We start from the raw sequence: 144,179 nt of genomic DNA, 5'->3' as shown, positions 1-144,179 counted from the left end.
TCTTCTGTGAGGTCAGTAGGTACGATGACACTAAGATGTTTCTTTGTCTTTACTGCAGCTTAAGAGTAATCAAATTTTTTAAAGTCTCAATTTTTATATCAAAGAAAATCCTTATGTGAGAGATGGAATATAAATTAACATAGTAGAAAGCCAGACAATATATATATCCCAGGTGTGACTGTGTTCAGAACTGTTCTTGTGTGTGTATTAACAGTGCAGTATGTGTTTCCCATTAGCAATGTACAGTATAGCAAGGGGCCGATGCACAGATGCCCTGAGTGGTGCCATACGGCCGATGGCTCATTAGAGCTCAGATGGAAGACATGAATCAAAGGAGGAGAGGAGAGGAAACAATCAATCTGCCTAATGGGAATCCCCTGTGAGGAGGCTGGACCAGCGGTCCCAGTGCAGCTGTAGCCGATTTTATATGTGACCTCCCAACTTAAACGACCCACCAAAATGTCCCCACTGCTGTCGTTGCCACCACCACTGAAGAGCACGGGACACACACCAAAAGGCACAAGGCCCCACAACAAGCTATTAGCAAAAGGGCCTCCCACAGAGTATGTGTGCGGTGATGTGGTTTTCCTAGACTTGATGTTTTCATTCATCTCCAATAGCCTCCTGCATGTGTTGTCCATATCCTTTCTAGCAGCGTATGACACCCAGCTTGATGTGGGGGAGGGAGTAATCAAAGAAGCAACAGGGACTGGATTTATAGCACGGAGGTTGCTTGTGTCCTAGGAGATACACAAATAGAATGTTTACTGTCAACGTGTGAGGTTGTGGCCAAGATTAAGACATCATTGTTGTGGTACAATATAACTAGCACTTCATGGGGTCAAGGTTAGGTTTGGTGCCGTAGTTTACCTGAACTTTCCCCCTTTGCTCTTAAGTCTTCAGGCAGCTTTCAGAAGCTTTGATCTGCCACACCACATGCTCTGCCTGCAGAAGACTACTTATCTATTCAGTGTAGAGTTGCCAGAAGCCCTTTAAGAATCGAGTTATGCTAAATAGAGGTTGATTTAAACCAGAGGTTGACCTCTGACCTTAGCTTAGAGGATAATGTCCCAGGCAAGGAGAGCAAAGTCCTGTTACCGTCCATGAATCAGGCCCCCACCGACATTATTTCAAAATTGCTTAGTTGCATGGAACTCCCTTTAGTGCTGAACGGACTTTCATAAAATTGATTTTCTGAGTACACCCTTTTAGCAGCTATAAGCTTGAAATATGAACCCTTCATTGCTGAAAGCATTTCATTTTTTTGCCCCTGTGACTAATGATCCAGGGAAGAAGTGTGTTTGAAATTCTCCTCAGCAGCCATTTCCATAATTAAACACTGCTAATTATAGAGCTTTGGCAGACTTTAAACAAACAGGCACAGTTGCCGAGCATGCTTTCACATCTTCCATTTGGAAATTTATGCAAATTGTAGCCATATCATGTGTTTTCCTAGAAGAAACTGACAACATAAAGACACATTGCTCATGCTCGCAAAGATCAGACAGAGAGTAATGGTGAGAAGAAACTGACAAGCAAGCCAGCAGCGGTTTGAAGGAAATACCCTGCACAGGTATGATGTTCTGCACAATGAGGATCAAAGCTTCCAAAGTATCAGATGACTGAATATATTCGCGTACATGTGTGCATACATGAATATGCATTCATTCATTACTATGACCACCCTATGGTAGTAAAACGCCCCTGTCTTTGGCAACAAACATTTCTGCATTGTTGATTCTAGTGCTATGATACTGCTTGTCAATTTATCAGCCTTTGACAGCAAGCCACTAGAAGCCATTATATCAAACAAATGAAAATTATATATGAAGATTAACATCAAGTCATTTGTTAGGGAGAAAATAATACCGCTGGAAATAAACAGGGCACAGAATTGAGAGCTACGCTGCCAGTAATTCACACATCAACAGCATTTAAATTATTAAAAAGATTGGAAATCATAATTGGCCATATATTTTTCGCATTCTTCTCCACACAAATGACTCGCCTGGGGTACTTGACATTCAACAGTGGTTTGTAATGTAAATGACAGAACGTATTTTCTCCATATCTTAACAGCGGATGGAATGATTGACTACTGAATATAAGCAAGCTACAGGTGTGGGTCAATTATCATTTGAATAATCGAGCACCAGTGGCTGCCTGGCTTGACTGTGAAGTGTGACACATTTTTATCTCTATGCATTTCAATGAAGTCAGACTGGTACATAAAAGGTTATCACCTAGGAAACATATTTGCCTAGGCGCAAGTTAAACAGGCAAGTGAGATCAGCATAGATATTCAATTTAACCAGTCAACCCTGACCTATAAATATTTCAACAAAACCCAATGAGGACCCCTCCCTCCTCCCAACCCCCTACTTTCCTTCTTTGATCCAATTCCATTTCAGCAGCGGGAGATACGAGGGGAGAGAAAGAGGAAGGACGTGGGGGAAAGAGGAGAGAAATGAGAAAAGAAAGTCAAACATATTGTAGCTTATCTATTAAGTGAATTGTTTAATGCATCTGCCATCTTCTCACCCTAGGGAAGAGTGCAGAGTGAAAGGGGAGAGAGGGGACAGATTTACACTACAGGGCACTAGTGGCTCTAAAGCTGAGGAGGAGGCATAGACAAATCTATAGTTGTGAGCTGACAAATCTGGCCTGACACGGTGCTCTGTAGCGGGTAGACTCAGGAGATGGGCATTAATCACAGCGTGTGCTCTGCTGAGAGCACAGGCACACTGGGGACACCTCAAAGTGAGCTGGAGGTTATACAGGCGAGGGGATTAATCAATACAGCCCGAGCACTTAAAGCCCCAATGGTACCAAGGTACAACACAGTCACCCTGGCCGGCTTGTTCATACACTCGCTCACAGATACATGGAAGCAGAAGCACTCACGCACACCTGTGCATTTCCCATCCTATAATGTGTAAAATGCATTCAAAGTTAGAGCTCATGTGCATTCAAGAACATTTAGACAACTCAACACCATTTCTGACCACTTGTCAGGAAGTGTGCGATATATATGTCCATACAGAGAACAAAAGTTAACGTAACTGACTTAACTATTACATACACCACCTTAACATCTTTTCTGTAACTAAACTAAAACCGTTTGAGCGATAAGAAAATTGTTAATAGACTGGTTCTTATATAGTGATTTTCCACTCTCCCTGAGCACTCTATAAAACTTTATTAGCCTTATTCACACGTGCACTTTTATTTATGTTTTTTCTGCTTAAGTGTTTTCTATCTCACATTCTCACACATTCATTCTCCGATGGATGCATTGGAGAGCAACTTGGGGTTAGTATCTTGCCCAAGGACATTTGGCATGCAAAGTGGAGCAGCTAGAGAGCAAACCACCAATCTTCCAATTAGTCGATGACCTGCTCTACCTCCTGAGCTACAGCCACCCCTAAATGAAAACTGAAAATTCTTCATTGGAGCAGAAGCTACTTCACATACAGAATTTCATTTCATAACCTTACCTCATCTGTGGGCACAAGACCTAGAATGCCACACTGTGCTGTAATTACACCATTTCCTTGCCACACCAAGCTGGAATAGTGGGGTATGTTGCTAGATAACTGCAGTTACCAATGTGCAACGAACCCCTAAAACCGTCTCAAATGCTGTGTCGATGGCTAGTGCCACCCCAATCCTCACTCTTTGTAGGAGTCTGCCACCCAAAGAGAACTTGATCAGCAGCTTTGGCCTGACAGCAGATCTGTTAGACCCCCCCTCCCCACTTCATACAGCTAGTAAGCAGACAGTGTAGCAGGAGGTGAAAACTCCAGCTATTTGTCAACGTGGCGCCTGTGTCAAAATGTCAGGCCCGGGGACATTCCCTGTGCAGCTGGGCTGTTAGCTAAGGAGACAGGCCGTATGGTCGGATCAGGAGCATGCTGTCAACGACCAGTCAAACTGCCTGAGACCAGCAATCAAGAAGCTTTTTCCCTTTCTCACTCCCCCTCTTTATCTATCTATCACAACTCTCCTCCATGTGCTCAGTGTGACTCTTATCTATCTGCATTTTTTTTCTGGCTCTCTCTCTGTCTTTTGTTGACTCTCAGCCATCATCCTCAGCCTCTCCATTTTTCAAATTTGAATATTTTGGTCCTCCACATTTTCATAACAACCCATTTCTCTATAAAAAGATACATAAAGGCGATAAAGCCAACCTTTTCTAGCTGTTGGTAGAATGCATTGATGTCAGTCATTTCATCTATCTGTCAGTGGTACACCCTTTGCAGAGACTTGGTCTTTTGTGATAGTTCCTTAACCCGTTCCTCATCACCGACTATCTTTGTCTGCTTCAGGCACTCTTGGAGCTGCTCATCTCAAGTGGAATCTTCCTGATGTATTCATGGATGTTCTGTATTTCTTCCTGACTCACTAATTCTTGCCCTGCGTCTTTCAGTTGCTTCAGGGTGTTGGACTTTGGGTGACCTCCATGAACTGTGAGGAGTTTTCATGTCTTGACAGCAATGGGATCTATCACCTCCTGTGGCCAGCTGGGTATCCGATGACCAGTAGAATGTATGTATTGATAGCTCAGATTTTATTCCTAATGCTGAAATCTTCTCATCGGCTGGCTTACCTTCTGGAGGTATTTTCCTTGGCTGTCCAAGGGCCTTCCATCATCATCAGGGTTTACATTTTCCTCTTGGATACTCAGATCCAAGCTATCCTGTATGCCAGCTATCTTGCTTCTGACCTTCCTTCCTTTGTAACCATTTGTCTACACTTATTTGTCTAAATCACAAATTCTGTTGATGTGGATCAGTAACTCATTATCTTGCTCACTTCTGGCATACTGCTTGATGTTATCGATGTACAGGAGGAGAATGATGGTCAATACACTCCTGAAATATATACACATCAGCTCTTAGTGATAGTTGGCTTGTGGCTTGAGGTCTATGCAGAACAGCATAGACTGTAATTGATTGTGACATGGAGTTGGCCCCTAGTGTTGTCCATCATAGTCCCACTGAGTTCCTGATGAATGTTATTCGTATGCTATTAGCTTTGTATAGTGCCTAATACTCGAGTATCCATTTATGGGGGACTGAGTCGCCCGGCTTACTTATAGTCAATTCAGGTGGTGCCCAGGTTTATCTGACTGGTCTCAGAGTCTCGGTATACTGCTCTGTCAACCAAAAACTAGTGCTTCCACCATCTGCCATTATTTTCAGTTGCAATTTGAACTGCTGTCATCTGTTTACACATATGTCTAATCAGGCTGGTTGGTAGGTTATTATGTTTGCTAAGACAAGTTTCTGTATTTCTGAGAGGAAGATAATTGGCCAGTAGTAAGATGATGTCATACCCTTGTGGAGATCCCTCATGATCAGAATTATTTTGCCCTATGTTAGTCAGTCCACATGAGTCCCTGCTGTTAGCAGGTACTGTTAGCTTCTTTAGCCAGTAAGCATGGATTATATCAGGTGCTAGTGCTGTCCAGCTCTTCATTCTTGAGACTTATGTTATTATGATGTCTGCCTTTGTGATGTTAATGGGTTCTTGTTCTAGGAGGTTTCTGTAATCTGCTTTTGGGTCCACCAGGCAGTTGGTGTTGGTGTTGTGCAACACCTCTTTCTCCCAGATGTTTTCCGAGTATTGCCCAGTCTCACCTTTATGTGGGTCTGCTCTCGTACTATTGTTCCCTAGCATCTGAGAGTACACTATGTATGGGCCATCGGAGAACAGGCCATTAGTTCTCTTCGCCTCCACTTCTCTGGTATATCACTTAAGCCTAATACTGTGAGCCTTTGTTTTGTAGTTTCTAGAGCCTCAATTATGGACATTATGTTGTACTTCTTATCCACCCAGGACTTATCTCCTTCTCTGACATCATTTTGCACCTGTTAGCCAACAGTTTTTTGTTGCAGTGGCAGTGTCATTTATGGGCTCGTTGGTTTCAGTGATACTGAGGATTTTAGTGGTAGTGGTCTGATTATCAGCGAACTCCAGTTGTGTGACTATCTTGAGTCTGGCTGCAATCTTTATCCTCAGCTGAGTAGAGGGACCTGTTCTATGTAGTTCAGTTACACTGCTCACGTCTAATACGGTCAGCTCATTATGTCAGTATTGCTCACTATTGTCTTGATGCATGCTCAGTCATCCGGGTAAGGAAATCCCCAAAAGTTGATGCTGTTCATCTGAACAGCATCAACTTTTTTGGGCTTGCTCACTATTGCTCTGGATCTCCCTGGATCCCCAGCTATTGAGCTCGCTCATCTACGTAATGTTTTTTTAAAAAAAAAGAAATGGAGGTTTAGTAAATTGTCGAGTAGCTTTTCATTCAAGTTTCAAAATATTATTCTTAGATAGTGAATTCTGTTTTGTCTTTTGGACGTTCATATGTTTTCGAAAACAACTAGAAGGGTGAAAATCTCACATAGCAAAATAGTAAACATATTTGTATTTGCTCAAAGAGACAAGTCTAGGGGTGATTTCATTGTCTATCAGCCTGGATGAGATGCACTCTCCCTGGAGAGTACCAATCTCAAAAGATTAAGTGCTGAAATAACAACAACAGAAAATCAAATCAAGTAACATATGAAACGTGAAAAAACAACATTAACTGTATTCATGAGCGACAAATTCATTACTCTATCTTTTCTTAAGCTTCTTTGACTTGGCTTTTACAAGGAGAGGGTGGAGGATTTACTGTGGCAAAATGCAAACAGGGTATTTATGGGTCAAACACAGCCTAGCTGGCTTTATGGCAGATTATACCCTTTTTTTTCTTAAAAGGGAGCACAAATTTGGTTCGATAGTTGTTTGATAACACTTTACCGCATTTAATTCGTAATTATTTTAGGTCATATGGTCCAAATGCTTCAGGAGTCAGAATGGTGCAAGTCTGGGGGAGGTTGGGGATGACAATAATGACATGGTAGTAATTGTTTGTGTGTGGGTGTGAATGTGTGTTGTTTCTCTTACTCAGGCTTGCCTACCTCTCCCCTTTTCTGTCCATTTTGTTTTTCTTATCTTAACACCCCTCCCACAGTCCATCTGGTACCTTTTGCTCCCCCTAAGAACATGGGCCGGTGGAATTCCCTGGCCTAATTAATGAGCAGACACTCACAGACGGCCAAAGGCTCACATGTCTGTCTCTGTGCACCTCCTTGCCTCAGGAGGCCCTTTATTGAAAAGGGAAATAAATTAGATCAACTGGACAGAATGTACCAGCCAGCAGCATGAAATGTCACACACAGTTTTTGAAAGGCAATTATGCCCTTTTACACTGAAGTTGCTGACTGTCAATGGTTTGTGATTGTTTTTAAAACCTGAACAGATGAAGCGTTTCTTTGTTTACTCTAGAATTGCTTTCAATATCTATAACATTTTAAAGATTTTTTTTCTATGTGCTTTGAAAGGCTAGAGTCTAGATCCTGGACAGAACATGTTTCTACCAAAGACTGATGGAAAATTATATAAATTCTAATTTCGAAATGCTACAGTAGCTATGAGGCCACCCACACAGTCGCACTGGGATCTTAAATTATGTCAATAATTTCATCACCCTCATCAACCCTTCCCCAGTGCCAAACAAGTAATCGAGAGCTCTCAAGAAAAGAAAGAGTTGCAGAAGAGTGACGGGCAGAGGGCTCTCTTGCAGTTTGTCTGGCAGAGTGAAAATGTACAAGAAAGTGTGTTTGAAAATATTTGCCTTTTTCTTGTCTCCTTTTGAGTTGTGACATTATTAGTCATGTGGTACATCAATCATGCAGTGAGTTAATGACACATCCAGCCCATGAATCTTTCAGCTCCTTTCCCCAACTTCAACAAGGCATGCTGGGGCTGTTCCTGCTCAGCAGCTGCTGGAGTGAGGCTGTGCCGGAGCCCGGGTGTATTTGCCAGCAACAACACTTTGATCTCAGCTTGTGGAACAGATAGCTGTGAGGCTGGGCCTGAATCTGGCTAGGCTAGAGTCTGGATGGTTTGCTGCACAGTGCATACACAGGAGGCCCTTTCCCATGGGCCCTCTTCCTCCCTTACTTACTACAACATGCACTCCATTTGACCAAAAACTGACCAAAAAAGTACAAATTAAAATACACAATATTTTCCTCAGTGTGGCACTTGTGATATCACATTTTCATATCTGTGCAAAAAGCTTGTGCTGGTGATTTTTATAACCTACACCTTAAGGTTGCTGCAATAATTAACTAATTGTAGAATCTGATATGTCCATGTCTTTTGCAATGAACCCTCAGGCCGTACTTCCTATCAGTTTTCTGAAGAAGCCAGAATCTGGGAACAGCCGGCTCCATTCACACTCTCTGGGCAGTTCCACTGACATACTTTCCCTGCTAATGGGGCCACCTGCAGGTCTGCACAGGGCCCAGTCCGGACAGTGTCAGAGGGGAATGCAGACAGAGCAGGCGGTGACGTGGGCGGGTGGTGGTGCAGGGCATCTGTGACTGGCACCAGCATAAGAGCTCTTTCATTTCCCCCTGTTCTGATGAGTGCCATGGGCACACACACAAAGCCAGGCGCTGCTACAGGCCAGGGCACCAACACATGTCAGGAAATACTTTCTCTGTGATCTGAGTGAGCAGGGCCCAAGTTAATGCTCCCCTGACGTTTGGACAGCAGAGTAAAAGCTGCAGAAAATGTAAAAAAAAAAAAAGGACCATGCAGAAAACACAATGGAAGACCAATAATTTTACTCTTTTAAAACACTAACAACCATTGTAAATAAGATGATTTTGAGTGCTAGATTCACTCAAGCATCAATTATTTGAATTAGTTGATTTGCACTTTATCTAAATCAAAGTTCCCTTTTCTGACATTAAAACACATTTTGAACTGCGTTTTAAGAAGCAAAATTAGTTTTTTCCACTGTGTTTTTTTTCCATTATTCCCATTATGTCGACATATATAATATGATTTGATGATACAGACAACCATGTTCTATACCCATACATGCACTATATCTATCACCATACAACACAATACATTCGAGTCATTTTTAGGTGGAAAACATGGTTAGGTTGACAACTACTGTGGACAGATGCAATTCAATTTTGCTGTTTACCCACAATCATTTCATTTTTAAGTTTCTTTTTTAACATATTGATTCGCCACAACCCTTTATTCCACTGCATCCCACCACCCTAACATCCCCACCTGTCTATACATCCTCCTTTTATCCCACACAATCACTGATGCTTTGTTACTGCATCATAAACATATCTTGCTGTTATTCTTCTTGGGAGATTTTGATGCTGTATCATTCATTATGATACAAAGAGAAGATATTGTGGTGTGCAGTAAATTAGTAAAACTATCAGCAGACATACTCTGATGATGCAATACATAATACAAAAGGAAATGGTATAACAAATTATCAATATCCAGTCAAATCTTGTCATCTAAATGTCTCCACATATCCTTTGCACTATAGTGACAGATCAGTGGATATTTGAGTCGTAGCGACATGAACATTATGCTCAGGTTCTGTGGCACCAAGGTGTGAATGTTTGAACCTAATCTAAGTTAAACTCTACTGAATCTAAGAGCTATAATTTAAAACACTGGGTTGATACTATTTATTTCAGTCTGCTTGATTACAGACTGCTGTTACAATAATTTAGTGCTAAGTTGAATATTTAAAGCAATAATTACTAAAATAAAGTTCACAGTAGAAACCTTGCACATGGCAGCAATGAGGGGCTCTCAATTAACAAAGCCTGGGAACGCCTGCTGCCTGGGGTGTAATTTCCCTAAACACCATCTTTAGGAGTTAAAGAGGGATTGTAGGGAGAAGACCCTGCCCTGAAGCAGCCGGGAAAATTTATAGGTTTACTTTCCCCATTACATCAGAAAATAATTAGGTTTTGAAAGTAACCTTATAATTTTATTGGCTGATGAAGTCCATATATCTGTTTTCACCCTTTTGTCATTTTAAACCTTGCAAATTTTAGAAAAGTAAACCTCTCTGTTTGTATATGTCCAATTAGATATTTACCTATAACATGGCATGCATTCTTCTATGCAATAATATTGCAGATGGTGAGTGAATATTCATGTTACAGCATATAAGAGTTATAATAGAATAATCATTTTATTCTGTGTATTAGGAATATGAATATGGATGCAGTCTTTTAACTTAACTAAAAATAGAAGCAGATTTTTTGCATGTGATGCATGCCTATGTTTTATCTTGCTGTCTGACATTTAGTCCCCCATCACGTTCATAACCAACTTGAAAGAATATCATGTGTACAGCAACAATTTAAAATGATTCAATCTCTGAACTATAATTCTTGTTGACAAAGTACTAAGCACATATATGGCGATACACAGTTCACAAAACAGTGCATCAGAGTGGAAACCTGACTCTCCATTCAGAACAAAGTGGAAAAACACAGGCAGAGTTAAAAGGGATTTGAAAGGAGAACGATTTAGAAATTCAAGGGGATCAAATGTTAGCTTTATTAAGAGCTCGAGCAGCAGGGCTGGGCGTCATGAAAGCTTGGTCTGTGTTGGGCCCAACTGGCCAGGTCAGGCAAGACACGCACTGAGAGAGAGCACTCAGGCTTGGAGGAGCCTTCACACCATCAACCGAATCCTCAGGGATCATCCCACCCTCCTCAGCCTCAGTATACAGCTGAAGTAATGTCTTTTTCAACAGGTACAGTGAGTGGGAGGCAGCCAGGTAACTCAATGCTGATGGGATCGCTCAGCCTCTCTGCAGGCAGGGCGGTCATTTTTTGTGATCATCGTGTTAGCACGGTCACTTATGAGATGGCAGGCTTTTAAGTAAATGGGCTAAATGAACGGGAAAAGCATTGCTCTGAGCAGCAAATGCAGGTAACGACAATTCAGGTCAAAGATTATTTTGCATCATGCAGGTGTGTGGGGAACAAATCCAATTTTGACAGCAAGGACAGAGAGTAAACCAGGCCAAAGAGGATATCATTTATTATTACAAGGCTTAGCCAAAGCAAATGCTCCCCCACAGAGAAAAGCAACAATGGCCTTAATTACATTTTTTCCTCCAACCCCACCTCAAAGTAAAAACATGGATGACAAATTTGGCATTGGGATTCTGGCTCATGGCTACTCTATGTGCCAATTTCACTTTTTTGCTTGTTGCCAAGACAAATCATATTAACACATTACTAAAGAACACTAAAACCTTTTGGCAAGCCACCAGCCTACCGATGCCAGTAAACTTCATTAAAGCGAAAAATGCTTTTAGGAAACCTTTTCTCAGTTGCAATTATAAATAAGTTCCTTGAAGGAGCTCCCGTCATGGGTGGGCTAGCAGCCCAGGGGCCATTGGCTTCCAGACAACTGATCACTAGTCTGAATAGAAAGCAAGCCCAGAGAGCCAGCTCAAGTAACTGCTTTGTTACTGAATAAATGTTGCTAATATCAAAGTTCACAAAGGACCATTTGTCAACATGTTTCTGCAATAAAGCTCTATAACTATGGTGATGACAGGCTAAAAGACTTAAAAAAAAAAAGTCAGCCCATCGGGGAGAGGAAGATAGTTGGCGTGACACTAAACAACCTTGGTGGAGACCGGTTGTGCTTGGATCGAGCAGCACAAAAGACTACTTGAGTGCTTAATTCAGTACCAATTTGTAAGGTAATATGACTATTTGGGGTTTTTTGAGTAAAACAATCCATGTGAATCTCACATATTCCTATGAAAGTCGGACATGTCTACCTGACACCAAAAGCAATGAAAAAGAAAATGTCCCAGAGTAGCTTTCTCTAATTAAATCTAACTAAAACACACTGAATATTCATTTAGGTGTCTGGCAATGCTTGTTTTTTTTCCATTGTTGCCTCCTTATACACCCAAGGGGCATGAGCAGGCACAAAATAATACATTAATTTAGCTTTAAACGGCATTATTTATTTTTTCATTTATTTGCCAAAGGAGCACTCCCAAACCCGGAAAACTTTCACATTTTACCTCCTAATAAGCACTCTCCTGAGAACAGGATTTAAAAAAGAAAAAAGAAATAAGCTTACAAATAAGTACATTTGACAAGATTACAGTGGCCTACAAAAGACGCATTATTACACTCCTAAATAAGGTAATAGTTTATGTTTCTAGTGTGACCTATCAGGAAGTTTAGAGTGTATACATCATGGATGAAAATACATGGAAGTATTTTCTTAAAATCTTTCAGATTTTTGTTAAAAAAAAGTGTTTTCTTCAATTAAAAAAGAACTTTTTTTCATATTCTCATTTGACAAAGAGAGCTACTGAGTGTTGAGACCCACAGATCCATCTACCAAGCTTTTTTCATCTGCAGCTGGCCTCTTGAGATGGCTATGAATGAGGGAGCTGTTGAAAGAGGCCAGCCAACGGGAGGTTGCCGTCCTTGCCACTCCATCACGATGTGACCCCTGCATTGGACACACCAAAGCAATCGGTGGAGCGCCCTTAAAAAAAATCACTCTACCTGTCCCAAACAATCACCTGTCAGTTAGCAGTCTTCCCCCTGATAGGGAGGACTGAAGCAACTGGAAGAAGGCCTTCATTTAAGAGAGGCCATTAATCTTTCTTCCCTTCTCTTTTTGACACCTGAACCAGATCTACCCAGCAGCCAGCCACTTCACAACAGTCTCTGATCAGAGCCATGTGGCAAGCTGCCTACAGAAAACCAGCACCTCTATGCTACCTCCAAACACACACACACACACACACACACACACACACACACACACACACACACACACACACACACACACACACACACACACACACACACACACACACACCAAGTAATACCATATATACTTGCACATAATTTTTTTTTCAGCTCACCTACAGTAAACCCTGTGTGACTGACACTGACAGCAAGCTGATCCCCTCAGCTTGTATACACACAAAAACATCTTTACCTGAAAATTTCAATCACTACAGTCAGATGCCAAACTGAGACGAGTTGCAGAGGTTTTAGGAATGACTTTGGATGCTCACTGCAATCGAGGCACCTTAAAATGCCTTTGAGGATAGGGTTTTACCTAAAAGCACATTTGTTTGAACACACACAGTTGCAGTAAAACCCAGATGTTATTCGTCTGTGACTGACACGAAAATGATGTTTCTCTCTAAAAACCCTGATACCAATGCTTCCTCACGAACAGGGTGGATGATGCGATGACAGTAAGTTCAGAGGATGCTGATGATGTGCAATGATACGACAGCTTACAGCTGTGATACCTGTTTAGACAAACCCTCTGACAACAAGATGTGTCACTAAGCAAGGCTTTAGCACAGCCTATTCCCATATGCTTGCTTTAGAAGTATAGGGACTGTTCTCGAAGCCTCTCTTATGATGTTTAGCACTAAGCTGTAGTGTTTACACAGCCCCAGTGGGCTATTTCACTTTCCAGAACCAAAATAGCAGTAATCGCGCAAATCTTCTCGTGAGGAGAGAAAGTCTCATGGATGAGCCCAAGAGGGGAAAGGGACAAGACAAGCTTGGGGATTAGTGGCCCTAAACTCCTTCACAGCATACTCCACCGTCTGGTACTGTGCATTGAGCTGTCTTGACAGGAGGGAGCCTTATGGCAATTGAGGAGGTTAGACAGGGTCATGCAGCGTTGCTCAGCGGGGATTAGGAGGCGTGTGGCCCCCTTCACTTTTAATCAAACCCTTCCAATCAGGTCAGATTACAATAGGATAAGCAGGTTCAGCACATTGTGTGGTTAATACTGCTCTCTTGAAGGGTCTCCTTGCAACAAGAGAAGGTCTGCATTATGTAAAGAGAATGCATATTGTTTTTATAATTACTTTTTACAAAGTAGGTTAACCACGATGAAGCAACATCTAGAAATTCTGTTTTGGGGACCATGATTTATGTGTAGAACTGCCTTAAATCCTTTTTTGTGTTACATCTTTTTTTTTCAAAGGGCTTACAGGAGCTTTCTCCAGTCTCTTTACAGCCTTGCTCTTTTTTTTTTTTTACACTACTGTCCCTCAGGGCAAATACTCTGCCCTTTTATGCTGGCCTTGTGCAGCATGTTTGATTCAATTTGAAGTAACTTCATATCATTCAGGTTAGTCATGGCTAATTCTTATTTACTGCTTATAAATAACATCTGGCTATCAGGCAGGATCCGTTCCTTACAGGCTTTATTAATAAAGAGGAGAAAATTGGTGAACTTCTTAGTTGTGCACAGCTGATGGTTTGATTCACTTGCACCTCTTTAAATCCTTGTCAAGCAGATCACAAAAGAGTTTTGTCACAACTGATTGTTTTACTAGTTGTTTCAACTTTGCACAGCTTTTCTGAAGAGTTAGGTAAACAGTGTTAACAAGGTAGAGGGTTTCATGGTCTGACTGAACAAAAGCCTGAGACGAGGCACTTTGCCTGTGCTACCATCCAGCACGATCATTATCCTTAATCTGGGAGTCAGGCTGCATACCTTCTGATTTCTCTGTTAGAACATGGATAGAAGAGCGGTCCACCAAACTTCAAAGGGGCAGGGGGAGGCACAAGGCTGCTAATTTTTCAGACTGGGCATATGTGGCGGTGAGCGTGGATTTGAGGCTCTCCTCTCACTTCAAAGCCAGGCGCCTTAAAAGGTCTGGCTGTGTTTTGACGTGGATCTGCAGAGGTGAATGAGAATCAAGCACCCGCTGCAGACCCTTCAGAAGTCAGGCTCACTCTGTTTAACCCCCCTCCCCATTTCTCCCTGTGCACACATTCTCTCCTCCCTGCCTTGACAAAGAGAAGAAGAAAAACAAGAAAATTCAATAATGCCTTTGAGAGGCAGGATTACCTGAGGAGACGCCTGCGCTGCTATGCCGCGAGTGAAATCTCATGTGCCCTCCTCTCCTTCTGCTCTCACCACATCCCTTCCTCTTTTCCCTCCTCTCTCACTTCTACTCCCTAGCTTGGCTAAAGACAGGCCTCAAAAAGCACATCAAAACTCTCCTTTGATGCCATGGCAGGCAATTAACCCCTGGAGTCCAAAATTACAGATTGCTTGGGATGTGACACATTTTGGATGGTTGGGGTGGCAAGTGTGCATGTGCCTAATTTTAGGGGCTGGGGCGGGCGGGTGTATTGTTTGTTTGTTTTAAATCAGGCTACTTCTTTAATGAAGTGATGCCATGGCAGATTTGAGACAACCCATTTCTGTCAGTTTGAAAAGTAAAGTAGGGTAAACCTCTAGAGAAAGGGCTAGCTTCACCGGAGGAAGTGTTTGCACTCGATTATTTGTACTCCTGCTAACTCCTGATGAACAATGCTGCAATACAGAGGGAACAAAGGAGCCAGGCTCCTTGCGAATTTTAATTAAGTCGTGGGCGCAGCCAAACAATGATGAGGTCTATCCCAATTTCAACTGTGTTTTTGTGTCACTCACTCCTCTTGTGTAGCTTTGCATATAAAATAATTAGGCTGGTTTGGAGCAGCGGTGTTAGATTGAGCTTGCAGATAAAGCCCAGCATTCCCTCGACTGATGTACTTGATGAAGTACATTATACGTCACTGGGTATTAACTCAGTATGAACGCCATGTTTGGTTTTGGCACAGCAAAACGATTTACAAAATGACTCTATTTTGGAAGCTTGTCAGTTGCAGGGCAGGTGTGTAACAAGTTCTTCTTGCCAAGCAGTGCAATGGCACTGTAGCAGAAGTGTGACAAACACTACACGATGTGACGAAAATGTCCCAGTGATAGACCAGTCATCCAGTGTGACTTGCTTGATGACCCCTGGCAACGGGGGCTGTCTGTCTGATAGAGTGCTATGGCTGTTACTCTCCTCACACCTGACGTTAGAAACGCCAAAACACCTGAAATCATCAGTAAAGCATTCTTGCCCAAACGCCTGTACTCGAGCGATAACGTGTGACACAGACAAAGTAACACCCTTAAAGCAGGAAAAGGGTTCTGACGGAGATGCAGACACCAACACAGCAAAAAAGCAAGAACCTACCACTGCTTTTTCTCGTGGTAAATATGATTTGTGGCATGCACAAGCTAGCACGAGATTTACTTGTGCTGCCAGTCTAAGTGGTCATCTTTATGTCTGTTCCATGCGTGAGGTGGGAGATCCTTTCTTTGCATTGCCAAGAACACTCGGTTGCAGGTGCACAAATGCTTACAGTGTTGCATAAATCTAAGACACCATGCAGAAGTGTGATCCAAACATTTAGAAAAGTGTATAGCAAAGTGGTTTTGCCATAAAGCGGAAGTTTTTCTCAGCTAAGGACAAGTGAGTCATCTTTTCTCCTTCACTGCAAACCCCTTGCCTCCACTGCCAGATACAAAAAAAAAAGACTTCTGATCTCCTCAAGATATTGTTTTATGGCAGGATTTTGCACCGCCCTCCCTTGGCAGACAGTGAGATTACACAGTGATTATAAGCAGCTCAATATTGTATGACAGCCTCTTCTACGTGAGGGACTTACAATCATGTTTCATTAATTCAGCTTGAATGAAGCCTCATTTCAAGCACAGAGAAGCTTAAGATTTATGTGAAATTAATAACATAACAGATGTCTTCAGAATATCATATCCCTTGTAAAATAAAAAAAAAGAATAATAACAATAATAATGATAATAATAATAATAATAATTAGGGAACATTATTTTTTTAGTCTTTTGCTATTAAATAAATAAATACAAACTTTAGATGTGGATACAGGCAGGATTACAAGGGTGGAATCTAAGTACTCAAGAACCCTTTACTTACATCATGCATTGTAAGGTACCAGAGGGGGTGTCAACTGACAGATTTATATCAAATGGCCTTATTCAATGCTGCCTTTTGGCTTTAATGCTGGCAAGCCAAAACGAGCATCGTGTTGTTTTTTTTCCATGAGAGTGTAATCACCTTGGGAGCTTGCTGTAACACGGTATGTATCAGAGCTCTCCCTTTTTTTAATTTTCATGACTTGCCATTACTTCTCATCTATTCTTTTCTTCTGTAACAAAATGCATCTGTGTTTCGAAAATGTCTCACGCACTTTGTTCACGCTCAGGGAGCCCAACACAAGATAGCCTCAGGCCAAAACTGCTGTACTCCCTTTCCCTTTTGGATGTACTTTCTGTGCATAGACTAAATATGGGGACAAGAACTTCACAGACTACTGTCTTGCATAGTGCTGCCCTCCCCAGGTACTCCACCAGCGCAACTCAAACAGAGGCAGTGGGGAGACAGCATTTCTCTGCTTCAAAGAGGGGGGAAAAGATAAATCATTCAGGTTGGGCTTTTGTTCCAATATGCCACGGAGCTGCGATCACAATCCCTTTTTCCACTCTCTTTGTTTCCCAAACTAAAGTGTCTGGATGTGACAGTGAATCTAACTTCCTCTGCAGGTTGTTTATGCAGCTCAATCACTATAATTCTTCATATTCGAAATGACACAATTGACATGTTTGCTTTGAGAAAAGTGGAGCTGTGAGATCTTCATGTGCAAAGATTACCCACTTGTCATTTTAAAAAAAACCAACAACAAGCATGCATACATACAGTGTGTATTGCAAAATACTTTTATATATATTTAAACTCTCTATTTTTCACAATGCAGAAAAAAGGCAATACGGAGTGACAGCTCTGAGATGGAATGGTATTAAATATGATTAACAGAAAGTAAACTGACTATAATCTTCAGAATTGTTGAATCCATTTGCGCCAAGACAGATAGTGATCATCTCTGTAATTAATTTAATCACATTTATTCTGTTCATCTAAGTCAGCTTAACCATGAATTCAACTTTTTGTTACCCTCACTGAAGAGAGCCAGCATTTATTAATGCTCTCAGTCAATGCTGTGAACTATGTGTATGTCTTTGGTAGGCAAAGCTGCACAGCTCCTGTCTGAGCCAGCCCGTCATCCAGTCTGGTTAAGTCACTTAAAGGGATACAATGCAAACAGAAAAAACAATAAAAGGAAATCAGAGTTATTAAATTGGATATCACAGTAATGCATAATCTAACTTCATCTCAATGGATCCGGTGGAAATTCTTTGTTTAGCCAGCGAGATGAGGCACTCCAATCACTGAAAAACTAATTCAAATTTATATGAGAGCCGGGTCTATGCAAAAATGGGCTAATGGAAGAATGAGGTGTAGAGGTGCATTAATCTTTATAACGTTATTATTTTTTCTTCATTTCTAGAATAACAATTGTCTGCAGTATAATAGGATCAAAGTGAATTTGCTAATAATGTCTGAAGACGCAGGGGCTTACTGTATGTCAGTCAAACACTTTCTAATGGTGTCTAATTCAGTGTGAACTCAACAACCCTTTGCACTGCTCATTCTGCTTTACACATCAATGGGCACAGTGCCCCTCCAGCTCCTGCCGAGAGCACAGTGGGGCAGAATAAAACACAGCATTGTGCTAAACTGTCTTTAATCAATTCACTGTTAGGGCTCGGCTTATGTTCGCTGTGTCCGTTTTATAATTACATCCAGACAACAACTAGTACAACTCCTAACATTCATTGGACATTCTTGCTACATTGCACCATCGCTCCACGAAAGCTGTAAAAAGAAATCTCTTAAAATAAGCCTTTATGCATGTTTGAATGCATTCGGATTTTAATTTGACTGACATCCAGATACTTCAGGTCAAGAAGGTGAGGTTGGATATTTGAGACATGTGGTGGTAAGTATGAAGGTGTCAGTGTGACATGGTGTTCATTTACTAATAAATAGGGAAAGGAAGGGTGACAGAAGGACCAGAAGAAGGAAATTCCTGATTATTGCCCCTGGGGTGATGAGTGGAGGGACATAGAGCCCAGAAGCTTTGGCCACTTGCCAGTGTTAACTGTACTTGTCCTGCTCCTCCCTACTGAGGGAACATCCATCTCCCTCCTCAGCCTGACACTCCGTTTATTCCCACATTCATTTGTCATGTCCCCAATCAGCTGGATGAATAGAAATGCTGTGACCATGATAGATGGCGAGTCTCATTAAGCACCCCTCACCCCATCCCAAAAAAGAGAAGTCTGCCTCAGCTTAAAATGCTTATTTCTTCTTTTTTGAACTATAATTCACAAAGTTTGTTTTTGGTTGCTTTTTTCCTTTATGGTTGGTCATCTGGAAACATAGAGAGAGAGATAAGGAGATAGGAAGAGAGAGAGAGGTGGGATGGCGAATGGGAGGGCAGTTGAAGTAACTCTGGAGCCAGGACGCTTTTGTTTGTTTGTTTGCTTTGTTTAAAACAAAGAGCGCATGGCATTGAGAATTCCATCTGAGGGAACTCCCCTCAGAGATTAGTTATTCAAAGACATGCAAATGACATTGCCATGTGCTGATTTACAAGGGGGTTGTGTTCATTTTGGATGTGCTTAATTGCTTCATTTCTAAAATAACTTTTCTGTTGTTTACCAACGCACTACAGATACAGGCTGTGTATAGCAGGGCTGTACCACATTTGATGTGTCTTTTTTTTTTGTTGTTGGTATATTATTATGTGTATATTATTCCAATATTTGGTCTGCAATGGGTTTATCTAAAAATCACAGACCACATCTGAATAGAGTGTAATGTGGATATACTGGCAGAACCACTGGAAACAAAAATAAACACACATAAATTATTGCACATTAAAACATATTTGGAACCTTTTTATCAAGTATTTCATGATTGCTATAGCCATAGACTATATGTTATTTCTGCTTTGTTATACATTTGAAACACTTTGTTTGTTTTATGCAGTCCACAGATTAAATTTGTATGTATGCATTTTGTAACTGCCTGTCCATATGTAAAATTGAATTGAATCAAGACAAGCCAAAGTATAAAATCACGTGAAACTAAAATAAACGATATAATCTTGAAAAATCTACTTTTCAGTTTTATATACAGACAAGAGTTACATGGATATAACAGTGAAGTGAGTGCAGTCAGTGTGTCTGGAGCTGCATACAGAGTCAGAATGCAGTCATTCTTTATCTCCAGTGATTTGTTTTATTCATAATTTTATTATCAAATTTTTTTTTTTAATATTTAAAATATATTGCAAAGGACTTTTCTAACTGTAGGACAAATGAACAAAAACAAAACCAAAAAAAAAAACTTCCATATTTCAAAAGGTGAGAACGAGTATGTAGGTGGAGAAAGGCTGGATTGAATTGCAAGAAAGCAGCATATCTGTGGAAGGAAGTCATGCGTGACATGCCTGCACCCCTTTTAAACATGCAATGCCAGTAGGCGCCACAGAATTTTAAAATCACTGAAAAGAATCAATTACCGAAAATGCAACATGGGCAGTCAGGCATGTAACACTTGACATATCTTTGGGGAGCCAGAAATAGCATTTGGACTATCTATTGTGAAATTCTGTAGGGGAGCCAACATTATTCTAAACTAATATCCATAATACATGGTACATACACCCCCTCAGCTATGTTGGATATTTCAAATACGCATTTTGACAAAGACTAATACCCACTAACCAAAGGTTGTTTCACATTTGTTATATCAGATATGATGATGTGTTCAGCTGTTGTTAAATCATAGCGGGTTATACTGAAATTCCAGATATCTTAAAATCATATTTATAAAGGCTAGCAGTTTATTTTCTTTGCATTTTTTATATATTGTAAGCAACAGTGATTATTTTCATTCTCCACCCTTGAATGCCAGACTGTTCAGAGTATGTCCACATCAAAGCTCCCAGTGAAAAGTAATGTGATTTCAGTGGCTTTTGGATTGCTGTTCTCAACTAAGCATTTCAAAATAACCCCAATATTGCCCAAATATTCTTGTTATGTACATCACATAACCTTCTTTGCTTCCAATCAGCGTTGAATCCTTCCTTCAGCTTTATTTCAGCAGTTACACGTCTAATCCCATGTTAAACGGGATGACACATAATAAACGGGAAAAAAAAAACATCAATCCATGGTCAAGCCCTAAATCTCTTTTCCATGTACGTCCTGAGTGAACAAGCAATGTTATTTAGTGTGAAACAAGGCAGGGACAAGGATCAGAGCTCTTCTTTGAGCACCCATCTGAAGACCGAACCACTGTTTTCGCATCATATCCGAGTGTATACAAGCTGTAAACCCACGTTGCAATGGCCTAGGCCCTTTGTTAACACTTGTATATTGGTCCTTCTCTTGATCAGACATACTAATATTGATCGCTACAAATTTCTGACAATGTCCTCATTGCCAGAACAGCAACCTTGAAAAAAATAAGAGCTAATGTGGAAGAGCATTGCCTATCTAGCTCTGTTTGTGTTGTGGAATGACACCCCTCAACCCCCTTTTTTTTTTGCTTAGTGCCTGTGGATACTTATAGTGGCTGTTCTTGTTTGAGGGGCATAGCTTGATCATTCATTATTAGCTCATGTCTGTCACACCAAACAATGAATAGACTGCTCAAAATTGATGACTATATAGAAGTGCATATGAGCAAAAAAAGACTTTCATTTAGTGCCCTACTCTCCATGTACGATGTGACAGCAGTGATGGATATGACACTATACACCAGATTTATCTTGGAAATGGAATAATTATGCACTTAATGCATGGCTGGTGGTCTGCATTTATACTGATAGTTAACAGGGCAGGCAGCACTATAAGCAGGGTGGAAAGGGGGGGTTGGACTGTAAAATCCCAGAGGCCTTATAGCCTCAGGCCTCATTGGAAATCTTTAAATACTAGAAAATACATTTTCTTTGGTCAAGGTTAAGATACGAGTCTGCATTTGCCAGGTAACACCCTGACAGTGTCACCTCCACAGGGATAGCCAGCCCATCGCAAGGTGACCTTAGAACAGTTTATGGCGACTAATTATCCAGTAGAGGGAAGCTGAGGGTCATAACACCCAACAACACTGACAGGAGAACGATACAGAAACACAGCTAACACTGATCAATATGCTGCATCACAAAGTCCTCCATCTTTGTTTTCTCTTCTCTACAGGACAGCCATCAAGATACCTAATGTAGAAATAATGTAGATTTCCATCCAATCTCCTGTAAAGGCAGTGCATAAACACCTGGCATGCAAAGGCTCAGTGTTTCAAGAGAATGACTTTCCATTACAAGTTTTCAGTTTGGCTGTTCTGCTCAGGGAACTGAGCAAACAGTTTTACATGCAGCGCTGCCTTTACAATTGAATGTGCATTTCGCAGACATCAAAAAGATCTCAATGGCGTGGTGGAAGGCTTTCTCTTCATTTTAACTCATTCTTGCTTCAGACAGTTTCTTGTCTTATACTGTAGGGGGAGGATGGAATCCTCAGTAGTGTCACTGAGTGTTTTGTAGAACTCTAGACAAATAATCCTCCCTTCTCCGAGACGTGAATGTATTTTACAGGTATCCGTCATCCAAGTGTCAATCTTGCCTGCAGATTTCACACGCCACTGGCACCACCGCACCTCTGCCTGCTTGCTTCTTGATTGCATAAATACTCCCGGTGACACAGTGGGCTGCATCCAATTCCACACCTGCTCAGACATCACAGGGAGAGTTTAAAGAGAAGCATTCGCTAATCAACACAAAGTGCACTACGAAGCTTTCGTACGCAAGACTGGCTTCTCAACTCCTGTGTGCTTCTTAAAAATATATCATCATGTGATGATGCACATCATCAGCATAGAAATGAGGGAAGCAAATTAATCATTTGGGAAAAAGGTCATCAGAGTACCTAATAGCTCATACTAGCTAAATAGTATCTGTATGCACACCTCAAAGACAGCAACTCTGTAATTAAAGTAATTGTCGTCATTAGCCTTGCATTTTTTTTTTTTAAATAATAAATTCCCTCAGGCTTAGTATGATTACATTGTTGTGCTGAGGCAATTTGAAAAGCCACAAATCCACCCTGGTGCTAAGCTATGTACAACAAATGTTACAATGCCAAATTCCAGGTACAGGATGATGAACAGCAGCTGAATGGGAAAGTGGTTCAAATCCATCTGGCAGCTTCCTATTCATTTCTGTTCCTGTGGTTTTAGAAGTGTGCGGTGGCGGTGCATTGCCATGCCTTTGATCAGCTGATGGAAACAATGAACTCTCCTCAGCTCTGTGGCACGGGGGTTTACCTGCCGCTAAGTCAGGTATCACACCCAGGGACCCAGCACCTTAAAGAGGCTTTAACCCTGCTCTGGATCAGGCTGACATGATTCATGTAGGTTGGGTGTGGATTTGAGTCCCTGCTGTGGCACAGCGTCTTTCATGTCAGGCTGTTTATGAGAATATGGAGATGGGTTTTGCGTGCTCGTGGGTGTTCCTTAAAGCAGCGATACGACCTCAGGCTGGGCTTGATCCCTGACGAGTCAGAATCTACCTCTCGATGAATCTCTTGTAGCACACTTAATACCCGTAAGAACATGGCGCATGAGGCCCCTCATCTTGGTAACAGAAAGGAATTTGAGAGAAGATTAATATTATGAACAGTAATATTCCCCTGGCGGCATCTGCATGCGCCAGGGATTACAGGGCTCCAGGGTGATTACCGGTAGGGGAAGTGGGGTTACAAGTCCAAAAAAAGTTTTCATCTTTACCCAGGGCACAAGAGCACACACACGCAGAAAGACATCTAAATATAATAATATAGCCTGTGTACATGTGTGGTTAAATCTGTGCCTTGAGATGCCTTGTTATGTGCATTGTGGTATGGCTTTTTTCAAGTGTGAATGTGATCGGCATACATAATGGGGAAAAAATAATCTTAACACTAAGGTGAACGGCTGAAAACTGGACTGTCAGTGCAACTACTACTGTAAACCAGAAGGTCAGTCAGTAACATGTAAACCATACTAATCTACATCTGACCTATTGTGCATTCTTTCCACTAACTTTGCACTACATGGACTCTTTGGTAACATTGGTTACTTATCATAACAGAGATGGTTACTGCATTGGTTTTACACGACAATTAAGTGCCAAACCACTATACAATTTTATTTCTTTTACTCAAAAAGGTGATATTTCAGTAAACATATCTATTATTTTATAAAATCTTAAACAACATTGGAAACAGTGACTAAACAGTTTTGTCCTGCTTCTACTTTTTTAGCTTCTATTTCAAGGTGAAAGCCAAAACTCTGCATTCCTGTAAGTGTGAATTACCCCACCACATGTAATCTTTACAGTAGCCAGTGTCTCAGACTGTAATCTTGTTTTTTTTTTCTTCTCTCTCTCTGTGTGAGAATATTATTAGTTTAGTGAATTAAGAAAGGAAGCCTACAAGGCAAAGCTAATCTCCCATAGGATGGCATCAGAGATCCCTTGGGGTTACATTTCTGGCCCAATGTAGATATCGGTTTTCTGTTCGGCATGTGGACCTGCTAGGCTTAAGATCCTGCTCAGTCTAAGCCCCATTATTCCCCACGCCACCGGTCTGACGCCAAGCCACGCGTACAAAGCAAGCCAAGGAAATCACCTTCAGGACCTGTCTCGTGACGGAAGACTCAGCAATTTCCTCAGCACCTCTTGCATGTGGATAACACACAGTCCACTTTGACCATGTGCAACCAATAAGGTGGCCTAATGAAGGCCAGGCTGCACAGGCAAAAGGGGGCAAAACAGAGGGCTGAAATGGGCCTCTCATGTCTGAAATTATCCAGAGGAAAGTGGTCTGACATGCTGTTTTGCTGCTAGATGGTGGCGTGAAAGAAAAGAAACAACACTGTTTCCATTTAGTGTTAAGACTGAATCACAGTGTGCCAGAGATTGCGCACATTTGTGAGGAAAAACAGCAGGATATTTCCTTTCGTTAGATTCCAGTGTTGACTTTGTGTATTCCACAAGGTCTTAGAGATTGGATAGAGGAAGGAAGGTGAGGGGCGCTGTGCTACGCTGCCTTGCCGAGTCTAAGTTTGTCAGCATCTCTCAAGCTTGAAGTTCAAAGAGCAATTTGATAGAAAATCTGTCTTGGCAGTGGTTTCCTCTTGTGTATTTTCCAGCACACTGTTTCCGTCAGACTGTACCCAGTGGTCATCAATTAGAAAACTGAAGGGTGCCATCCACACACTATAGTACAGCCACTGTTTGAGTGTTAGTAGAGTAGATAATTGTTCTGAAAATCCCAGGCCTCTAGTCACACAGGTCCAATAAAGAACAATATTCCATAATACCTTGTGCTGCATTATTCTCTTCTGTTTTGTTTGGAACCTCTGATAAAATAAAGTCGTTCTCTTTTAAAGAGAATTAATCTAATTTCCCCACCAGCAGTAAAGAGGATGAAATAAGCCTGACTTTAAGACATAAATGGTAAATGCTGTGCAACCTAAACTTTTCTATTGTTTGAAAGTTTTCGTTTTGTTTACACACATCTGTCATTTTTTAAATTAGTATTTAGTTGGAAAACTTTTGGAGGAGTTCCTAATAGCGATCAATTGTTACCCAACCCCATAACTGCTAAAGTGATTGAAGTTATTTGGCTGTTTTGGTTTTATGGCAAGTTAAAATATTTTTGATTTATTGTCTTTGCAGTACTTTCAGCCACAGCAGGGCTCTATCTATCGAGTGATTTGTGACTTGGTGGCCAAAAAGCTATACACATGATTATAAATGAACTACAGTGTTGCTGCATATCTGCTTGAGAGGCAAGCAAGCGTCCTTCTGCAAACAACTTTACCATATCAGACTAATGATAGTGATATTTATGGTAATATTCATGTTTTTTTTTTGTTGGTTTTAGAAGGATTTAATATTTTTTCATATCTTATTAGAAATATTTAAACCAGTTTTTAAAAGATTGTAAATTGCAATATGTAAACAAAAAACTCAAAGACCACATAAAAAACACAGCTGTTTAAGTTCACCATGTTTTATAAGAATGGCAGCTGCACTATACCTCTCTATGCCATGCAAAGCAAAGACTGAATTTCAAGTGTACAACAACAGCATGTGGTAAATTTTAAAAGGGAAAATTATCCTTTGGTCTTTTACCTAAATATCATTCAAAGTCTACTATGAGGAAACATCCCAATTCATAATTCTTGATATATATCATTAGTGGTATAATGTGTTGGATGAATTACTTTGCAAACACAAAGCGCCTGGAGCGTGACCTGTGAAAATTCCATACAATGCCTCTCCAGAGCTGAAGGAATTCATTTTCATTTCCCACCGGCTGTCTTAATCACCATGTCTCACTGTGACAGAGAGTTTACACAGGCTGATCACATATCAAGAATAGGACCTTAAATTGGTTTCAGTGCTGTCGAGCAGTAGTAACAGTGAAATGTAACCAAATTAAATTTTCTTGACCAAAACTGCATCATTAGCATTATTTGACTGTAATTGCATATTCTTTCTTTCTTTCTCATGATAAATTAGATATGTCAATGGATATTGTGATGGGACTGGCATATAGGACACATCATAGAAAAACCATCTGCTACAGCTCTGCATCCTCTTTAATCCCCTGATCTTCAATTGACATCTTTCAAATCTGCAATGAGACACACAGATTTAAAAGAAAAAAATCTGATTACGCACAAATGTTATATATTATAGAGATTGTTAGCTCATCATTCTTCCAGAATTAGAAAGCAAAAAAAAGCAAATGTCATCACATGCATTTAAAAAAAAAACCATTAGGATAACAAACTGCCTTCAATAATAACAAGAAATCAGAAACATGGAAAAGTCCATCTTTGGTGTTCCAGGTCGTTTTAATGACAGCAGTCCAGGGATTAGAGATGTGAATGGAAACTGAGTAGCAGTAAAAGGAGTGATATAAGCATGAGAATAGGGATGCTGTAGAAATCAATATAGCATTGCATTTGCATTGCTTTGATCATGTACAGCAGGACCGCAAGATTAAGTAATACAGATTCTCCCTGACAGGCCGATCATTAACACTAGTTTGCAATCTGTGTGTGTATCCGCCCGTCCTGTCTAACGCCTTGGGAAAGACAAGTGTTCTACATAAGTGAATTTAGGAGGGCACATGTAAGACAGTGGCTGTAACAAGCTGAATGGTGAGCTAGGTGTAAATCATTGCCTGACTTCAAGCTAGTTTGGTCAAAAGCATATGAGTTGAAAAAAAGAGGGTAAGTGAAATTAGCATCTTTGCCTATAAATCTAGAAGTTGCCTTAAACTTCCATCTTTCTGCTTTCAGTCATTACACTTAACTAATTTACAGTTTTTCTCAGTTGCTTTGATGCAGTTCTCACATCAGGAGCTTCATTCTCACCACTCTTAATGTAGTTAAGAGCACATTTCCCCATCCACATTAGCTCTTTTCAATTACCTTAATGCTGTCAAACACTGCATATGTGTTTTCAGTTAAATCATTTAAAACTGTTATCAAGTAGGTATGAAATAGTAAGGTCAGTCACACATGCTCCGTGGCAGTAGTGAAATGGCCACTTATTTGAAAGCAAATAGAAAAGTTCAGATGAAAGAAATAGAAACACATACTCCCAGCCTTGTATCGCAGGTACATGTCATGGCACTGCTAATTACACATAATCATATATTGTATCATGTTGTAAGTGTGCTGTACTATACAGGAGTCTAGGCTATGCTCTGAGGTTATATATATTTTTTGTTCTCCGTTTTTTGATACTACCAGGGGTCATTTGCAATACAAGGATAACAGGAAGAGTGAAAGTAGTGAGACCTGCTGTAATTTATGCTTTAGAGACAGTGGCATTCACAAAAAGACAAAAGGCCAAGCTGGAGAAGACAGAACTAAAACTGCTTAGATTTTCACTAAGAGTGACCAGGAGGGATAGCATCAGAAATTAGAAAAACATTAGAAATCATATCAAAGTGACAGCTCAGGTTGAGCAGTTTGAAGACAAAGTTAGCGAGACAAGGCTGAGATGGTTTGGATATGTGCAGAGGAGGGATGTTCTACAAAGGCTGTTGAAGATGGAGCTGCCAGGGGGAAAAGAGCACGACTACAGAAAAAGTTCACAGACGTAGTGATGGAAGACATGAAGAGTGTTGGTGTGACAGAAGAGTTAGGGATAGGGTGAGATGGAGGCTGACGCGCTGTAGCGACACCTAAAGGGAGCAGCTGAAAGAAAAAGGAGATAGTATCACATAGTTACACATGTATCATTTTGCTTTTCTGTATGAATTGTGGCCTCAGTTTCCTGTTCTTAGCTGACAGGAGCGATCCCCAGCGGGGTGGCTTTGTCTATTTTGTGCAGCAGTTTCACATGTATCATTGGCCTTTTCTGGATTCCAGCAATTTTGTATTGTTTCAATCTTCCATTTCTGCGTCTGTACATGTTTTACCCTACATTAGGCCTACATTTTTCAGTTCTCTCTCCAAATCAGAAAGGTTTTGATAAAACCTTATAACCACTTGGTGTCAAAGTCTTAAAACCGTGGTTAAAAGGTTTTTATTCATTGGTTCAGAGTTCAAGTGATTGACTGACTTTGAGTGTTTTGATATGTGAATAAAGACTTTTACACAAAGTCTTTTTTAGGAGCTTTTGTTAGGAAAAATATCTTAACTGTTTTGAGTATTCTGACTAGAATGACATTAATGTGAGAATTGCATCAAAGGAATCAAGGAAAACGAAGTATACTGATCCAGGAACAGAAAGTAATAATTCATATTGCACTGATATTGACATATCAACTTTCTGGTCACAGTCTATCCATTTTTGCGTTGTCTCAATGCTCATATTCACATGAACAAACGAAATACAGAGAAGTGAAATAAGGTCTCACTATGCCCAGATGTGAACATTACTGTCTCTAAGAAATTGCAAATATCAGAAATATAATGTGTAATATATAATGTTGTGGATTATGTTTTTATATATATATATATATATATATATATATATATATATATATATCAGCTCTTACTTACTATTGTGCATTAGGGAAAAAAGAAGAAAGAAAAAAACCCCACCTGCCCTCTATCACACTAGGATCAGCAGATTAATCTCGGTAAGATGTAACACACACAGATGGTCAGAAAGAAAAAATTAGAAAAATATGCCATATGAATACATTTGTCTTGTGTAATATCAAATAAGATTCATCTATCACAGAGATAATGGCTTGATGCATTGGTATACTTAGCATAGAGACAAAGTTAATTTCTTTATAGGCCAAATAATCCTACCAAGATTTCCTGTAATAAAAATCTTTTATGTGGGAGTATTATATAAATTGATTGCAAGCCATCTTTCTGGTTTGCATGATTAATTTGTACTTACATTTCATTGCCGCAAACACAATGCACTCAGGATATACTGAGGAATTACTGGATTTCTGGTGCTAATTTGTTGTTGTTGTTAAAAATAAATAAGTAAACTGCCTGTGGAGATTTTAGTTATTACACTACTGAGTTTGTTGTTTAAGAGGATGTAGACAGAAATATGATATGCCAGTTTAGAGAACCACGGTCACAGATCCCCAATGGTCAGTGGGGCTCCACTTCCTGTCAAAGGTCTTTTTCAATATCCTACAAACATGGTGCTTTGCATGCTATCCAGTAGTTAAAACACAGGGGGGCTCTGGGTTGCAGACGCAGTCCTAAAAGTGACTCAGATCACAGGTAGCAGCAATAGAAGGAGGCATGACTTCCACGGATGGGACACTGACTCATACATCCACCCAAGTCTACAGCTACATCTCAGAACAAAGCTGTTTTCATGCAATACATGCTACACTCTGGCCTGTACAGAATGCAGCGGCAAGACTTTTAACTGGTACAAACAAGAAGTCACACATTACTCCAGTTTTGGCTTCTCTTCATTGGTTGCCTGTAAATTTTAGGGTTCATTTTAAAATTTTAGTTGTAACTTTTAGAGCTCTGCACGGTGAAGCTCCCCAGTATATCTCTGACCTGTTGAAACCTCATGCTTCATCCCGAGCACTTAGGTCTGCAGGTCAGAGGCTACTGGTGGTCCCACGTACTAGGTTTAAAACACGTGGGGATCGGGCTTTTCAGGCACTGGCACCTAGGCTGTGGAACTCTCTGCCGTTGTCTTTACGCTGTCTAGACTCTACTGACTCCTTTAAAAAGCAGCTGAAGACATTTTTATACAAGCGGGCTTTTAATTAATTTTAATTTGTATGTCTGATCTTATTGTAAAGCACTTTGTGATTTTTATCGGTGAAATGTGCTATATAAATAAATTTTACTTACTTACTTACTTATGGTAAAACAAGCCATCCCTGTTGATAGATATGGAATCTAATGTCAGGATAGAAAAGCAAAGGCCTTTTGCAATACTCATAATAAATCCAAATTATGTCAAGGATAACATCAGAAACTGACTCACCTTATAACAGAAAACTGTGAGGCTTTCAACATCTTTTGCCTTTTAAAAATGAACGTATTGACCATCTACATCTACAAATATCTGTCAAAAGTGCACACACCTAAAACCTTTTTTAAAACCATACATTTAAAAAAAGCTGTGTTTGTTAAACTGTGTTCATACAGGATACTCAGCTTTTTTTGTACTTGCCAGAGGGGAAAAGAATACTTCAACCTTTTCTTCCTAACAAGGTGAGAGAGGTCAAACTGGAAAAGCACAAAAAAACCTTAATCAAATCACGCACCCCCCTGACTTCAGAGGTGACATTGGGTTTGTTATTGACACAGAAAAGGAAATTCAGTTTTGTCTGGAATTTGCGATGGTACAGCCAAACAATAATAACGTATGACCCATTGAGCTTTAAAGGAATTACGCTTATCTTCCAGGAAGCAGGTTTGGTGAGTTAACTGTTCGGATTTATTTCGGCTTTACATGTGACTGATGACTGAATTTGGAGAAACAAAAAGCAAACAAAAAAAAGTTAAATTAAGTCCAGTTGTTGAAGCATGCTGCAAGATACACATCAAATTAAATTTACACACTCTGTTTTTGTGTGTGCCATCTAATTAGATTAAAGCTGCTTACCAGAGCATACTGCACTTTCTTGAAATAAAGGCCTGTCAACTTCCTGTCAAATTTCCCCAATAAAACAAAATATTAAACTGAATCTGTTCTTGTTTGGCAATTAATGATACAGTGTGACAATTCAATACACTAAAAAGATGCTCAGAAACCAGGAAAGTTGTTGCCAGGCCTCGTGGCATTCTTTCTTTAATGAGTTAAAGGAAGTAATTGATTTCCCAAAGGGGCGATGTTGTTTTGGAAACACTATTTTCATTTTGTTCTAATGGACAATTACTTAACATAGGATTGTTTTTTCCCATTCCTAATTATACTCCAAGGGAAAGAAAAAAATCACCATTTGCATAAAAAGTGGTGTTCATCTATGAACTCGAATTATAGGCAGAAATATTCACAGGTAAATGGTTTCTGGAGGCTGGAATCCCGTAGTAAAGTTATAATTGTCTAAAGCGTTTACTAATTTATATGTTAAGAGAGGCAGAAGCTTCCAAAGCTGACATTTGCAAACTACATAATAGCTAATGTGCCGCACGGCTCTCAGAACTGTCAAGAGCACCAGACAGATGGCAGCATTTCAACACTCCTTTCAGTTACTTGCATCATGCACTATTTCATTTTCATCCAACAACCCAGGTAGCAATGTTCCTGACTTTTCAAGGCTATCCATTTACTGTGACGGCCAAATCAGATCCTTACTGAAAAATTCATCCCCAAATGTCAGCCTGCGCACAACAAGCAATCGGCACGGCGCTCCAAAATACCACGGTGAATATTTTAGAATAACTAAAAGCAATCCAAGGTAGACATTTATATTTCATATGCATGTCCTTGTACCTCACAATATCTTTGAGAGTAATTTGTCTTTGATGTAGGCGAGGCATCAATATTTGAATTTCTTAAAAAATCACATTGGATCAAGGTCAAGCCCAAGAAACTGGATTAACAACAAGCTGTTTAGTTGGTCTAAGGTTTGTTATTTGAAACTTATAACCTAAACTTTTATATATACTATAGATAGACATAATTTATATGTACTTGTTAACATATAGCTATTAAGCTACAGAGATAGCTTTTCTGCTGCAAAAGAGAGAACAAATTGTGAAATGTTGTGGCACGGTCAGCCATCTCTTCACTTGCTTGTTTCCATCTGCTGTTGCCAGTTCCTGCCACAGAGTGGTGCAGACGCTGCTGTCTTGGAGTGAGGCAGGGCCAGCCCCGTGTCCCATAAACACACACAAATCATTTACATGCTGTACTCATCAAAGGCAACTCTTCCTCATCTCCGCAGAGATTTGCTGCTGATCTGAGCTTCCAATATTGCATCTCAGAGCGTTGCGGCTAACCTTTGCAACTGCCAAGAATGTGATTAATTTTTTAAATACAGCTGTTGACCTATTATTGAGATGGAGAAGAGCCACGCGAGACACTCATCTCCTCTCCGCTGTATAATGGAATGCATTATTGCATCAGTGTTTACAAGGCGTGCTAAAAGAGAGACAGAATGAGGGAGAAAGCATTAAATAAAGCAATTCAGCTAATGTCGCTTTGGGCCTTGTGCACACACAAAATGCCAATCAAAAGTCGCAATTCTTTGATTCATTGCAGTTTGCGCAGGCAGTTGCATCTGAGAGAAGAGCGGTGACACAATGTGGAACAATAATTACCCCGCAGTGTTAAAGTCCTCCAGTGTCTTGGTGCTTTCATAAATAAAATATGTTCAAGATAATGGATTTATGCTCAATAATTCATCATCAGAATGTTTCAAACCAAGTGATATGTGTCGCAGTATTCTGTAACACAGCGCTTAGCCAAATTAAGTTATCTTGAAACAGATTTATTGACAGGGCTACTGCTGTTTTCATTTACTCAGCAACCATTTCTTAATTACCCCTGCAAAACACATAAAACAAACAATGCCAATGGACTGATTCTAAACTACTCAGTGTCATTATTAACTACACACCGTGCATTCGAGTCCGGACCAAAAAGTACCAAACATTACAACTCGCTCAAACACTTTGAGCGGCTCTGAGTTAGAGTGAGAGGAGAGCAGTGGGACTGTGATATTTGTCATTCATGACCTTGGTGCTAGCCAGCCATACAGGCAGTTTGGTTTGATGACCCATCAGAGAATCTGTCTGGGTCCTTGCAAGAGCCAGAGGACCAGGGTGACATCCAGGTCTGCGGTCTGTTCAGCTGGATGGGGGTCAATCAGTGGGGCTGAAGATCCAAAGCCAGCTGGAGAGCCATGATTTGACTGGCCTTCATGTCCAGAGTGTCCCATTCCCAGAAGCAAGAGGAGGCCTCACTGGCACGTTGGAGAAAGCTGCTCATCCTCATAATTAATTGCATGAGTTTGTATGGTGTAAGACCAGCACAAGCATATTGCGGTTTCGCATTAGATTGCTAGAAAGACAGAAAACACAAACACACATGTACATATATAAACAATGAAGTACAAATCATCTGTGTTAGTGTAAAGCAAGCCCTACCAATGTGATTATGGTTAAATCAGTTGTCTCAGCCACAAACAAATACAAATGGGACAGATGCACTTGCAATCAACTGCAACAAGATACCCACTTTAAATAAAAACAACTCCATTTCATCAAAACACACATATGCAGTGCTTAAATCTAGAAAAGGCTTAAGCATCCAGCAGAGAATGAGGGAGAGAGAAAAACAATTTACATGCAAATCAAACCTTATCATCTCCATCTCTTTATGCCACTTTTGCCGACAAAATTGCATTCATATGCACAAAGGCATTCAATTACTGTAGCTGTGGCTCAACTTTTCACACACCAGCATTTTCTATTTGGAGAGGCAGGCCCATGTACATTTAATAGGTAGCCATTCTGTTCCCCAGCTCTGCGAGAGATCACTGCCAGTGTGTCAGTTAGAGGAGATGGCAGCATGTATCAGTGCATGAAATAAAGCTCATGCTCCAAAGTGACAGGTCCTGGATATTGTTGGCAAATGGATGTTAAATTCACTCTGCAACCACCAACAGCAGCCCTGGCTATGAAAAATTAACTGTACTCTGGCTAAAGGGAAGGGAAATTGCTTTGCTAGATATACCACAAAATCCTGTTTGTGAGCTATCCATCTGTCAGATCTCTTTGCAAAAAAAAGTCCTTCAGCTCTCTCTATTAAAGAGTCTGCTCTCATATGCTGTTCAGAGTAATCCAGTATGAGAGCGGAAACAAAGAGATGTCAAAGAGAGTTAGAGTAAATCCTAAATCTGTGCTGCAGATTACAAATCAGGAAAGAACACTGGCTCCAAGGGCCACAAAACAGACCAGGTACTTGTTATATGTGAACCACTAGAGGGCACCAATCGCCACTGTAACTATTCAATAGATAAAGTAGGTTAGTTCACTTAGTGTACATTATAGTCTATAACTGTTGGCTTTGGGAAGCGAAGTGTTATACACCAAACTACATAAGAAACATTCTAAAGGATACATTTTCCACTGCACAAGAAATATTTTGTAAACCTTTATTTCTCTCTCTCTCTCTCTCTCTCTCTATATATATATATATATATATATGATATTATAAATCTTATGACCAGGCACAGTCCGAGAATAGTATATATATAAATATATATATATATATATATATATATATATATATATATATATATATATATTTATATATATATATATTAGGGGTGCAACGATACACAAAATTCACGGTTCGGTTCGGTTCGATACTTTGGTGTCACGGTTCGATATTTTTTAGATACAAAAAAAATGTTCATGCCTTTTTATTAATTTGTCATTTATTAAATTTTCACGGCACATTCTGCACCACATCTCTGTGCGTTCATCATTTGTTTGAAGCCAGCTCACCTCCTGCAACCACTTTTCCGAGAATACGTGCTTCTTTTGTGGTTCGGACTCCTTCTGACATTTCTTTGGAGGTGGAGGAACATCACAGTAATTGCTTAAAGGAGCTTCTTCGACATCTTTAAGAGTTCTAAACAAATGTCTGTCCTCCTCCTGAAAATCTTATGTACGCAAACACGCGTTGCAACTTCTTATCTTGTGCGGGTTTTTATTTTGACAGCGAATGCGCACCTGCGGACCACTTATGTGCAGCCCTGGTTATTTAGCTCGTCATATTGCAGCCACAGAAATTCTTTTGTCCATGAAACCATAAAGCTGCACTTTCTTTTTGCCTTATAGTCTGATTTGTCATAACTTTTCCGTTTTGTCACTTCTTCACCCTGACCTGTCTTATTTGGCTCAGCAGAACTAAAATATATATCCTGCTGCTTTTACACACGCACTAACATAACGCTCAGCGATTCTCTGCGCGATCAACCTCTCACATGTTTAAGCTGCGGGAGATTTCACTTGTCATGTTTGCATAGTAAGCTAACGATTGATAAGACGATGTCAGAGGAATTGGTGCGCAAATTATCATCACTCACCAATCAGTGCTGTCCTCTCTATACACAGTTCACGCGATTGCAAAGTGAAAGCAAAACACAAGCGCAAATTCAAACGCGATTTCAGTATGTCACATATTGACAGTGGCCGATGCCAATGACATAATTACCCAGCTACATTTCCGAAAGAATGCAAAAGCATTGACATATATTTTTCCTTCCTACGATAGGCCGACGGGCAGGGCAGAGATAGATTTTGGTAGCCCGACTGGAAAAAAGCCCCAGGACGTCGGGCTAGCGATTTTGCGAGCCCTGTATCTGATTGAGGAATCACTCATCTTTGGAAAAGAGAGTTTATTATGGAGAAATGTCTCTTTCCAAAATAAAAGCTATACTATACGCTTCTTCTGGGCTATATTCTCAGCAGCATATTAAACATATCAGGTCCCCATAAGGAGAATCATGTGCTAACGGCTGTCTAAATGACTCGGGTAAAGCTTGTAGCATGCGTGCTTGTTTTTGTCTGCTTCCACTTGTCTTTGCACTAGGATGATGTCGGAGTAAATGTGCAGTCATATTGGTTGTGTTCCCACTAGTGCTGTCAGCGTTAATCTGAAATGACGTTAACGTCACAACACGGCAAATCTCCGTTAACGAGCTACCGCGGATCGCCTCATGAGTGGGGCTGGAAGACGTCAACACATTAACGAGCTAACTGCGCTAACACACTAGTTCCCACCAATTGAGCATTGCTGGCACATCCAACATACTGTTTTACTTTTGTCCATGACACGCTTACCTTCAGGGTCATACGTCACATGAAAACCAAAATATTTCCAAACGCCAGATCTGAATGAGGGTGGGGGAGGTTCAATTTGCCATGTTGCAACTAGCCTAGCTTCTGTCTCGCTAGCTTGCCCTGTGCTCAGTGAATCTGTGTTCGACTACTCCGCCTAGGCTGCACTGTCGAGCGCAGATCCACTGAGCGCTCAACACAGACAGCATCGTCAGAAGGAAAGTTGATAAAATAAATTAAAAATGTTGTATTGTTCGATACATATGCGTACCGAACCGAAAGCACTGTATCGAACGGTTCGATATCGATACGAGTATCGTTGCACCCCTAATATATATATATATATATATATATATATATATATATATACAGGGGTGTAATTTCCAGGGGGTTTAGGAAATTACACCCCCCCCACCCCGCCCCCCAATAATTAGACCCAACCAATATAATCCTCCCAATAAAATTTCAGGTATTACCAGCAAAATAGTATAATGTTTAATCATCTGGGAATTTACCCAGATTTATTTCAGCACAAAGTTACACCGATGTATATATACACAAGGCCTGCTATTATATATATCTTTCATCTGCAGATTGCTGTCATTAAGTAAAATGCCTCATGAGGTTTGAAGTCCACTCATGGTAAGCAGCAGTGTATTAATTTATTTTTATTTTTATTTTATTTTTTATTTTTTTACCGTGTATTTATTTTCTATAACATGTATACTGGGATAAGTCAGAATTAGCGAATCCCCCCCGGCACACACACACACACACACACACACACACACACACACACACACACACACACACACACACACACACACACACACACTCTCTCTCACCCTTATTAGTTTTCATGGGTATAATACATATGGTTCACTTGGCTCTTTCTAGCTTCCAAATATTGAGACCAGTTTCGCGTCCTACCAGTAGATGTCAATCTACCACTTTGAATAACTTCTGGCCTTTCTGCAACTGGGTGTCGCTGTTTTTCTCTCCTGGCAAGGTAATATATTGTGTGGTGACGCTCTGCAGCTTTGCGTCAGTGAATTCCAAATTAATCCAGTATAATGGTTTCCTCCCTCTCCCCCTACTCACCGCATCGCGAATGATTATTTAGAAATTCATGAATAGGGATAGAAAATCGGTCCCTGGAAGTCAGAAAGTTAGAAGTGAGGTGTGGTGGTGCTCTCAGACAGCAGTGAACAGTGCAAAAAAGTACCAAAAAAGTCGCCCACTTCTACCAATTATAAAGTTATTGGCTGAATTGGTTGGCAGAACTTACTTTAGTAAACAAATAGGTGATTTTAAGTTTGGAAAGAAAAATCATAAAGATCATTCCCAAACAAACAAAAAAGTCAAACGATATGCTGAAACCTCTTGGCATACAGGTTATAGTTTATCTTGGAATCTGCACATATTAATTTAAGAAATACACACTTAAAAAGCAGAAGGTCTTCATTGGTTTAATTGGTCAGCTTGGCCCAAAATTGGTTAATTTCGCCTCTAGATGATTATCCTACTCTTTAAAAAAAGATAAAAGAAACAATAAAAAAAAACAACATTTTATTTATTTGTAGACGTTTTCTGGTAAAAGCGGGTGACTAAGAACTGTAGTCGGTGAATCATTCAGCATTTGATTTGCTGGTTCGTCCCCATTTCTTTCCCAACCTGGAGACTGCGCAGAAGGCGTCGGGGAAAAAGTGCATGTGCAAGCAGAACTAAGAAAGTTCGCAGACCCGAGGTGCAGGATGTCCCGTTAAGGAGAAAAAAATCCTGCTGAGGAGCAGAAGCAACACAAGCTGACGGGCTGAAAGGACTGCGAACGACACTTACCGCACAAGATATACTGTTAACCAGAGAAAATGGGCTTTCCGACGATATTCAGTTGTCGTCGGAGTCTTCTCAAATTGTTTTTGCTTCAGTTCATCGCGTTCCAAACAGTAAATGCTCGTCCTTCTCCTATTATCAGGTTTCCCGGAGACGATACCCCCAGAACAGACAAAGAAGTTGCTTTGGTAAGTTTCTGTCTTTTTTCCCCTCACGATATGTCTAAGTAGGTCAGACAGCAATGAACTGTTTTTACCCCTGGAGTACCAGAAATGAACAGGAGTAGTTTTCACATTATTAATTTCTTATTGCTCTAATTTTATATAAAGATACCCTAAGAACGCTAACCTATTATTTTATGTTTTTATCCAAACTTTAGCATTATCTAAACAAGTTTTATGGATGCCCACAAGACAGATGTAATCTTATGGTGCTCAAGGATACCCTGAAGAAAATGCAAAAGTTTTTTTCTCTGCAAGAAACTGGAGAGATTGATGCCAAAACTGTAGAGATCATGAAAAAACCCCGCTGCGGTGTCCCAGATGTGGCCAATTATAACTTCTTCCACAGAAAACCCAAATGGCAGAACAAGGACGTCACCTACAGGTCAGAGAATTAACAATAACACACATGATTAGAGAGGCTATGGATTATGTTATAATGGGAGTGAGTGCCAATCCACTGTGACTCCAAATTAGTTCTCAAACAATTGCGGAGGGTTTAATCAGCTTGGCCTGCAAAATGGTTATGGCATTACCACTGGGTGTGATCTAATAGCTTTCGAGTTACTTGGCATGCTGCACTTTAGGAAACCGTTTACTGCACAGCACTATTTTAAAAATCTGTTGCTTTAACAATTGCCCATAAATCAAAGTTGTTGTACTGAGACATATTTGCCCCAGTCTGACCCTCTAAAACCGACCCCACCCTCTCCACAGCCTCCATTCCACACTACCCCCATCCACACAGTCTTGAAGTGCTTGCATCTTTATGTCTCGCTAACACCAGCATTCCTACACAGTATGTGTCAGGTCCTTTGTTTTCATTCTGTTTGAGGTTTACTATGATGTGGATGTAGTTTATTTATATCAGCGGTTTTGCATGTTCTGATTATTCCAGCCTCTCTGTCTGTGTGTTTATAAGAAAGACTGGAAGCCAAAGACAATAACAACTATGAGATCTTAGACTGTTTTCAGGAAAAGGACTGTGTACACAGGCATACAAATGGGTTTGCGGCTGAACATTGTTTCAGGAGGTGCTTTTAAAGATTACTCATATTGGCCTCTTTATTTTCCATGATCTTTGGTAAAGAAAGGAGAATTTGCAACACTCACAGATTGTCCTGATTGGACAATTCAAGTCATACTTGTTTTTTTTTTTTTTGTTCTACTCAATTTGTAGAATCCTGGGTTACACTCCCGATCTGGATGAAGAAGTCATAAATGATGCTTTCTTCAGGGCCTTCAAAGTATGGAGTGATGTCACGCCACTCACTTTTACTCGCATCATGGATGGAGAAGCTGACATCATGATTAATTTTGGCCGCAATGGTATACTATGTGTATAAACATCACACTATATAGATATTCCATTTGTTATTTGAAAACTATTGTACATCTGTACCCAGGTGGGTTTATGAGAATTACAATTAATAAAGAAATATATCAGTTTGTTTTATAATAATACGCATATTGTAAGCCCTCAAAATACTCCTTTTATTGGATCTGCCACATCTTTGTAATAGAATAAAGAGATTGTACCGCAGGATAAAATTCTAAGAATGTTCCTATAATAATTAGCACAAGTCAATATTTAAACAGAAGCTCACCGAGTTCTAGACTAATGCTGAAGGAGCAAAAACATACACCTTTTTAAAGTAACATTCTTTTCAAAGTGACTCTACACCCCGCCATCCTGTATTTTAGGAATTCTTTAAAGACAGTGGGGATTATGGTATTAACCCAGGTCATTCCAAACATTCCAGCTAAAATAACCACTTGATATTTACCCACATTCTGTCTGGTCACAGCTGACTATATTCAGAAAGAATCTAGTAATTATAGGGAAACGCAACCGAAAATTGGCCACTGAAGAAGACGTGGAATTGTTGCTTCAGAAACAGAAATCTTTGAATACATGGACAAATGTCACATCGTGTCTTAAGCAGTCAGTATACATGTTTTGATTGGTTAATGATGTCATCAATAGAGCATGGAGATGGTTACCCCTTTGATGGCAAGGATGGCCTCCTGGCTCATGCCTTTGCTCCAGGCCCAGGAATTGGTGGAGACTCACACTTTGATGATGATGAGCAGTGGACACTTGGAGAGGGGCAAGGTAATGCAAGAATGCTAGTTACAAAAAGTGCATGCAGCAAAACCACCAGTGTCGATTTCTTAATTTATTTAGTTCTTCATTTTTTGCTTAGACTGTTATGTAAAGTTAATTTAAAACTTTGTCAGGTGAGAATTTGAAATTGTAGAAACTAATATAACTTTCAGATGCTATTTTCCAAGCATCTTTTTCTGGCACCTGACATCATATCAAACTACAGCCATCTGGAAGCTAAATTAAAAAAAAAAACCCTCTATTGCACACATTTGTATTCGCATCCATTGACCCAGATAGTTTTACTCCCAAGTACTTCCCCTTTTTTAACATCCTTATGTCTGGATATTTAATTTGTGTGGAAATAATCTATAAACCTATTTTCCATTTCTCTTGGTGCTAGTCTTAAACAGATGAACAGATGAGGATCTCTTGGATGAACTTTTATTTTCTCAATATGTGTTTGTTGTTCATACTGTTACATACAAATCATTTGTACCCTGCATTATACAGTTTGGTTGGACATTTTTCAAAGCCTACTTTGAAACTGCTTTCCAAATTCTAGACAACAGTATTTGCTTTAACTTCCAGGAAGCTGAAGCTTGCTATGTTATGTTAGCTTGCTAGCTATTATTATTACAAAAATTAGCTTCTAAACACGTGTGAAACTAATGCTACAAAGTTTTATAGTGAATTGAGAAAGCATCATGAAATGAAATCAAGCACCATAGAGCAAATATTCATATATCTTCACCCCTTTCTATACATAAGTATGTATCTATGTATGCATTCTTTGTTTTACAGTGGTGAAGGCGAAATTTGGCAATGCTGATGGCGAATTTTGTAAATTTCCTTTCCTGTTCATGGGCACTGAGTACAACAGCTGCACAGCTCAGGGTCGTGATGACGGTTTCCTATGGTGTTCCACCACTTACAACTTTGAAGAAGATGGCAAATATGGCTTCTGCCCTCATGAATGTAAGCCTACCCAGTGGGTCCCTTTTTTGTTAAAGCATATACTATACGTTTGACATAGCAGCTGTGATGTCTGTTTGAACATTTTGCTTTTGAAACTTGTGATTTTTGTGGCCCCACATGACCTTAAGCGTGATATGCCCTACTTGGATCTTATTGAACCAAACAAAACATTTAATTAGTCTTTCAGTACTGGTAAAGTAATACTTAATATCACATCATAGCTATACTCAAAGCTGTTCTGTTGTTTTTGAACATGAAGAAAGTAGGTTGGCCAGGAAAATGCTTTTTTTTTAAATTTTGTTTTATTTGGAGTGAATTGTGGAACATTTCTTCTCCAAGTTACTGCCCCACTTCACAACATGAGGCTTTGTCAAACATTTTGTTTATCTCTGTTATGTTGCTGTCCATGGTACTAACATGATCAGATGCTATTACAACTAACTGCCAAAATACACATGTTCAAAGTCATTTTATGTGATAAAAACACGAGTAAGGCCTGTTTGCACTGGAGTTTTCTGTTTTGTTAAACTTTAGAAGTAAAAAAAACAAAAAAACAGTTTCAATGTACCTATTTATTGTGTTCCCTTGTGTTACATCACTACTTAGTGATCAAGGGGTTTGTATTACAATTGAATTTCTTATTTTAGTTAGTATTTGTTTTTACATTCTTCTGTTTTTTAATTTTATTAGGCCATCTGTAACTTCATTTGGTTTGTGATTTGCAGTACTTTTCACCCTGGGTGGAAATGCAGAAGGGGCTCCATGTAAATTCCCCTTCAACTTTCAGGGGGAAAAGTATGATGGATGCACCACTGAGGGCAGAGATGATGGTTACCGCTGGTGTGCCACTACTGAGGATTATGACCGCGACAAAACGTATGGCTTTTGCCCTGAAACTGGTAAGTGGTGTGTCATGTGTTGTGTCTTATTCACATAACATATAGCAAAATGAAAGATAATCACATCGAGTTGATGTCCACTTAGGTGTGCATAGTGGTCACGGTCTTCATTATGCAATAACACTTAAATAAATATTTCACTAGCGGTGCTTTTTTTTTTGATGAGCAGTGCATAGTGCCTTGCCATATGTTGGGCTACAGGAATTCTGCAGCTGCGGTTTTTGGTTATGCTCGTGGTGGGCTGAATAGCTATAAAAGTATTTTAATGTGCAGTAGCAGGGCCTATTTTCCATTCTGTCAGTGGGGCTTGTTTTAGGGTTGAGGTACTGGGGTAGGGAGAAAGGCATACAGGGAGAGGTACTACCGTTGGTGCTTTCATCTGATTATATTTGATTAGGGATGAAGCTTTGCTGCAGAGTCCTGTGTGAGAACTTGTACCGAATAAGAAATTATACTGTTTTTTTCTTTCTTTCTTTCTTTCTTTCTTTCTTTCTTTCTTTCTTTCTTTCTTTCTTTCTTTCTAACACAAAACCACTCTTGCCAGACTGAAAATGATCTCTCTTTGAAAGAAAATCAAATTGGATGGGTGCATTTTGGTTGTGTGCCTAATGGATTAGTTATTGATGTCGTGTGTGTTGTGCCAGCTGCTTTCATCATGCTATTTCTGAACATCATCTGCACTCATTTCATAATAACCCAAACTTTTCCAGAAAGAAAAAAAAAATCACTTTGCATAGTAAATTTATAAGATAATTAAGCAACTGAATTCAGTGCATATTTTGCATTTACTGTTTTGCATTTTGTTGCTGTTACCAGCAATGTCAACAGTGGGAGGCAATGCAGATGGAAGCCCCTGTGCCTTCCCTTTCACCTTCCTGGGAGACACTTATGAATCTTGCACCACCTCTGGACGCAGCGATGGCAAAATGTGGTGCGCTACCACCAAGAGTTACGATGATGACCGCAAATGGGGCTTCTGTCCTGATCAAGGTAAAAGAATTTGCCAGTGGTATTTGGGGATATTTTTCCCAAGATCCAGCGGATTGGAAGACACTGAATCTATCTTTTTCTTTTTTGTTTTTTTTTTTACTGTGGAAAGATAATAGATATTTGTTTAAACGAACTTGTTTCTAGGCTACAGCCTTTTCCTGGTAGCAGCCCATGAGTTTGGTCATGCTCTTGGTTTGGAGCACTCCCAGGACCCCGGTGCACTGATGGCCCCTGTTTACACTTTTACTAAAGACTTCAGGCTCTCCAATGATGACATCAAAGGCATCCAGGAGTTGTATGGTGAGAGAAAAATGCCACATATAGTCTAATACCAATAAGTGCCTGGGAAAATGATTGTGTAGTCAGTGGATAATTTGCAGACCCCTTTAAATAATAAATACTGTGGTAAATCTGACAACAGGTGTGCCAACAGACAAGCCTTTGCCTCCAACCCAGGGTCCTGTCACTCCAATGGATATCTGTAATGAGCCAGTGATCTTTGATGCTGTAGCACAGATCAGAGGAGAAACATTCTTCTTCAAAGACAGGTAATCATCTCAGTTAGCAACTTCATGTATCTTTAAAAAAAAAAAAAAAGACTTCAATGTAAGAAAAGTCTGAAGCCCAGGCAAGTGTTCTAGATATGCAAGCTGTAATGTTCCCAGTTGCTCTTTTGAGTCTTAAATGTGATGTAAAGGCTGAGTTTGTGAACACTGAAAGCACTGCCAAAGTCCTGTTAAATTTCCTGCCTGTGATCTGTGCGAAGAGCGATAAAGAAAATTAAATTGCCTGCTTCAGGCTGTATCGTCTTGCGTGACTGAAACACAGCAGCCTGCACCAACTGGATTTCACAATCACATCACTGCAAACAACAACAGTTTGACATGAGGTTTCTTGTTAATTATGGTTTCTCTTTTTACAGTCTTGTGCCACTTAAAGATTATGGGCATATTGTTGTTTTGTGATATGACAATTAGTAAGAGTTGAAAACAAGCTATCCCTCTACTCACGCAGTGACAACCAAAGTAGTCATCATTCATAAACAGTCTACACTCCTCTTCTCCACCGGCGCCAGTGAATCCAAAGTCATGTAGGTTTACTATGTGTCTGCTGGCTGACTCTGTAGAAAAGAAGTTGCATAAAGTCCTGTGGTTCGGTCAACAGTCTTTGTGAGTCAGGGTACTTCCCGTAGAAAGATGAACAGTTTCATTGCAACAGCTGAAGTCTGTTACAAAGAGCTCACCCCAGCGGCATGTTACAAAAAGGAACTGTTAGGACAAACAAATGATGGGTTAGCTGTTGACATTGTTGACACAAACACTATAATTTCAACGTTAAGAGCTGCATATCCTGTCACAATCATTTGGAAATCAGCTAAGAGTAGATGCATCAGCAAAATACTCAAGAGTCAGTTAGCTTGGCTTTTTTCACTGAGTTACAATATTTTTCACCTTGCTGTGGCTCTAGCAGAGAGTGTGCAGCGAACCATGAAACTTTGGATCAGTTGTTGGTCATCAAGTCAGCCGAAATGATCTTTTTCTTCCATCTGAAACATTATACATCTTATTTAACTGTTGGGACAATTTTTTTTAAAGTGAAAATTTTATTTTCACTTTAAAAAAAGTGAAAATTTTAGTGAAAATTTTATTTTCACTTTAAGCATCGTTGAAGTCTGAAAATGCACACAGTCACATTAATGTAAAGGCAAGAACAAGTTTCCGACATACCTCGGCTCTCAGGTCACCGTTGTTTAAATAAAGCCATGGAAAAATAATATCTTAAAAAAGAAATGACATTGTGTCTAAATGATAGGATGACAGCAGTGCTAAGCATCACCTACCTGGGTGGAATGTAACAGATGATTAAACTGTCATTTTGCAAAGAGATGGTATTCAGAGCAAACTGGTTCAGCTTAAGGTGGCTAAAAGTTCCATATACATATGTTACACTGATATTTAGCTGAGCTGTAGCATATTTAGACTTTATCCTGTTTGCCAGCTTTTTTAGCACCATTGTGCACTAATCTAAGCTGTTGTGTGATGTTTTCAAACACATTTAATTCAATATGATGTGAATTTTGTGAAAGATTGTGAAAATGTAATCAAGCAAAGTTTAAAAGTTATTCTGAAGATCATTGTGGGAAAATGAGGACAGAATATTATGAAGTTACTGTAGTGAACAAACAGTATATCTCACTGAAATCTGGGATCGGTAAAGTTTTAGTACAGGCCTGTTGGTCCAATTTCATAAGTTGCCTGAAGGGCATGTCAAACTTGTATGCTGCAGAGCTCTGGTACACGCCAAGTTTTATAGCTTTACAGAAAGAGCTGTACCCTCTGGGCTCTGGGGCTAAGCTCACTTGACTCTCCCACTGTAAAAGTGGAATCTCTCATTCTGTTAGCTCAGCATATTTATGTTGTGAGACAAATCTTAACGTGACGCAATGAGTAATACTTGCAGCACTCCCTGAGCTCAGCATATAAGTGGGTCTGTCTGTCTCGAGGCTTAAGGAGAAGGTACTTAGAAAGTCTGACTTATAGAAAATGTTTGGCCAACCTGCTGGTTAGGTCTGTTCTGAAGCGTAAAACCAGTGGAGATTTTTGTGACTGTTGTGCAGAGGCTGGTGAAAAACAGTTAAGAAAGACTGCTGTTTTATAGAAGCACTTTTGTTGAATGGTAGTAGTTAAAGATAATGACAGTATAAAAATACAATAGGCCTCACAAACACTGCCAAATACCTGTGACTGAACTTTGCATTTGAATGTTTCATTATTTTCTGACTTTTTTGGTGCACTTTAAACATTTAGACTCAAAAATGATAAAGATCTGTTCTCCATCTACTTTATTCTTTTTCTTCTGGTTTGTGAATGTCGAATGTTTTCCTTTTTTGTGTACACCACAATCCGTGTCTGAGAGGATGTAGCATTAAACCCCACAAACCAAACTTTTTGTTTTACCATCATAACCCTCAAAGAAATACTTTGGTGTACTTTTTCCAGCTTCCCTGACAGATACTATTGTTACTCTTTCCTCAGTTGTGAAATTCTTTCTATCTTCTTTTTTGTTTTTGCTCTGTTATACAATTTTAATGCCTTTTCCACAATGCATTTTAGGCAAACTTATAATGTGGGTCAGTACACTGAGCCATTTAAATCAATGTGTTAAAAACTTATATTTCTCACAAAGCCCAGTTGCATTGTCATAATCATCAACCTGTATTTTTACACAGTTCAAACAGGACTTTGTTAAGAACAAATCCAAGATCAATGGATTATCTACTTCAGATGTTAGGGTTATTAGTAATTACCTGTATGAAAATACAGGTAAATAAAAAAAAGAATAAAACAGACTCAGAGATCTAAAACAACAGGAGTGCTTTAGAAAAATCACTGGAATATTTTCTGTACGCGTATTCCCCTTACCACCCCTAGGCAGATCTTGTTTTTCCTTTTATTGAGTGCATACTGGAAGAAAAGAGAGGGAGGAAAGGATAAAATTAAGGCTCTGCTACAGACTGAAAACCCTCTGGATATTGTTAGTGCATGAACAGCAAACTGATCTGCAAGAACACAAATAAAATAATGACATTCGTAGATGGTTAGTTCAGACTGGAATATGTCTCATCTTTCATCCTGACAAATGTAACTTTGGGCAAGTGTTATGTATGCGCACTTCTATTTATGCTTGTTTGTAAAGTTTCATTCTCATCTTCACTTTATCATTATGACAACTGATCTTTGTTTTTGGCAAATCTTTGTCTGTCTAAAAAATAGGTCAGTGGAAAAGAGTATGGTAAGCTGCTATTGTTGCGCAGCTGTGTATTGGAAATCCGGGCAAGATGGGTCTTGTTCCGCTGGCGTCTGCAGCCTTAGTCCTAACGAGAACCAGATGCTCATGAATCAGACCATTGTGGCTGGCTCGGCCAGCGAAGCACTTGCACTAAAACCCCGATCTCTTATACACACAGACACACATGCTTTTTCTCTCTCTTTCTCTCTACACCTCCTCATCACCCCCTCGGTTCCTTTCACTCTTACTTCTTCACTCTTATTTCTTCCCTAGCCTGTCTAACTCATCCTCCCACTCTCTCTGCAGGTTCCTGTTCAGGTCAGTCAACTTTAGAAGCAAACCCAATGGACCAATGCTAGTGGCCACCTACTGGCCTGACCTGCCTGCCAAGATAGATGCTGCCTATGAAAATCCAGAGGAAAAAACAGTCTTCTTTGCAGGTATTCTGAGGAAAGCAAGAGACTTTGAAAAATGCACTTTTAGATCTGTTTTAATATTAACCCCGCACTTATAAGGTGATGAAGGAAACAGATGCATTACTTTTAATGAGTAATGAAGATGTGTCTTCCCCATTTTACCACTTGGATGCATTTCCCCTAATGGTCAGCCATTTCTATTACCTGAAACTTTAGGAGGCACCGGAATGTAGGCCAAACACTCTTAAGTGCAGTGTGGACTCTTCCAGCATACTTATTAGTGGTTTATGAAATATTCACAACATTTTACAAATATGACAACTTTCCTGAATACTGATGAGACTTACACGATATATCCATCAACTCTAAAGACATTAAGATGGTTTGGTAAATGCTCGACTTATTATCTCACTACAAAATTGGTTCATAGAGTTAACCCTTGTGTTGTCCTCGGGTCAAAAATGACCCCTAGGTGAATGGCAAACAAGTATATGGGAATCCCGAGGACAACACAAGAATAAATGATAAAATGTTGATTTAAAAGTTTAGTGATTTTCATTAGAATAACATATTGTATGTATCCTAAAAGTGAGTTCTCTTTTTATCTTACTCTTCTCTCCCAGGCAATGAAATTTGGATGTATAGAGCTGATCAGTTGGAGACAGGCTACCCGAAAAGGTTGTCCAGCCTTGGCCTCCCCACTGACCTGCAGCAAATCGATGCTGCCTTCAACTTTAGGAAGAACAGGAAGACTTACTTCTTTGCTGGAGACAAATTCTGGAGGTAAGGAGAGTTAAAGTTTGTGCAAAGATTTGCATTTAATGTAATTAAAAGCCCCGTGTGACTCGACCTAGCTCTTGCAATTGAGGTCATAAACTGTTGCAGTTGTAGTAACTCAACAGCTTGTAGTTTTTGCACATATGAAGCCGTAGTGCTGCGGACTTTTGTTTTATCTGGGAAAGTGCCATCATGTGTTTCTGATCCACTTTATAAGATGCAAACCAACGAATGTCATTCAACAACAGAGGGTCTTTAAAAAAAAAAAAAAGTGAAATAATGGCTATCTCACTTCTATTGTGCATATTGCACTGGTCTGCAGGCTCTTTGACCTAAACAAACAGGTACAGCATGCTGGCCATGTCCACAGTCCCTTTCCGATTGTAAATTGACTTTTTAGTGCATTTACAGCCACAAACCTTGAGTAACCGAGAGTAAATCATAATAACAATGCAGCCAGAACAGTTTGCCCTAACTAACGTCCTATGTTATTAAATAGCAATGATATTAGTCATTATCTGGCTGATGTGCACACACCCAATTTTTAACAGGCTAAAACAGAGAGCAAAGCAAAGCAGCAACTGTACTTTGATAAAAGGACTGTGTATTATAAAAAAAACCATTTTAAATTCTTTGGGTATGGGAGCAACCTAGTTAACAGTCTGGATTGTTACTCTACTTCTTTTACTTCCATTCTCTTCTCTAAATGATGCAAGAAAGGAACAACAGTTTATGAAACTGATGGTCAGATTAGCTACTAAAGCTCTGAAGGCATTCTCTGACAAAAATGTCAATACACTACATATTTTTGGCACAGCATAGAGTTGTTTGGTGCTAAATTAATGCTATTGATGTCATATGTAAAACCTCAGATGTGATTTCATTGTTGTGTGTTTACAGATATGATGAGACCAGCAAGACAATGGACTCTGGCTTCCCAAAACTTATTGCGGATTCCTGGAATGGCATCCCAGATGGCATTGACTCTGCCTTCAGTCTTAATGGCATTGGTAAAATAATACTTTTAACAAGTAAATCTGACCAAAATATGGCAGGAACAGTTATTAGTATGTGAATGAATTTGCTGTATGATTCATACCATTGTGCCATTGCTGTACTCTTTCCAAGCAAAACTGATTTCAAGCAAGATATGGCAGTATTTAGGGAAAAGGATAAAAAGCTACACCTACAACTTTGTTAGTTACAGAGCATTTTAGTTCTTTCCACTGAAAACGATATATGAGTATAAGGTTTCATAGGTATATCATTTTAGAACACTGTCATATTTTAATTAGTACTAAACAGAAAGAACAGCTCAAACTAAGGAGGAGAAGTTTGATTCCGCTACATTTCATGGCAGCCCATGCCAAAGGAATATCAAGACATTTGACTGGAAAATATGAATCGACCTCACTATGGTAGGAAAAGTCACAGGTTCCCCAAAAGATCTTATTTTCTGGGAATCGTGAATGTTTGTACCAGATAAAGCCTTCAATAGCTGTTGAAATATTGGAGTCCTGAGCAAATGGGGAACTTCCTGACTCTACCGCTTCTAGAGCCATGGCTCCAATATGCCAAGAATATGCCACACAACTTTTGCTATGCTCTGATAACGACACTAGTGTTTTTATGTGTGTGATTACTGTCTGCACAGCAGCATTCCTTCTGGTAAAATTGCAGGAAAATCCAGTCAGCTCTATCAGTGAGTCTGGCACTCTGCCTTTGTCAGTAAAACTCCTCATATACCAGAATTGAGCAAACAGTGACGCCTTCTAGGCAAAAAAAAAAAAAGTGTTTAGAGGAGTTGGCTACACAAAGAATGTCAGGAAGGCAAATAGACCATAGGGAGTATTTCTGAAGTCAGGGAGTGATCAGTGGTTTTATAATGACAGAATTATTGCATTTTTTGTGAGTGAATATCACAGGTTAGTTTACACTTACTTTTACTGCTGGTGCAAAGTGCATTGCAGCCACTATGAGAAGTAAATGGTGAATTTTTAATGTGAGACCAACAGTAAATATCTTTTGAGATTCTCACTGTCAGCCATGTATACTTGAGGTCAGAGGTGGTTAGCAATTTTTTGCCTATGGCAAGCAACCAGGGATTTTTTCATTGCTTCTCTCCTAACATACAGACAGTGCTGTAAGTGTCACATAGCCCCTTCCCCACACCGTAAACAAACATATTTATATAAAGAAGGTCTTTCACCCTCTACAGAGGCACCTCTGTGTACTTCCTCCTTAGCATAATTCAGAGAACGCGAGGCTTGACTTTGGCTTCTGATCGGGTATTTTAATTCTTGCACGCTTCTACAGAAGCTTGTTTATTTCACTGTTATTGCGTGGTAGTTTGTTTGACTCGAGCAAATTTAATAAAGAATGTGTATTCTGCTTGTCTTTCACAGACTACAGCTACTTCTTCAAAGGCAACCACTATTTCAAACTAGAAGACAGCAGCTTGAAGATCGTGAAGTTGGGTGAAATCACAAAGGACTGGCTCGGATGTTGAACATTTCCAAAATGTCTCACAACTAACTTGTGTAATGGTGACCTCTTGAGCCTCATGAGGACATTATTGTAGTATTGAACACAACTTAAGGTCGCTGCAGTGAAAACTGTTGTAATTTTTCTATCATGGCAACTCTGCACGCTTTCCTGCAGCCTGTATAACCGGTCTCCAGATTTGTAGAACGCCACCTCTGAACCTTCTTCGTAGGCTGAACATATGCAACTGGATATTTGCTACATTTCTGTGTGACTTTGACATTTTATTTGTTATGCTGTTATGCAGATTTATTACAATATGCACCCCATCTTTTATTATTTTATAGATTTTTTTTTTTTCCAAGTCAGACATCAGGTATGTCCACACTGCTTTAAATGCAGTGTGCTGGTCAATATTGCCTTTTTATACAAATTTGATTTCTTTAACACCATATGAGGAAATCATGTTGGCTTAGAATTATTTCAGTGTAATAAGTGCCGTTTTATAATTGTATCTGTTTAATTACTTTTCTCATTGTTGTGCACTACATTTGAAAGAATGAATTTGCACAATGTGACCGAAAATGGTGCTTTTAGAGGTCGCTTTTTGCATATAGTCCTATATACATTATATTCTGTATAACTATGTCTGATCGGACTACTTAGTATCCTCTGGATGTATAAAAGTAGTATTCCCAGACACATTATCCTTCATTTGGTTAGCACTTTGTTTAGGACTATACAAGGGAGTGGCACAATAGGAAGACCAAATTATTCCTGTGTCAACTCCACGTTACATTTCCCTACACTAATGGTACAGAAAGATTAATGGCACAGGTTGCCTCTAGAGGCTGTATAAGTTTCATGCATAATGGAACCATGACAAGAGTACCGCAGTAGTATTGCTTAATTATCTTTTTTTACATGTTTTTTCCTTGTGATGGTTTGTTTATGCTTTTTGCACTGTCATCAATAAAGATGGTCAATATAATAAATCTACAAAATTGTGAATGATTAGCCATGATATGTGATCCTTATCCGCTAGGTACCAAAAAAGAAAAGTGGGAGATCATATACCTGAGCTGCGTTAGTGCACTGCATACATACTCTTGCAACACATTAGTGGTAAAAGTAGATCTATAATGCTTGTGTTATGAACTTACACCAGTATTGCTTTGTCATAGAGTTCATCTTTATGATATATAGTAATGCTGGTACTTCTTTAAATTTTAAGGTTCTATAAGTAACAAGCGGGCTAACTTTAAAATAATCAGATATAAAATTCATTGAATAGAGCAAACGGACTTTATCTAAACCCCTGCAAAGACTATAATTTGTTATGAAACTATGCCATCTTGTGGACATTTATGATAAATGTATAGCCTTTGCATCAAATCAGTTATTTGCTCGTGACACCGCGATCGTCCTAACTTTCTTTAGCATTTACTCCCCCGGGAGTCCTAACCAGTGTTATTTTATCAAAGCACACAGCCTACGAGACAATTTTAATCTTTCCCTATCTGAACCAATTTTTTTCGAGGCATCTAAATGGGATACCACTATATTTTAGATACTGTCGAAAGGGTACTGTTTAACGTCATTACCTTGCAAATGTAGTGACAGTGTACAAACACTCACTTAACAGTTTTAATTCCCCACTGCACAGCACGCACGGCGGAGGTGGAGCTTGAAGCTACCGGTTTTGCTCTCGCGTGCTTGAGTTCTGTACTCGTCGTAACTCGCGCTTGATACCGTTTGGCTCAGCAGCAAATGAGAACAGGTTCTCTGTTGAGGAAGTGAGATGGTAACATCACGGGGCTACAAATTAGAACATCAGCCGCCTGTCATTTCGCTCACTGGACTACGATGCCACCGCAGCGAGTAAGTGCCTTGCCGAGGCAACAATCTCTGCTTTTACCTGCGGTCATCAACCCGTTTGTCCAAGACACCAAACTAAGCAACGCTGCTATAATTAAAGTGAGTATTTCTTCTTCTTTTTCTTTTTCTTCTTCTTCTGCTTTTTTAAGAGATTGCACAAAGGCAGGATTTTGAAGAATGCTCGTTTGGTAACAGTGTTTCATAGTGTGACATAGTGCACTCAGGCTGCTGTATCCAGGGCCTGTAATCTTCTCCAACACGGCTTTGACAATCAGCTTGTAAAGCCTCCTATGCAGCACAACAGACTGAGCCATTGGGAGCTTTCTAGAATGCTTTCCAGCAATGTGGATTTCTAGGCTCGTGCATATTTCTGCTAGGTGGGAGGTCGATTTTCAGCCAGGCAGCAAGTGACTTGAACACCATGGAGGTTTGGGCCTGTAATTAATGTGCATAAATGTACTCCTCTGCCTGCAGTGTGTCTTGTTGGGAATTTTCTTGGTCCCTCTTCGAGCTATCTTTATAACCCTGGTTCTGATGGTGTTATGGCCAGTGTCTGTCATTGTCACCTTCAAGCTACCTCTGAAAGGAGCTGTGGAGCCAAGCACAGGATGGAGAAGGTAACTATGGATACCAGTAACATCCAGTCTTTCTCAGAGTTGGCCACGACTTTATCACACCTAGAGCAAAACAATAATAATATATTTAGCTTATTCTTGACATCAGTTTTGTTTACTTGCAAATGATCTTTTGCTTATTTATTTTTTTAAAACTTGGTTGCCCAGAAAAAGTGAGTTTGGCCTACTGTTTGGCTAATCTGGGACATCAGTAACCCATTTGCCTTTTTTATTGCAGACATTTTGTTTGCTAAGCAACTGCATTCACCTTGCACGCCATCTTATCACCATCTGTCGAAGTGAATTGAACTACTACTACTAAACGCTTTGAACATATCTATCAAACAATAAACATACTGAGCTTTAAGTTTTGCAAAAGTAATCAATTGTACTGAGGTGAGAAGAAGGATAAAAAGTCAGTTTTCGCTCATATGCTTTACAGAAGCACAAAATGCCAAAAAAATAATAGTTCCTGTAATAATGAATTAGCAGCTACTTGTGTTCATGTCGACTCATGCTTTTCTAGATCATATCCTCTTCACAAGCAATACCTCACCTCAGTTTCCGTCAGAAAGGAAGTAGTCGGTGGTGGGGGGTTAAGGGGAACTGAAAAGTATGATTTAGACACTTTGTTCACCTCTAACGTCTAAAAGTAATAACAGACATTATAATTATAATAATTTTATATATCTGTTTATATCTTGTATGAAAAGGACTCATTCCACTGGACAGTATGTCTGTACATATAGTCTGAAAATGACAATTAGTTTTGTAGTCTAGTCAAAGGAGCTTGCAAAGAAAAGCGTCTGGACTTCTTTAAGTTGCTTGAAGACGTTTCACCTCTCATCCGAGAAGCTTCTTCAGTTCTAAGGTCAAATGGTGGGGAGTCCCAGATTTAAACCTAGTGGGAGTGTCCCCCCACAGAGGGACAAAAGGACCCCCTGATGATCCTCTAATCGCCTGAGCCAAGGTGTGCAACTGGGTGTGGGTCCCAGTCAGCCAGGGTTTCAGGTGAGCTCATTGTGAAACCTGGCCCCACCTTATCATGCGAATTCCTGAGGTCAGATGGCCCAGGATGTGAGTGGGCGTTAAGGTGTCTGGGGAGGGAACTCAAAACTGGATTATAGATGGCAGAGAGTTGGTGTCGTAAACCACCGCCTCTGTTCAAAGATGGTCGCTCACAGTGGACGTAAATGGCTTCTTTCACTCCTCTGTGAAAGAAAAAAAATATAAGCTTAAACTATTGAAATCTTGTAATCTTGTCTTTTTTTTTTTTTGACAGACTCTAATAATTTCAGAGTGGTTAAAAGTTTTCAAAGGTTAGGCTGTTACTACAAAGCTTTATATCAATGAATTTATGCTGTATTGCAGATACCAGTGAAAATTGCCACCCAGCTTTGTCGAACCACAGGTTTTTTAACCACTGACCACGTCTTGATAGTTTGTTTGCATTAGTAAAATGATGAACCATCCTTCAGCTTACAGGCTGTATACTATTTTCGGAGCCTGTGACATATTGCTCAGAAGCACAGAAAGTGTGACATGATAGTTTAAAGCAGGGCATAAGCCCACACTGCATAATAAAGGAAGTGAAACTTAACCATAATAACTTGACTGATAGTATTCGTTAAAACTTTTTACAGTAAGAGCTGATTGATTAATGTATCTTTAAATATTCATGTTTGTATTCTCTTAATTTGTTTCATATTAAGTATGTGAAACTAAGTTCATAATGTCATTCATCATTTTGTATCTCTGACTCCATAGCAACACCCCTTCCTTCCTTTCTACATTTTTTGAGGAAGCAATCGGCAACAGTAACATACTTTGCGCTTTAAGGTTAAAGAAAAGCACGAAATTGTGAAACGCATCCTGTTACCACAACACATCAGTCAATATATTGAGCCGATAAACAAAGAAGGTCTAAATAAACCCATTAAAAATATTATACCAGCCCTTTTTATGTAAAGGATTTTCTCATGCAAAGATTCTTGCACTGTTGTGTAGAATAGACAGTCACTTCCCATTCACATTTTTTTTCATTCACAAAAATTCAGCAATTTAAATATTTTTTTTTATCTCCAGATTTTTGTGTCAAAGAGTGATGGCTGCCTTGGGGAGGGCTTACTTCTTCAGCATGGGTTTTCGAGTGGTGGTCAAGGGTAAGCAGGCCAGCAGCCATGACGCACCCATCCTGGCTGTGGCCCCCCACTCCACCTTTTTTGATGGGATTGTCTGCGTTGTAGCTGGCCTGCCCTCCACTGTCTCCCGTGTCGAGAACCTCGCCACACCCATCTTTGGCAGTAAGATACTTTTTGCATGATTGTTTCGAACAGGAAAGTAGGGACAAACTGTGTTTGTGATAGTCCATCTCCATCTGCCTTCATCTGAATGCACAGTTTCCCACTTTCTATGAAATGTGGGAGAGCTTGTAATATATATACAATGGAATGTCATCACCTTACTTGCTGCCTGTACTGGGTATCAATTAGTCCAGTACTTTGGAGTTGTCGTTGACATAAATCCTTGTTATTGTAAGTAAAATTTACAAATGCACTCTATGAAGTAAACACGAGCTAAGACATTGATTAATATAAGCCTTTTCATCCATCTTTTTAAAAGTAATAACAACACGTAACTCGTTTCATTTCATATCTGTCACATGTGATTTGTTAAACAGTGATATCACTCTGTCTTATTTAACACTTACAAACGAATGCAAATAACCAAAGCCTGTGCACCAGATTAGTGGAAAATATGATCAAGATTACTATATTCTTTTGTATGTTCATTACCATTAATCTTTCGTTCTCTCTTTAGGGTTCCTTCGGAGTCTCCAGCCAGTGTTGGTATCTAGAACAGACCCAGACTCCCGGAAGAACACAATCAACGAGATTAACAAGAGAGCCAAGTCAGGAGGCCAGTGGCCACAGGTCTGGCACTGCACAGTCATTCTCAATAAAAATGACTTTTATATGAATTTATTCTTTGTTTCCAAAGGAGCAAAATTGTATTCAGTGTTGACTCAGATTACTTTAAAAGCAATCTTTGCATTATTTTACCATTCAGCAAGGATGCTTTTTTTTTCTTTCAGGTTCTTATATTTCCAGAAGGAACATGTACAAATCGCTCATGTCTTATCACGTTCAAACAAGGTAAGATATAAAATGTACATTTTGTGTAGTGTAATCATTAGTTTAATTTCTATCAGCATGTCAAATGCAAATAAAAAAGATAACAACATTTTACTATGCACAACTTAGATCTACTACTGTATTATAGAACATTTAGTATTTTCTCTTAACATAAATCAAATCCATTTAATACATCGATTTCACAACAGAGAGTGCTTCTTGGTACGTTATTCCATTTAATCAATATTGGATGTGGTTTGTGTTTTAACTTTTTGTTAACTGATGCCTATAAAAGTGGTTCTGTATGTGGTGAGAGAATGGAGAAGTCATAGTGAAATTATATAGTTTTACAGCTATGCACTTCATGTTTAACTACACGCTGTGTGGTTTTTTATTTTAATACCTGTTGTTCCCCACGCCACTTTTAGGTGCCTTCATTCCTGGTGTTCCTGTGCAGCCTGTGCTCCTGAGGTATCCTAACAAACTGGTAAGTAGGGTTGTGACAGTAATAGATTTTCATTTTTCATACATATACATACACAGCCAGTAATATCTGTTCAGTGATGTAGTGCAAAACTATAGGAATAATGTATATATTGGATTCCCTGTTGGATTTGTAGATTTGCTCACAAATTTTTTTTATGATAGTTTCATTTTATTGGAGAACGACTTACTTTCTAAATCTTTTACCTTTTTTGGTTGTGGCTCAGCAGTTCAAAGCTTCAATTCCCTCCAGATTTTTGTGAGGATTGTGGGCTTGTCTCATCATTGTGTTCACTAGGAAACCTAAAAGCATGACATTCCTATATATTTGTAAATGATTTTAAAATTTATACCAGTGTTATAGTGGATAATATGATATGACACAGTCCTATGTGCAAACTGTCTTATACCAATGTTAAAGATTCAGGAATGAATGAATAATATACTTGTGTTTTTTCTCTGTAGGATACAGTGACTTGGACATGGCAAGGATTCAAGTCGTGAGTATGCTTTATAGAGTTTTGCCTCTTCCAGTATACATCACTCGATCTATAAGTATGCATGTCTAAATATGCATATTTATAAATTGCATGCATTTGTAAACTGTCACTTTTTCCCAGAAAATAAACATAATTATGGCACAATTATATGGCTGCCCTATTTTTACAACACTGTAGTTCTAATGAATGAGAATGTATAACAGTTTTTTTTGATTATGCAGGAAAACACTTCTGCTTTTGACACTGTGCCAGCTCTACACAACAGTAGAAATTGAGGTAAGAGATTTTCTGATTTCTCGTAGTGTTTGTATAATAACATTATCTCATGCAGTCGTTTAAAGAGTTTTAGTTGTTTTGGATATATGATGTACTCAAAAGAACTCTTTTAAACTAAGGCTACCAGGAGTTTTTATTTTCCTTTTTGGTTTAAGTGTACTTTTTGTTTGACTGTTCTCATACACTTCTCTTCTGTTTACACGCTTCCCAGTTCCTCCCACCTCATATCCCCACAGAGGAAGAGAAGAAAAGCCCCGCTCTGTTTGCCAACAGAGTACGAGAAACTATGGCCAAGTAAGTGTTCATTAGTCTCAAGTGTATAATGTATTATGTAAAGCAATTTATGTTGCCTTTTCGTAAAGAGGTTCTGTGCAAAACCACATTGCATATTGCTCAAATGCAAAGTGGAACAATTTACTATAGAAAGTAAAAGTACTGTATAAATGTTTAAAGAAGTCATAAATATAGTGTGTAGCAAGGCTACTAAGCTGATAAGAAAATAAACAAGTGGTCAGTATTGGAGAGTGAGTGCAATTTGTCAAACTAAATTTGCATTGTTTACTGTCTTTAGGTCTATATCCATGCACACTGAATCTGGCTATTGCTTTGCTCTTTGTGTGCCTCCTTTGACTACTATAATGAGTTGATTAAATGTCTGCAAACCTTCTATTTTTAGAGCTTTAGGCGTTCCTGTGACAGACCACACATATGAAGATTGCCGCTTAATGATCTCAGCTGGTGAACTCACACTTCCGATGGAGGCTGGCTTGGTTGAGTTCACTAAAATTAGTCGCAAACTCAAGTAAGAGCATGTAATATGAGCGTTACCAAAAATTGCAGTTAGTACTGACCAATGCACCTTCAAAGGGTTCTTATTTTATCACAACAAATGTCGCCTTGAGGCGACATTTGTTGTGATTTGGCGCTATATAAATAAAATTGAATTGAATTGAATTGAATGTTGATTATGATATAACCTGTCACCGTTATGTTTGGCTCAACTAGTCTGAAGTGGGACAATATAAGGAAGGAACTTGACGGTTTTGCAACCATGGCCAGCGCCTGTAAGGGGGGACGCATAACTATTGAGGAATTTGCCAGTTTCTTAAAGCTTCCTGTCAGCCCAGTCCTCGAGGATCTGTTTAGACTGTTTGACAGGGTGAGAAACTTGTATGTTAAATATTTGTTAAACATTATATGTTGAAATCAACTGAACATTACCCTTTTCAAATATCGCCGTGGCGTGGCACCACTTCACAAGGTTTTAAAACAGCCAGTATTTGGCCTGGCCAAGCGAATGACATTTATTAGATGGACACATTTGAATGTGAATGATCAGTAAAATAATGAAGTTCATTTTACTGATAGCTGTAGTATTTATGTAAGTTTAGGCACTTTAGAAAAACTTTGCTTGCAAACCCTTAAAAAATAAAACACCTTTTATATTTATTTTTATAAAGTTCTAATAGGGTTTGTGAAATGAAGTAAAAATCCAACACATTTCTGTGTCACAGTGCTGCACCCGTGGAGGGGGAAAGCTACTGAGTTTCATACTTTCTGTTCTCTTATCTGAGTTCATCACTTTCAACATGAGTCAGAGAGCATGTGTTTACTAAAAACTGAATGTTACCTTGTATCATATGCAGTTCATAAACTTGTTATCAAATCACTATAGTAGTGAAGACTTAATCAAATAGTATTATCACTATTACCAGACACCAAATAACAGCAGACAACAAGCGCTTGCACCATAAATGATTAAATGCTGTCCATCATAATAATCTTTACATTTAACAGCTCATCTGTTCTAATTGACCGCTCTCTCTAGAATGGAGATGGCACTATAGACTTCAGAGAATATGTTATCGGTGTGAATATCCTGTGTAGGCCATCTAACACTGAGGATGTTCTCAAAATGGCTTTCCAGGTGAGACAGAAATACATTTCTCATACTGATGTGTTCATATTAGGGGCTGAATATTATGCAAATCTCTTGGAGTGAAGCAAGAAAAATTACAACAGCTCCTTTATTGACTCGCCCAAGGTAGCACTACTATGGTTTTTGCAAGGCAAATGACCTTCAAGGGTATTTATACATTTCTGTATAAATACCCTTCTGTACACCTAATATGCTACTTCTATTGCATCATGCATTTCCTGTTGATAGTAGTTTTATCACTCTATCATGATAAACTAGTAGATATGAAGGATATATCTGAGATGCTTAAACTGTAATCTGTGACAAATTGTGAGAAGTATAAACAGTGCAACTGTTATGAATAAATATATATGATGTTTATATATGAAATATATACCCCAAAATATAAAAAGCATATACACTTTGCAAAAGGAATAAGCTAAATGCAGAAAATGACCAATGTTAAGATAAAACCAACCAGCCCAGCCCTTACTGTCTGTGCACAGCAGCAGCTTTAGTATAGCAAGAACAAAGGCAGCATACAATTCACAGAAGGTTGCATAATGTCAGGCTAACAATGTGTCTGCTGTGAACATTTTGCTGGCCATAAAGTCAGATGCAATTTGAACTTACTAATCAAAACGTACTTTCTCCTGCTTCGTGTAACGTCCAAGAGCATTTTGAAACCTTTTTCTTGAAAGTCGTTACTCATTTCTCACTTTTTATTATCTTTCATGCAGCTTTTTGACACAGATGACGATGAGAAAGTCACCCATGACGAGTTTACTGCTCTGCTGTTCTCTGCTTTGGGTGTGTCAAATGTAGACATGACCAAACTTTTTGAAGCGATTGATGCCGATGGCTCTGGTTTCATTACCTTCAGTAAGTAGATTCTAATTGAAGAGAAAAGCCTAATGCAAAACTCCCGCTATGTCTTGAGGCCTCTTATTTGATTCCTGGTGATATTTTGTCAAGAAAATGTTAAATAAATAAAATAATAATAACAATAATAATGGATTGCATTTATATAGCACTTTTCGAGACCCTCAAAGCGCTTTACAATTCCACTATTCATTCACTCTCACATTCACACACTGGTGGAGGCAAGCTACAGTTGTAGCCACAGCTGCCCTGGGTCAGACTGACTAAATTGTTCAAAAAATAGTTCATTATTATTGCATGTACAGCACCCTGTAATTTTTCTCTGTTCTGATTCTTTAGATGAATTTCAAGAATTTGCTGCAACCCATCCTGAGTATGCCAAGCTCTTCACCACCTATCTGGAACTTCAGAGATATCAAGCTATCCAAGAAGCAAACCCGGGTGATCTGGAACTTGCTGGTCAGCCCAGTTCAGGGGAAGAACCAGAGGAGAGCACATCTGACAAAAAAGATGACTGAGACAGACCATAACTGTGACTTTTATTTGACTTCACTGAAAAGAGAAATAAATACAAGGCTGTTGCAGTCTTGTCAGCATATTCAAGTCACTGCAACAGCAATGGTCATATATGGTGAAGCGCTTGCATTTTTATAGTTTTAGAAAGCTTTCATTTTCGATTTTAGTGCCTTATAGATAAAAAGCAACTTACCCCAAATTTTTTCTGTCAGTGTATTTTTGTGTATGCTTTGCTATGACACGAAACACAGATGGGGTGCATCATAGCAGGACAATATGTCTGAAAACTGGTCATTGTTTTAAATAAGGTTTACACCTATTCTTCAGTCATCACTGTGGTTTTTGCTGGGTTTTACCGACGGAGATGAGCACAGCCTTGTGCACCTTATCCTTTGTCTTTGTAATTTTTCTTTAACCGAGTGGGAAATCTTGCCAAATCAACACAAATTTTAAATGTAAGCAAAGAGTCCTTGTGCTTCTTTATTACAGTATAATTAGAGTACTGTAAGCAACCCAGATATGTTCTGTTTTAAAATTTTGTCTACAGTGAGCATAGATGCTGTGCATTACACTTTTCCCACCCTCGGTGCTCAGGGACACAGAACTTGTAACTCAGCTGTATAATTAGCCAGAAGTTTGCTTTGCATGTGTATCTATTTGCATTTCTACTGAAGATTGTTGTTGCTGAGACAGCACCACGTCTGTGCAGCTTTAAGTTTACTAAAGCAAATCAACCACTGAAAATAGGGCAATTTGTGAGCAAAAAGGCAACGGTGCTTCTACACAACAGCATATTCCAGTGGGGTATGCTTTCAGACCCGATTAACTAGAGGCATTGTTATTTATTTAGTGGGCTGTATTGCAATTATGTTTTGCTTTTTGTTAACACTGCAAAATGTTATTTTTAAAATAAAACAAGAACACAATCCTCTTTGCCATTTTTTTTTATTCATCACAGAGGAAACTTGTAATGACTTTCATAGACTTTGTTTCTATTAAGGCATAAGTGCAATAAACAGGCTACAGCTGAACTGCTGTTTTTCCCAAATCACCACAAGGTGTCAGTAGTTACCCATTACAGTTCTGTTGTGTGTGCCTTTTTTCTTCACCCACTTGCCTATGTGAGTGAAAATACCTTGTGTCTATTTTGACTGTACCTTACTTTGATGTTGGCGCTAGACAATGAGATTTAAACTAGGGGAGGAATTAAAGGCAGGCATGTACTGATAAAACTGGATAAATGTTGTTGTGCATGTTTGTAAGATTTACCTCATTACTGGCCAACATGGATGATTTTTTTAAGCTATGGATATCTATAGTATGATTCAGGGTTTTTTTCTGATTACACTTGCTATGGATTTAAATGTTTAAATTATTTGAATCAGAGAAATATTTATGCAAATAAAATAAAATCCTTGCATGTCTTGAAAGAATGTGTCCACTTTTATCATTTAAGAATTTCTGGAATTTTCCAAAAAAAAAAGAAGATTATAATCACTTATCATTTGGTACATATTGATCTGTCAACTGATTGGTGAAACTGTTTACGTTTACCTTACGTTTTAGCACAACTGTGTGATCCTCCTCACCTAATCTCAGCAGAGAACAACCACTAAATGCAACTTTAGTCTTAATACAATTTTGGTTACTTTGTTCTCACATCTACAGAAACACAAAAATGCACAGTCTTGCTTTATATGCACAGACAAGGCAGAAATGAGCGATGGAGAGCGGCCTCTTCATTGAAAGCCCGCTGTTACACAAACTGTGATTACCAGCTGTGATTTCCACCTTCAATTTGTTTTAACCTTTTCAAACATACAGACGCTCATTTAATTTTAATCAAAACCGATGAGGTGGCATGGAATCAATTAAATCACATTGTTGCCGCGCTTACAACAGTGTGACTCCCTCCCTACCCCCAGCTTCTGTTCTTCTCTTTGGCCCCATCTCTCTCCATCCTCACACTTTCCTCTGGATGGTTCTTGTATATTGCTGTATCCATTTCAGCCATGCCTGCAGGGCAATCCTGTCGCAGTAGATTGTGGGAGAGATGTGTTGGTAATCTGATTTGGTCTCCTCAGGACCTGAGTGAGTGATCAGCCTCTGTGGATGCGAGCTGGACACAGGCCTCATACGGATTGGGGACTCACCGTGCCAAGCTGGAAGGAAAGGTCAAACCCGACAGGCCTCACTCCTAAATTAATGTGACTCAACTTTGGGCCTCAATTTAACTGAGCTGCCTTCTCGGGCAAAATCAGAACCAGGAATCAGTCTTGGCGGAGTTCCACTCTGCAAACTGAAATCCATCTGAAATCCATTTAGTGTATTTCAAAAAGTTTAAGGATGATTTTTATGTTGCGCTGACAGGTTTGACTTTCAGTGTACAAGGCAAAGACTCTAGTCCAAGCAACATCCCAAATATCATGTTTTAACATCTACAAATGCACACCATATCCAAATCCACATTTTGCTCATGTAACTCCAGAAACAACAGAATAGTCTAATTCATCTGCTTTTATGTAATATTAATAAAAAAAATATGTCTGTGAAGGTTCTCAGTCATCCAGGACATCGTAGTCAAAGGAGCTTGCAAAGAAAAACTTCTTTAAGAAGTCTTAATTAAAAAAAAACAAAAACATGAAAAGTCCCCAGCTTTGTTATTGCAAGGATGTTTTAGGAATCTTACATAAGAGGAAGAAATCAAAATAACTTCATGTTCCTATAGAATCAACTTTCCTGATTATAAAAACAGGATACCTGGGTGTGTGTATACATAGTCGTCTGACCCTCCTTCCTATGAGTGACGAACATGGACATAAGGTTTCAAAAACACAGTATTAACGTTAGCTTACAGGTCAGAGGAGTGCACAAAAGTTCTGGCAAGAAGAGGTTGGCAAGCTGAAATGCTGGAAATGTTTGGATGAAAGTACGTAAAAGGTATTAACTCTTTTACCCCACCCAAGCTTGAAATTAGGCCTTAAAAAGATAACATGTAGGAAAATGATAAAGGCTTTGATCTCTGGTCCACTACAAATGCTTTGTTCTTCCTGGTTGTATCAATTGTAAAGTGGAGATCTTTTCCACTGATTTGGCATGGCATAATGGGCTTTCACTTTGAGATGTGCTGCATAGTTTACAAAAAAAAAAAAAAAAAACAGTCTATGAATGTTTGGCAGCATTATGGCCCTCTGTAAAGATGAACCCACTGTTTAATCTGCTGTCAGTTCAGCTGTACTGAAGCCAGCTGGAAAGGCTGAACGTGATACAGGTGCTGGGTTCAACTGTAGCTCAGTGTAAATGTTTAATTTAATTCTTTTGGATGGTTTCCTCTCTAGACGCTGGTATTTTGATACAATACATTTTTACTGCGATCGGTGCACTCATTAGTACACACCTTCACAGCTCACATGTTGGACCACCCTTGACTTTTGCTAGCTTAAGCTTAGCAGTCTTTCTCCTTCAGCTCTTCAGGGAGTTCCTCCAAACTTCGCTGTTACATTTCCTTATCGCACCAGATGACACCTTGTTGATTTTCATTCTCCTATTATTCTCTCAGAAAAGTGATTGCGCCTCATTTCCTGTGTAGTGGTTTATAGAAACAGTGAAGGTCTCGGTGAGGGCAAGGTTCGGGGAACCTTATAAAACATCAGTTATCCAGTGCCAGTATCTGCACCACTATCTGCACCAGTATCTGCACCAGTATCTGCAGTGAAAGTGTGTTTTCTTGCTCAGTGTTTAGGGTGTTTCACATCTCTGTCTGATTTCCAGATGGTTCTGTGAATGAAGGGCAACAACCCATCGAGGATGGGTCAGCATGAGGTTGAGATAAAGAAATGTGTCTTTTATTTGCCAGTGAGACTGGCCAACAAAGGTGTGAAAGTGTTTCTATTTTCCAAACAAACCCCAAATAATGCCTAGACACTCATTTTCTTCCTCTTTTTCCTACTTGATTCCTATTGCCAACAAAACTTGATCATGCGCTACAGTGTTTACAACAGTTTCACAATATGTATTTAATACTATGTAATGGTTACATCACAGAAAAGTAGAAGTTGGAGGATGGAAATTGAAATGTGTCTCTTAGAGGAGATGTTAGTGCAGTCTGATTCTAATCTATAATTTGAAATTTTATGTAAGACTTCCTGATCAACTGTAGCCTTTTTTCAAACCATAATCATGTCAATCAGCATGCTATTAGGCTTCCCCTTTCAGGCCAATGATTACTACCCACAACTGAAGGGTTGAAAGGATGTGACCGACTGAAAGATAAAAGTCTTTTTGATATACCGATGAGGACTGATGGAGGACTTTTTAGAGACAATGGCATTCTTACAGATTTTCTTTTGTGTGTACGCGTGTGTAAGCTCTCTTTACTAGTCTGCAAGTTTGGATTGTCTTAGAAATATTTTAAGGATGTGCTGTGTGCTGCTCAGAACATGGCTCTCTGTCCCCAGACATCTGACTCAAACTGCTGTTTCACTCACCAAATGTATACAGCAAGAAGGGAAAAAGACTTAACATTGCTGAAGTAGTTAAATCTTTGCAGATACTACTAAAGCCTAGAGGGGGAAATTTAATGACACTCCTCCCTTAGTGAGGCCTGGAGAGATTTAAAACAGAGAGCTTTAAAGGGGGAGCAGAACAAAACAAACCCACTCAGTACTAATACCATGAACTGATTGCCATGTAGTAAAGACCTGGTAAGTTAAGTCTGTGGAATGACCACGTAAGAATTGCATTTTTGTTTTTATGTGTGAGGGCAAAGGTCCTTTACGTTAAAATTGTGGCCTATGGATTTACAGAATAGCCTGAAAGTCTCATTTAAGCTGTGTCATATGTGTCTGTTTTGAACTTAATTATAAGGTAAGACAGAAAGGTATATATTTGTCATTAAGAAACTATTTATAACATTACCAAGACTGAAACTATTAAGTACAATAGGTGCATATGGCATTGTATGGAAAGAAATGTTTGTGTGGTTTTAAAGGGCATTAGAAGGGAAAAGTCTTTGCTTTGCCCCTAACTAAATGTTCAGGTTAATTCTAGAGGGTCATGCTGTGGCAGCTGAGAGACTGCCTCTCCGTTTATTACAGTTTAAGCCTAAGGTCAATCAGGAAGAATCCAAATCTTAAGAGAAAAAGAAGACTGAGGAAAAAGTGGAGGATAGAAGAGGACTTAAAAACTCCATGGATACAGCATGATTAGGGTTATAGACTGATTTGCCCATTCCCAGTATTTGACCTGCATTATGCACCTGCACAGCAAAAAAACTGTGAGGACTATTACCTTTAAAATAAATGTGCTATTGTATACTATTTAAGAAAATTTGAAGGAACACACTTGTTGAAGGTACATCATAACAAAACGCAGTACAGGCAATTTAGCTGATTATGGTCAATTTTATTCTTACCTAGAGATGCCATTTTCAAATGTAACTGGCACTGCAAAATAAAGTGCAAAAGAATAGAAGTAATTCAGAAGAAAAGGGCAGTAATAACACATTATCCTACCTTGTTACCTGGTCCTTTGTCTTACCATCACTGCAGTTATTCAATCTTCACAAACAAAACGCCTCCAACCAGCCCTGTTAGGGTTTTTTAAAACAAGCACTGGAGAGCAAAGAGGACATTCATTGACTTTAATGGGATGAACTGATCAACCATATCTAATAGAAATCATTGCCCCTGGCAAAAGCTGCTTTAGAATTGAATTACACATGGGACACAATGCTTTTATGGCTTCTTAGAAAACTGTAATTCAATCTGTTTAGTGCAGAGAAGAAACAGATAAAGTCCAAATTAAAACATTAAAAAAAGTTTTGGTGTATGTGAAATTTACGTACTATAAAAACATGAAGGTAAAGCGATTGTCTCTTGGACAACGTTAAATCCAAACACCAAGTAGAAATGCACATGCGCTATCGTTTTACCCCATTCTTGTCACGGAAAACTTAAACATCAAATAAATCAACATTTTCTAACAAGTTTGTGTTGTGTACGTTTTGTGTGTTTGTTTTTCTCACATACTTGATTTATAGAAAAAGCAATGCTTCGTATAAGTTCGTACAAGTTTCGTTCCAGGTGGAACAATCTTACCACTACTGTACAGTCGGATGTAGGCGTGCAGATTTATGGAAACTTGAGCTATGACAAGCCAAAAAAAAAAAAAAAAAGTCGACATCAAACTGGAGAGAAAGCGTTCAATTATGAAATATCACGTGGAAGGGAGAGGGGAAAGCGATTTAAAAGCTCGCATTTTATATCGTCTCTGCAGGAGAAGGCGAGCCTTAAAGTTCCTTCAGAATGGGCAGTCTTCCCTCAGAAGCATCTGGACAACAACAGTATCGGGTCATAGAGTCGTGTCCTTAACTTTACCAAGTATGGGGGGAAAGCCTTTTATTTGCAGGACTTTAAATTGCGTTAGCAACAATGGCATTCAACCATTTATCTTTTTTAAAATTATCCTTATGATTAATGTTTTAGGTAATTGTTAAGTAGATTGTTCAGCGCACAATGCGCTCAGTGCGCGCTGTGACGTAGAGAGGATTTTACTCTGAAGTATGCTTCACTTGTCGTCTCGTATTCCTCACTACATCAGATTCCACAGGCATTTTCCTTAATGGTTTACTAATAATAGTCACTCGGATTCAGTAGGTCTGTTTCATACAGGACGAATAACGTCGCTTTTTCATCTTCGCAGTTCTAAGAAGTTTCCCGCTGTGCGTAACTGAAACTTTACGCACAAACACTAAATCTCTCTAAACTCTGTTTTTCTTTTCCCTTCTTTTCAGCCCATGTACACGGGAGTATCACCTATAGTGTCGGTGGAGAACACTTGCGTATCCGCTTTTTGCCGGCGGGATAGCGGTCCTTATTCAAGCGCACCAACCCAGACCATTAACTCCACCAGAACCCGCAGGGGGCCGTGAGAGCGCCGCGCCAGCGTGTGCTTCGTACTCACTGCAGAGAAGATGAATATCCAGGTTATGCCAGAGCACAAGCTCTCATCGGTTGCCCCAATGAAACAGTGCAATGTGGAGAAAAAAGAGGTAGAACTGATTCTAGTGAAGGATCAGAACGGCGTCCAGTACACAAATTCCTCGATCATTCCCACCAATGGTGGTCGCGTAGGTCCACCCAGATCCTCCTCCGACGACAACCGAGAAACTTGGGGCAAGAAAATAGACTTTCTCCTGTCGGTTATTGGCTTCGCGGTGGACCTGGCTAATGTCTGGAGATTTCCTTACTTGTGCTACAAAAATGGAGGGGGTGAGTATGTGGGCTCTGTTTCTAATACGAGTGAATATAAAGATGCTTATTTATTTTTTAAATTACCAGACTGATTCTGTCACTAAATAGTCGTAATGTAACGGCAAAGATAGCGTACAGCGAAAATGAACTACAAATTACCCTAGGTGCCCTTAGTAGATTTTCTTCTGTACTGGTGTTCCTTTATTGATGATGATGATAATGATGAGACGTGTGTGTAAATCAGTTTTTTTTTATTATTTATGTTTATTTCCTAAACAAATTAAGTAAATATCCTTTAATTAACTTAATGAGCTGATGACATGACATAAAATTAATGATTTGAAACTGTCAGATAAATAATGGAAAGTGACGAAAAATTAAAGTGGCTTGTGGCTCCTCATAAATTCTGGGGACAAGATAATCAACATAAAATATATATTTTTTCAAATGTTCTTAATAGCTTTAGCCAATGTATGTAAACTGGACTATGGATTGTTTACAAAACTACCAAACACTGCATTGATGCTATACAGCGGTGAGAGAGAAAAAGTACAGTGTGTGGTTAAATAAACAAAGGAATTTAAAACAAAGTGGTGTTTTACTTTCAACACTAATGACAACAGAGTGCTCACTAGAAGGTGCGCCCTGTCCTATGTTTGTCTGCATATGCATTCACATCAACATGTTGTGGTCTGTGTTCACAGTGGTCACCTCTACCGCCGACCTGTCAATCATATAGGCCCTCAGCAAAATGTATTCATTACTGTGAATAATGTGTCAGTTGTGATGGACAATGTCAAGAACAATTCAATTGTGAGAGGTTGTTTCCATTTTGGTGGGTGTGCTACTGAGGCACAGCATGAAAATAGCCATGAGCCATCCCACTTGTATGTAATAGTGTGCTGCTTTTACAAGTATGTTATGGTTTGGGGCCCCTACCACTTCCTTTCTCCTTTTCTTTTTGGATATTGTGTTTTGTTTGCCATTTATTTCACTATCAGGCACCCTTGTTAGTTTTTTTTTTGGAAAAATATTTAATTGATATTATTTCTCTCCTTCCAGGTGCCTTTTTGATTCCCTATATTCTTTTCCTGTTCATCGCCGGGATGCCATTGTTCTACATGGAGCTTGCCTTAGGCCAATATAACAGAGAAGGAGCAGCTACGGTTTGGAAAATATGCCCCGTCTTTAAAGGTGAACTGTGACACACCCAAACACAGAGACACTCTACAGTTACCTGCACAGCCATGTATGTCTATATACTTCACCCTTCACTGATCTCCTAATCTGTGTACCTGCTTTGGTCATGTTGTTTTTGCTTCTGTTCAGTGTCTTGCCCTTTAATTTTGTCCATCTGTTCTTGTCCTTTCGCCCTCAGAGGTGCATAGTGTCACTTTAAACTAGTGTCTGTCACATTGGCTCTTTCATCTCTCTGTATTTTCTTTAATCCCTCGCCTATTGTACTTCCAACCTTGCAGCCTTCTGCAAATGTCAACTTTCCAAGAGTGAAACAAAACCACACTAGGCCAATGTTAACAGTACACTAAGGAAAATAGATTATTACAATTTAATCACTCATATTCGACAGAAGAACACTGAAACAACTCCAGTAAAACCCAGTCTATTTTAGATTTACAGAAAAGGACAGTGACCTCACTGGAGTTTGCAGCTAGCTTAAAACCTTTAATTTATTACAACTGTTACGGATTCAAATATTGAGGATGGATACAGGAGGAAAACCCAAAATAACCACACTGGTCCGGCCGGGTCAAGTCAAACGATGATTTAATGAACACACGCGTGGGAGATGGACACCATACATCAGACAGCATCAGATCTCAATACAAACTCCACACACTCATTGTTTTATGAAAATCAGGGTATTAGAACGCCCCCTCATGCGTACAGATAGTACAATACAGTCAATATTGACAACTTTAGACACATCAAGAAAAACATTCTCTTCGTCTCGAGGACAGACACTGGCTCCAGCGCCTCTCCTTGGAGCGAACTGTCCCCTATGGAGACACAACATTACAGCTGCAAGGTTTTCCAAATTATCAAGTTGACCTGTATATAATACGCTGAGTCAGGGATACAATATTAAATGAAGGTTGGTTTAATGAACTACCACTTAAAAACTTAGTAAAAAGATATAACTGAATAAAAATCACAAAGAATCACATGATATCAGTGTTATGTAAGCGCGTGCAACCTCCTGGGCCCAAAGTCATCCCACACCATGGATCAGCCAGTCATAACGCTGACTGAAGTTTTTGACCTTTATTAACTCGGGCACAACTCTATAATAAGCAACAAACTGCCATATGTATAAGGTGATCATGTTTACACCTGCAAAAAAGAGATCATATAATTATTCTGACACCTGTAAATAAAAGATTAACACCAGGTTATAACAATCACTGTAATACAGAGGTTAAATGTAATGTCAATAGCTTCAATCAATGTTTAATGCAATGCTTATTAAATTATTCTGATATAATGATGATGCTACTGCTAAAAATGAAGTAAAACACCCCTTTTCACCCGACCCCACCAAAATGACAAGTGCTTTTCATATTATGTAAACCAACTGCAGCCGCTCAGAATATTTAGATATTTTGTCAGAATAAGAGTGAATTGTTTTTCTCTCCTTGTATTTTTTTTTCCAAAGTCTTGCCCTCCATATTTTCACTGGCACTGATTCCCTACTGTTATCTTTATGAGGATAACTGACTGCCAATATGTGCCAAAATCTTCAGATGCTGATTTCAACAGTTCTTTGCAAAGCAAAATTCTGCAATGGTATTACAACACAGTTAAAAAAAAATCAGCAGGAGTGCAGAAAACACGCAGATAGTTACTACCTAAAAACAAAACAGATCTACAGCGTGCAATAGAATGCTACAGTAAAAAAATAGTCTGAATAGCTAGTGGACACTGTTTGGCCACACATTTTCATAGATTATAGGCCTTGTACTAAAGTTTGTATGCTCTCCCTTGCAATGTGCAAGTCTCCCTTGCAAGTGATGGACTTAGTCTAACAGTGGTTCTTTCACTGTTAGACTAAGTCCATCACTATTACCTGCATCAATAAATCATCTTCTGCATCTTCATAGCAACAATTCAGTGTAGCAACAGCTACTCTGCCACATGTTATTATGTATCTTACTGTTCAGTGAGGTACGTTGTTGCCTACGTATAATGTTTATACAAGCTACTCCATGTTCGTATATTGTTGTAACTCTAGTGTCAGAAGCTTTAGAACTTTGTTTTACAATACTCATACACGTGACTTACACTTGTGCTCCTGGCAGACTTTAAATATTAGTAGACTAGTGTGCACCTGATGACTTAGACAATGAAATATGTAGGAGAATAAAACCAATTAACTGAGAAGAAACCTAATCTTTTTTTAATCACAATGACTTATGCAACCAATAACTGTTTAAACTTCATTTGACAAAATGTACAAAAAAAGTTAGTATAAAAACTTGAAAAGTTTAACAATAAAGGAGGTATCACGACGTGTATCTTAAAAAATGCCAGAGAAGTCCCTCTGTCTCCACTGTTAAAACAGCACCAGTCACTGCTTTTGTTGGCTTTTGTGCTAAGGCGGATTTGTTTTTTTTCCTGCGTAGAATGAGTGGGTGATGGGTTTATGGGCTTGTCTTTTTCATGTAAGGACATTACATTCCAGAGTAGGCAAAATAACCCACCCAGAATCCATGAAGTGGATATAGTGGATATATTTGTGTGTGTGTGGACAGTATTTCTGTTTCCAAAAAACTGGTAAATTTTCAGATATGTGTATTTACCATTTACTACAGTCCCAATGAAAAAATATAGGTGCAGGTCATGGCAATGACGAAATGATAAAACAAAAACTTGTTCCCAGGGGTATGTCTGCAACCACTAGTGCTTACTTGCCTGTGTTACCCATTGTTTGTTGATTATATCGCTTTCTCTTGAGTAATGGGTAGACTCCACCTCATTTTCCATAGTTTATTTATTATACTACCAGCTATATACACTTATTTTTACAAATTATCTTGAAAAAAACCACATTGGAGTGTTTTTTTAAAAAGAACTTGACAACTGCATGAATTCCATATTGTGAGAGTAAGCCATAATTTCTTTCTCATTAATAACCCGATGTTCCTTAGGTGTGGGCTACACTGTGATTCTCATAGCCCTGTATGTTGGCTTCTACTACAATGTCATCATTGCTTGGTCACTCCACTACCTGTTCTCCTCCATGACTACTGAGCTGCCATGGCTCAAATGTGGGAACAGCTGGAATAGTGTGAACTGCACTGAATTCAATGGATCTCTTCCTGATAATAGCACATCATACGCCAAGAACAAGAATACACCGGCAGCAGAATACTATGAGTAAGTGATTTCTGAAATTAATTTGTCAGACAATAAACTATTTAGAGTACTGGATTTTAACAACAAATGAAAACAGGCAGACTTTTTAAATTCAAAGCAAAGGAACATCCTAGCATCTAGCTTTTTTGATGAGTGACAAAATCATTAAATTAAAAACCAGAAGCATGTCTACATCTGTTTTTTAGTAAAACTCTTATGAAAATCTGAAGGCTAAATATATATTGAGTATATAGTGTAAATTAAATAGTAAATCAGTAAATAGTAAACGTGAAAAATGTAGTGATCTTCATCACAGTATTGTATATAAATGCTTGTTGTTTTTTTTTTAAACTGATGACAGTGCTTTGGCCTGCTTAAACAGGAACTTACTGCCTTCATAAGACAGTGTTTAAATGTTTTGTTCATTCAAAACTCAAGTATTTTTTTTTTTTTTGTATTGTTGCTATATTAGATGCAATTAGCCTGAGTCAGTAAACTGAATACAGTATAATAATTTACATTTTAACTATGACATATTGAAGTGAAGCATTCTAGTTTTGAAGTTGTTCTCACAATAACATTAGAATAACATATACACCTTGCTAAAATAACCCAAGTAATACTTATAGAGGGAAACTACCAGTTATGGAAACAGAGGTAGAAGACTTCAAAATTGTCCAGCTATAAATGTTTTCACTGTAAAAGGCTTAAACATAAAAAGTTGAAATGCACTCTTTGAAGTGAATGAAAACACTCCATCTGTTTATACTTCAAAGACAGCCAGTTCTTCCCCAGCTTCTGTGAAGACTGACTGTGCAGTCCAGAGGAAGTCTGTGAAATGATTTGGACAATACAAGGACACATGCTAAGCATGACGCACAGAATACATTGACCGTGCACCACAGCCAATGAGCTTTTCGAGAGTTTTCACTCCCATTCGGCTGAGCATGTATGTTTATTTAATCAGTATCTATAGTTATCTTTCAAACTTCAGGAACCCTTAAACTTGATTTGTTTTAGGTATCAAATGCGTTTTATTTAACACAAAGAGGTCAGTATTCACATGCAGGCTCTAACCTTTTGGATTACGTCAGATCCTCAAAGAAGTGATGCAATATTACTTAAAGCATAGACAGGATCCATAAAACCACATCTCAGAATATATATTCCTCATGGATTATTGAACTTCATTCACAGACAACAATGGGGTACTTTAAGACAGATCTCGCACTGCAGGGGACAATAAATCCTCCTGCTTACAGCTAGCTTTGAACACAGGAGCAATGCCAAAGCACAGCATGAGGAAGGCCAACTGAGTCAACAGTTCTCTTGCTTCACCTTTTGAGCTTAGTTTGTAACATGAACTTAGTGTGTATCAAAATTCAACAGTAAAACAAACTGTAAAATATAATGCCTTCAAAAAACGGGTTGTACTTTACGTGGTTTACCAACCTAAGTGCCAAATACAGCATTTCAGTGCAGTACATTATAGGCAGAAGACAGAAAGCGCGTACACATATCGTCAACCAATTAAACTGATATGACAAATATTTTAGGAAGTAGCTGTCAGTTGATTATTCTTTGGTGTAGGGTCTAATGATCCTATACCAGCTTGTTTATTGGTTATTTTCAACTAAATAAAAAAAAGTCTGATTATTGATACAGCCTTTGTAACCTCAGAGTAACACTAAAATATCTGACAAAGACCTAAAAAGTGTTTAATAATAACTCATTTGAGGTTTGTCGCCTCACTGTTACCTTTCCTGCAAACATTTGATGGAATTTTATTATAGCATAAAATAATGATTTCTAACTATTGTTAATTTTGAATAAAATTCAATGGAATTTTATTCCACTGAATTCTTCTAGAACCAAGTCTTTCCATTTGACAGCTATCTTGTCAATGGCTCAAATCAGATTGCGGACACAATTAAACTATCTGGCTTATGAGAGTATTGAACCAAGACCATGTGATTAATGTTATGTCACTAAGGCAAAAAAAGGAGAAAAGAAAGTACCTTCTTAGTATGTAAAAAATAGAGCTAGGTTTCTGTAACTACATAACTGAAAATGTGGTGAACCTCTATTGCATCAGTCGATCAACAAGAATTTCCTCTTTTGGCTTTTGATTGGCTCTTTATAGATAGAGGTGAGACAACCAATTCTGTTGCATGGATTGCAGTTTCCTCATAGATTTGTATTATTTTGAATGATGTCTCGTATGATGTCCCTGATGATGTCCTTTTTTAAAAAAAAATCTTTTTCCACTTCTTTTATATCAAGTCAGTTGAGAGGAAGAGCTTTTACATTACATATACAGCAAACATACACTATGGCTCAATGTGACCTGGCCTTATATAGGTGATATCAAAGTAAATTTTAAATCATGTAAAAGGGTTTAGCTTGGAAGACGTCAGCTGCAGGAGTCACGTAAGGACAGCAAAAAACAGGATCTCTGCCAAAAAATCTGACCTGGGAAAAAGAGATTTGCTGGGCATTCCTCTGTGATTAATATGATAACTTTTACAGTATCAGATCAAAGAAACCTCCCAAACGTTAAATACCCAGATCATTTCAATTACCATAAAACATAGTATCTTTGCTGTCTCATTGCTTAAAGCCATACATGTCAAAAAACCACCGGCTTTCACTTAATATTTAGTCTCCTAGTTTTCACTTTTGTTTTTTTGTCTTAGATTTGTTGTTCCCAGGCCTAGTACAAAAGCTTTGGGCACACACTAGGCTCCATCTTTAAGTCTCCCTGATGACAAGTGTAATCAGACATGATTAGACATGATTCATTAGATCAGATTAAAGACAGATTCTGTAAAAAACATGTTCCATGTTTTACTCCTGTCAGAGTATATTATTAACATAAATGATGAGCTTATCAACCAAAGTTACAACTAGAAATATATTTTTAAAGTCAGCAACACTAACTCCTTTCATTATCGTACACAAAATCTATTCTCTACGGATCTAGCCTGAAAGCAATCACATCTGATGTTATGTCAAGGATAACTAGACTTGATAAATAGCTCTCATTTGAACTAAAATATCTAATTTCACAGACACTCGAAGAACCTGCCTTTGTTTCTGCCGCACACATGAATTTAACATTTGTTGAAATAATTGTTCCAAAATAGCAAGGATACAATCACATGTAATTTATTAAATAAAGCAGATTAAAATTACATAGAGGTGTAACTTGACACTCAGAACTTTGGTCATTAGTTTTACATGTACCTTTTCAAATTTTTTAAGCAACTTGAAAACAGGCTGAATGTAAAGTAGTGTGCTAGCTTCAAATATACAGAGATGAGTAATGGTAGCAGTGAGTGTTGGGATAGCAGAACAACTGGCTTAGTGAGTGACGATTAGACTAAATGTGTTTAGAGTAACTCGGCCAAAGGGACCTGGATTTATGTTATAGTGCGCATGTACTGGCAGTGCTTTATCAATGCTATCAGATGAGCAAGGAGGCTCTGGGGCATTACAGCATAACACTAAGATGAGGCCTACAGGCCAGCGCAGAGACTCTCAGCTCCTCTCCTCAAATAAACTGATGTCTTCACACGAGCATCTTCTTTCCCAAAGACCGTATAGCTTTGAATACGTTATCTGAAAAAGATAAGCAAATGTCTGTCTCTGAACAGTCTTCAGTTTGCATGTCCTTGAGGGTACTTGTGTCGGGCTGTTGTGTAAGCAACGTGAATATCAGATCCAAATCCAGTTCCACTGCTTATCAGCCCATAACAATTAAATTTTATCTTTCTTGAGGAAAGTCTTAGGGCAAATGTGAAAGGAACAAAAGGGCTTTTAAATGTTTTACTGCACGATATTGATATCCAATTAAAATCAAACCAACTCCCAGTACTTATCAGCTCTGGAGCAACATCTAACAATTTATAATATCATGACCTGGCTTGTTTTTGGGTTGTTGCCCATCACAAGCGCTCATTGGGGCAGGTTGATCTCTTGGGGTCCATGGATGCAGAATCTTAAACTGATGCTTTGGAAAGCATTTTTCTTGCATTCCAACAACCGCCTGCTTTCACAGTGCTTTTGAGTAGATCTAAAGATTTTTAAATTATTATTATTATTACTATTATTTTAAATAAATTCCAGATGTTGCAACCACACCTAAAAACAACAAAACCAGCATTGCATTTATCTGTTGTCTTGATCTAAAGAGAAAATCATACTATTTTCTATACTCTTCAGCCAAACTGTAGATATTTCTTAGTAATAGTAATAAATAACTGTATAAAAACAGATATTCATTATGTCTGTGTTGGTTCTCATTCATTCAGGTCATGGTAGTCTAAGGAGCTTGGAAGAAAGCGACTGGACTAAAGATCTTTAAAAAATTCACTCACTTTCTTTCCAAGCTCCGTAGAAGACACTCATAATCAATCCAACATTATGTGGCACTTTGAAACTTTTAAAAGTAAAGATTTCTATTTGGTTAACAATAAAAGAAAGATCTCATGAGTTTATCCATCTATGACCAGTATGACCAGTGTGTAGTCTTATAATCTTTGCCCAAAATTAATTTGACTATCAAGAAAAGTCACTGTAAAGATTCAGAAGAAAATGCACTCATGAAGACATTGTTATCTCATTTAACTCCTCTATAACTTAAATTTGCCAATTTTTATTGCTTCTAAATGTGTTATGAAAGAAAAGTGATTTTTCTGATGTGCTGGAAGACATACTAATATTTTAGGATGACATATTAAGTAACCTGAAAGATGAACTTTTCACCATACAATATGCGTACAGGTTTTTCTAAGCATTTGACGCTGTGAACTTCCTTCCCATTACTCTAGAGCAAACATTCAAAGAATGGCCAAGCAGATGAAAACAATATTTACTGTAGATAGGGAAGGAAGAGATACCATTTGTCTTTCTTTGTTTCATTATGACATAATACTGCACTTGAATCTTTGAACCAATACCTTGAATCTTACAGTAGCATTTGGCTTGAGGAATAGCCTTATGAAAGTAGAACAATGCCATAGGTCTTTATTGACAGTTTCAAAGCATTTGTGTGCAGTTGGGTGACAAAGGAAAGCAGTTAAATCACTTCAAAAGCCTGGAAACTGGATGCTTTTTCATCCAATTTCAAACAACTTTCATCCCTTAAATTTACTGTTAGAGGCCGAAGTGTTTGAGGTGTGGACCCAAAAGCAGACACTGGAGAGAAAAACTAAGTATAACAAAAAGCAAGCCGTTTTTATCAAAACAAAAAACAAGGCAAAGAGAGCTTAGAAAAAATTAAACTAAAACCTAAACTGGGATAAACTAGGTTTAACAATGAAAACCATGACAAGAAAACATTAACCTGAACAGAAGCATAAAATAATCCTGGGACCTGATGTGACATGATCTAAGGCGAACAGACGAAACAACGCTGAACAGAGGGAGACAGAGGACTTAAATACACAGAAGGGTAATGAGGGAAGTGGAAACACCCGGGGAAACGCAGCTGACACAAATGAATCTGAATCAAAAATACAAATAAAGTCAAAATGCTGGGACACAGATCAAGCCCCCTTACATTTACAAGCCAACAATGTTAAGTGACAAACTAAGGAAACCATCAGCTACTAGTTGGAAATGTTGGGACACATTTGTCCCACAAGTTGTTTTTACCCAGGACACTTGTTAACTTACCATTTTTAAGACTACCTAAACCATTGTAGAAAATGAATGAGCTTATTCATCAAAAAGCATGTCTGTTAAGATATAGCTTCAGTGTAAAATAAATACATAAATGAATTTAAGATGCCTTATCTGTGACAACCTATGCTAAAAGTAGTGTTACATGACAGTTTATATTGATATATAGCACTTGTGTTTTGTATAATTTTTAATAGATATATGATTTATGGCTTTGTTATTTACCAACAATGCTGTGTAATTCTTCAAAAATAGCTTGTGAAATACTAAAAATTGTATACACTGCATGAAAAGGGGGAAGAAAAACCCTCTTGGTGTCATGATATAGTGCTATTTATCATCTTTTGCAGACGGGGCGTGTTGAATCTTCATGAAAGTAGTGGTATCGAGGACCTGGGCTGGCCTCGCTGGCAGTTGGTTTTGTGCCTGGTCGTGGTAGTCTTCATCCTGTACTTCAGCCTGTGGAAAGGTGTCAAATCGTCCGGCAAGGTACAGCCACAAACAGTTTTATTAGTTTTCTCTGAATCGTTTTATACCAAGTGTATCCAACCCAAGTGGGATGATTGTTCATATCCACAGTTCATTGTATTGCGTGTTTTCACTGAAAAAACGGTTCACTGAAAAAAAGGAAAATATGATTTCCTTTTCGTTTTCTGTTTGTTCCCTACTCAGGTGGTGTACATTACAGCTACAATGCCCTATGTGGTCCTTTTTGTGCTGCTGATCCGAGGCATAACCTTAGATGGGTCTATGGATGGCATCAAAGCTTACCTCTCTATTGACTTCAAGCGACTAAAAACGTTAGAGGTCAGAGACAGACTATGAAATTCCCTGTTTCAGTGCTATGCAGATTTACACTTTTGTGCTTTTTTCAGATGCTGAGTTGTTATTGAGTTGTTGTTAGGAGTTAGGCCATGAAACTCTCAGGTGTATTACTTAACCTGCTGCTGCAAAAAAACAATCATGTCAGTGTCTAAGTCGATTTACACAGCCCCCTTTCTGAGTTACTGTTATGTAGTGGGTGGAGTATGTCATGCTTAGGGTTAAATGCTAAATTTCATTAGTGCCTCCCAGACTGAATGAATGTACAGTATATGAATGAATGTGCTCTATACACACAATCTTGAGACACAATCTTCCCCTGTCTGAGCTCATGTATGTGTGTAAGGGTTGATATTCATGTTTTGCAAAACATTTGCACAACATCCATAAATAATATACCTGACATGTTTTGTAAAATAGAGCCTGGTGTTCCTGGCTAATTAAAAAAAGGTGCAGGTAGACAATGATTTGTTTTCCCAAAGATGATATTCAGGGAAGTAATGAAAGTTAGTGTATTCACGTCAGCCTATGGCTGTGTGGCATTTTAGGTGGGAACCCTCTCTTTAGGAATTGATACATCTTCTTGTTACTTTTGGCATAGGTGTGGACTGATGCCGCAACACAGATATTCTACTCGCTGGGTGCAGGATTTGGTGTGCTCATTGCATTTTCTAGTTACAACAAATTTGACAACAACTGTTACAGGTAAGGGTTTGCATTGTATTTGTGATAATCTGAAATAAGCCCACTGCAAAATTTATCCTGCTGCTTTTAAGCTACCCTGTTTTTTCAGCTTTTAATTGGATTATGCTGCAGAGGTGATCTTAATCTGTCTAACTTACCCCAATGAACAGGTGTTAGCAGAGCAGATAAAGTACAGGCCAAGAAGAGCTGCCAAATAATAGCCAAAGGCTGTATGTTCACTGGTCTGTTTAAATGCTGCTTTTCCTCAGGAAACGTAGGAAATGTGTTTGGAGACTTGACAAGTCTTTTCCACATAATTAGGTTGCAGTTGTCCTCTTACAGGGAAATGTTGTTGGCAAAACACTTTGAGTTCGACCTATGGTATCACAGTTGTATATATATATATATATATATATATATATATATATATATATATATATATATATATATATATATATATATATATATATATGTGTGAGACGCCCTCTAGGGTGGTAGAAAATGGCCAACCTAAGATGTGAGTGTGTGTGCGTGTGTGTGTAGAGTGAGAAAGAGAGAAAGTTGTCTGCTTTGTGCAACAGGCAGACAACTCTTGCTTAAAAATAGCTTAAATAAGTGAATATGATTATTAACTGCTTATATTGTCAAATAAGTAGATAATAAATAATAGTCATAACAGAGGCCTCAAAGCTAAATCTTAACTACACTCTGATTATATGCATTATGGACCCTGCTCTCCTGTCCTCTCTCATTTATTCACGTTTGCTAAACCCCAAACTAGGCCCCTTTTGCCTTCCTCCTCTCATGTCCCATTTAGAAATGTGAGTGGACTGCTGGCAGGTGGAATTTGCATTATGTCCTTAGTGGCAAATGAGCAGATTTGAACTATTTGAAAGGCAGCAGCCTGGAAGAACAAGCAATGTTGGAAAGAGTTTCGTTTGAATACCAACAGAGACAGAACACCAGCTAAATAGTGAAAATAATGTAAATTAAATAATGAAATAAAAGTCCTGCTAACGAAAACTTAGCCTAATAATTTTCAATTAACAAATGGAAAAGGAAGTTATTATGACAAAGAAAAACAGGTTAAAATAACAGGAAGTCTAATATCAAAACACACCAGATTCCAGTTAAAATCTAATCATGTTTGTGTAATCATTAAACTATTAATAAACTATGTGTCTAAAATTACTGTGTTAATTCGTCTTATTAAATGAAAATTGCAGGGGATCACATACAGAGACCTGTTTAACGAGATACATGTAAATGATTTCCCCGGGATTGTGATAAGAGAGGACCCAAATGCGGGCACTGACTTTGATGAGATGAGTGAGCTTTTATTTATAAGAAGAGATACTACAGACAAAAGTGGAGGTGTCGAGGACAGGAACTAAGAAATAACCTAAACTGGAAAAACCTAACAAATGAAACTGAAGCCAAAACTCACAGGATGACATGCAGAGGAACACAGGGAGACTCAGGGAGACAACACAGACAAACCAGCAACAAGCACGAGAAAACACAGGGCTTATATACTCACAGGAGATAACAGGCAATGGGAGACAGGAGGGGAACAAAGCTTGGAGAAATCAGTGCTGACAAGACAAGGAAGCAAAGCAGAATACACTAACATGAGACAGACCTTCAAATTAAAACAGGAAGCACACAGAGACAGCCTGGAGGGAGAAAGAGAACATGAAGAAGCACATGACGGGATGAGGAAACAGAACACAAGGAGTGGGAACACGGCACCAGAACTAACATCACAATGTAAACACAGATACACAGAGGGGGACACAGAGGACAAGCACATGAGGGGAACCTACTGAATACACAGGGAACTAAACAGAGAATACAGCACAGGTGTCGAACTCCAGGCCTCGAGGGCCGGTGTCCTGCTAGTTTTAGACGTGTCCTTGATCCAACACAGCTGATTTAAATGGCTAAATTACCTCCTCAACATGTCTTTAAGTTCTCCAGAGGCTTGGTAATAAACTAATAATTTGATTTAGGTATGGTAAATGCATAGCGCTTTTCTAGTCCCTAAGGACCCCAAAGCGCTTTACACAATCAGCCACCCACCCACACACTGGTGATGGCAAGCTACATTGTAGCCACAGCTGCCCTGGGGCGCACTGACAGAGGCGAGGCTGCCGAACACTGGCGCCACCGGGCCCTCTGACCACCACCAGTAGGCAACGGGTGAAGTGTCTTGCCCAAGGACACAACAACCGAGACTGTCCGAGTCGGGGCTCAAACCGGCAACCTTCCGACTACAAGACGAACTGCCAACTCTTGAGCCACAATCGCCCAATGTTCACCCAGGGTGATATCTAAAACCTGCAACCTAAACTAGAACACTGGACACTATGGAATAAACTAAGATTAACAAAAATAACCTTAAACATTAATCATAATGCAAAATCACAAAGACATAAACAACTCAAAACGCTGGGTTGAGAGACCCAGGATCCTGACATTAAATACATTTACAGAGGTAAAGTGAATGAATAATTGAATAAAAATACATTTTTCACAGCCTAAAAACTAAAAATAAATGTCGAAAGGGGTGGTGTTAGGGGGTAGAAATTTTTTTGTTGTTGAGATGATTCACTCACTAAACCAATAAAGATGTCAAGGTCAAGTTGGATTTGTTCTTTTGGTCTAACAGCAGCAAGTTAGTGACCAAGCACCATAATCTCCTTTCCATCCACCTACTAGAAGCAAGGGACAAAAGTTTCTCATTATGTATTATATGTAAATCAATTCATAAAACATTTGAAAGATAACAAGTAACATTCGGCTTCATTTTAGATTTGTCTTCTTGACCCAGTACTAACTTTGATGCAGATTACCATAAAAGAGAAGCACTTATATTAGCAGTGATTTAACAATGTTTGATGCCATAGAATGTGAACGAATGATACTAGCTCATTGGAACTATTGTGTACTATAAAGATCGGATAAAAGGTCGGATAGTTGGCACTTTTAAAAATAGAAGGTATACAGAAAAAAAGAAAACTGTTCCTTCTTAACTTTTTATTTTTGCATGTGCTTTTTTAATCTAGGGATGCTCTCTTGACCAGCACTGTGAACTGCGTTACCAGTTTCTTCTCAGGGTTTGCCATTTTCTCTGTGCTCGGATATATGGCTAAAAAACATGGGGTGAAAGTAGAAAATGTGGCAACAGAGGGTAAGTTTTCACATAGCAGTAAAAGCATTAGTAAGACTGACATCACTCACTAACCTATGTTGCTGTAATGCATTTTATATGTGATTTTTAACTTTGGAACGAATGATACAGTATTCGATCATCTGTACTTAATACTGAATACACATAGATACATACAGGAATGCTGAAATGTTCATTGTATATACAGGTGCAGGTCTGGTGTTTATAATCTACCCTGAAGCAATTTCAACACTTCCGGGCTCAACATTTTGGGCCATTGTGTTCTTCATCATGTTGCTGACTTTAGGCATTGACAGTGCAGTAAGTACTACGGACTATTACAGCAGCTCCTTAAACTAAACTCATATCCTTACAATTGAAAGTGGACCGCTTATTTATAAACAGTTATTTTCCAATTATCTCTATATTTTATATATAAATATATAATTACTTGCACAGTGTTGGGGAGTAACGGAATACATGTACCGCCGTTACGTATTTAAAATACAAAATATGAGTAACTGTATTCCGTTACAGTTACCGTTTAAAAAGGTGGTATTCATAATACAGTTACTTTGCTGAAATAAAGGGATTACACGGTGGTTTTTTTCCTGTTTCATATGTTAGACTATACCCTCTCTATTTTTGGTTTCAACGCCCAGACAAAACACGCATTAAGAGGTTCTAATGCCTGTCTCTCAATCTTGCGGCCCATGTCACCTCTACTTGTGGCCTGCATAATGACGTGAAGAAATATTATTAAAAATTATTGTTCAAAAAATTATTTAATATGAAGGCAATAGGCAGAGTGTTTACAGTCATAGCTCTAAAGAATGTAGCCTCATGGGCAGTGTAGTCCAGTTGTAAGTAAGCTATTAAGACTCAACTGTACACTGTGTTCATGTTTTCTTCCGAAACAATACGTTTCGTTGGAGCAGCCTTTCAACGCTTCTCTCCGTCTCTCGTTAGCAAAGTTGACCCAGACAACAAAGTAAAGCTAGTTTTCGGCTACGAGCCTGACACGAACCTGATGTATTAGCCAGAGGTCCCTTTACTACGGTTCAGAGCCACGGACCTGTTTTATATACGTGCGGAATAGTTTTCTATAGATCGCTGCAAAAAGTGCAGCCTTACCTAATGTCCACCCTACTGTTACTCATTTTATATTAAGATTTAAAAATCTAGTTGTTATTGCTATGGCGAACAACCTTCAGTGATAGTAATAAATCACACAGCAATAGTACATTCATGTACTTGTAAAAAGCTTGAAAATATATTAAGTAGTCCAAGGTATTTAGAATATGTTACTCTCATTGAGTAACGTAACGGATTACGTTACAAAATACATTTTGGGGCATGTATTCTGTAATCTGTAGTGGAATACATTTTAAAAGTAACCTTCCCAACACTGCTCACACATTATGCAAGTGGAAAATAAATATGTCAAGTTGTAAAAATATATAAAAGCCCAAAGACAAAAATAAGGCAGCAGTTGTGTGGTGAATATTACAGCTGAAATACATTATTATGTATGCACAACAAGAAATAATTTTATTAAGAGAGAAAAAAGTGTAAATGATAATATGCACTCCGAGAAAAATGTGTTACTGTGGTTCACAAATGATGCGACAAAAGTAGACACCTCCAAGCACGGTTGTAAATGCAGCAAAAAGAGACATTGAGGAGCAATAGAGCTCCACTCACACCATACTCAGAGGTCACATATGGTTCCTTTAGCACTATGTACACAAAAGTGTCCACAATGGTTTGACCTTAATGTGTACACAATTCTCTTTCAGTGTGACATGTCGTATGTTGCTTGGCAGTATTGTCGACTTGACAGTTAAGTTAACATTGTCAAGTTAAACTACAACAACAGGATAGATAAGATAGATAGATAAAAAATTAACTTATCGATCCAATCACTTATTGCGTAGAACAGATTGGGGTGTGTAAGAAAAATATTAAACAGTATAACGGTATTTTTATTTATTTCATTAGACTCATTATTGGCACAAAACATGAAAAATGTTGGTACATTTAAACAAAAGGAAACTAGCATAGTGTATGTGTGGCTTCAGGTGTCATCAAATGATTAGTGAACAACATGCCAGTAAAAGAACAGAAACATAATAATAAAAATGAATGAATAAAATAAACAGATAATTGACTAACTAACATAACTACAAACATAAATATTAATATAAATATTGTTACAGTATAACCAAATGAATTTTTGCATGAAAAAGCTCTTATATCATAAGCCATCTAGACTGTCAGTCATGCCAAATACCTCAAGTTTGTATTTTGGATATTATTAACATATTTAAAGATGATCTGCATCCCTGTATCCCACTCTAATCTTAGGAAAGAGTAATAACTATTTCATTAAGGATAAAAGGATTTCCTATTATTTTATAATATATCATATGCATCGCCATGCTTTTGTGTGATATGTAGATATTTCACTAAGGTTTTTTCTCCTCTGAAGCCACCTCTTGTAGCTAAAACACTGCCATAACAGTATTGACTGAAATTGCAAATTTGCAGTTATATGATTGCCATTGGAGTTCACTTACAGCTCAGATTCAGTTCTGAGTGTCTTGTGTCTCTTTGTGTGTCCCCTCCCAGATGGGTGGCATGGAGGCAGTCATCACAGGCCTGTCAGATGACTTTAAGATTCTCAAAAGAAACCGAAAGCTTTTCACCTTCGCTACAGCTTTTGGAACCTTCCTGTTTGCTCTGCTCTGCGTTACCAACGTCAGTATGACTGGATGTTTATCTGCTTATTTACTTATTCATGAATATCTAAATAGTACATATTGTTTTAAATAGTTTACTTTTGTAATATACTTTTGCTGTGTAAAACACAGCTGACATTTAAAATGCAAGGGACTCAGTCTCATGACTTGATGCCATCACGAAGCAAACTCTTTCAAAGAAAAAGACCAGCTCTGATAACAAATCATAATTTAATTAAAGCCAATATTCAGTTTTCATTCACATGGTATCACCAGCAAGGTAAAATTCATGCTGACTGTGAAAATATAAACTTTGGAGACAGGATGAAATTGTGTTAGTGAATCACATGGTTTATTCCCTTTATCAGATCAGCAAAATTAATAGTAAAGTGAATGATGCCTTTCTTTTGGCGTATCCTTGAGAAAGGAAACAGACCAAATCAAAGATTTACTTACGTCAAATGTGCATGGCATATCATCCTTTGAAACTCAATTTTAATTAATCTTTTAGAACAAAATTTGTATATGCCGTCTATTAGTTCATTTACGTTGAGAGAGACTTGTTGGTTGATTTAACCAGCTGCATTATCTTCAAAGTAAAACAGTTACATATGGCACACACACTAAATGATGGTTCTTTCCTGCTTTGTAGGGTGGAATGTATGTCCTGACCTTGTTAGATAGGCATGCAGCAGGGACTTCAATACTCTTTGGTGTGTTGATCGAGGCCATTGGAGTGTCGTGGTTTTATGGTAGGTATGCCCATGGCATTCTTTATTATTTAATATTCTGTTAAGTTATTTATCTGTATATCTGAATATGTATCTATATTATACAGATAGGTATCCAATTAAAGTGAGGGGATGAACATTTATCCCATTAAAATCCTGTTAGGATTTTACTGGTATGGAATTGGTCCACTTGTCTCTTTTGAGGGAACGATCTCTGCAAATCAGTGCAAAACTTAATTGTTCTCTCTCCTGTGAACCTGAATTGGATTAGCAGAAGAAAATTGATAGATAAGACAGAAATTTAAATGGTGGAAAAAAGCAGACAGTCTGTCATAGGTTAAGCAAGGGAAGACCAACAAGCAGAAAATTAAGTTTAGCGATGAGTTTTGCCTTAGTGGAACACATATCCAGATTGCATTTGTTTGTATTTTGCACTATGGCAGCACAGGGATGAACAAGATAACATACTTAACTTAAAAGTGTCATTAAGAGAGATATACAGAGGCAGAGAGAGAGAGAGAAAAGTGAATAAACCAAGTCCAAGACAGAATACTTTTTGGCACATCACACCTATCTAATCTTTTAAGTCATCTGTAGACAAGCAAAACTGGATAGATATGGATAGATTAAAATAAGAAAAATCTCTTAGGAGGCAGAAAAAAAATGTTGATAACAACATGGTCATTTCTTTGGAATAATGATATGAATAAGATGCTTGATGGGTTATGTCAGGTTTAGATTATCTCAGGTCACTCATTAAAAATAATAGTGGACTATGAGGGTGTAAACCATGTTGCATTTTCTCCTTGTGTCCAGTGAGACTGCATGCTTGGCACAAAGAGCTGGCTGAAGCCTACACTGATTAGTAACCTTCGCTGTTTAACTTTTTATGCTCGCCCCAGGTGTGGATCGCTTCAGTGAAGATATTGAGCGAATGATGGGCTTCAAGCCAGGACTCTACTGGAGGCTGTGCTGGAAATATGTCAGCCCTGCTTTTCTGTTGGTGAGAGCGGCAACAGCAAGAAAGATTGTAGTCCGATACTCTGGGACAGGCATAGTATCTGAGCTCAGACCAAAACATAAACTCAGCAAGGCCAGATAAAACTAAAATGTTTCAAGAATCAGCGACTGGATTTCTTGGAATTATTATTTACTTTATGCATTTATTTATTTAATTTATTTGAATATCTTGCATTCTTAATGTTTGAAAGCTGCATAGAGGTCCAGTTCAATTCAATTTAATTAAATTCAGTTTTATTTATATAGATGGCCTGTATTTGTATAGCGCTATTACTAGTCCCTAAGGACCCCAAAGCGCTTTACACAACCAGTCATCCACCCATTCACACACACATTCACACACTGGTGATGGCAAGCTACAGTGTAGCTACAGCCGCCCTGGGGCGCACTGACAGAGGCGAGGTTGCCATATAGCACCAAAGCACAACAATAGCCGCCTCAAGGTGCTTTATATTGCTAGGTAAAGACCCTACAATAATCCAGCAGGTCCATTTCATTCCAGCATTAAGTTTCCTTCTCAGTGATACAGTACTGGTTAGCTCATGCAAGATGTAACATGAGAAATAATAAAAAACAGAGAAAGAATAGAGAACTTAAAAAAAACAAACATTTACTACACCAGAGAGAGCACATATGCACATAAGCACAGAAGGAGGGTGGGATAAGGGAGAATTGTTTGAACCTTAGCGTGCCTTCTGGCGAGTTCCTCACTGGCAGGTGGATTTAGCAGTGCGCTGTTCCACGTGCATTAGAGGAAGCGCATTGCTTGATTCACTGTTATGCAAAAGTGGGTGTAGACAGCCATGTGCTTCCTTTAATATATTTGCGTGGTGGTTTGCAGAAATTAGTAAAATTACATATTGTAATGAATAATAACAAGTTACCATTGTTTATGTATACATTTTTGTATACAGGGAATTCCCCAGGTTACATGCTTTTGTACACCAACAGAATACATATCCTTCCTGAAAACTAAAAAGTTTAATTTGTTAGTAAGCTAGGAGATAAGAAATATGGCAGAGATATGGCGGTGAATTCAGTGTTTACTTTTTAAGTCAGTGAATACACTTAAGTGTCCATGTGTTTCTCTGTGTGAAGTAATAATTTGTTCTGGACTATAACTTAGATTTACAGGCAAAAATGTCTTACAAGGCAACAAACTCTTGTGGCCATTAGAAGCATTGCTGTTTTTTGTTTTTTTTTACAGCCAACTTCATTAAAGAATCTGAATGGATTCATTCATTCACAAGACTTAGGAAAATACTGTCTCACTGAATGCTGAAAGAATTTGGGATCAATCACATGGCTTCCTCTCATATATTAGTACACGAGAGATGGAGAACAGTTTATTGAAGCATAAACAGTTAAACAGATTAAATTAGTTTCACAAATATCATTTTTCAATCATGTTCTGCACATATTTTGCGGTGTGTGGTTTCATAGAAGTGTGTTGCTTGTTAGGGATAAGAATTGATAAGGAGTTAGTGATTCCAATTCTATTATCAATGTCTTATTGCTTTAATTCCTTACTGATTTTCTTTTTGTTTTTCACTGGGTTCTTATTGGCTCTGTTGGTGTCACCACCATCGCTAGGCAACATATCAAAGGCATTCCATTAATGCAAATTAATTGCCTATTGTGTGGGCAAATGTTTGTGCATGTGGGAGAACGTGTGTACTAACTAACAACTTGGGGTTGTATTAACAACTTGGGGTTGTTACTCAAAAAAAGTTATTTATTACACATATTACACAAATTACAAATTTGTGTAATATGTGTAATATGTGTAATGGAGTATTTTGCATAATTAATTTGAGGAGAAAGTAATTCATTATATTACTTGTTACATTACTTTTGCATTTCTCTGTAAAATGACCTGAAACACATTGTCTTAAATTACAATTTAACAATGTAAATCTATGGGCTATAGTCCCATACACCAACACAAATCTCTATCCTAATGACACATACAGTATATGATCTTTATCGTAGTATTGAGATATGACCACAAACCCAACAACACAAAGCAAAGATGGACACAAAGAGACTTTAAAGTGATCGCTGCAGTAATTCTACTTTAGAAACATGGACAGGTATAAGTGGAGGCTGCAGCCTGATTGCTCATCTGTTTCCTACCTTTTGAAATTTTGGGTCTGGCTGCTGGGCTGCCAGCTTTGAGCACTCAGCTTTAACATCAGTCTGGGTTTTTGGCTAGCTTAGCATTAGCACAGTGTCTGTGCAGATGTTTGCAAAAAGCTAGGGTTAACAACATAATGCAGTTGTTTCTGTCCTGGATGCAGTTTTCACTTTACCATCGTGCTCTCGTCCTTTTAAAAGTAATGGTCATATCCACACTCTACACTCCACAAGAGTGTAGAGTTCTTCTTTGGCTCTCGGAGGAGGCGGACGCACTTTTCTCCTCTCCCTTATCTTCCCTGCTTATGTCCTTGTCTAGTGTGGGGTTTTTTTGTACTTTCCCTGGAACATTCTCTCACAGTCTGTTCTCTAAAACCTAAAAGAGGAATTATGGAATTATGGATTGGCTCAACTGGTCCCTAAATGCAATTGACGCCCCTTTCTCAACGAGAAGTTTGGGCTTGGGTGAGCCTGAGTGCTGAAGATATCTACCTATTCGGAACCATGGTAACAGGGTTCTGGCGGATCGGAGCTGGCTTGGCCCTGACTTATCGAAGAATTAAGAAAGCGGAACCGGCTGTTCAAACCCCCACAAGGCTGCCCGCTGGGATTGGAACGATGGGAGAGGCGTGAGTTTCTCAAAATGGGCTCATTGAGTCACCACGGATAAGATCTTGGAGAGGCTACGGCTGCTGTGAATACTCAGAATAAGATCTCTGACTGCAGACTGGATACATCTCGGAAGGACTAGCCCGGAATAACATCTCTGGGCGCAAAATTGGATGACATCTCGGGGAGGCACACTGCCGTGAGTTCTCAGAAATCGGCTCCTCGAGCACAAGAAATGACAACATCACAGAAAGCAAGTATGGCGAAGCTCGCGGCTCTCCAATGGGACCAGTGTTGGACTGTAGAACTGCTTTGAAATTCATATGAGCTGTTGCACTAAAGTAAAAAATTAACATCACTCATCCGGATACCTCTCGGCGCCAGCTACAAGGCCGGAGCTGAACAAAAACACCCTGATAACGACTGTGTTTAGTCTGTTCCTTCCCATTCCATGCAAGGCCACCTGGGTTGGCTGGAAGACTGTTTACTTAGCCTGGCAGGGCGAAGGACACTGTCTCAGCTGATCTATCGACACGCACACACATACATATACTGATGCTGATAAGCACTCACTGACGCATCACCCTCCCTACCCCGGATCCAACGCCACCTCCAACGCTTACCTCCCCTCTGATGTGGACATCGGGTCAGTTGGAGGCGCAGTCGAAAGATTGCAGCGGTCCCAGATCAGATGTACACACTGGAACTCTTTCCCATGTTGCTTGTCTGTGTTTATTGTGCTATGGTGTGTTGATATCTGTGCATTCCTGTATTATCCTTTTGTGTTACACATTTTGATGTTTTTTTTCTTCGCTACCTAGCCTGACCTGTCTCCCCAATGTGATGTTTGTGTATTGTATGTACGGTCGGCAAGGTCTATCATCTCGGTTGTGGGCAAAAGACCTGCAACTGACAAATAAAGGCTATCTCATCGTCTCATCTCTCATCTCAAATGAAATCAGCTGATTGTAGCAGTGCAAGTGCTAAGTGGAAATGAAAAGGGGAATCAACAGGCAAGCACTTGAACAATTTTGAAGAACTGATCAGATCAATTCTCAATTCCCATCCCTATTGGTGGCTGAGCTTTTATTTCGCTCTTCTGTTTACATTACTGCCTTTTATTCTTTTCTCTTTTTTGCCTTTGTTGCCTGTTTTACAATTCTATGCATGTTTTATTTCAGACATTAAGACCATTATCACTCCAAATAGATCTTACCTTTATATTGTGTCTATTATTCTCTTTTTTGTCTCTTTTCTGTTCTTTTTTCAACAGTTTGTGGTAATAGCCAGTCTGACATCATCAGACCTGAGCTATGATAGCTACATCTTTCCTGAATGGGCCAACCAAATCGGCTGGGGTGTGGCATTGTCCTCCATGCTGATGGTTCCTTCTTATGCGATGTATAAGTTCTGCAGTCTATCAGGAACCTTCCGAGAGGTTTGTATCAAGATATGTTCAGCACACAACGTTTAAAAGTAACTGTATTCATTTCGTGACTCATCCAAGTGACTTCTTCAGTTTGTCTCTCCCACTGAAAACACAATTTCCAGATAAACAGGTTCAACTTTCTTGTATTTCCTTACCTGGATGATTAAGTGTGTATCAAGACATATATATATATATATATATATATATATATTGACTCAGGTTTTCAGCAGGCTGATCATTGAAAAGAAGCAAATATAAAAGACATTTTCACTGTAGGAAGCACTTAGAAACATTTTAAAACAAAAATCGAATTTATCTATATTCTTTGATGGATATTTTCTCATGGGTCTCATCTGTCACTGGAAAAAAACATTCTTTCTGATCATTTGCTAGTCCAATATTTCACCATGGAGCTCAATCTCGCACACAAAGCAAACATCATTTTTTGCTTAGATTAACCTGTTTTTGATTTGAAGGCTCATCGCTCAGAATTATTATTATTTTTTTAGTGCAAAGAGCAACTAGAAGTATAAATAAGTAGTTGGTTAAAGTGAAAAAAGTATCACTCTTCATACGTATACAATACACATAAAATAGAGCATCAAACACAGTGAAAATTAACCTTACATAACAGTAGCTAGATTCAGTCACTTCCATTGGTGTACACTAATGCTGTGTGAATTTGCTTTTGTTAAACTCCTGAGACCTATATTTAACACTTAGCAGTTAACTACTGTTAACGCCACTCCATTGTAACAATTCCTTCTATCTATCTATCTGTGTGTGTGTGTACTTAATAGAGGACATGCTTCTGTTAGAACTGATTTGTCATAATTACTTGTTTTGCAGAGGATAGCTTACTGCATCACTCCAGAACATGAACATCACATGGTTGCTGAAGGAAAAGTCCGGCAGTTCAGAGTAAGGCTCACATTTTTTTTGTTTAAATATGAACTGGCTAAATGGCTGTAATTAATTTGGGTTTGAAGACAGGTGTGTCTACTAACTATTGACTATTGTCTCAAAGTGTGCATGAGAGGCAAACAAAATGTATGGTAGACTTACAAATGTAATGTAATGTCATTTTACTGAACAGAGAACAATATCAAAATATAATAAGGTACTTTTAGCATGTTGATAAAACAGACGCTTGTGAGTAAGCAATAAAGTACGGATGAGTATATCTATTGTGTTACAGCTCAGACACTGGTTGGCCATCTGATCACAAATACAGTACCCAGAATACTATCATCCATCCTCACATCTGGTGTCTGAAGTTCCTGTGTGCCACCTGTGGTCAGACAGACAAGAAGAACAGTAGGCTCCAACCTCTCTCAGCAGCCTCCCTCTTCTCTCTGCATTTACCACCCAAGGCCTTTGTTGTCAACAGTGGCTTCAAGCATTTTGATTCAAGAGCCTGCCTGCTAACATTTGGAAATCATTCTACAGCTTCCACTACCAAGGGAGGATCACACTGTGGGAAAAATTTACAGTTATTTGCTCATGATTTTTATACACCATTTTAATTAATTAATTATAACCGTAGTTTTCATTTTGTACACTTTGCATTATCTCGTGGAAGGTATAAAACCTAAAACAGAAGCAATCCCATTTCCCTGTATACTACTAAACAGGGGACTAAAAATGTTATAACTTTTAAACTTGTTTTAAAGGTTCTTTATTATTGCGTTGTTATTGGAAGAAAGTCTTCATTCTTACCATTCTGTGTGCACAGTGACTTATCTATGTCAGTGCCTTATCAAGCAAGACACTCTATGTTTCTTACAGTTCACAGACAAAGAAATAAAATACACTGTGTCGACTCAGGAACCCACTAAAATCCAACCACTTTGTGGATGGCAATCTCCTAGTCCTTTGACACAAATTTCAAAGAGCTTGGAGTCAACAGTGCATTAAGGTCAAGCTCCTTATCAAATGAAAAACCAAGAAGAAACAATCCTTTTGTGTCACACTGTGTTATAGTAAAGGGAATAATGCATGTATTACTCCAAAGCTTCAAAGAACTGGCAGGCTTCGTTCAGCTCTTACGCTTTGAGAAGCATAAGAAAAACTTATAATTAAATCTTAGCCTCCAAGAATGGCTAATTTATAAACTGGTTAGTCTCTGGCTGCTCACTTAAGGTGCAGGGGAAAAAATTCACCAAAACAAATGGCGTAACTGTTACAAACAGCTTTGTATTTGTGTTGTGTGACTTTTATCTTCCATTTTTTGTCTGTTTAGTGCTTCTAAAGAATCTCTGTGGCTTTTCCTTCAAGGAGACAATGAGAGAAAGGACAGTGAGAGCATGTGTGTGTGTGTGTGTGTGAGGGTGTGTGTGTGTGAGTTGTGTATTGGGATTATGTTGCAAACCATGCTATATGCTGTTAGCGCACATTACACAGAATACAACAATCAAATGCCTCGCTTTCTTGTGCTATATATTAATGATTATGTTATTTGATTATAACACTTATATTTTCATTTGAAACACGACTTGTAGTGTTCCTGTTTTCATCATCATAGAAGTGCCAACAATTTGTATTAGTGATATTTTTTATCTTCTCCTGTTTTCTTTTTTGTTTTTTGTTTTTGTTTTTTTTATTGGGATGAAGTTGAAGGAGTCTAACCTTGAATCATAACAGAAAAAGGAATAAAGCCACAAAGAAAAAAACAAATATATGTGGAATATATAAGAAGATATAGAAATATATGAATATATTCTTTTGTTATATCTAATATTGTATTTATCAACTTGTTTATAGCAAATCGTGAATGTAAAGTATTTTAAACGTAACTGTCCATAGTCATAATATAGTGTTTGATGTATAGCTAAGAAAAAAAATTATATTCCATGTAACCTTGGGCTACTTTGTCACATATGAATGTGAAAAAAACCCCCCACCTTGGCTTTACTGGACTACGTTTAGAGTTAATGCTATGTACAACACCAATGTCCTATTGATCGTGAGTGACAAATGTCTATGAAGAATTCTGAAGTATCAACACAATGATAATAAAGAATTTCTTCTATACAGTTTAACATTGCTTTTTCTTTCTTTCTTTCCTTTTGTTTTAGTTTTTAAGCATTCAGCTATTGCTAACTTCATCTGTGTGTCATAGACATTATGAACACAGTTAGTTTTACTGTTGGATAAGGACTTCTAATACTGGTTCACTGTGCCTTTATACTTATGCTACTAACTCTGTTTTTTAGTTAATGCTTAGTAAAGTTCAGTATCCTTAAGGTGGTATCATTTTCATGTTCATCAGTTACTCTAAAAGAAACTCTGAAACTATAATACAAAGTTAGTAAATTACAGTGATAATCTGCAATACACACCAGTTTTTTTTTCAACATGATGAGTTTAAAAAGAACACTTCCTTCTGCTATTTCTGGGATTTCACTGAAAAAAGATACTTCTAAATACTATTTTAGAATGGATCAGGCATCGCTTTCTAGGCTTCCTGAGCACTGCCCAGGATGATTATGAGTGGTTTAAGTAAAATCAACCAGAGTATTTAAAGGATAATATTGCATCCAGCAGTACGACAGTACTCTAGAGCAGCAGTCCCCAACCTTTTTTGCGCCACGGACCGGTTTATGCCCGACAATATTTTCACGGACCGGCCTTTAAGGTGTCGCGGATAAATAAAACAAAATTAAACTAGTACCGGTACCAAAAAAAAGAAGATTTATTCATAACACACGTGAAAAGACCAAGGAAAAATGAGTTAACGATAAAAACGATAACAAAATAACGCTGAAAACCGATAAAAACCCTGAAAACCATACATTTCACACCTGAGCCTCAACTCTCGTGGCCCGGTACCAAACGACTCACGGACCGGTACCGGTCTGAGGCCCGGGGGTTGGGGACCGCTGCTCTAGAGGTTTGAGTTTCCAATGGTAGCACAATCATACTACAAATGACAAGGTCTACATTTAACCTTATTTAATTTGATGGAAAGGCGATGCTAAATTTTCCAAAGCTTAAGAAAGATTCCAGAGAGTAAGCAAGCCATCACCTCCATAACTACTATTATCAGTATTTCATTGCCCACCAAACATACACCATGTATGAATAAGGATGCTCTAATGAGTCTGATACTGGTCTAATTGTGTCTGCACAGGAGGTATCAGGCCAGTAATCTTTTTCAAGTCACTAAAAATACCTGAATAAATAATAGTACATAGTACACAGAGGTACACTCATAAAAAATAGGTTATAGGACTAAAGGTGTAAAAAAAAACCTCTTTGGCCATTGTGTCACACACATAACTGGGCTGAATAGTACATACCCTTTCAATCAGCTGCACAAGATAATTAGCAGAAATACATGGCTGATTTTTTTTTTATTTGTAGACATGAATAAGGCACAGTTACCTTTACCTTTACTCGTGTGTTTGGACTGCAACGCCATAGAGTCCATAGCTATAATTGGTTCTGTCTATACATTAACCCTGTGACTGGCACCCACTTGTTCCAAAGTTGATATGGAGACAGACATACTTTTAAGGAACTCCTTAACTTGACCAGTTTCAATTCATAGGTAAAAGCATGGCTGGAGGACATCCAGCACCCTTACCCTATTATCTTGCAGGCCACTAAGATAATTCACAGGCTCAGTAGCACATAGGTTAATGAGAATCACGGTGAAACAGAAGGTTCTAATATTGTTTAGCTCTTAATTGCTGTATAGAGCTTGGGGGGCAGCATGTATTGGCAGATACGGTAATAGTCGCCTTTTTTGTCCTAAGGAGTACTATTTGAATGTCACATGAGGTCTCCAAACAATTTAGAATCAACCAAAAGGACCTGGGTGAAAGGCCTGGGGTGATGTAAGGAGAGTCTACATGATTTAGTCAGTCACAGTGATTCATAGCCAGATGGATGGAAGAATTGTATATATTTTCATGTGAATCCATTCAGGCTTATAAATCTTTAAGGAAAATGTTTTACATCTCCTAACATGAAATATGCAAAGAAAAACTAATGTTATTATTATATAGACAATAAATAAATATTAAATTAAATAAATGGTTAAATAAATGGAGTAGTTATTTTGTTATTCATTTATGAATATCCAACATCAGCTCTGACTTGACAGGAATGCTACCAGTCATAACATTATATGTAAACGAAGCAGACAAAATGAATAAAAACACTTTTATTTAAAGAATGTATGCAATGTGCCAAGAGGCGGTAATCTAGAGTCTGACCTAGTCTCAAGGTGCAAGGTTCACATATTGCAGCAAAGCTAAAGGTAACTGCAGTTCATTACTTGAAGAAGGTACTACTTACATGTGCAAGTCCAATCATCAAGAACAAAAGTATACCAAACAAACGATTGCAAATTTTACAAACACAAACCTTGTTACAAACTATTAACAACACTGATAAGTGAACGCAGAACAAATAGAAACAGTGCTAAGTGTTAAGGCAGTGATGGCATCTGGATTAGATTTTCTCTGTTTTCTTTGTTGCAGGGTCTTTAACTTGCAATATAAATTGCATTGAAGCAACTGTTGCGGTGATTTGGCGCTATATATATAAAACTGAATTGAATTAAATTTAAGTTGAATTGAACTGGATCACAGCACTGGGGTGCCACTGTTCCAACTAGTCGTGGTGGCAGGTGGCAGGAATGAGAACACAGCAACAGAGATGCAAATGTACAGTGGGGCAAAAAAGTATTTAGTCAGCCACCGATTGTGCAAGTTCCCCCACTTAAAATGATGACAGAGGTCAGTAATTTGCACCAGAGGTACACTTCAACTGTGAGAGACAGAATGTGAAAAAAAAATCCATGAATTCACATGGTAGGATTTGTAAAGAATTTATTCGTAAATCAGGGTGGAAAATAAGTATTTGGTCACCTCAAACAAGGAAAATCCCTGGCTCTCACAGACCTGTAACGTCTTCTGTAAGAAGCTTTTCTGTCCCCCACTCGTTACCTGTATGAATGGCACCTGTTTGACCTCATCATCTGTATAAAAGACACCTGTCCACAGCCTCAACCAGTCAGACTCCAAACTCCGCCATGGCCAAGACCAAAGAGCTTTCGAAGGACACCAGGAAAAGAATTGTAGACCTGCACCAGACTGGGAAGAGTGAATCTACAATAGGCAAGCAGCTTGGTGTGAAAAAATCAACTGTGGGAGCAATCATCAGAAAATGGAAGACATACAAGACCACTGATAATCTCCCTCGATCTGGGGCTCCACGCAAGATCTCATCCCGTGGGGTCAAAATGATCATGAGAACGGTGAGCAAAGATCCCAGAACCACACGGGGGGACCTGGTGAATGACCTGCAGAGAGCTGGGACCAAAGTAACAAAGGTCACCATCAGTAACACACTACAACGGCAGGGAATCAAATCCCGCAGTGCCAGACGTGTTCCGCTGCTGAAGCCAGTGCATGTCCAGGCCCGTCTGAAGTTTGCCAGAGAGCACATGGATGATACAGCAGAGGATTGGGAGAATGTCAAGTGGTCAGATGAAACCAAAGTAGAACTTTTTGGTATAAACTCAACTCGTCGTGTTTGGAGGAAGAAGAATACTGAGTTGCATCCCAAGAACACCATACCTACTGTGAAGCATGGGGGTGGAAACATCATGCTATGGGGCTGTTTTTCTGCCAAGGGGACAGGACGACTGATCCGTGTTAAGGACAGAATGAATGGGGCCAAGTATCGTGAGATTTTGAGCCAAAACCTCCTTCCATCAGTGAGAACTTTGAAGATGAAACGAGGCTGGGTCTTCCAACATGACAATGATCCAAAACACACCGCCCGGGCAACAAAGGAGTGGCTCCGTAAGAAGCATTTGAAAGTCCTGGAGTGGCCTAGCCAGTCTCCAGACCTCAACCCCATAGAAAATCTGTGGCGGGAGTTGAAAGTCCGTGTTGCTCGGCGACAGCCCCAAAACATCACTGCTCTTGAGAAGATCTGCATGGAGGAATGGGCCAAAATACCAGCTACTGTGTGTGCAAACCTGGTAAAGACCTATAGTAAACGTTTGACCTCTGTTATTGCCAACAAAGGTTATGTTACAAAGTATTGAGTTGTATTTTTGTTATTGACCAAATACTTATTTTCCACCCTGATTTACGAATAAATTCTTTACAAATCCTACCATGTGAATTCATGGATTTTTTTTTCACATTCTGTCTCTCACAGTTGAAGTGTACCTCTGGTGCAAATTACTGACCTCTGTCATCATTTTAAGTGGGGGAACTTGCACAATCGGTGGCTGACTAAATACTTTTTTGCCCCACTGTATGTGGTACCAAGAGAAAAGATGATACTAACCTCACTCTCCATTTTGAAGTGACTGTTATTCATTTTTTTTCTTTAAGTATTATTTTAATCAAGTGACACAGCACTGTGCGTAAGCTAGAACTCATAACCATTAACATCAGGCTGAAAAGCAGTCTTTCACTGATCTCTCTGGCTAAGAACTGCAAGGGTCTGTTTTACCTTCCATTTGCATGAAGTCTGAATGCAACCCATCTGTTGTCTGCACAGCGTACTGACAAGCCCTGGGATACATTTCTATATTTCCATAACCAGACGAGACATTAAACATCTAGAATAAAAAGATTAAAGGAACATCAAAAGGTTAAAATGGAGTTGCAAAATATTTTATTTCATTTAAAGGATCTTTAAAGTCCTTAATGCTTTTCTTTGACATGCTGTCTGATTATATGTTATAAAGACCTTTTCAGTAACAAAACTATGCAAAAGCTGCTTTGGCTGGGTCACCTAGAAAAGATCACTGTTTTGTTTTCTTATTATTATTTCAATGATATGAAAAAAATGGAAAGGATTTTTTTTTGAATAGATGAATGAATTTGAGGTTGTAGTGTAGTAAAAAAAACAACAACCCCCTTCCCCTCCCCCAAAAAGAACTTATTGCATACTTAGGCTAACAGTGATAATTCAATAAATGGCATCAACAGTATGGCAATGTTTATGTTAACAAAAATTACTTCACAAACACATTTAGAAGGTGAAGTATTACATAGCCCTAAATGATCATGCTTATGTTATGCTTTTGATAAGATTGAATAAACAGAAAAGGATTATTGCTTTCTTTGAGAAGTCCAGCGGTAAATAAATTTAAACTGTAAAATTTCTGGATTCGTTTGACTGTAGTGATTAATGGAAAACATACTTGCAAAATGGAAATTACATAATTTCACTGACTAAGAAAATACTGTTTTCTGCTTCAGAATGACATCATTTAATGATTAACATTTTATAGTTGATCATTTTTTGATGATGGGCTTGAATAGTTTTAGTTCTACCTTAATGCAGCAAAAAGGTCAAAACCACAAACTTTCATCAAATTTGTTAAGCTAATAAAAGTCAGGCCAGACCAACATAGACTGCTTCTTAATTGTCAGCTGTGTACAGCACTAATAGGATTTGAGCAAAGGAGGGTCATTTTTTAATCCAGCTCTTCAAACAGAGGACTTGTTCTATGTTCACAATCCAATTGTCTTGAAATAATCCATATGACTGAGCAGTAAAATCCTTTTTTGGTTGGAGGGAAAGTGTTCTGTTTCCTGGAGACAGCTCAAAAAAGGAGACACAAGTAGAGCATTGACTGCGCTGCTACAAAAACACTGTAAGATCATCGGTTCAGATTATAAAACCTTTGTTTCCTACAGCTAAGAAGTGTGCTTCACTGTGCTAATATCAAATTAATAATAATACAGAAACAGTAATATGTCAGATTTCAGATAGTGTCAACCCTTTTTTGTGTCACATTAGCTTGGCAATCATGCACAAACTTATTTAAAGTTAAGAGTTCTTCTTTGTTTACACATGTTTGATGCATACAGTTCAAAGAAAACCTCATTTGTGTTGATGGATAAAGTCTTAGGTTAACAGTTACTGTGGACGTTGAAGGTTAAACAGAATGCCAGACATCAGTTCCTCCCCTTAGTGCAGCAAAAATGCCTTGTTTTTCTTGGAAATATAAAGGAAACTCACCAAGCAATGAACTTTTCCATCATGACCTCCAGCTGTGAGAAAAATAACCTTTTACTGTTTGAGCTTTAACAACATAACCAAATTTGATTATTACATTAATTTAAACTTTTTTGTTTGTTTTTATTTCTGTCCAACACTTGTAATATTGTGTCTGTAACAAAAATGACAGATAGTAATAGTCACTTAAGTGCTTGGAAGTCTTTAATCACACAGCTGACTTGGAGATTCAGAAATCACAGAGCGAGCATGGGCATAGCACAATGGACAGCATACCTCAGGAAACTCCTCTCCTCCCAAGGGCACACTTCTCTGGATGATGTATTTCCTGTTTATTTCTTGGGGCCCCCCATCAGCTTTGTACCAAAAAACCCCCCAAAACCCTGGACTATATCGAAATTGCTTTCCAAAGAATGAGATAACTCTAAAATTTATGTGACCCTCTCCTCCACTTTTGTAGTTTAAGCCCATCCATTTTTATTATTCTTAGAAGCAAAATTTTCCATTAAAATGAGTAGTGCCTGTTTCCTGTCTCCCAAGAAAAAGGAGACATAAATCTAATAGACATCAAAATTTGATTCCCACTTAAGATATGGTTACATATAGTTACTTTTCAAAACTCCTGGTACAGTAAGCATATCTGATAGTCCAGGTTTAAAACCAACAAAAGAGTAAATGTTCAATAGAATATATATTCTATCTAATAGAATGTTAATTCATAACTGATCTGTGGCCTTCCGGCTGTGTGATAAACCAGTTATCAAATAGAAGACAAATAGCTTTCAGCTTAAAATTAGGTTTTTGGGTTGTTTTGCCTTGGGTTAAGTAGCTCTTAAAGTCATCCATACTTTCTGTATACCTCGAGAACAACAAATTAATTTTCTTCCAAGTATATGTCTTGTTTTAATTTTTTAAAAAATCTCAAGAGCAAAGAAACATACACATACTGTACACAAGCAGACAAGCATGTGCACATACTTCCAGACATGCAGACCATAAAAATCTGATATAAATCCTTCTGGGAGTTCATGTTTAAAAATAGGCACAGTGTTGGTCTACACATGAAGTAACTTTTGAACACAAGCTGGAAAATCACTTAAACTGAGGTACACTGGTCTGCACATATGGGACAGGACAACAATTCTTTCCATTCGGTATATTTCTATGTCTGTATTTTATGACATTTACAAGCAATTTAGCCAATATTTGTTCTTTGTTTGTTCTTAAATTTTCACCAAAGGTATGTGCACTCCTGTCACTGTTCCTAAATTCACATTAATGTTATAGACATACAGAAAACATAGTGAGCAAAGTGAGTTTGAAGTCTGAGCTCAGTAATACTGAGCTCAAATGTCAGTTTATATTCTTACTACATTCACACTGATGCTATGAGTATTTCACAAAGTATCTGCATTCGCTTTACAAAGAAATGTAAGTGAATCAAACCAGGAACAAAAGACCAGAGAGAAGGCGTTTTACAAGACTGATGAAGTAACTCAAAATGTATTAATGATCTGTGGGATTATGATATTATTTTATGCCATGTTAGACCCCTAATTAAAGATTGTGAATTATTATGTAGTTTTAGTTTGCATTATGCTCCTGAATTAGAAGAAGGTGATAACTATTACATTTGGTAAACTGATTTGCATTACATTAGACTGCTGATTTATTGTGAATGAATGATATTGTTTTATGATGCATTATACTGCTGAGTTATAAGAAAATATTGTTCACAGAAAGTCATCGCCTTATTTGTCTGATTAGAAGAGAACAGAGCATACTGCTCCATTTCATCAGGAGCAGATAAACAGGGAGCCAAGGTCGTAGCTTAGGCGCTGTGTGAGAAAGAATGTGAATGTTTAGGCTTTTATGATTAGGTGGGGGCCACTAGAGGCTATAAGAGTTTGATCAAGGCTCCACCATTTTGAGATCTGATGCTGTCTGCTGTATGGTGTCCATCTCCCACGCGTGTGTTCATTAAATCATCGTTTGACTTGACCCGGCCGGACCAGTGCGGTTATTTGGGTTTTCCTCCTGTATCCATCCCCAATATTTGAATCCGTAACAGATCCAAACAGCAAAGATTAGGCCAAGGCATTTCCTGCAACCATGTGGTGGTTTTAAGACCTGGACCTTATTTGACATCTGGCACATCTATTTGGCACAAACAAGTTACATCACCTCATGTGTCCTGATATGTGGAATGTGGTTGCAAAAATCTCATATTTCAGCTTCACTGAATTCAGTGATTTGTAAGCCTGACTTGATGTAAATTCATGATTTTCAAAGCATCACCAAAATCAATTAAGACTGTCCTTGACAATTTTTAGATGGCTATGGTCAATCAGCCAGAAAAACTGAACCAAATGATGTCTCAAGATGAAATTATTCGACTTAGGTTGGACTGGGTTTCGGACATGGCTTTAAGAGGCTCTTTTGTCTTGTCTTGAAATTTAACTGGGCGTATCTAATTTCACATATGAGCCAGAAACATAGAAGTGGAGCAAGACCCATAAAATGTTTCTCCCACTTGAGTTTTTCATGATTTTGCCTTTGAAAAGATTAACTGGTGTAAATAATAACAAAAGGAGTGATTCCAATATACCCTTTACATGTGACTTAACATAATATAGTATGAGGTTCTCCTCAAGGGGTAACAGTGCAGCTCTGTTTGTTTGTGTGCATATTTACATTAGATTGATAGGAGTGTACACAAATGGATTCATTCAGGCATGTGAGTGTGTAAGTATGTTTGTACAATATAGTTTACATTTGCTAAGGACTGTTACACCAGTGACTGGCATTTTATGCCAATCTAAACTCGATTAGCCCCAGATGGGTTTTTTAAAGGAACCAAATTAACACTGAAAGCAAGTGATAAACTTAAACAGACACATTTCGGGTAAAGTTACATTTACTTATCTTTGCAACATTATGTATGTTGTGTAAGTAACTGCATGTGAATTGGTCTAGGACCACTACATTGAAAACTTAACGTTTTCAGCAAATTTCTGCAATACTTAATATTTCAGAACCTTAGAAAAGCCACAAAACACTCTGTAAGATAGAGATAGAAAGTATTTAAGTAACTTAAGTAATACTTAAGTAACTGATGGACTGGTGTTCTTTGTAACACATGAATGTCATGATGCTCTTCTGTATCTTAGTTAACCAGCTAACATCCTTCCAGGATTCCCTGATTTTGTTGTTTAGGCTTCTTCTCTGTGGTGGCCTTCTTCTGCATGCATCCTTGAAATTATACCCAAGTGATTCTAGTATTACTGTGGTAGTGTTGTATATGCACTCACTGAATTCAGTGATACGGGTTGTGGGGATTGTGCACATAGCAGTGTTCACATTTGCAAGCATCGTCACTGATGGGACTTTGTCAGTGAGCTGAGGGAGTTTGGCTAGAATCCCCATCATCAGCTCAGTAGATGCATCTGTGATTGGAGATGGCTGAGCATGATCTAGTTCAGTTACATTGCTCTTTTCTACCAGGGTTGGGTCATTATGTCAGGGTAGATGTTGACTTTCTGCTCATTCATAATTCCCACATGTGTTCCATAATTCTCTTCTTGGGTTGGATTGGTCAGGACAGTACTATTCAGCTGGTGTAGATTTGGTTATCCAAAAGTCTTACTGTACTTAAGTAGTCAAAAATAGCTCAGTTGCTATCAAAAAACTTATATCTGGCTTAATACTTACTGGAAAATTAAATGTTGCAAAGACATAGTAAGTTACCTAGGGAAGGCTGCATGTAATGGAGTGGTAAATTGTTATGTAATTTGCTAAGAGTTAAACTGTTCAAAGCAGAACAAAGTGTAACAATGTGTATTCGTGGAAAGGAATGCTGTGTAAATAGATGGAAGGGTAATTTGGTAAAAATAAGTGCATGAAAGAAGAAGAAGAAGGAGAAGAATTCCAAACATACAAGCAGCTTGAGAAGCTCTGGCAGCCTTTGCTGGCCAATGTTCTTTATCATTACACAGTGTTAAGCAGTTCAGAAACTGGATGACGTGCAAAGGATGTGTACAATGACAAAGCAGAAAAGAAGAGGACAAACAAAAACGTCCTGTCGTGATTGAGAACAGAATGTTTGTTTTCACCTAACCCTGGCTTAATGTCTCTATCACTCCAGATCTCCAGTCCATGGCTCTTTTTCAGTTTTCTTTCTCTCTCTTCTACATTCTATTTTTTGCTTCTTTATGTTCTCCATTTTATCTCTCCTCCTCACTGTGTCTCCTTTATTCTCTCATTTGAAATCCTGTTTGAGTTGATTCCTAGTCTGCAATCTGTCAAAGAAGGAATATGGTCCTCATGTTATCATACCCATCAGCAATACATTTCCTGGGAGGATGGTGTGTGTTATGGTGTATGTGTGGGTGTGTATCTGTCCTGGACAAAAATTTAAGCGTTAAGCCCCAATCTTTCGTAAGATACATAAACTATATAAACTAAACAGAATTATCATGTAAAACAAAAATAACAAGCTATTAAAACACCCCGTATGCATGGATACAACTGTTAACTTTTTTAAAAGGTGAAAAGTACATTTATTTCTACTTACAGTGGCTTGCAAAAGTATTCGGCCCCCTTGAACTTTCCCACATTTTGTCACATTACAGCCACAAACATGAATCAATTTTATTGGAATTCCACGTGAAAGACCAACACAAAGTGGTGTACACGTGAGAAGTGGAACAAAAATCATACATGATTCCAAACATTTTTTACAAATAAATAACTGCAAAGTGGGGTGTGCGTAATTATTCAGCCCCCTTTGGTCTGAGTGCAGTCAGTTGCCCATAGACATTGCCTGATCTGTGCCAATGACTAAATAGAGTGCACCTGTATGTAATCTAATGCTCTGTGAAGGCCTCAGAGGTTGTCTAGGAGAATATTGGGAGCAACAACACCATGAAGTCCAAAGAACACACCAGACAAGTCAGGGATAAAGTTATTGAGAAATTTAAAGCAGGCTTAGGCTACAAAAAGATTTCCCAAGCCTTGAACATCCCGCAGAGCACTGTTCAAGCGATCATTCAGAAATGGAAGGAGTATGGCACAACTGTAAACCTACCAAGACAAGGGCGTCCACCTAAACTCATAGGCCAAGCAAGGAGAGCGCTGATCAGAAATGCAGCCAAGAGTCCCATGGTGACTCTGGACGAGCTGCAGAGATCTACAGCTCAGGTGGGGGAATCTGCCCATAGGACAACTATTAGTCATGCACTGCACAAAGTTGGCCTTTATGGAAGAGTGGCAAGAAGAAAGCCATTGTTAACAGAAAACCATAAGAAGTCTCGTTTGCAGTTTGCCACAAGCCATGTGGGGGACACAGCAAACATGTGGAAGAAGGTGCTCTGGTCAGATGAGACCAAAATGGAACTTTTTGGCCAAAATGCACAACGCTATGTGTGGCGGAAAACTAACACTGCACATCACTCTGAACACACCATCCCCACTGTCAAATATGGTGGTGGCAGCATCATGCTCTGGGGGTGCTTCTCTTCAGCAGGGACAGGGAAGCTGGTTGGATGGAGCCAAATACAGGGCAATCTTGGAAGAAAACCTCTTGGAGTCTGCAAAAGACTTGAGACTGGGGCGGAGGTTCACCTTCCAGCAGGACAACGACCCTAAACATAAAGCCAGGGCAACGATGGAATGGTTTAAAACAAAACAGTGTTAGAATGGCCCAGTCAAAGTCCAGATCTAAATCCAATCGAGAATCTGTGGCAAGATCTGAAAACTGCTGTTTACAAACGCTGTCCATCTAATCTGACTGAGCTGGAGCTGTTTTGCAAAGAAGAACTGGCAAGAATTTCAGTCGCTAGATGTGCAAAGCTGGTAGAGACATACCCTAAAAGACTGGCAGCTGTAATTGCAGCAAAAGGTGGTTCTACAAAGTATTGACTCAGGGGGCTGAATAATTACGCACACACCACTATTCAGTTATTTATTTGTAAAAAATAAGTATGATTTTCGTTCCACTTCTCACGTGTACACCACTTTGTATTGGTCTTTCACATGGAATTCCAATAAAATTGATTCATATTTGTGGCTGTAATGTGACAAAATGTGGAAAAGTTCAAGGGGGACGAATACTTTTGCAAGCCACTGTATATGAAACTTTTGCAATAATTTTTATCTGACACTAAAATCTCCTTTACAAATTTGATTGGGCACTGTCTATAATATATCAGTGTGTGGTATCCTGCTTTGCCACCCTTTCCTTGCAATAAGACTAAGCATGTGCATGTGTGAGATGAGACATGAGACTAAATTATCTGAGATGTTTTCTCATCAGACACATTTATAGTCTCATCCAGGGCATGTGGAAGATGCAATCCACAGAAATGACAAAGAAACAAGGTGGCACATAAAGGGAAATACAAATACTATTGTATACCATTGGTTTACTAGGGAAATTTGACCCCATGGGTTCTCCAGGGTTAAAATGTGTATATGACTCAGGGGAAGGGAACACTGGTTCATTCCCCTATTTGCTTTGTGTCCTCTGACCTCTTCATCACTCTATCAGAAATGTGGCTGGAGCTCTTTTCCAGGTACTCCAGCAATCTTGAAACCAATATTCAGATAGAACTAGTGTCATGTCACTGAGACACAGTTTTTCTAATTTTGTGTCGTATCACCCCATAGTGAAATGTAAATGAAACAATAAGATGTGACTGAAGTGTAGACTTTACTTCAAGTGGTATAAAAAAAAAGCATTGCAATAACTGTTCTGGAATGAAAGACATTTATACTGCCTCATTTCAGAGGCTCAAAAGGTACAAACGAATATAAATTTAAATAAAAGGATTATAATATTTGAAACTCCATTTGAAAATTATTTTCAGTCATTGATTCCCATGCTTGTTTGAGGGTTTTTCTGCAAGTTGTTTTGCATTAACAACTGAAAGCATGTTCTGTTGTGTTGATATCAGGTGAAAATGAAGAACATTCAGTTTATTTGTCTTGAGAAACTCCTGGTTTGCTTTTGCAATATGCTTTGAATCATTATACACCGGCACTGGGGAGCACTGCCAGATCAGTTTTGGAACCAGTAGTTTGCAGCTTGTTATATAATCTGTGTATTTACATTTATACAGGTGCCTCTAGATTGTAGATGTTAACAATGCTATGCTTACCTGATTGAGAGTGTTCCTGAAGTGCATAGCTGTTTTTTTGTTTGTGTTTTTCCTCAACACTTAACACTTTACATGATCATTCACCAACAAGGATTCTTTGCTTGTTATTTTAATGCTCAAAGTCAACTAAGAGATTTTCTGCTTGACTTGTCCTTAAACAGGGCATGAAACTGCTTATCAGTAGTCTAGCTATGTTCGAGCTTGAATACAGAGGGTGTTTAAAAATGGCTGTAATTTCTAAACATTTAATGCGGACTTGCATTTAATGCCATATTATGTGTTAAGGAAGTAACATTATATGGTAATTTTGCGCTGTGTCATCTAATAAACATTTGAATTGTTTAATATGAACATTTAATTCCTATATAATTTACCAGAAACTGTATATGATAACTGAACCAGACAAAGAAGTGTCAGTGTCATACTAATGGCATCAAATAAGTGTTTGATACCAGGAGGCAGAGCGGGTTGTCTACCAAGGTTTGGGAATCAGACCCCTGCTCCTCCACTCTGTATGTCAAAGTGTCATTAAGCAAAATGCTGAACTTGTGATAGCTGGAAAACAGAATAAAAGTGCTGTACAGATATGTATATGTATGAATGTGGCTGTAGCCAAAACAAAAACAAAATAGTTGATTGTTTTTTATATGTTTGTTTTTGTAACAGACAAACTTGCTCTTTTAGTAATAATCCCCCAGAATTGTGCTGTTGGGAATTCTTCACTTCACTGAACAGACAAAAAAGCAACAACAACAAAAATAGCCCACATCATGCTCATACAGTAGTAACCAATCAAAAGCAGTCACATTGTAAAACATACCAATTGTTATGCTCTTTTTGACTCCATATGGCCCCGTCATTCATAAAAAATAGAATGTTGTATTAAACAAGAATGAATATTGACAATTTAAAAGAATAATACATGTTGCAAGCCTAATATGACAATTACAATGGCAATTTTTGTACATATTTAATTACATAAAAACTCAATGTGCTTAACACAAAACATAAAAATATAACAACACATGTTTGTACAAAATGCCTTAAGGCAATGGCAATTTAATCAATTATAATATTAAAGTAATGGCATCATATTATATCAAAATATTACAAAACAACAAAATAAAACAATAAAAAACCTAACACCTAGTGTAGACTTGAGTACAAAAGGCTTTAAGTCTATTTTTAAATATATTCTATTGTACGTAATTGATCTCAGGTCAGCAGGCAGCTAAATGCATGGTGTTCCTGACCAGGTTACTTACTTATCAATATTATTATTATCACTATTATTATTGTTGTTGTTGTTGTTGTTGTAGGCATTTCCCCTTTCATAAATATATGAAAAGAAAACAAGCTGTGATTCGATGGGTGGCTTCTCCTCCTCTAAACCCAGTGAGTTTTGAACCAAACACTTTACTTTTGTTATTTTGTTTTTTTGTTACAATCTTATTTCCACATAAGAGCAGGATCTTCTGCAGAGCCAAACTGACTGAAATCATCACAAATTGCTGTCAATTAGAAGACAGGCATATGTGCTTTGAAGATTATGCCAGTATTTAGTCACAATCCCAGCCAGGCCTCATGACATTCATTGTCCGCAGATCCCGATTTTCAGTGCTGGAGACAAAGTGGAAGGACCCTGCAGCCACATCAAGCTAATCATGGCAGCCAAAGGTAATTGGATTGACTTAAGTCCCAACAGGCCCAGTATTAGAAAATTGTAATCAGTGTCATTGGTAGAAAGACAAGGGGTGCTTTGCTTTCAAAATCAATTACAGTTAGCCATTAAAGAGTCATTTGTTAAAAATGCAGAGAAATCACTTTGTTCAGACATTTGGCTTTAAAATGCTTTCTTTTTCTCAAGAAATTTTGGAAGGTAGAATCATGGGAAAAAACTGGCTGTGATAAAGCCTTACAAGTAAACCTAAAGGTTTCCAATATGTGACATCATTCCTGAACCTTTTGCATGACTGATTCCTGCATTGCTCAGAAAAAGGATTTAATACAAATATTCCAGTAGAGACTGTGTTACACAAATTGTTCTGTAATTTAAAATCCCCGGCATCATTTGCATGTTTGGACTACTCTTAGGTTTCTAGAACTTATTACTCTCACAATGTAAACAAAAAGGTAACTCCAACACTATATTTCAAAATGGATAATCAGTACTTGCTGTCATTTTTCTCTGTTGTATGGATTATTGAATTGAGTTGAGACTGTGTTTCTTATTGTGTCTGTTTTGCTTTTTTATCCCATCTCTTGGAAAGATAAATGCTGGGAAACAATCTTGAAATAAATATACATTGATGTGTATTAAATGTATGACAGCTATAGGATAATCATTTACATTTAGATCTGTGCTATAGCCTGAAAAGACCAGAATGAATAAGTGTTCAAACGCTGCCATCTAGCGGATGATAACTATAATCACAACTTAGTTAATGTACGTACATGTACTGCAACAGGAAGAAAGGTCAAAAGATGGAGTGTGAGTTATGATCATATCATTCTGGTAATATATAACTTAACATCATATGGTATCACACATGCTCATGTACAAAGCTGTTGCATTATAGGAGAAAGGGTGTTGGGAAACAGAAGTTAATTCTACTTTGCAAACTGATTGTCAAAGTACACTTGATATTAAGGATATTTAAGCAAAGTTATCTACATACCTCTCCTAATTCTGACCTCAGCAAAGCATTGTTCCTTCAAGGATGAGATACTGTACTGGAAAGACTCAGTACACTGAGTCTACTGGTATGCCTTAGGGCAGTGAAAAATATATTAAATTATATTTTAGAAAGTTTTATCACTGTACTTTCAGTTGCAGTACCTCACAGTACCAATTCCCAAGTTATCTTCTATGCTGTAAACAAGCTGGCTCTCACGTTTCATGGAACCTTGCAATCCTGCTAGACATCTTTCCACAAGAATGAGTAATCATTCTTGTGTCAGTGCCCATTGCTCACTGACCTTTACTTGTACACAGCACTGCATGAGTTAGGAAATAACCTTATATGGACAAAGTCTTGTGTGTATTACTTTTTCAAGCCAGAAAACTGGTCAGGAAGAAGAAGAAGAAGAAGAAAAAGAAGAAGAAGAAGAAGAAGAAGAAGAAGAAGAAGAAGAAGAAGAAGAAGAAGCTATAAACAATTACTACTATGGGCTGAGGAGAAATTTGATCTGTCTGTATTTTTAAATAATAATTTGGATATACATGTGTGCAGGTTACAATGAACAGATTTACACATGCTTCAATGCATTTCTAGCTGTTTATCATTTTTAGAAGTAATGCCTGCATATATTTTGGGGGTTGATGATGTGCATAAGATGACTAACAAACCTTCTTATAGGAGTATGATATTGATTGCAAAGTATTGCTTGCAAGGTGAAGCACTATGTGTTCCCAGGGTGATTTTAATGTAAATCAGATATATTGAAAACACCTTTAAAGGAGGCCATCTTCAGTATTCTTATAATCATGACAGTTACGTCATATGAGCTAAGAGGTATAAATTCAGATTAGATTTTTTTAAATACACTTTATATTAATTGATTTGGAGTTACCTTAATTGAGATACAATGTATGCCATTTGGGAACTGACTGCTCCTAATTAAAATATAAACCTTTTTTTTAAAAAATTTTTTGCAGTATACCATAAAGCATTATATTTACTGTATACTATTTTTGTCTATTTTTTTAAACTAAAAATAGACACTATAGTCTTGACAAGGGTTAAGTAATGTACATCTTTTGCACTGGGTCAGATTTCTGTGATGTCAGAGCTCTCAGTTTGCCTTTTACGTCATATAAACAATGCCATTGAACAAAAACTTGTGTCTAACTGTACAGTAGACAAATCCATAGATGCAATAAATATTTTCCCCTTTTGTATGAGGTATGTGATTGTCATTCCTGGTCATCAAAACTTTAGCTCATTTGCATAAAATTGTCTTATAATCTTTAATAGATTTTATAACAAAGAAAATGAAAAGTAGGAGAGAAAACAAATAAAGCTTCAACAATAAAAGCCTGTGCTGCAGTAGCAGAAAGATGTGAAAAAAAGTCATCTTAAAAAGGAACTCTAATAACAGCCTTTCTAGAGTGTCTTTGATCTCTCGGTTTTTATGGTTTTATAGTGGCAGACTAGCTTCTATTCCTGGAAAGAGGAGGGTAAACTTTACTTCTCGTTCTGATGCTACTGCAGTGCACTGCAGAGGCTACCCTCGCAGCTTCAACAGCTGCTGACCATCATATTCCATTAACATACAATTAATTTCACTCAGTTAATAATTATTTCACTCAGTTAATTTGGTTATTTTACAAATGTTAGTTTTAAAAACGTCTCCCTTAAATCTTAAAAAAGCTCTAGCTTCAAATCCTAAAATGGCATCTAACTGTCCCCCTGTTTACCATGGTGCCCTAAAGTAAGTTTTTTTTCTTCCATGTTACACTGATAAATGCTTTTTTCCTCTCCTTCGTCTTTTTAGTTCCACTTCACCAACATTGATTATTTTCCAGACTGCCACGTTGCTCTCTGTGTGTTTTAGGAAACGCTTGCTTACACAGAGGACTGCCTGTGTGAACCTTGAACAGACAAGGACCACTCTGTTAGATGTCATTATGACAGCTACACGGAGACCAGAAGGGGGGGACCCTGCACTCTCTCACGCCATGTATGACTCAGTAACTCTTTAACAATAGCTGTGCCCAACAGATTATTACTTTTATTTGGAGTTTGGGCATAGGGGTGAGTGTCACACCCCTTAGAGCTGAACCTTACAGTTCACACCAAAACCAAAGAAGAAGAAGAAGAAGCAAAATCAGGGAAGGCTGGCCTGTGGGCGGAGAGTATGATAATACCCTTCAGAGGAAGTGAGCGCAGTGTAGTGGAATGTAGCTGCCATTAGTGGGAGTTGAGCTGAAGCTGCCCAACTGCTAGCCCTCTAAGTTGTGTTTGAGCTAGAGACACCGAAAAGAGTGATGAAAACATGCCTCACTTCACGGTCGTACCAGTGAAAGATCAAGTTCAGGCTAGCTACGACAGCTTAGAGGGGATTAACTGGGTTGATTACAGGGATACTGGACAGGACTACCATGATCATCAAGATACTGTCAGCTCTGATGGTAAGTCTAATAACTTTTACGCACTTCTCAACTTTTGAACAAAGGGACTTTTTAAGTTTTATAATTCAAAGAAGTGTGTCCCTAAAGTGATAATTCATTAGCTGGACACGATATTTGTTGCGATTTGTTTCCTCCCGAGAGAGCCTTCTGAACAGCTGGTTGAATGGTTACCATGGCAATTCTCCATTGCCAGGAAGCAGTAGTCTGTTTTTGATATTAGGGTATAATTAGAGAAACATTTATCACATTGGAGCTGCTTTTTCCCTCCATCAGCAAGTCTTTTAACATAAACTCAGGGACAGATGAGTAACAAAGGGAAACAATGAAAGGGGTGAGGACTGTGGTGGGAAGAAACAAAGGGGATGGTGGTGTGTGAGAGTGGGGCCTGTACTCCGGCAACAAGAAAGGCCTCAAGTGCTTCCTCGCACAAAAGATGGAGCTCTTTTTGTACCAGAGGAGCATTTTCTTTCATAGATCGGCTGCTAAACAAAACACAAGCAGATTCCTCCCTCCCCACTTTTCTGTCTAAGCTGTTTTCTGCACTGGATCAGGATAGAAAGAGTGGAACCATACTCTGAAAGACAAGACAGAGAGAAGCTCTGAGTTTGTAGCCTTTGGGTAGGATTATGTGAGAGCATTGCCAGTTTGCATTGCCAGTTACAAGCGGGAACTTATTTGTTTTAAATAAAAGAGACACATGGGGTGTGGCCTTCAAAGGGGCACCCTGCCTTTATTAAAGGCCCAGAAGGCTGCACAAACCACAAGCAGCACTGTACATTTCTTACTATGTGACTGTGTTAGTTTATTTATTCTAGTGCAGCCACTGTTTAGTTTTTAAGAATATGTTCTGCTGTGTTTGTCCAAAAATGTGGGAGTGCATGTGTGAGTAAAACATTTCCCATGATGCACATGAGATTACACATGCTTCAGTGAGCCAAAGTCTCCAGTTGACTGATATTTGAAGCAAAACAATAAGAAATCTCAGCACATATTGATGCAGCTCCTGGCTCGTATACTTCTAGAACAAATGGAAGCGACCCATTAGAGTTGAAAAAAATGGCACAAGTTGTCTTGAAATAACTCTGACGTTTTTTTGTGTTTCCCACAAGGCTTTGGCTGTTTAACCTTGTCTTCCTGCTGTCATAATTCTCTCTAACCCACAAAAGAAGCTTCCTGAAGTGCGAAAAAAAGCAACAACCATTAAAAATTTGAGAAGGCTGCATGGATGACTATGCCAAACATGATGAGAAGGAGGAGAAGGATGTGAAACTACTAAATGATTAGAACAGCCAAATGTCCTATTGTTTTTCAGTTAATCAGATGTAGAAATTAAACTCTCTTTAGCTACTCAAGTTGACTGAGGTTTTATAGCAATGCTTTTCTTTAACATGTATGTTTTTAAAGCATCATACCATACTTAAGTATTTATGAAAAAGAAATGTGTTTTAGTAATTAAGATTGGAATATGTATAATATGAAGTAATTCTAGCTACATACATATTCATTTCTTCTCCATATTATCTTTCCATTCATCCATATTTAGACAGAAGAAAAAAAACTGGAAAGTAGTCTGTGGTAAACAGTTTAAAAAATGGGTGCATGATCTGGATGATTTCATCCTGGGAGTGGTGTGCCTGGCAGTGTTACATGCTGTATATGTCTGCTACAGTATGACGAATGCAGCATGGAGGAAGTGACACAGGGCGAAGTCTGTTTAAGGCTCTGAATTCAGCTCTGTTCAGCTTACAGGACAAACTGTGCAGTCATATTGTTGCTGTAGTTGAGACCCTGAAATAGCAAAATTCTTCTGCTGTGGGTTTTACATTCTATGATTCTTTGCCCAGTGTGCTTTAAAATATTGCTTTAGGTCATTGTAGTTTGTAAGTTTGTTTACGTACACCTCTCTTAAGGCCCAGTCACAGTATTGTAATCAAGCTGAAGTCTGGACTTTGACTGGGGGGCATTGCAACACCTAAATGCTTTTGTTTTTTCCAACAATTCTGTTGTCAATATGCTGATGTGCTTGAGATAATTGTCCTGCTGCATGATCTAATATGGACCAAAGCGCTAGACAAATACAGGCCATTTACCATTTACCAAGCATTAGTCACTGGAAAGGTAGACTGTCCAAAGGAAAGTCATTTTATTCAGTTGAAGAAGAGCACCAAAACTGTGCTGACATGTACTTTTTTTTTTTGGAAACTATTCCAAACAAGTCTTTCAGTTCAGTCTTTTTTTGATTGCACTGCCTTGAACTTTGACATTTAGCCTGTAGCCTCTGAGATGTAGTCCCTGAATTGTTGGGGAATTGAGCATTCCATGGTTCGAACTTTGAGTGAGTTTAATAGGATGTCCACCCCTGGTAATATTGCGGCATTGTTAAGCCACACCTGAATGCTACAGGTCAAAATGTTGCCTTTTAAAGAGGTGCTCATGCTTGCTAATGATCATTTAATTAAGAGCACTTGGCTGCTACTTACTCTCTATTTATGTCTGTCCTGTCTATGGAATCATGAAGGGTGTTAATTTCTCATAGAGAAATTGCATAGAATTCTCTGAAAGGTTTTCTTTTTCAGGTGACTATAGGTGGCACTCTGATATAAAAGATAAACATACTGGGATGGAGTGGAAATATAGAGCTAGTGACAGAGTTAAAACACAATATCACACACATGCACACACACCTTTCCAAGCATGCAATTATTCACAACCTTTAACATGTCTGAGTTCAAGTACTTGTAATACATTTTGTCACTGGTGACATAGACGATCATACCCTGATTAATGGATAATTTCATGCAATGCAGCTATCTTGCCATCCAATCGTCAGCCATCTTTGTTCTATCTGCTGGTTTGCATGAAAGTGACAACAGTGCTAGCTTGAACCCCCACCTCCGAATGTTCCACCTCCCTAGCTTATGTTGAGGATCTCATACTTCAGGACAGCACTGTTCAGATTAAAAACAAAACCTTTTGTACTTGTTGTGCAAGTACTGAAGGTACTAAGAAATATATATTTAGTATTTTGATCTTTTACCCCATTGCAGCATACTGTTTAGCATTCTAGGGGGATTGTGTGACCTTTCACGCTAAACAAGCATTCACAAGTATTCACTCTACTTACAGAAAACACTACTTTAAACCACTTCGTAAAGACACAGCAGATGTTTTCCCATTGTTGCTGACTACATTTTACAGTTAATTTGTTTATCAAATACTTCAGACACACTGGCATGCCCATTTATTTTATTGGTGTGTTTTTGGAAATCCATTGTATGATAAACCTTTTACGACCCCCTGAGGTAATCAGACTGAGCAACCACCCTTTTCTCATCATTAGCACACATCAGAGTTAATATGTTTGGCTGTAAGTCTCAGCAGGTTAACATTCCTCTGCTCTGGTCAGATTGTACTCGCCATGAAATACTGTCATTACAACAAACCTTGCTGTCATAGCATTGCTTTGCTTACATGATTTCTTGCCAAAGGCTAAGACAATGAGGAAAGTGGAATTTCCGACACCGTGCAGTAGGGTCCTTGATATCAGAGACTCGGTGAAGCGCAAAAGGCTGGCCTGTGTCATTTGATTGCATAGAAAAACTACTGTTGCATAGATAAAAATGGTCTAGATCTGGCTATTTGATCACAACCTGGTCAGAGTGCCTGTACCAGTTTAAAAACTACCTACAATCCGCACATTTGGACCAGAATTGGTTGGCTGAGTTACCATATCTTTCAAACTCTCAGGGGAGCTTGCATTGCTTATTTTGGAAAAGGATGGTAGCAAGACACTATAGTAAGCTGACTAAAAATGTTCTGTTGAAAAGTCTTGTGTCCTTGAGTTTATGGTTGATATTACTTTGAGTTTAAGCATTTATGTAGACCATGTAGACCTGTTATTTTGCTCTTCTATTGCCTCTGATGAAGTAATGGTTAACGTATTCACAAGTAAAAGGTTGCTAGTTTGATTCCAGCTGGAGATACAAATGCCCTTTGGGGTTGTCAGGGAATCTGTAAAACTCTGCCAATTCAAACATGTGAATCTAACTGTTATGGGGACCTCTTGTGGCAAGGGAGCAGCCAAAAGTGACTTCTTGCACCAGTGTGGAAGACTTGTGCAGTACACATGCCATACGCGCCATCATGTGTAGTGAGAGAACATACTGAGTGCACAACATAGAACAAGTTTGCCTTTTAACTATTTGTATTGCTGCCACGCAGCATTTGTATCCTCTTTGCCCAACCCTGTAGAATAGACACATCAATATTTGCTTTGTATAAATTTGTTATATAAAAGCAAACACACTCACACACGCACATACACACAGAGGGGGAAAGAGTGAGCTGTTTGCAGATGGTGTATTCAGTTGTCATTAGTACAATATCATTGCCAACTTACTTCATGGACTAAGCTAGGACTTAAGTCTCTCGCCCAGTGTTAAGTCTTAAGTATTTATTAAAGAGGAAGTTTAGCAAAGAGGCTTTTTCAAATCCTAAGAAGCTAATAGACCACAATATTGTTTTCCATGTCTAATCAGCTTTACAAAGTAGATAAACGTTGCTAGACACACACACACGCACACACACACACACACACACACACACACACACACACACACACACACACTTAACCTTTCTCCCTGTATTTTAACTTGTCAATGTAAAACTAACCCTGAGGAATATTAGTAATGCCATACTCATGTTTATTATTATTTATTTTGTTTTATAACAATATATAATGGAATAAGTTCATTTTATATATTACTATCACTATATCATAATAATAGTGTTAGTAAAAATAATAAAAAAAAATATAATAATAAAAATATCATAATAACACTGATGGATTTTAATATTTTGTAAGATATCTCAAACATGTTTTGTGAGATTTGATGAGTGTATAACATCATAAATAAACTTGAACTTTGGTTTTGTTTAGAACTTTGAAATGCTAATACACAACAGACAGATTTTATTGCATGTTGTGTTTGACGTGAGCTAAAGTGGAAGTAGCCAGATAGTTTCTGTTGTTTTGGAAATCTCTACATGGATATCACCATTGTCAGTCATATAACATAGTATGATTTTCAAATGAATACAATTATACGTTAGTCAAATGCTCCTAACTGGATGTTCTTAACATGCAAAACAAAATGATAAAGTAACACACCTTATGCCGACTTTTTCAAACATTAGAGCCACCATCACTTTCAGTCGCCACAATTTTCATACAAACTGTCATCGGTGAAATAATGAGTTAAAGTACTTAAGATTGTTTAAAACAATTTTGCAATGGGATCATATTAGCTGTGAAGCCTCTAGCTAGTAATAATGGATTGGATTGGATTGGCTTTTCAAGGCACCCAAAGCGCTTTACAATGCCACTATTCATTCACTCTCGCATTCACACTCTGGTGGAGGCAAACTACGGTTGTAGCCACAGCTGCCCTGGGGCAGACTGACAGAAGCGAGGCTGCCATATTGCACCATCGGCCCCTCTGGCCAACACCAGTAGGCTGTTGGTTAAAGTGTCTTGCCCAAGGACACAACAACCAGGACAGAGAGCCCAGGGATCGAACCGGTTACAGATACGCTTCCCAACCCCCTGAGCCACGGTCGCCCCTAAAAATTAGTAGTATACTAATATCATACTGTACCAATGAGATACACTACATCTATCTTGGAACTCAGCCTTCATTGTTGTCTGAACTACAGATGTCTAAAATTTTTGGAGTGGTTGTAACAGTCTACTGACTGCCCCGTGATGGTTTTTCTATAGTGGAACTCAGAACATCAAAACTGTATCAGCTTTGCTGTCACTGCTGGTAAATAGATTAGTTTTTTGTTTTTTTTTAATCTATTTACACATTTTTTCGTAGATAGATAGATAGATAGTTGACTTTTATGTATAGGTCTTTTCATAGAGACATGCTTCTATAAACTGTGTTATTCCCACAGTGAAGTTTTAAATCTTCTAGCTGTAGCTGTGAGCTGTTTTGCAGGGAGCACAGATGACAAGTTAGCACATGCAGTAAAGCCTCTGCTGTTCTGTGCTCACAGCAGGACTACAGTTTGCCTTCATAACAGGCCAGTTAATCTTTAATCTTTTAGATTAGACATTTAATGTGAGGTTATTAACAAGAAACCCCTTCTGTCTCCTTGGCTCATTGTTAAAGTCAGATTTATGTTGCCTGCCCAAAAAGGAAAGAGTTGCAGGCTTAACTATTTGATGTTTTAGCTCTTTGGTTATTATGCAGAGCATTCAGCATGGCCGAGTCACAGTTCTTGCCAGGAAGCAACTGAACATCTCATGGCAAACCAAACATCAAGACAACACTAGATGGCAGTATTGAGATAGTTTTTTTTTTCCCTCTTATTGCCCCCTTGTCATCCTTGCATTCCAGCTATAGTTAGGGGTTTCACGTGAATTTGGCCTTAAACTTTCAAAGATCAAGGTTTCTTTTGTAAAGAGAAATGTCAAGTTTCATATTATATCTTGTTACTGAGAATTTGCAATGGATGGTTTTCAACAACAGGTTTTTGCATGTATGCTTATCTTTTCTATTGTGTTGCTTTTTGCTGCAGCCTGGGAGCACTGACTTGGAGAAAAAAATTCCCAACGAAATGTGATTTTGCATACAGATATATCCAGAATGATCACGAGCACAATTTAGAAATGCAGAAAATATAAGACTGCTCTTTAAGGTGATACCGTGAATCCAACCAAGCCTTTATATTCCTGTGAGAAGGCTTGTGTCTTACATGTGTGTATGTGGTGTGTATGAGTCAGTAAATTATCCCCGTTTTCTCCACTCCCCACCTCTTACCCCTCCTCACTGTACGCCATGTGTTAGATTAGGCCCCTGAATGAGTATTCACCCTGGGTGACCGAGTGTCCTGGATAGCAGAACATAGCATACGCTGCTGCACACTGCACAAACAGTGCATAAGTATGCTCGCTGATAGCACTGTTAGCAGCAGTGGGACGCAGAACACAGGTGAGTAAGGACCAGCATGGAAGTTCAGCCAACTCACTTGCTGGTATTTTCTGCACAGTTGAGAATACTTTTCTATTTCATGTCCACTTGGTACGTTGGCTGGGTTTTTGTTGCAGGATTCATTTGGGTTTTAAGATGCTGCTGTTAAAGTTTACATGCTCCAATAATCCAAGGTTAGGCAATTTCTAGGTAATGAGATGTGTTTATGCCTATGAGTGTGAATGTGTGTGTGTGTGATAAAGTTAGCAGAGCTGCTTTGCGTGCAGTAATTGCCCCAGGCTCTGTGCTTGTCTCTGTTTGATTCTCTTCCTCAAACGCAAACATTAATGAGAGTGAAACTAATTATAATCCTATTTATCACCTGGACTTGTGCTGCTTTTGGCCTTTCATTGCAATTTTGCTGAATGAATTGTCTTTCTAAAGATTACTGCTACGTGAAGGCTGTTAAGATGTTTCAATTAAAATTAGCAGTGACAGTTAAATGCGAAGAAGAATTGCTATGGAATAAAAAATTGAATTACTATTTGTTTCTTTTTGTTTTCATTTTTTGCTCCTGTTCAAGCAATAGTGTTGATAATGTTTTTCCTCTGTAATAATGTCACATATTTTATATAGTTCAGATAATTATTAATTTAAAAGAATCCATCAGGTGTTCTTCCTTTGAAGTGTTGATGTCTGTTTTGGTGTAAATCCATCGATGACTTTTTATGGTATTTGAAACTCACTGAGCCATTGTCTTTTGTCCATTTTACATATAGCTTTTATTTATTTTTTGTTAAAGAAGTGCTCGACTTTACCATCACAAGATGCTGTAATGATGCTACAATATTGTTTCAGCCTTTACAAACATTTTGGGAACCATACCTCATATTAGTGAATCAGTCATTAGCTTTGCTTATGTAAATGAGAATAATGTTTGCCATATTTACTGTCGAGAAAAACATTTGGTAGGCCTAAACTGCTGGTTTTCCACATCTTTGTTTTCATTATGTTTTTATTTACTTTTCTATCCCTTTCTCTAACAGGACATGGCAACCATAAAGAAGACAGTCCGTTCCTTAACAGTTCTGATGCTGCTAGCAAGAAGAATGACTTCTATGACAGGAACCTGGCATTGTTTGAGGTTTATTATTTTTACTTTGCAGAATCTCTGTCAAATTATAGATTAAAATTAATCTGATGAGATTAACTTCATGTCCTGTCTTCTTTCAGGAAGAGCTGGACATCCGGCCGAAGGTTTCCTCTCTGCTCAGCCGCTTGGTCAACTACACCAACATCACCCAGGGCGCCAAAGAGCATGAAGAGGAGGAGAGTGCTGAGGCGTCACGTAGGAAGACCCCCAAGGTCAGTAGTCGGGGCAGAGCAAGGGAACACTGTGCTTCACTGTTTTAAAAATCTGTACACTCTGTCTTTTGAGGTTTGGAAACATTATACTCCACTGGTGGCTCTCTCCCTGCCACTTTGTCCATGTTATTAAGGCTTGCTGATTGATTGCTAATGCCTTTCTACACTCTGCATTTAGACTGTGGCTGTGTAAGACCTGGATACATGCAACGAGCTGATAACATGATTGAATGACCTTTAAAAAGTACATCAATCAATACTAATGATCAATACACTTGTTTCCTGAAATGTCATGCTCAATACTCTTCTCTCTCTCTCTCTCTTTCTCCCCCACCTCTCAGTCTCCCAACATGGGCACTCTGATGGGAGTCTACTTACCGTGTCTCCAGAACATCTTTGGCGTTATTCTCTTTCTCCGACTGACATGGATTGTCGGGATGGCTGGCATCGTACAGTCCCTCTTGATTGTCCTTATGTGCTGTTCATGTGTTAGTATGCACAAGCACACTATACCCAGATATACACGCAAAATAAAACCTGCTTAGTTCTCTGACCAATGTGGGATATTAGCCAATCTTTTGTTGCTAAACCAGTCAATCAAATTCAAATGTTGGATTACGTAAAACTGCAGCAATTATTCAAAACTAAACTGTTTTTTTTCTGCTCACCATGCCCCCACTGTCTTGTCTCAACAAATACTGCGCATGTTCTAAGTTACATATTCTGATCTTTGTAGGACTAGATGAATACCAAGACTTTTCTTTAGCTATCGGTTAGATCTGCAGATGTTAACATTATACCCAAGAAAGAGAAGTTGCGGTGGTGTCTGCATATGTTTATTTTATTTTCTCTTTTGTTTTTTAGACTATGCTGACAGCCATATCTATGAGTGCCATTGCTACTAATGGAGTTGTTCCAGGTAACACTTAGAACTTCTTTATTCTCTTCAGTTCAGTGTAAATCTTTCTTTAATTTTATTCTATATTATCTTTTTTTATCCGTTTTAAATATGTGTAGATTATTTTGCCAGTTAATTAAAATTGCACATTGGCATTTACTGTATAATCTGCTGGGTGCTCAAAAAAGAAAATGAGAGAAATTTCCAGTGAATTTTTGTGTTGATGTCTTTTGTGTATAGCTGGGGGAGCTTACTTCATGATCTCACGCTCACTTGGTCCTGAATTTGGAGGAGCTGTGGGGCTGTGTTTCTACTTGGGCACTACCTTTGCTTCTGCCATGTACATACTGGGGGCCATCGAAATCTTCTTGGTCAGTTTGCCAAAATGATATTCTCCTGTTGCATTCAAGCTCACATTTGTATAGTAAAATATAGTTCTAGATATGGTTTATTAGTTGCATAGTATGGGTTTTATACTGTATAGGGTTTATATCCTGCTATGATTTTTATTGTATTTGTTTTTCCTTTCTAGAAATATCTGGTTCCTCAGGCAGCCATCTTTCATGACACGGAGCCCCATAGGAGTGACAGTGCCATGCTGAACAACATGAGAGTTTATGGCTCTTTATGCCTCAGCCTTATGGCTGTGGTCGTTTTTGTAGGAGTCAAATATGTCAACAAGTTGGCCTCTCTTTTTCTGGCCTGTGTGATTATCTCAATTGTCGCGATTTATGCTGGGGCAATCAAATCTGTGACTCACCCACCCGAATTCCCGTAAGTCATAGTAAAATGAACATGTCTTAACAAAACATGGTGAGAAATATGTTTAAATAATGCCTAAACAGGCTTATCGAAGTCAATTTGAGGTGATCATTCCTAAAATAAATGGTGACAAAATTAGCATGAGTTTAATAGATGGTTATACTAATGCAGCTGATATGTTTTATGTTATACTGATGCATAACGTTGATATTTTCATCTTTTGTCCATGGTCTTGTTGTAGGATCTGCATGTTGGGCAACAGGACTTTGGTCAGAGATCGCTTCGACGTCTGTGCTAAAACTATAATAAAGGGCAACATCACAGTGCCCAGTCAGCTGTGGGATAAGTTTTGCCTACCAGGGAACATGAGCAGTGCTCATTGTGATGACTACTTTATCCAGAACAATGTGACAGAGATACAGGGCATCCCTGGACTTGGCAGTGGAATTATTAGAGGTAAAAACTGACAAGGTATTAGTATTTGGTATGCTGCATTTTAAGAGTAGGCTGCCCTTGAGGTGGCATGAAGCATACAAGTTAGTAGAAAATAAGCTGCCCTAGTGTTTTCTTAATGTAATCTCATGTAGTCTTACGTTACAAAGAGATAAATGTGATATTAGGAAGTTTTCTTTTCAATGGCACTGAGGCATTGAAGTTCATGAAAGCCAAATTTTAAGTTCTGTCTAAACATCAAATCTATCTTTTTTTTTCATCCTATAGACAACATGTGGGGAAACTACCTAGAGAAAGGAGAGCTCTTGGAGAAGGCGGGGCTACAGTCTGTGAATGCCCATGGGGCTCTGGAGAACTTTGGCATGTATGTGTCAGCAGATATTGCTACATCATTCACACTTCTGGTGGGGATCTTCTTTCCATCTGCCACAGGTAGGACAGTATGATAAAGCTGACAATCTAACTTTGACATGACATGGTTGTGACAATAGCTTGAGTGTGCAATTATATGAAAGTTCTTTAGTGTTTAAAGCATTAATATGCATTTTGTAATTTTATGCTACCTTTCATGTTCTCATTTCGAAAGTAACACATGAATAGTCAAATTGTGTGGAGATGGTACAATGCTCCCTACAGACAGTAGGGGGCATTGTTTAACAGTTTTAAAATTTGTGTTGTTTTTATCTGTGGTCCATTCGTATTGCAGGTATCATGGCAGGCTCCAACAGATCTGGTGATCTCAAAGATGCTCAGAAATCTATCCCTGTGGGAACTATCTTAGCCATTACCACCACTTCACTTGTTTGTATCCTCACTTCTGGCGAATACAAACTCCCAATGTTTATTTTTGCAATTTAAAGTTGACTGAAAAGCAGGTATGCAATGCACATTGGTTTTACTTTGAGATCCTTAACTTATGGTAATCAGATTTTAGTTCTGTGGTCCTATTTGGCTCATGCATTGAAGGAGTAGTCCTTAGGGACAAGTAAGTTTATTTTTGCAATTAGAATCACTTTACTATTACAACACTTACTGTAAATGGTACGGTTTCACAATTGGAAATAAATAAATATACATAAAGTAGTTAGATATTTATTCAATCAGCTTGTACTTGCAGGTTTGGGGATGCAGTTAAAAAAAATTTGGTGGTGGGAACTCTTGCCTGGCCATCTCCATGGGTCATTGTTATTGGCTCCTTCTTCTCTACTGTTGGAGCAGGCCTGCAGTCTCTCACAGGAGCTCCGCGACTTCTACAAGCCATTGCAAAGGACAACATCATTCCCTTCCTGAGGGTAGGACAGCACAGCTTTGATGTGGTTCAACAGCTATTTCTGTAGGGGAAAAACATTAAAGTAACTCTGCAAAACAGAAATAGCCTCTGTACATATACAGTATAATAAGAAAATAGGTTAATCCAATTTTCATTTTTTTCCTTCTTTTGGGGTTTTTGTTTTGTTTTCCCCCTGAAATATTTGAATAATTGCGGTAACTTCCCAATACTTATTTGCATCAGGTAATATCTTATTTACAGGATTGTTTGAATATAAAACAGTATGAAGCACGAAGACATTTGCATTGCTTTATGCGAACTATTTGAATTTTTTTTTTTTTTTTTTTTAGGTGTTTGGTCATGGTAAGACAAATGGGGAGCCTACGTGGGCACTGCTGCTGACTGGGCTTATCGCTGAGCTGGGGATCCTTATTGCCTCTCTGGACATGGTGGCTCCTATCCTTTCCATGTAAGCTCACATATATGATATTGTAAAATATTGAGCATATATTCCACAAACAGGCCTTTCTCTTTCATCAGAACCATCAAATATATCTTTTGTCTTTTTGTTAAAATCTTTTATCACTTTACTTATCTCAGGCATCAAATTTCCTCTCTGTGGTGCTCTACTATATTATCTACTTTACATGTTTTATTTTGTGCCCTTTTAACAGGTTCTTCTTGATGTGCTATCTCTTTGTGAACTTAGCCTGTGCAGTGCAAACTCTTTTACGCACACCAAACTGGAGGCCAAGGTTCAAATATTACCACTGGTAAGTAAATGTGTTGTATATTTATGTTTTATGATGAATTTTACTAGTTTTGCACCCTTTATAGTTTTATTGGTGACACATGAGAACCAGTGGCACCTACGTTATCATGTAAAAAATTATTTCAGCTTTTATGTATCGTACTAACAGGGCTCTGTCATTCCTGGGCATGAGTATGTGTCTTGCTCTGATGTTCATCTCCTCCTGGTACTATGCCATTGTTGCCATGGGCATTGCTGGGATGATCTATAAGTACATTGAGTACCAGGGGTACGTCTGGAATTCACTTTACACTGTTTTGATGTTACTATCCTACAACTATAAATTCTCATGTCGTTTGTTGTGGTGGTTGTTTTTCTATGTGACCTTTGCATATAAGTAGTAAATATCATTTGACAACTAATTATTTCATCTGTCTTGCATTACTATGACTTTTTTCCTCTCTTAAACAAAAACAGAGCAGAGAAGGAGTGGGGAGATGGCATAAGAGGACTCTCTCTTAGCGCTGCACGCTATGCCCTACTAAGACTAGAGGCTGGACCACCACACACAAAGAACTGGAGGTATTGCTACACTTCAACACCAGCGTTGACTGTTTCCCTTTAGATACTAACATTTGGATCCCATTTTCGAGGAACATGCTGCATGCTGGGACATAAAAGTTTCCACATGTGTGTTTACTCATGAGAAGAATGTACACACAATAAACAAAGCAGCACCCAACATCCTGCAATCCACTGACCACAAGCAAATAGCTGACATTGGTACTGGTTCCTCGTAACAGCACAACATATTCATTGAGTATTAAGTTTAAAGTATATGCACAACCAATGTTATAGAAGTTTTGGTCAGAGTTTTTTTTTTTCCTTGTTTTTAGTTGATAGCGTGACTGCTTGGCAGTTTCAGTAAGTTAGCTTGCCACACTGATATTGCCACACTAAGTCTGAACTTCCTGTCACAATGAAAGAAAAAAATAATCTGCAGAAAACAATTCAATCAAGGCAATAGTTAGATTAAATGTAAAGATGATAGCCTAATAAGCAAAATCAAAAATATCTAGGTAACTGGGCTAACTTTTGGTATTCACATAATACTTTGAATAATTCTGGTCAATATGGAAATCAGTCCTAAGACTTCAGTATTTCGATAGGACCTAATTCATACTGAAACAAATATGATATGAGTCTAAATAACTGGAACACTGGTGGTTCAGTAGTTAAACAACAATCCTACAGTTTGTAATTAATAAGTACAAAGTCACAGCCCACTCTTTCATCATTCCTTGTTTATGGTGAGTCATAGTTCATTGTCATGAGCGTATTCGTGATGTCCTTATTTTGGTCAGAGTTGCAGCACTGAATTAGAATTTCTCCATTTGCTATTTACTACTTTGTACATTGCAAATGGAGAGGATGCATTCTCATATAACCTATGACTTTCCACATTGCAGACCTCAACTGTTGGTGCTGTTGAAACTAGATGAGGACCTCCATGTAAAATATCCCCGACTGCTCACCTTTGCCTCGCAGCTGAAAGCAGGAAAAGGCTTGACCATTGTGGGCTCTGTTATCCACGGTAACTTCCTGGACAGCTATGGAGAAATGCAGGCAGCTGAGCAGGTAGACGCGTGAAAGGGATGCATGGAGCACTCTATTGTTTTCTATTATACTGTGCTGCCGAGAAAGTGGCTGATTGTTACAAATGAACACCCTTTGTAATTTGAAAAACACAATGAAGCATAGAAATGCTTCAGCGGTGATTGCTTTATCATTATTTTTTAATGCCTTTGTGATGTTATTCAAAGGGTATGGCAGCAAACTGCTTGTTGTTAGCGGTCTAACGACCAATGAGCCATTTCAGACAAAATAAGGGGCAGTGCTGTAAGATTTTTCCTAATGTGATATGACTGGTATGACTCCCCCAGAGAATATAACAACAGAATCAGATTTTCTGTTGGCTATGTTGCAAGAAAATACTGAAACAGCACATCTTCTGTTCACTAAATGCTGAGGTTATTCATATGTTTTTCATTAGGATGGATACTGTGGATACTGAGCAGGGAGGCAAACGCATGCATTTAATTTATCTGATGAATAGCTTCATTATCATTCTCTGTGATCTGTGATTCCATGTCTATAACTAATTATCTATTTTCTTCAGTGATTATTATGTAGGTCTACTATGTGTAGTTTACCAATGTAAAACTTATATGTATATATATATATATATATATATATATATATATATATATATATATATATATATATATTTTATAAAGTACTACTATTCAGTCTTTCCACATATTTCTTTTCCCCTCCCAGGCTATCAAGAATATGATGGAAATTGAGCGGGTCAAAGGCTTCTGCCAGGTTGTGGTTGCATCTAAGGTACGGGAGGGCATTGTCCATTTGATCCAGTCATGTGGTCTGGGTGGTATGAAGCACAACACTGTCGTAATGGGATGGCCATATGGCTGGAGACAGAGTGAGGACCCTCGAGCCTGGAAGACTTTTATAAGTAAGAATCTTAAGAAAATGAAACATCACAAATTCAGCGGGGTCCCCAGTGATGGCTGCTTTCCCAGATTATGTTTTAGACAATCTACAAACCTCTATAATAAAGCTACTCTAACTTGTAAATATACATTGTGGATGCTTAACCGTGGGTTTCAGTTGGATTGATATATCTAGTCAGCCACTCATTTGTTTGCATTATCTGTATCCAGTATACTTTTTACACTATGTGATTTGTGTAAATATCTTAGCCTGCACATTTTCATCCAAACCCAGACACGGTTCGCTGCACGACAGCTGCACAGCTGGCCCTGATGGTGCCCAAAAATGTGTCCTTCTATCCAAGCAACCATGAACGTTTCACAGATGGCAACATTGATGTGTGGTGGATTGTCCATGATGGGGGGATGTTAATGCTGCTGCCTTTCTTGCTTAAACAGCATAAGGTGAGATGAAAGTATTACATATATGTGAGTTTTGTTTTTTTTTTTAAATTCATGTTAATTCTGAGCTTAAATGTTTCACTTTTCATCAAAAACACGATTAAATAATAATCTGTTTAAATAACTCCTTTTCTTTAACCCGCCTTTGTTAAGTTTGACTTTATATGCTGTTCTAGGAATTGTCTTTAAAACTGAGGTTTCTTTTTTTTAATCATTTATTTATTACACAGTGTGTTATCGTTGCGATATCTCAAGACTTTATTTGTAATTTAGGTCTGGAGGAAGTGCAAGATGCGCATCTTTACTGTAGCCCAGATGGATGACAATAGCATCCAGATGAAGAAAGATCTGGCCACTTTTCTTTATCAGCTGAGAATAGAAGCTGAGGTGGAAGTGGTGGAGATGGTGAGTCCCACATATACAACTAATTTTGAAAAAAAAGAAAGAAAAGGAATTCTTATGCTTTGGATTAAAAAAAGATGTTAGTGACTTGGTCATTTAACAAAAAATCTCAAACCAGTTGTGTATGACGTCAGGTTAAACTGAAAACATCTTGTTTGTTGCTTACTATAAGGCTCCACCAACCTGTACGTAAAGAAAAATGAAAAGCTGGAACAAACTAGTGCTTAACTTAATATTTCAGATAACAGAACACCATGAATGAATTTGTTTGCACTTCCAAACTCCCTATTTTTCATTTACTATATCCATTAACATTACTCCCCCCCCTTCCCCAAATGTCATTCCAGCATGATAGTGACATTTCAGCATACACCTATGAACGAACATTAATGATGGAGCAGAGGTCCCAAATGCTGAGGCAAATGAGGCTTTCCAGTGCAGAAAGACAGAGAGAGGTAGGGTTGTTTTGAACCTTGTTAAACTCCAGAAAGTTATATTTGTGAAATATATGCATTTTTCAAGTTTAAGCTTAATAGTGACAAAATAAAACCTCATTTGACTCCTATGGAATCCCAAGGCTCAGCTTGTTAAAGACAGACACTCCTTGGTGCGTATGGGGAGTCTGTACTCAGATGAGGAGGAGGAGATTGTGGAAGCTCCTCCAGAGAAGCTTCAGATGACATGGACTCGAGAGAAGTGTGAGGCTGAGAGGAGGAACAAAAACAATGCACCTGAGAACTTTAGAGAGCTCATAAGCCTCAAACCGTGAGTCCGACTAAGTCCGATTAAGTTACCTTCAGCTTCTTCTAGAATGATTAAACCATTTTACTTTTAACCAGTAAAAGCACGCACGTTGAAACTTTATCTATTACTTCTCTGTGTGTCTGAGTGAAAACCTTTTAGAGGCGCAAATCAAACTATCTCCATTGCTACATTCCAGGGATCAGTCCAATGTGCGGAGAATGCATACAGCTGTGAAGCTGAACGAAGTAATAGTAAACAGATCCCATGATGCTCGATTAGTACTGCTCAACATGCCAGGACCACCCCGAAACACAGACGGAGATGAGAACTGTATCCTTTGCCACTGAAATTAAAAATGCTGTTTTGGGTTGTAGTGTGTATACCGAATGTATAGGTTTTTGTCTAATTGGTGTAGTTTCTTTAATGGTACCTCAGACATGGAGTTTCTGGAGGTGCTGACTGAAGGTTTGGAAAGGGTGCTTCTGGTGAGAGGTGGAGGGCGGGAAGTTATTACTATCTACTCATGACTAAATAAGAGCTGCTATACGAGGGCACTGACCTCATCAGAATAAATTCCACCTCTGCTCAAAAGGTGGCAACCAATTTGCCTGCAGACAATTATGCGTAGATGCATAAATTTAATAATTTTTTTATGGACTTTTGATTATAAAAAGAGGTTCATTCTATTCTTGTAGAATATTGGGACACTTTTGAATACATATCATCCTGTTTGTTCATTCTTTTATAAATGAAAGCTGTCATTTATGCTCTTTTATTTCAAAACTTGTCTGAAACAAACTTTTGGGAATTTGTTCTTATTTTTTAAGGTACTGATTCTGTACCTCTTGTACGTGATATTAAAGCTATATTTGGCAATTTGATAGGCAGGAATGTACCGAGTATTACACATTTTGTTAGAACAGTATTAATAGGATGCCAGATTATTATTCTGAAACAATTCTCTGATTATTTTAGGGAAACACAAATATTTATTTATTTATTTTCTAAACATTTCCCCGATGAGAATAAAGAAAATGTTACTGTGGGTATCGAACAAAGCGATGGATATTTTGTGTATTGTACAGGTGGCTTACAATCTAGATTGTAAATCTGGATGATGGACATTATAAAGCAAGATTTTAAAAAGAGTAAGAATTTGTATTTTTTTAAGATATGAGTCAAAGTGTTCATGAACATGACCTTTAAACTGTTGCATGTATACTGATAAGCTTACATGTTTATAAAAAAGATGCTTTAATTTAAAGTTGGAATCCTTATGGTTTAATTTTTTTTTTTTTTTTTAAATCTACTCATATTATTTACAGTTGACCTTTTCTGTAATTGCCACTCTAAATCCATTTTATAAAACAATGGCTATCTGTATCAAATCTATACCTATTAGTGTGGAAGTCTTCTTTTTTTGCACTGGATTGTAATTTTCAGACTACATATATACACACACACACACACACACACACACACACACACACACACACACACACACACACACACACACACACACACACACACACACACACACTATTTTGTAGCTTCTAATAGTTTATATTACCACAGGCATCACTAATTCAACTAGGACTGAAACTCTACAAGGATTACATCTTTAAATTAATCTAATCTAGAATCTGAATATGTTTTTAGACTTTGTTTTGTGTATGTTTTACCTGAGAAACTGAAGATAATCAGTATTTTAGATCAGGGTGTAGTGTCTGGAACGACTATATTTTTTGTGTTGACTAAATTTTTTTTTTTTTAAAGGCAAGGGTGTGTCTTATGGAAAGTATGACACGTGTGCAACTATTAAACACTCAATGTCAGAACAGCATTCCTGGTTCAAATTTATTTATGCTATTTAAACCATTGTTAATTGCAGCAAACTAAATATGTATTTTTTGTTTTTGTTTCTCTTTTTTTTTTGGTCACTGTATTTCTGGCACAGTCCACTACTTCAATAGGAACTTTAATAGAGTCGTATTTTATTTCATTCATAACTATAGGTTTTTAAGAAGCAATAAAACTACCAAGTCCAATCCTATGATTACACGAAGATCAACATCACCACCTCAAGTGAGCACACCAAAGCAGATACTTATCAAATTTATTGCCATTGGGTTGTGAGCAACAAGGCTACATGAATGACGTAAAACCATAATATTGTCTTATGCTGTGAGAGTAAATAGAACAAATATTTGCTTTGAAACTGATATTCTGTACAACTTTGTTAAAGTGCTTGAAACATTATAAACTTAAGTAGACAACCTCAGCTTCTAAGCTGTTTCCTAGTCAATCCTAGATACAAAGTATAATCTCTAAAGTTATATTTATCAGGTTTATCATTCATATTTTGTAATCTTCTATGGACGTCATGAAAAAAATGTTCTGCCAACTAAATAACAAAATAAATAGTGAATTTTAAAAAAAAAGATAAAACCAAGAGGTCTCTTTCAGACATCTTCTGAATTTTTAATTAATCGATTAACGTATGTACAGAAGTTTGCATTTTAATTATAGCAAAAATGAGGTTAGACATTAAAGTCATTAAATTCCTCCTAAACTCCACTGACGTGCAGCACTGTGACACTCCTTTCTGTGTACTCCTTTCTATAAAACTTCAAAAGAATGATACGGCTGAACTGAGATTGTTAATATTCATTCAATCAAAAATATTCTGGAAAGCACCAGAACTGTGGCAAGGATTAACAGACCAGGTAATCCACCTTCTGCTCCAGAGGACTGATCTGAGGGCAGGCTTCTTGGGTCTGGACGTCTAAGGACTAGCCTGCATGGGTTGTGTGCCTCTTCAAATGGAATCTGGACCTCACTTGGTAGGTTTGAACTCAACTGATCACGGACCTTGGTGAAAATAAAGGAAGGAAATAGAGTATGCCAACATATAAAATACTTAAACTCGTGAATCTTTCACCACCTATTCTCGTTATATAAATGTATTCTCTCGCTCACCCTCTCAACCTGTTCAAACACACGCAGGAAGTTATGTCGAAGGACACCAGCCAGCTCATTCTCAGTCCAGTTTCTTCTCAGCAGTTCCTGGATTAGGGCTGGGTATTTTGAGACATCCTCTAACCCATGAGGGAAGCTTTTAACCAAAATGAAAACAAAATTACTCTCAAATTATTATTTTTAGGCGAACCGTTGTAGAAACAGATCCCTCATTCTGAAAATTATGGTGTTGCTAAATACATTTAGTTTCATACCTTTGACACATGGAATTACAAAAGTAAACACAGAAACATGATTTGTTTTATTCTCAGTTCTAATAAGATTTTGGGCTGAAGAATTCTGCAAGAAGAGCCTTGGCATCAACTCTGCAAGTCAATGGGTCAGGAAGAATTTTAACCTTTATTATATTCCTTTATTTAAAGTTTGCTGTAACAGGCTGGAACAAAAGATGATTCATGGCATTTTTATATTAATTGCAGTATTCAATAATGAGCTTTGTTTTCTTTTTTCTTTTGTTTCATCACAAAACAACCTGATACTGATTGTTGAAGACAATTCCGTTTAAGAGGACTTTGCACACTATGCACCCAGCAGCACAACAGAGTCACTGCATCCTCTCACTGTAGGCTTTAAAAGTTCTGATTCTGATTTTCCTTAAATTTGTCACCCCTCTGTATGCATAGCAATAACCTAATATCCACCATCTTGCAGAAAATCTACCGCAGCATAGCAGCCTTCCATTTATGCCTATTGGAGGTATAAAGTTATTGATTTTTAACCCACTTCAGTCTCTTGACAACTGGACAGCTAAATTACTGATATCATGACAAGCAAACAAAAACCACACAATTGATTTGGCTCAACAACAGCCTTTGAAATAATCTGTCTGGAGAGTGCCTCAGACAAGCATATTGCCTATTAGTATTAGCTTTGTTTTGTCTCAAAAGCTTTTCATTCATGATGACTATAGAATATAAAGAAGATTTAAGGTAACTTGTATGGATTTTCTGTTTGCAACATTTACCACAACAATTACAAACAAACAATTACCTGTTTAGCTAATAATTTGTGTTATCTGGTTATTGCAAATAGATTTCTTACCTTGTAGCACCTTCATAATCCCCTCCAATTCCTATTGATTCAGCTCCAATCAATTTCCTAATGTAATCAAAATGGTCTGTAAAAATAAGTGGAATAATGTATAAACTGAGATATAAGAAATACAAACCGCACATTTAAAACACATCCATTCCAGATGGACAGCTCACCAGCCACATGAGAGATGTTAGCCTCATCTCTGCAGGAAACAAATGTGTTGTGGAGATTCACCATGATCAACCCTTGGTTCTTTTTCTGAAACAAAAACACACAGGGTCATTACCAGACGTGGTATAATCTATAATCTATGTATGTGTACACTCTACAGAAAAGTTATTGTTTAATCATTTCATTTGCATATAGTGTAAATTATTATGTCTGGCATATCAAGATGCCACTCAGATCCCAAAAAGAAAAACAATAAGACTAGAAGTCAAGAGGGTTTTAGAACTATTTTATGTAGCTGTTCCTGTTCAAATGATGATTTACTGAGCTTATGTGTATGAGTAATCACACAGAAAAAAAACGTGAAAATATCTGTTTTTAGCTATGATAAAATGTAAGTATTGATACTATTTATTTTTCAACTTGATTAATAAATAGAAAGAAGAAAAGAATATTCTCAGTTTAAAAAAAAGAGCCTGATATTACCCCGACACTGTTGACAGTAGGCTTACACACAGCTTGAATTCTTGATCATCAGCCTGTCATTAACCAGTATAAGCATTTTTTTGAAAGTACAGGGGGGAAAATGACTATCATTGTTAGGGTAAACAATTTAATATTCTCATTAATAGGTCCTCACTATAGTACTTTTATTTCATCCTGTGAGATCACGTTCTGGTGCCTGTCTGTGTATGCAAGTAAAGGGGAAATGGCAAGAGCTAAAGATGGCTGAGGAAATCATGGAGAACACAGAACGACATAAAGACAGAAAAAATGCATTAAGTTGATTGTGCAAATAAGGGCTTAGGATTGAAATCAATAACTCTTAGTGGGTGAAAACTGAATAATTTCTAATGGTGGAAATCTGTTCATAAATGTTCACACAAAACGCATAACCATTACAAAAATAGTCTGACAGTTTTTCTTCTTTAGATATGCATATAAAAACACAATTAAAATGAGCCAGTCATCAATGTGACTGATCAGACAGTTGTTTAATCAAGCGGTTAAGAAGGCAAGCAATTACTCTTAAGGTTGTATTTCTCACCAGTTCAAGTAGCAGATTGTCAGGAACATTGCGGCTGTGGTTACATATGGAGTAGGAAGAGGAATGGCTAAAAATAACCGGAGCCTTAGAGTGACTCAGAACAGCAAAGGATGTGTTCCACGAGGTGTGGGAGAGGTCCACTATCATTCCAAGTCTGTTCATCTCCTCGACTACGACCTCAAAAACACAATTAAGAACATTTTGGTGGCATCAGGAAGGAAGTCATTTATTCAGAGAAGAGGATGTTGTTACATGTAAACTATTAGAAAACACTCGTGCAGATAACAATCAAGAGTGTCCCTGCACTTTGCTGTTGAGACGGAGATCTGAATGGGAAAGGAGTAATAAAGATGTTTTCTATGTTTAAATAAGCTGCCTATAATATATTACCATATTCCAGTAATACACAAGGAGTTATTAAATGAGAAAAGTCCAGTTTGGGTTAACAGAGATTCTCTTTCCACAGCTTCCTATCAGGAGAAGATTTAGTATGCACAGTATTCCCAAATTCTAATAGTAATGAGGTTCATTTTATTTAGAAGGTTCTCAAGTTACAATAACTAAACAATCTCTATTAATGCAAACATAACAACAGCAATAATGCGTAGTAGTTTTATAATAGTTATAATAGTTACTTAGTTAATACAGTTTTATGTCAACAACTGAATTTCTCTTATTTCTTTAATACAGTATGGAAGGACTGATATGTTTTTATGCTTTCTGAAAAAGGGTCAGGCAAAACTGGCATGCACGCTGACATACTGCTCTGTGGAATGTGAGATAATGAAATACAGCTGTGGCTAATGTTACTGAAACTCAGAATTACCTTCCCAAAGGATGTCAGACTGTTATTCTCCCTCTTATATACAGGGTAAAAAGTTGAGGATGATTCAGCCCTGCATAGAAGCAATATATGTATTTTAATGTCACAAGTGCTGCAAATTATTCTTCTCCTGTTTGTAATTACCTTGGGTATCTGAAGGGAACTGCTTCAGATACCCACAGCTATAGTCAATGTGAGATATCTGAGAGAGGACATATATAGGTTAATTTGCATAAAAGAAAAGGATGCTGAGGTGAAAATGTAAATATGTTTCACCTTTCTATCTTTCCTATTCTATAAACAAATACTTCTTAGATTAAATGTAGCTTAGTAGTTCCTGCTTTAAAGTTGCTATGTAGCAATAGACCATTACAGAGCCAATGCTACATATTTGATAAAATAGAATTTCTATTCAAAACCCAATTTATTGCTTAAATGATCATTTAAGAAAAGATCGAGATATGACTTTTTAAATACAAAGTACTAGATATACTGTAAAATATATGCTGTATAAAGTCTTTTCCTATTACCAGGGTGTATTACAAGAATGCGTGAGACCCATGGAGCGGACTCCAAGCTGGTAAAACATCCGTAGGGCAGGAAGGCTGCTGTCAATAGAGTGGCCTCCTTCGATACTTATTAAACAGGCTATCTTACCCTTGTCCTTGGAATCTTTTAGCTCTGCAATGACAGGCCCACATACAAAGCACATAAACACATAATTGGACATCATTACCTTCAGTTATCAGTTCTACTTTTCATCTGGTTACAGAAATGCAAGCTAACGTAACCATCATATTTTAGAAAAACAAACAAACAAACAAGATACATTTCAAAACAGTAATCTAGTAATCTAAAAACATTAAAGACATGACTATCTCCAAATTACCTCTAGTTTCAAAATTTCTTGAGCAAGTAGTTAGTAGGAAGTTCTTATCTGATTTATTCCAATCTGGCTTTTAAAAACATCACATTACAGAAATCACTTTATGACATTTTAATGAGTGTGGATCCTGGAAATTTTACAGTTCATATTACCTCATCCTTCTCTTCAACAGACTCAGAAATGAGCTTGGACTAGGTGGAACTGCACCCAAATAGTTCTAATCCAATCAAACAGAGTATTTAGAATCACTGTGGCTAATTTTAGCTCATCGAGTTTCTCCCACGACTCAGTCCAAGGGCCTATTTTGTTTAGTTTACATTTGTTACCACTTGGCTATGTAATTTGTAATTATACACAAGCATCTGACCATTGTTATGTCAATGGGTGCCAGTTAGAATGAGTCATTTAATCCTGGAGAACACAAAAATCTAGACTTCATTCATTCCTATTTCACTGGCATTAAGGATGGGATAAAATTAAAGTTCTTGTTCTTCTTATTGGTCCTGATGATTATTCTTATAGTCGCCCTGCTGACCTTGAACAATGACTCACTGACCTAAAATCATCTGCTGGAGGTTTAGGGGAGTATTTTTGATCAACAACTTAATTTTAAACAGCATATCAAAAGTCCAGACGAGTCTTGTGTTGTGAAATATTTGTTGCATAACTCAGACCAGTACTTATGAATAATATAACAGCATACCTTATATCCGCACCCTCATTTCCCCCTGATTAGATTACTGCAACTCACTGTTTACATGCCTAAAAGTTTGGAGGAGTGAACCATCTATAAAACACTGCAGCAGTACTACTCACCAACCAGGTGAGATGAACATGCCATTCCAGTCCTTGCAGATTTACACTAGCTTCCCATTCACTACAGTCCAATTTAAGATTTCCACTGATTATTTTTAAATCACTTCACGGTGAAGCTGCACTTTCTATTTTAGAAGTCCTAACGTCTAATAGATCAGAGAATCGATTACTTCTACATGTTCCACAGTCCAAGCTTAAAACCAAGGGGTTTTCATGCATTTTGAATAGTTTTTCAACCAATGTTTTGTGTAAATACTGCAAAACACCTTATAACTGTGGTTTAGAAATGTGCCATAGAAATATAGTTAGTTATTATTATTAAGAAAGTGTACAATACCCTGGACAGATGTGACCAGTTCAAACTCCTTGTACTCAGTGCACATACGTCTCACCACATCTATTTGTTCCAGAGTAAGCCTCACAGCATCCTTCTGCTGAGCACCACACAGTACGTAGACAGCAAACATCTGATACAACATATCACAGAACATTAGACACATTTTACTAACCAATAAATCTCAGATGTAGATGGATTTTTTTTTTCCCCCAGATTGCGCTGTGAACACTTGTGAAATTGCAATACCTGTGTCTGCACATGGCCTGCTTTGAAACGGGATATGTCTGTGGATACTTTGGAGAGGTTACGAAGGTCAACTTGGCTTAGGTGGTTGTTGTGACGAATCCTCAACTGGAGAGCAAGGTCATTGTGACTGACAGAGAGACGGGATAGTGGGTGATACAAAATGGAGGGGCATTTTAATTTATGATAATTTATGTATCTTGTATGTATGATGCACACTTTACCCATCAATCAGTGGATATGTGGACATCAATTCATCTACGTCAGAGCATCCACATATTTTGGCACACAGAGAGAAAACCACCAGAGCTTCGATAAACTGCATCCAGAAGCTGTGTGAAGCATGTTTTCCACTTTTCCAAGAAAGCATATCTGAACACAGAACACGCATCAACGCGTTACAGTTATCTGATAAGGCAAAGAAGAATAACATGTGAATGATCAACAGGTGCAAACACAGAATATTTTGGATCTGTAATTTATTTTGAAAGGATCGCAGCGCAGCTTGGAGTGTTGCAGAAATATTATAGCGGCACCTTTAAATATCATCGTAATAAACTTCCTGCTTTTTATCGAATGTATGAGTTCTGGAATACATTAAACTGCAACTCCAATAAATATAATAAGTATTTTGGGATCGTCTGTTTTGGCTTTTTATTTTTTTTTTTAATTGAAACTTAAGACCACTTAAAAATAGCCTATAAAAACAACGTACCATTTAAGTGTGCTTGAAAGTGGAATAATGAAAAAGGTAATTGCTCGGGATAATTAGTGCATGCTCATAATGAACCATTTGTAACTATAGACAGCGCGGAACAGCAAAATTTAAACAATATACTTACCAGCCAGGTCGATGAAAAATGAGCTGTATGGCCACTTTGTTTAGCAACTGTGCACACACTGTACCAACTTTCCACTCTCCGCCCCACACAAACGTAGAGCAAACCTTTACAAAACTGGAGAGCTGCCTGTGTGGTGCATTCACGTGCTATCGGAAAATTGCCAATTCATATAAATTATTTATCGCTTGATGTTGTAGAAGAACTGCATTTTGCAGGACCGGGTTCTACAAGGACCTTAATCATGCTTTTCTTCGTTCTGTCGCTCCTCTTTTGACTTTTCCAAATTTGGTAGTGGTATAGCCTGCTATCAACGGGTAAGCAAAACAAACAAATAAATGAAGATGTGAGGAAAAACTACAAAAACTGTATTTCTCCTTTTTTACGTATTCTATACTGTTGTACCTGTAGGTTCCATAACTAGTATGTGGAGTTTTAAGTATACATTTATTTGCTAAACTGCGTCGCCTTATTTGGAAATACAAATTGACGACTGCGAATTGAAAGCATGATAAAACCTGAAAATTTGAAGTTGCCATCTGCTGGCCAGATAGTAAATCACATTGTTAATGACCCATGTGTTTGATTTGGCAAAGAATTTACGTGGGTAGTCGACTTTCTGACCAGATTGTTTAACACAATCCAGATCAGTTAGAAACTTAAGGAAGGCAAAAGAAGTGTACAGTGTATGTGCAGAGCTGTAGTAACCACAGAGGGATAAAGTTGAATTAAGCTGCATTAAGAAGAGAAGTGACAATCAGCGAACAGTTTAGTTTCAAGCCGAGAGACTGCCAGTTGCGATGATTGCTTTGAGGGTGTTGATGGAGAAGTATTGAGAAGGTCAGAAGGAGCTGCAGTGTGTATTTTGAGGATGTGACGAAACAGATCACAGAGTGCCAAGAAACTAACGTGAGGGTGGTGCAAGACATGCATGAGGACAGCGAGACAGTGGTGAGGTGTGCGCTAGGAGACTGATGGATTACAACGGGGATTGGCTCTGAATCCGTTGTTCTTTGCAATGGTGATAAGTAGGATGACAGATGATGAGGTCAGGCAGGAGTCTCTGTGGACTATGATGTTTGATCACAACATTGTGATCTGTATCCGTCAGGTAGCAGATGAAAGAGATCCTGGAGAGGTGGAGGTATACTCTTTAGAAAAGAAGACAACAGTCAGTACAAGTAAAGCAACATACCACGTGTGCAAATGAAAGGGGAACAGGTGTAACAGTGAAGATGCAAAGTGTAGAGATAGTGAATGTGGACAAGTTTAAATACCTGGGATCAACCAGCCAAAGAGATGGACAGTACACATGAGTGATGAAGAAGAGAGTGCACGCAGGTTGGAGCAGGTGAGTATCAGGGGTGAAAGGAATAGCACATAGTGAGGCCTGCTGTTATGTATGGATTGGAGATGGTGGAACTGAAGAAAAGAGTTGGAGGTTTGGAAAAGTTGAAGTTTAGGTTTTTGCCGGGGGTGACCAGGACGGACAGAATTAGAAATTAGTTTATCAGATGGACAACTCAGGCTGTTTAAGATGGTTTGAACACGTGCAGAGGAGGGATAGCAGATATACTGGACTGGAATATGTAGATGTCAGGCAAGAGGAAATGAGGAAGATCGCAGAGAAGATTCGTGGATATAGTGAAAGAGGACATGCAGACAGAGGAGGATGCTAGAGATGGGATGAGATGGAGACAAATGTGCTAAACCTTAATGGAAGCAGCCAGAAGAAGATCTGTTGGTGGGACAAGCCTGTTGCTAGTAGAGGGGAAAAGAACAAAAACCTGACCCCATAGTCACCATCGAGTTTAGCTAAGTTAAGGCAGTAGTGGTTAAAAGTTACATCGTTTCTGATCAGCTGACAAAATATTTTAGTAAGTGAATTTAAAAGATTTGTAAAAAAGGGCGGAAAGAAAGGTATATGTTTTGTTGAATAATTTCTGATCTGGATTTTTTGGTGGTAAATAAAACTAAAAGTACTTCCTTTGGTGACAAGAGGATATTAGTAACAGGCCTATTTCATAACATACATCCTCACAATTGTAGAAGGAAAATGACAGCATCTTTAATCACATTACCTGTGGTGAGTGAGGCATCATCAAGACTGAAAACTAAAACTTAAAACACCAAGACTGAAATGAGTGATTGTTCATTTTATTATTTGGGCCTACAGATGCTCACATTTTCTACTGTGGCTTGTGATTTGTAAATTTGTCAGAAGTTTCAGGCTTTGCAGTGTTACGACAACTGATACCAAATTGTGCTTTCAGGAAGCTGGATGATTTTTCACGCTCACAGAGTGACAGAGACTATTTGCAACACAAATTTGCAGTTTTGCATTAAAGCACCACCACAACAACTCAAGGTAAGAACCCATTTATATAACACAGTAATCATATATTTACTATTAATAAAATAATGAGGGTCCTGGGATGATAATCAGCCTGAACCGATTGTAGAAGTTTGGCTCTTTACTTTCGAGAGGAAAACTCCTTAGTAGTTTAGTGGAGAAATTGTGATACATTTTCAGTTTACTTTTTTTTGCGTTAACTTGGTTTACTCTGGAGATATGAAACGTCTTCCTGTTTTGTACCAGTGGTGTGCATACTTTGCGTGTTACTGATACAGAGCTATGTAGATTGTGAGTTATGTGGTGCAAGTATGTGTCACACACAGATAAATAGATAATGCTTGACATTTAATCTGTTTATATGCAGTTGTTTTATTAAAATTGTAATTTCTGAATTGGCTCAACCATAAATGAAAACACTAAAGTTAACTTTAAAGTTGCTCAAATTTGTGCAGTTGCAGTGAACTTACAACCTGAACTCAGTGGATGGCCTACTCTTCTTCACATTCGAATATGAAAATATCCAGGGGAAATTTCTCTTTTGCTTTCATTATTATTATTACTATTATTATTGTTATTTTTTTTATTCCTTCTCTAATGTAACACATCCAAACATATATCTAATTGAAAAGCTCTCTGAGCTCTGCTTCATTATTGTTAACAGGCACCAGAATAAGGAAAAGGAAGGCGATAACACAAGGTGTGTGTGTGTGTGTGTGTGTGTATGTGTGTGTGAAAACTTCCATTATAATATCATCGAAACATGAAAAAAACACTGGCTGCTTTTTCTACATTTAGTGAAAATTATAATGAAGCTGTTTTGGCTACATTTCATTTTCTGTAAGGTACAATGTCTCCTTTTGAAACTGTTCTACATACACGTACTTACAGAAAGAAGAAAAAGTAAAAACAGCCTGATCATCAAAACCAGCTGGTTGGGGACCATCAAACATTTGTGCCCAGGTCTGTCTACATGGTATGTTTTCATCTGTAAACATGAAAGCTCAATTTGTGCCTCTTTGTCTTGATGCTTTAGGCATGTGTTCAAGACATCACTTTTTAAAACTATGGGCTGTTTACCAATTTATATACAAATTATGATTTAAAAATAATAATAAAAATTAACAATAATAATAATTATTACTTTTATTATATTTTGTAAGTTTATCTGTTTATGCTAAAAAACACTGCATAATGTACAGTTGACCATACAATCTGAACCTCACCATAAAAGTTGAGGTTCAGATTACAAGCCCTGCTTTGTAATGCTTTTTTACTTGGAATGTGCTTGCACTTAATGAACCTGAGTTGAATTGTGCAAATGTGAATTAGTCTGGTGTTGATGGGGAGCATCAGGGCACCACAAATGAATTTCAATTAATTTTAGTGGGAACATGCAAAGCCTGATTTTGTGGTCCACCCACTGATATTTGGCCTTGTAGTCTGTAATGAGTAGAGTGATTCGGCTCTGATTGGAGCACCCCACTGTTGCAATGGAGTAATCACAACCGTGTTGATATTACTCTACCAATCCTCCCACTGCGCAGAGTGGACCCCCAACTGACACTGTTTGAATTCAAATAACCAAATCATTTAGTCATATTGTCAACCTTGCTGTGGAATGTGATTGGCAAAATAACTGATGAAATCCTGTTAAAACCTTATAGTGTGTGTTCACAGTTTGATGACGGAGCTTAAGCCCAATCCTTTTAATTAGCATGTCGGATTCCTGCATGTGTTTTAGTTTATGACATTGAAAGCATGAGTACAAAGGTTGGGCTACATTTAGGTTAGTCATGTCAGAAAATAGATTTTCTGAATAATTATACTCATCTTCTGTGGAGATGGAGTCACAGAAAAACATTTTGATCTTGAGGGAAAAAATGAAGTATAGTGACAAAATGACAGTTAAGTAATTCCACTGGTGTCATTTTTATATTTATATATCTCTGATCACCACAAATATATGTTGTGAACCCTCTTTTGCTATTGATTTCTCACATTTCTGAAAGGCAATTCTGTGTGTCAAATGCAATCTTTAAAAAAAAAGATTCAGAAAGTCATGTAACAAGGTGATCACTCTTTTAATTTATGTAGCAATGTATTGAAAATCATTATTGAGGCATTTGTTTTATTCCTGCATTATTCATTTGACTGGTTAGACATGAGTTTTATAGCAGACATGTTAAATGTTTTTCTGGGTAGCGGCTATTCACTTTAATTCAATTTAGGTTTATTTATATAGATCCAAATTACCACAACATTTGCTTCATAGTGTTTTATACAGTAAGGTAAAGGCCCTACTGTAATGTGGAGAAAATTTATTAACGTCAATAATCAAATTATTTCCTATGAGAAAGACTTTACAAAGGTAGGAAAGAAGAAACCTTAGGCTGCTCCTCCCTGAACCATTCTCTTGGAATAACAGCCATCTGCCATGATGAGTTGAGGGGTGATAAGAGCAGTTTCCATCAATTCCCAAGCAAAAATAAATGAAATAAAACAGAAACATACAAAACAAATACTAACTAAAATTGTGTGAAATGCAATGTATTATGTACTCAATAAGCTGTGCAGTCACTGTAATATAATGTCATGTTGTGATATTAGGAATCAATGGCAGTGCAATTTAAATTGGTGTCAAACAGCGATTCCAACAACAAAAATATTTTCAGCCAAACAAGAGGGAAAAAGCCATCTAAGGATTTGTGTTGAATTTCATTGTTCCTCTGTGAATTTAAAAAAATAAGATGTTGAAAAAGACACCGTAGCAGTCTAATTATACTACATTTTCCCGCATTATCCTGGTCTTTTCTTTTTTGGTCTTTTAAGAAAACTTCTTCTTTTCTCACACAGGAAATCAGGATTTAGTTTCACAGTTAAATGCAGCCAGACAGTGCTAAGAATTATGAATTGTATGTTTTCATCTCTAAACATAGCCAGTATTTTTGAGCAGTTCATTCGCAATATTAAGTGCAGTACTGCATCTTCAACAGATTGCACATGTGCACAGTTGAGATCAAAAGGTGAAGCCTGGAAAAATTTAAAGGGTGTTACTGTTTCCAGCTTACCATTAGGGTTTATTTCCTTCTTCTATCTTCTTCTGAGCATTACTGGAAAAGTACAAAGCTAATGTTGTTTGTTTTTTCCCCCCCTGTAATTCACAGATATCGGTCCCTGAGCCTAGCCTCTTTGTTCCTCATCAAGGCCTTTCAGAAAAGATACGGGGCATAATGTGTTACCATGAAACCTCATTTATTCAAATTCTTTAATCTAATTGAGTCCTCTCATTATCGCATAGAGGAGGAAATGAGGATAAAAGGGTGAAATGTTGTTGTCTCTGAGAAAAGGC

General features: G+C 38.2%; 5 protein-coding genes across 9 annotated transcripts; 4 read left to right on the top strand and 1 right to left on the bottom strand.

The window, feature by feature from the left end:
• The first annotated feature begins 37,682 nt into the window (after positions 1-37,682).
• Positions 37,683-51,506, top strand: mmp2 (matrix metallopeptidase 2). Its single transcript, XM_085135070.1, has 13 exons — positions 37,683-38,022; positions 38,214-38,440; positions 39,236-39,384; positions 40,043-40,171; positions 40,967-41,140; positions 41,866-42,039; positions 42,856-43,029; positions 43,174-43,329; positions 43,451-43,577; positions 47,125-47,258; positions 47,858-48,017; positions 48,912-49,021; positions 50,417-51,506. Exons 1-13 carry the CDS (start codon positions 37,870-37,872, stop codon positions 50,518-50,520), a joined length of 1,971 nt encoding a protein of 656 aa, XP_084991196.1. The 5' UTR covers positions 37,683-37,869; the 3' UTR covers positions 50,521-51,506.
• Positions 51,507-51,618: 112 nt separating this feature from the next.
• Positions 51,619-62,101, top strand: lpcat2 (lysophosphatidylcholine acyltransferase 2). The gene is made up of 14 exons (XM_085135196.1): positions 51,619-52,472; positions 52,848-52,990; positions 55,073-55,290; positions 55,808-55,920; positions 56,082-56,142; positions 56,550-56,608; positions 57,070-57,104; positions 57,326-57,380; positions 57,592-57,674; positions 58,057-58,182; positions 58,386-58,539; positions 59,209-59,307; positions 60,039-60,180; positions 60,520-62,101. Exons 1-14 carry the CDS (start codon positions 52,362-52,364, stop codon positions 60,696-60,698), a joined length of 1,578 nt encoding a protein of 525 aa, XP_084991322.1. The 5' UTR covers positions 51,619-52,361; the 3' UTR covers positions 60,699-62,101.
• Positions 62,102-66,884: 4,783 nt separating this feature from the next.
• slc6a2 (solute carrier family 6 member 2) lies at positions 66,885-94,393 on the top strand. 2 transcript variants are annotated; one of them, XM_085134866.1, is made up of 15 exons: positions 66,885-67,076; positions 67,490-67,967; positions 69,012-69,143; positions 72,116-72,344; positions 78,359-78,497; positions 78,681-78,815; positions 79,432-79,535; positions 82,583-82,707; positions 82,895-83,007; positions 85,318-85,446; positions 86,080-86,179; positions 87,061-87,161; positions 91,197-91,361; positions 92,202-92,273; positions 92,551-94,393. In XM_085134866.1, exons 2-15 carry the CDS (start codon positions 67,670-67,672, stop codon positions 92,572-92,574), a joined length of 1,866 nt encoding a protein of 621 aa, XP_084990992.1. In that variant the 5' UTR covers positions 66,885-67,076; positions 67,490-67,669; the 3' UTR covers positions 92,575-94,393. The 2 variants fall into 2 exon arrangements, with proteins under 2 accessions (XP_084990992.1, XP_084991078.1); XM_085134952.1 differs by lacking the exon at positions 66,885-67,076 and adding an exon at positions 67,093-67,352.
• Positions 94,394-112,202: 17,809 nt separating this feature from the next.
• Positions 112,203-129,813, top strand: slc12a4 (solute carrier family 12 member 4). 2 transcript variants are annotated; one of them, XM_085157146.1, is made up of 24 exons: positions 112,203-112,643; positions 120,667-120,764; positions 120,854-120,985; positions 121,327-121,473; positions 121,850-121,904; positions 122,124-122,254; positions 122,416-122,657; positions 122,887-123,101; positions 123,366-123,530; positions 123,805-123,903; positions 124,026-124,083; positions 124,216-124,390; positions 124,719-124,837; positions 125,043-125,141; positions 125,289-125,408; positions 125,597-125,701; positions 126,589-126,757; positions 127,460-127,655; positions 127,928-128,097; positions 128,368-128,499; positions 128,844-128,951; positions 129,074-129,261; positions 129,437-129,570; positions 129,676-129,813. In XM_085157146.1, the coding sequence occupies exons 1-24, from the start codon at positions 112,508-112,510 to the stop codon at positions 129,765-129,767; spliced, it is 3,285 nt and encodes a 1,094-aa protein (XP_085013272.1). In that variant the 5' UTR covers positions 112,203-112,507; the 3' UTR covers positions 129,768-129,813. The 2 variants fall into 2 exon arrangements, with proteins under 2 accessions (XP_085013272.1, XP_085013281.1); XM_085157155.1 differs by lacking the exon at positions 112,203-112,643 and adding an exon at positions 118,526-119,641.
• Positions 127,407-139,006, bottom strand: dpep2 (dipeptidase 2). Of its 3 annotated transcripts, none has more exons than XM_085157174.1 (12): positions 138,478-139,006; positions 137,860-138,043; positions 137,639-137,765; positions 137,393-137,522; positions 135,884-136,034; positions 135,357-135,426; positions 134,531-134,707; positions 133,488-133,572; positions 133,321-133,396; positions 132,220-132,355; positions 130,747-132,111; positions 127,407-130,684 (listed from the first exon to the last, which is right to left on the bottom strand). In XM_085157174.1, the coding sequence occupies exons 2-11, from the start codon at positions 138,024-138,026 to the stop codon at positions 131,908-131,910; spliced, it is 1,323 nt and encodes a 440-aa protein (XP_085013300.1). In that variant the 5' UTR covers positions 138,027-138,043; positions 138,478-139,006; the 3' UTR covers positions 127,407-130,684; positions 130,747-131,907. The 3 variants fall into 3 exon arrangements, with proteins under 3 accessions (XP_085013300.1, XP_085013292.1, XP_085013307.1); XM_085157166.1 differs by having other exon boundaries at positions 130,757-132,111; XM_085157181.1 differs by having other exon boundaries at positions 130,757-132,111; positions 137,860-138,007; positions 138,478-139,004.
• Positions 139,007-144,179: the final 5,173 nt, after the last annotated feature.

This window comes from Neolamprologus multifasciatus, chromosome 1, assembly GCF_963576455.1.
Source record: "Neolamprologus multifasciatus chromosome 1, fNeoMul1.2, whole genome shotgun sequence".
In the NCBI taxonomy this organism is placed as follows: Eukaryota; Metazoa; Chordata; class Actinopteri; order Cichliformes; family Cichlidae; genus Neolamprologus; species Neolamprologus multifasciatus.
This window is presented reverse-complemented; position numbering and strand designations above follow the sequence as displayed.

Coding starts and splice junctions, on each gene's coding strand:
- mmp2 (XM_085135070.1), top strand. CDS start 37,870: ATGGGCTTTCCGACGATATTCAGTTGTCGTCGGAGTCTTCTCAAATTG. Junction 39,385..40,042: donor GATTAATTTTGGCCGCAATG/GTATACTATGTG, acceptor TGTCATCAATAG/AGCATGGAGATGGTTACCCC. Junction 49,022..50,416: donor CTTCAGTCTTAATGGCATTG/GTAAAATAATAC, acceptor TGTCTTTCACAG/ACTACAGCTACTTCTTCAAA.
- lpcat2 (XM_085135196.1), top strand. CDS start 52,362: ATGCCACCGCAGCGAGTAAGTGCCTTGCCGAGGCAACAATCTCTGCTT. Junction 55,921..56,081: donor CAGGAGGCCAGTGGCCACAG/GTCTGGCACTGC, acceptor TTTTTCTTTCAG/GTTCTTATATTTCCAGAAGG. Junction 57,675..58,056: donor GTACGAGAAACTATGGCCAA/GTAAGTGTTCAT, acceptor TTCTATTTTTAG/AGCTTTAGGCGTTCCTGTGA.
- slc6a2 (XM_085134866.1), top strand. CDS start 67,670: ATGAATATCCAGGTTATGCCAGAGCACAAGCTCTCATCGGTTGCCCCA. Junction 78,498..78,680: donor GTGTCAAATCGTCCGGCAAG/GTACAGCCACAA, acceptor TTCCCTACTCAG/GTGGTGTACATTACAGCTAC. Junction 86,180..87,060: donor TGGAGTGTCGTGGTTTTATG/GTAGGTATGCCC, acceptor TGCTCGCCCCAG/GTGTGGATCGCTTCAGTGAA.
- slc12a4 (XM_085157146.1), top strand. CDS start 112,508: ATGCCTCACTTCACGGTCGTACCAGTGAAAGATCAAGTTCAGGCTAGC. Junction 122,255..122,415: donor GGGCCATCGAAATCTTCTTG/GTCAGTTTGCCA, acceptor TTTCCTTTCTAG/AAATATCTGGTTCCTCAGGC. Junction 123,904..124,025: donor TACCACCACTTCACTTGTTT/GTATCCTCACTT, acceptor TATGGTAATCAG/ATTTTAGTTCTGTGGTCCTA.
- dpep2 (XM_085157174.1), bottom strand. CDS start 138,026: ATGCGTGTTCTGTGTTCAGATATGCTTTCTTGGAAAAGTGGAAAACAT. Junction 137,766..137,859: donor ACATATCCACTGATTGATGG/GTAAAGTGTGCA, acceptor TCTCTCTGTCAG/TCACAATGACCTTGCTCTCC. Junction 136,035..137,392: donor ACTGGTCACATCTGTCCAGG/GTATTGTACACT, acceptor CTGTCATTGCAG/AGCTAAAAGATTCCAAGGAC.